A 124,413-nucleotide genomic window follows, 5' to 3' on the forward strand; every position below is an offset into this window, starting at 1 on the left:
CTGGCTGTTTCTTGCATCCCAGCACCCACAGGTTCCGGAGGAGCCACAGAGGGACACGTGTCGGTGGTGTTGCTGTGATCACTGTCTCCAGCCTGCTGAAGCTCAGAGGGCTCTGATTCAGAAAGATCATCGGATCCGTCTGAGCTTGGCTGGTCGGAAGTCTCATCATCTGCTTTCTTCGGGTTGAACACGTCGGCAAGGTCGGAATACTGGGGCAGCAGTCCGGGCAGCAGGCTTATGGCATGTCTCTCGAGTGTGGTCGATGGTGGGAGTGGGCTGAAGCAGTTCTTCAGGCAGTAGGGAGAGTGGAAGGTGCAGCGGCCTCTGGCCCAGTCGATATCGGGGGAGTGGACTCGGAGCCAGTTGATACCCAGGACCACGGAGAAGTTGGGTGAAGGAACGATGTCGAATTCAATAAGCTCATGGTGGTTCTGATGAAAGCATACCAGAGGCTCGGTGTGCAGCCACACGGGCTCGTTGCCAATCAGGGAGCCATCCATGGTGTGGATGGACTGTGGGTAGGGCTTCTCGAACAACTCAACGTAGTGCTCTTGGGCAAATCTCTCATCCATGAAGTTGGAACTTGCCCCCGAGTCCACCAGCGCCTGTACCGCGACACTGTGGTAAGGGTTCACTCTCACCATGAGCAGCAGGAAGACGTGCCTGCGATCGATATCGGGCTGGATTTCGTAGGTCAGCCAGCTGCTGACCGGCCACTTCTCTGGAGCAGGTGAGTCCATCTTGGCCAGGTTCCGAGGGTGGGTCTCTGGACGCATCCTGAGCATGGCCTTTCTCTCTGCCAGGTTCTCTTCTATCTGCAGGACGAGGGCCATCAGACTGTCCAGCGAATCTGGCTGAGGGAGCTGGAACAGATACTGCCTGATCTCCTCGTTGAGCCCCAGGCACAGGTGGGCCTGCAGGACTTCGTCTGGCCAACCCAAGGTGGGTACCAGCTCCCGGAACTCGTCGATGTAGTCAATGGCGGCGCGATCCCCTTGCGTGATGTTGAGCATGGTGTCTTCTGCCACACGCAATTCCTCCTTGTAATGGAACATGTTTGTCATGGCCTCCATGAAGGCTGGGTAGTTGGTAAGCAGGGGGCTTCTTTGCCGCTTCAGATTTTGGGCCCATTCGAGGGCCGTGTCTGAGAGGTGGCTGATGACGAACCTCACTCGCCGGCGGTCGTTGCGGAACTTTCTTGGGTAGCCTTGTATGATCATGTGGCAGTGCACGAAGAACTCCGGGTAATCTCTTCGATCGCCCGAGAAGATTTGCGGTTCTGGCACGCGGCCTATTCTGATCGCTTTCATCAGGATCTCTATTGCTATTTTTTGCTGCTCTTTGAGGTCTTGCATCCAGAAGTACATAGAGGTGAAGGAGCTGACCCTGCCCCTTAATTCCAACTCACCGGGCTCCTCCTCCTCCTCCTCCTCGTCTTCACTTAGGTCAGTGTCGTCGTCTTCTTCGTCCAGCTCTCCCTCATTGACTGATGCTTCTTCCATCTCACCAGGCGCCTCACCGATGGGATCCCCCACTTCCTGACGGGAAGCCTTGCATGACTCCTCCAGGTCTTGGAGTAGGTCATTGGGTGGATCCTTTATTTCACTATGTTGGCCACTGGATGGCTCCTCCATGTCTTGGAGGAGGTCAATGGGCAGCTCTCCCATTTCCTGGGCTGGGCCTTGAGCCAGCCCCGCCGCCTCCTGTACTCCGCCTTCTATCTCCATGGTGGTGTTGGATGAGCCCTCAGAGGACTCCATTTGTTTTGATGATGGATTCTTACGCTCCATCATCGTCTCAAATGAGTCTTCAGAGGGTTCTATCATTTCGTCGGATGGAAAGGAGTGTTCTCTGAAGACTGGTAAGGTGGTGATGGGTCCAGTCAGTGACTGGGATCACAGCGATCAGAACCTGGTGGGGGTAGGGAGATGGGCAGGAAAGGCAGTGGTTTAGGGTCTCACGAGGTCAGGGTCAGATTCCCCAGGACAAATCAGAATTCCAACACATTAGAACAGAGAGAAACTGGGGAAGCCTTCGGGTCCCATGTGTGGTGCCCACAGGGAAAGAATAGAGAATATGTGTCAACCCCTGACCTTCTTGCCTACTCTCTCCCAGGCTTCCTCTGCCTATCTGGCCTGCCTACTTCCCAACGGCTGTGAGAAATTCACAGCCCATAAATTTGGTGGGGTGATGGGCCCAGAGCACCGTCGCCGGCAGGCACCTGGCAGAACACACTGGCCACTTCATTCCACCCTGGCACACGTGCCTGGTCAATGCTCCTTCCCTCCTGTGGTCACCCGAAAGCCACTGAGCTCACATGTCAGTGCTGTCCAAAGCCAGCTCTGCAGGCCAAGTGCTCTGGAGCAAGCTTGGCCTTGGTGTGAGGCAAGAGCCTCTCTCTAGCAGGGATGCCTGCTATTTAACAAGTTCAGGGGATGAGGAGAAAATGGGCACTTTTCCACTATCCTGTCAGCTGGCTCAACTGCCCCAAATAGCTTTATTTCCTCCCCTAAATTCAGAGTAGAAATTGGGGGGCGGGGGCGCTGGATATAGAGCTCTGGATTCTGGGTTTTATTTTTCCCATAAATATTTAGAAAACAATGAGGAGGTGCCAGAGATTTGCACGTTGCGATGTGATCCTAACTTGGAATTTTTTGGCTAATTTCTCTTCCTCTCTTTCATCAACTTCCATTGCTGTGTTTTCCTCAACTCCGAGTTGTTGAGGAAACCTGCCAGTCATCTCCCCACCCCCCCCTAAAATCTCTGCTTTCCCTGGATTGCCCTCTCTGTCTGTGGGGTTCAGGAACTTCCAAAAGTTTGGCCTCAGTTCTACACGTGCAAAACGTATTGACTTGCCCTCCCCTCTACCCCCCCCACCCCCACTTCCAGTCTTACTGGGTAGGGCTGACCCCTTCACTCTAGCAGACAGACCCTGTCTGTTGCTGGTTGGTTTTCCCCTAACATAGGGGTGTATCCAGTTGAGTTGGGATATTGAGTGAGGAGTAGAGGTGGGAGGTCTCTTTGACATCTGATTGTCTTGGAGTGGACTTTTGAAAATCTAGTCCTGGTGTTTTTAGTGGACCAAGACTGAATTTAAAGCGATGTTCCGGGACGGGTTTTGCACATTTCTTCTCTGCTGGGGCACAGCAAACTGAGTTCTGGTCATTCAATAGGTTAGCTCTACGGTTACTGCTTTTACTTGTCTAACACCTTTTGGTACTTCTCGGTTTTCTCCATTAAAAACAAACATTCATGCCCTTCTGTAAAACTCTTCATTGCCTAATCTCCAGACCATCCAATGAGATACAAAATTCTGATCTGCTGTTTCTCAAAATTAAGTAAATCATCCTTAGCATGACAGTTAAATTTGATCCTGCAGGACCTCTGATTAAAACTTTTGTTGTTTCTTTACTGTCTACATTATTAAGTCCAAATCTTTTTGCATAAAATTCCTGACACATAAACTCCCCCAAATCATTTTCTGGCTAAAATTTTAAGGCCATAGAATAATAGAAAATTCTGATCATGCTATTTCTCAAGGTAGATATTATATTTTTTTTAGCATAAAATCTCCTCATCACCATCTTCTTCATCATCATCATCTCCATCACCATCAGCATCTACATCATAGAATACCTTGCATAAATTAACTTATTTTCTCTTCATAAAAAGCTTTGTGTCATTATTGTAAAATTACAAGTCTGTGGTATAAAGTTTTAATTGAAATACTAAATTTGACTAAGTAATTCACCAAATTTTCTATTAGGAATAAAAATCTCAGTATGTCTCTTAAGACCCATAAAGCCCTCTTTTGGCTAAAATTTTAAATTAAAAAATTTAAATTGGTTAAAATATAACATTTAAAATATAAAACCTCAGCATCTCACTAAAAAACACTTAAAACTATTCATTGGCTAATATTTAAAATAAAAAAAATTGATAAAATTTAAAATCTCATATGTCTTTTAAAACCATTGGCAGATATAAATTTAAATTGATTAAAATTTAAAATCTCAATATGTTTCCTATTATTAATATTAAAAATTTTAATATTTAAAATTTTAATTGATTAAAATTTTATTTTAGTATATCAAAGTCCTTAAAACTCTGTTGGCTAAAATTTAAACTCCTTAGCAAGATGATTTAAAAACTATAGATCATATACCCCTTCTTTAATATAAAGTCTACAATTATTAATAAATTTACAAACTTGATGATGCAATTGATTAAGCCCTTAAACTTTCTTGTCCTTAACCTAAAATCAACTGTCCTCAGCATGTCATAAAAACTCATCTTAATAATCCTTTTAATATCAAAGTTTAAACTTTTAACAAGATGCATAAATGTTATCTCATAACCTCTCTATTTAAAGGTTGCAAATGTTTTTTTTTCACCGTTTATAAAATATGAAGTTTCAATCACTTGCCATAAAACAAAATTTTTTTACCATGTAATTTATTTTCAGTCTGACGGATATAGAACCCAAAGTCTTACCTCACTACTTCTTAAACTCTTTGTTGACTTAATTCCAAACTTCTAAGCATGATACAAAAATCTGCCCATGTCATTCCTCAAAATAAAAGGTCACACTCCTTTGCCAGACACTTTAATTTGGTCCTGTAACTTCTGTGGAAAAGCCTATAATATGTCTTAATCACCTTTAAGACAATATCTAAACTCCTTGGAATACAATAAACATTTTATTTTGTAATTTCTAGGCACACTGCTCTTATCAAACAGAGAAATCTCGCCATGTCCTTCTTTAAGATTTCTTAATGGCCCAAATCCAAATTCCTTAGGAGGCACAAAAAAGTGATCCTGTCATTCTTCCAAGTAGTGTCTAACCCTCTTCGCGTGCTATGGGAATTCAGTCACATGACCTTCACATGAGCCCCGCCCCGCCCACCCGTTACTTGCTGTGAATGATACAGTTCCTCAGCATGAACTGCAAAAGGATGCACTTGTGCCAAAGGGTGCCTCCCCTGAGCTGTCCATGCTCGTTTATCATCTGGCTCATCAAATCCAGGCACCTTAGCATAAAATTTGTTTTGCCAGCAAATTCCCCTGGAGACAAAACTCTTATCAGTCACTCCTTAAAACACTATATTGGCTAACATCCCAATGCCTCTGCATTGAGGGTTCAAAAATGAGATCATACCCCTCCCTAAAATGAAATGCTCAAATGCCTTCAACTCTCACATGAAATCTCATCTCCTTGGCGTGATATAAAAATCCGATCATATTATCTTTACCATAAAAATCTACTTTTGTAGCTCTGCTGAAATGCATAAGTTTGATCATGTAACTCAATTTGAAACTTTTCAAGCTTTCTTCATTGCCTTGTAACATAAAGTCCCAACTACTTAACATAAAATGCAACGTTTTACCATGTAATTTATCTTCAGACTGGTCTATAAAAAAACCTAAATCTCACCCCGTCATTCTTTTAAAGCCTTTATTGGCTTAAATCCAAACTTATTAGCATGATATAAAAATTCGATCTTGTCATCCCTTAAAATAAAATTCACACTTCCTAGCACAGTATATAAAATCTGATCCTGTAACTGTGCCTTAAACTCACACACTCCCTCTCTCAGTTGGGGAATTATGGAATAAAAGGCCAAGTTCTTAGCATAAAATGTGAATTTTATTTTATAATTTCGCTGCATACTGTTGATCAAATACAAAGAAATATCATGATGTCCCTCTCTTAGAACTTTATTGGCTAAAATCAAATTTCTAGGCGTGTGGAAGAATCTAATCATGTCAGTGCCTGGAAATAAGTTCCAGATATTTTTGCATATTCCCAATGTTGATCATGGAAGTCCCCTGATTGAAATCTCTCAGCTTTGGTGCCAACATCAATCAAACCTTCTTGGCATGTTCCCAAAGTCAGACATTAGCATCCCCTCGACCCATAAAGTCCAAATGTTTTTAGCATGATGCGTAATTTATGGCTGTTCCTTTTCATGTTATAATTTTCAATGTTTCCTCATTGCCTATAATGTAAGAGTCCAAAGCCATTGGCCTTAAAATACATTTTATCATGTTTATCTGCAGACTTTATCTCCCACAACAAAATCCTCACCACATTTCTTAAAACCCTTTGGCAGGAACCCAAACTCTTTAGTATGATTTAAAAGTTTGATTCTGTCACTCCTCAAAATAAAGTCCAGATTTCTTCCCCCCAACCCCCAAATCTATTCATGAAAGCCCTGCTTAAAATCTTTTCATGAATCTCCATCACTGACAAAATACCTGGACATCTTAGCATGATACCGATTTACTGGTGGTGTTCTCAGCTTAAAACCTTCCCTATTTCACGTCCCCAACCCAAAACCCAAAGGTCTGAGCGTGGAATGAAAATTGCACCAAGTATTTTGCTAAGCTGAAAAGTCTTCACGATGCTCTTCGTTACTCTGGATACAAAGCCTGAGCTTTAGCCCCCATTTCTCCTCATACTTCGCAGGAAGACTTGGTATCCTACTTCTTGCCCCCAAACAAATCTTGATTTTATTGCCTCCAGGTCTTTTTATATTTTGAAGCTGGTACCTCTGTGTATAGTTCATTAATTCATACAGCGGCATGTCCTGATTCTTTTTTCTAGGACAGCCACTGGATCCTGGGGGTAAAGAAATGGAGGCAGCCTCGCCTTGCTGGACGTCTGTCATCAGCAAGGAGGTGGGGACCACGCCCTTGCAGTTTCATGCCATGCTGGAGGTGAGCATGGGGTTTGGGGGGCAAGACTGGGAGGTCTCCCTTCCACCCCTGGTGAGCATATCCTTTCAGGGTTCTCTGGGCTCAGCTGTCCATCCTTTGGTGAGGACTTGGGGGCCTTGGGACCATCATTTCTGAAGGTGGGGTTCCCCCACCCTCTCACCTATCCCCTCCATGCCCACAGCTGCCCCTGCCTCTTCTCTGGCCTCTCAGACTTACGAATGCAGTTTCATCTATGTTGAGGTCTCAAGCCACAGGACGATTTTAAAAAAATATCTACTGATTTGGAGATTCTCATTTCATACCCCCCTCCCAAGTCAGGATTGAGAGCACCTGGTTTGGGGTCTTTGAGTCAGACCCCCTACCCCCGGCACCCACAGACAGACACCCCAGCCTCACCACCTGCCGTGCCCAGAGCCTTCTTGTTCAGGACAGCTCCCCGCTTGCCTCCGAGCAAGTGGCCCATTGGGTCGGGGCTGCCAACGTGTGTCTATGAAGGGTTGGGTGTGAGGGGGGGGCGGGGGGGCCAATCCCTCAGCAAATACCTCTGCCTGTCAGCTCACTTGTACAGTAAAGGAAATCTGATTTTAAAAATAGAGCTTGGAAGAGGAGATGAGAGGATATTTAGGAGCAGGGTTGAGCCTGGGGTAAGAGCGGGGGGCGGAGGAATTAGGGGAGAGGTGAGGACACAGGAGGGCGGGAGGCCCAGCTGCTGAGGAGGAAGGTAGAGATGGTGTACATGAGGGGGATTGGGACTCTGTGTTCCGTGCTCCCCTTTTCTGGCCTCTTAGTCCCCCGCCTTCACAGGGGACCCTGGCTCTCTGGGCTACCAGGATGGGTGTCCGGGCCAGCATCAGGCAAAGACCCTGGCAGCCTCTAGGACATACTCAGAGCCATCTGGGTTTGAAGGACCAGGGCTGTAGTCACTTCCCATTCAGCTTCCTAGTTGGGAGTGGGCACAGAGAGCAGTGGCTCCCTGGGGGCCCTTGAGGAGGGTCCCAGGGGACTGTGGGCCCTCCCGAGGGCTGCCGGGCTGGCACAACTCGCATTGGGGTGCCTCTCTTCCAGCCCCCTGCCTTGTCCATTCAATTGCCTGGCTTGTGGCCTAGAGACCACTGGGCCTTACAGATGAGAACGCCTCCTCACCTTGACCCAGAGCTGCCAGTCTCCCCTCCCTTCCCCTGGGTTTGTGAATGTCAGGCCCCACTGGGCCATGGGCTTCATTGGGGCAACGGAGTCTCTGGAAGGCATCACTGTGACTCAAGACATGCAGTGAGTTCTGGCAGAGCTGGGGTTGTCCCCAGGGCCTCTCTTCCAACCCCAAACCGGGCTGGGTTGGGGGGCCTCTTGGAGAGGGTCCCTGAAGCCCCTCACCACCCCTCAAGGTGAAGGGCAGTGCCCTGGACCCAGTCATGTTCCTGCAGCCAAGTCCCTGTCCCCCTCCCCCCCTCCTTGATTGGCAGTTCCAGGGGGTAGCTGGATCACTCTGCCCAGAATAACCCTGGGAGGGGGAGAGTGTCGCCCAAGGGAGGGGCTGGGAGAGGGGTCACAGAGAGAGTCCTTCTGAGCTGCCCAAATCAGACGGGCCAATGAGCTGCTCCCAATGCTGCTCTTGCCTTTCAAGGCAATGGGTAGGGGAAGGAGCCAGCCAGCTGCCAGCTGGGACCCACGCCTCCTTTCAGGGTGACCCGCTCCTCCTGGGCCCTCAGTTTCCCCAGATCTGCTAGGAGGGTTGGGCAGTGGTCTTCTCATTTTGTTCCTGTCACTTTGGGCTCCTGAGGAGGTGTTTGAAGGGTGACCCTGGGGAGCTTTGGTGAAGGGAGGGGTTTGGCAGGGCAGGTGGAACTCGGGGATGGCGCCCACCCCGCCTCAATTCTTAGAAATAGGGGTCCCTTCTATTTCATTTATTTAGAGGCCCCCACACGGAAGCGACTGTGGAGAGCACCAGCTGGTGGTGTCTTCTAGCGGGAGCGGTTTCAGTGGAGTCTGGTGGTGTCTCTGGTGGCCAGGAGCAGCAGGCTAGGAGCCGGGCGCCCGTGGGAGGAGGGCCCGCCTGAGTGGGCGCAGAGGCCAGGCTCAGGGCGCCCATTTACAAACGGAGGAGCACCTCTCTCCCAGGGGAGATGGGAGCAGTAAGGGCCTGTTTCATCATTAGGGCTCCCGTGTCACTACTTTGCGAACATCTGCTGTAATTGCAGCGGACGAGAATCAGAGAGCATTTTCACACATGGTGCCGACGTTAATTATTTCACTGGCCTGCCTTGACAAGGAGTGAACCGAGTCCAGGGGGCGAAACAACTAGTGAACACCCCCAGCGCTAAGTGGCTGGTGATGAGGCTGGGGAGGGTGGTCTGTGCAGATGCAGGAGGCACGTGATGTCCAGACAGAGGTAATTCGATTTTTTAGTTAAAACTAATGTCTCCTGAGCATCTGCTGGGTGTCAGACAGGACCCTCACCACTCAGTCCGTTAGTGACTGCTTTCCTTACAAGGTGGTTTATTCCCTGTTTCCCAGCATTAAATGGAGGGGTGCAGCAGGCCCAATTCATGAAGGAAGAGGCGGGGGCAGCATTCAAACCCCAGCTTTCCTCTCTCCCCTGATGGAGGGAGGGGACAGGAGCAGACACCACCCCGCAAGGGGTTGGCAGTGGCCATTTGGGGCCAGAGAGGAATATAGGAATATTTCATTCCATGGTCACCATGATCAGCCTCGTAGTCGATTGGGAGACCAGACCAGAGGAGTGGGGGTCTCAGTGTCGGCCTCTATCTTACCGAAAGGCTCATGGGGTCATTCCCAATTCATTTTGGCTAATTTGGTTGTCAGAGGAGGGACAGGACAGCTGGCCCAGGACCTGCTAGTTATAGCCGCCTAAGTATTTGAACAGAGATATTGAGAACCACACGAACCCTTTAACCTTTCTTCCTAATGGCCGGCCCACCCCATTAAGTGCCCATCCCCCCACCCCCAGGCCCTGGGGGGAGGTCAGCATGGGACCTCCGGCCCAAGTCTTACCTTTGATGCAAGTAGTCACTGTAGTCAGCGGATGGGCTCCCGTCTGGTTGACAGGAACCGCGCTTCTTTCTAAAAAGTTATGGGATAAATGAATGTCTTTAATATGGAAGTCCGGGCTGTGTGACAAGCATGCATTTTCCACAGGACAATTTAAAATTTGTATGCGGAACTTTTCTCACGTGACTGTTTCATTAACCCCCCTTTCCCCACATGGCTGCATTTGGGTCTTTCCGTGGGATTGCTTGAGTGCTTACTATGTGGCAGGTAGTGTTTCCGCGCCCCCTGGCCCCCAAATATGTTTTTATTGATTTTGGAGAAAGCGGAAGAGAGAGGGATAAATAGAAACATCTATCTCTTTGGCTGCCTCCTGCATGACCCCTACTGGGGATTGAGTCGGTAACCTGGGCCTGTGACCTCTTGGTTCATGGCTTGATGCTCAACCACTGAGCGACACCAGCCAGGCCAGGGCACTATTTTAATTCTCTTACTTTTTATAACAACTCGTGAAGGTGTTACCTTTGTTACCCCAGCCCCTTGTTCTTGCTGGACCCCATTTTTCTCTCTAGCGAATGCCCTTCAGAGTTGGGCCCAGCCAACTTGTGAGTTGGGCCCAGCCTTGGCGCAACTCTGAGTGAAACTCTAAGCTCCCTGAGTTTTGACTCCAAGGTGGTTGTAAGTAGCATCTTTCCAGGCTAGTGGCCCCACCCTCACCTGAGAACCCCTCCTACACCCTGGGGGACCCTCATAGTGTTTTGCCCACAGTCCCTCAGCACACAGTAGGGCTGCTCGTAGCAATGGGGCCGGTGGAGGAGGAGGAGGAGGAGGAGGCTGCGGTGGTGGCTGGGACAGGTGGGCTGCATCCTGGTTGGACCCATGAGTAATTTCTCTTCCCTCCCAGGTGGCCAGAGGCGAGGCGGTGGCTTTCTCCTAGGAAGGGAGCAGATGCCTGGCCCGGGATGGAATCAAAGGTCTGAAAAGGATTTATTTTTTTTCTGATTTAAATATTTGAACAATTTGTAAATATGTGAACCCTTCAGAATGGAACTAACTTGAGCCTTTGGTTCTACAGCCGAGGCTCGCTGCCCCCCGGAGGGCAGCGAGTCGGTGGGTTCCTGAGGCGCCAGGCTGCGGCACACCTGCCCAGAGTGGTATGAGGACCTCCTACGCTGACCTCCCAGCAGAACGAGTATGTATGCTTGTTACACTTAACAGTCTTTCTGGGGAGGTAGGGGCCTTGAGGATTCTACAGTCTTAAAAACAATATAGTAAAAAATCCAGAACCATGCAATTCCTCTGCCTGTCATAGATAATCAAGGGAGGTGTTAAAATCTCTCACTTTGATATGAAAAGGTGCTGACAACTGTGATTGGGGCTTATGGGGCCTGCACAGGGTCAGGGAGGGCATGACCCCCTGGGAGGAGTGAGTGACCTTGAACCAGTGACTATAGGTCCCCTTCCTCCTGCTTCAAGTGTTGCCTTGCTGCCTTAAATGAAATAACAAGAAATGCTTGGCACGCAGTAGGTACTCAACACGGAAAAATGATTCTTACTTTGATGGTTTATTCCCTGTCCCCTAACTGTCCCTTTCAAAGCCCTTCTCATTTGTGTAGAAGCCAGAGGAACAAGGGGAACAGGATAAGGAGGGTCCGCCTGGGTCCCCAGGGACTTCTCTTGCATCAACTAATAACTTGATTGACAGTGCCTAGATTTCCGTAGGAGGAGTTGGCCGTCTTCACAGCAAAGTGCCCGGTCTGCAGGTGGTACAGGTAACTTCAATCTGGGTATGGCATTTTATTTTTATTTATTATAAATATATTTTGTATCTAAGAAACAATTTCAGACACTGGACGGGCAGGCCTCTCCCAGAAAAAAAACGCTATGTAATAAGCAGCAGAGCCGGACAGAGGGGAGGAACATTCTAGAAGGCCCCCATCTGTATAGGAGGAGGGACTCTACCCGATGAACCCAGAAATTGCTATGTGCAGATGCAGGAGGGTTCAGACTCATTTGGGTTCAAAGCTGGCTTAGTGTGGTGGCCTTGGGGTCTCGGGGCCTCAGTCTGTCTTTATCTGTAGATGACAGTGGGCTCATCGTGGCGCATGGCAGCCCCATGCTTGAGACAGCTGAGAGGGGTGCCATGTCCTACCGCAGACGTGAAGCGGGCAAAGGCCTGCAAGGTCGCCCCCATTCTCATGAAACCCAGCCGTTAGAAATACCTGTGTCCTTCAGCCACGTCCCCTCTGGGTTAGAACGGGAGAAAACATGGCAGCTGTGGGTTCTGCATGGGGACCGAGCTGTCGGGGGACCCAGCAAGGCCGGCTCCTTGCCAGCAAGCCACTCGGCTGTTGACGCTTGTGAGCTGCGTGGTTGCTGCTCCCCAGAGGCCCATGTCCCCTTCTCCCCGGCCGATCTCATGTCACATTCATGTTCCAGTTAGCTAATCCCGAGGACACGGGCCAGGGCATTAGCTTTCAGGGCCTCTTAAAAATGTACTCCCCAATGGGTGCATTGCAGACACCCGCTGGGCAGCTCTGGGGGGCCTGGGGGCCGGCGGGGGTGAAAGCACAGCCTGCGGCAGGCGCACACCTGCTGGCCTCCAGTCACTGACACACCACTCAAAGGCCCCCGGCTCCAGCTTCAGAGCACAGGAAACTAAAAAAGGGATAAAATGAACCCCTGTGTCTGCAGAACTTGTTTTGGGGATACATGACCACTTCTGCTCCATCAGCCAAAATGTCCTCCCTTTTGTATTTTAAAATAACCCACTCACAAAAATGTTGGTTATTTTAATTATGGGAGAAACGCATTGATAATTAATACACTCCTAACTGAAAATGAACGTTCCCGATAAAAGCAAAAGCCAGCTCCAAGCCCTCCCTCCACCCTAGCTCCCCCACCTCCACCCATTCGCTGCTGCTGTTACGGGTTTCAGGGTTATGGTCGCAGATATTTTTCTGTGCATTTGCATATGGATAGAAATTGAACTCTGAAGTGCATGATTTTCTTTATTTTTTTTGCATTAACTATATCATCCCGTACGTTTCCTTTCTGCGCAGCTCGTTTTTCTTCACCCAGGAATCTGCTTGGAAATGATAAAGATCGACGCCATTCCTTATAACAACACGGTGGCTCCCCGGAGCCGTGCACACCGGAGTTTATTTAACCGCCTCCCCGCTGCCACGAAAGCTCTCAGTCCTCAGCCCGTGGGGACGGGGAGTGGAGGCAGGTGTGAGTAATTGCTAATGTCTGGATTTGGGGAGTGGGCTCCCAAGCGTTTATGGCATTATTACAGATGAATATATGAATGCATACATTAGCATAAAACAGGGACATGCCCCGACCAGTGATGAGAAAGTGTTTATGAACAAAAGATCATGATGAATCTAGGCCTGCACAAAACACCAGGGTCCATTAGGGGACAATGGGGCTGGCTCTTTCATGCCTTTTAAGAGCTGTTTAATATTCTGGGGGATGCACGCACCACGGCTGATCGGACTCTCCTGTCGAAAATCCCAGCCGTGTTTGCATTGGTGTGTGTGTGTGTGTGTGTGTGTGTGTTCATATATGTGTGTGTGTCTGTGTGTAGGTGTGCGCTCGCGTGCACGCGTGCACGCGTGCACATACACAATAGCTTTGGTCCAAGTCCCCGTCGTTGGGGTGGCCGACAGGTTCATGGGTGCTTGTTATATTAGATGAGAAAATAAACAAACATGAATACATAAAATGCAAGTGTTCCTGGCGTAGATAAATGAGGGCAGATCACGAACCAAGGTTTTAATTAATGTGATCCCGCTCCACTGCAGCCCGCGCAGAAGAACCTCCGTGGGTCCCGTTTTGTGTTGTGTTGTTTTGTTTTGTTGTGAATGACCCGGCAGGGAGCACTGCTGCGGCGAAATCTGTAAACACGGTTCCTTCCCCGCTAGTTCTCGGAGGTGGGGCTGCTGGGCTAAACAGTTTGCAAAGTTTATTTTCACCGAGTGGTCTTTCTCAAATGCCATTTTGACCTTATCACTGTTTTGCTTTAAATCCTCCATCTGACTTCCCGGAGCTTCTGGGACGTGGTCCAAGAGCCGGAGCCTGGCACGTACGACCCTTTAGGGTCTGGCTGGAAGCTCCCCAGCCTCGTGCCCTCTCTCTCGCCCCGTTGCCCCTGGGCTTGCTGCACCCCACAAGCTACCTGCCCCTCTCTGTGCCTTTCTGCTCGGTCTTCAAGACCAAATGTATTCAAACGTCCAGCAAAGCGTGGTCCCCCGAATTGTATTGCCTCATTGATGGGTCTTCCTGGTCCCAGAGAGTGTTTTGCATTTTTCTAGGATTCAGGAAACTGGCTACATGTTAATCAGCCCCTCTCCTTTGTCCCTGTCCAGAGCCGCCGGCCCCTGCCTTGCCTGAATCTGACGTCCCGTCACTGAAAACCGCCTCATATTGTTCCCGGCCGCTGGGCAGTGCCGGAGGTCGGAGCTGTGTGCTCTGCGGCACGGTGAGTGCTCAGAATACCGTCGAACTGCACACACACGCCTGGGGGTTGCCCAGCTTGGCACCCCTACTGCCCCACACTGCCCGGTCCTGCCTGGCACCCACAGGTGTGCAGTGCCCCAGAACCTGGGCTCCACAGCTCGAGGGTAGTAGCAGCTCATGTTGTGAGCGCGGGTGGCAGGTTTCCGAGGCATAATTACAGCCTGGAAATGGTTGATTACGTCTTTTGTGGCCTGCTCCTCCCCCGAGGGAAATGGGACTGGTCCCGGGACATGAGAAACCTCCTAGCATGTGACAACAGGGCCACCAGCTGGGGTGTTGGTGGCAGCTCTGGGGAGAGGACACGGGTGATAGTGGTGCTTGTACCTTAGTGACAGTGGAATGTTCTAGAAAGAACACAGGCTTTGGCGTGGAGGGCTAGGATGCCAAGTGCACGTCACCCTTGGGGTAGAGGATTTACCCGCCCTTGGGGGGGGAAACAAAGGGCACCAGCATGATCAAGGTTTTGGTCCCTTTTGTTTCCCTGGGGTCGGGAGAGTAGAAAACACCCTGAGAAGCAGGCCGTCTTGAACACAAATCCAGCTACTGAACAGATGTAGGGCTGCATGTCTTTTTTAATCATTGAGAGGTTCTGTGCCTCAGTTTCCTGATATTTAAAACATTAATCAACATCTCCCACGGGCTCCAAGAGAAAACAACACAAATGATTGACCCGGCCCGGTGGCCAGCACGCCATCCCCAGCAAAAAGCAGCAGCCCTGTCCGTCCAGTCCCCTCCTGAACGCTGCACCCCGTCCCGAGACAGGCAGCCCCTTTCAGAGCCCCTCGGAGGAGACAAAAAGGCCCAGAGACAATGTGAGTGGGGAGGAGAGCCCGCAGCCCCAGGGCAGACCCCCTACCCCGGGGAGACACGGCCTTTCCCCTGCACCCGGGGGCCAGGGAGGGGCTGCCCTGCTGGCTCTAACTGGGTTCTCCTGAAAAGTTTGGTGATAGTTCCTTTTTATTTTTTTTATAAATCTGTATAAAATGTCAGACTGCTCTTCAGGCAGATTTTTCAGGCTCGTATTTTATAGACTTTGGCAGGGGCGGCTCGGAAGGAACAGTGGTTACAGTCTCCAGAGGTTCATAATTCCTGGAAGAACTTCTGGCTCAGCCTGACTTCTCCTAAATTTCACAGAAAACGCTCCTGGGCCGGGCCCAGCCTGAAGGAGGTTTTTGTGCCTGGGCGCAGCCTGCCTTGGTGGGAGCATGACTTTTATGTTGCCTTTTTCACAGAAGTGAACTTCCTCGGCCATCGAGCACAAAGACTCCTCTCTCTGAATTTTGGGTTTGTTTACTCTAAGCGAGGCTCAGTCAGACATGTCCTCCCCTCTTCCCCCCCCCGCGCCCCCACCGCCCCGCCTGTTTCTCTGCGGCAAATGCAGCTGCCCCTGTCTCTGCAGCCCCAGCCTCACGCCCTGGCGAGGGAGGGGGGCTCTGTGCCTGCAGTATAGGGAGCTATTGCGACCTGGGCCTGGGACAGCCCCCTCCTCAGCAGGAGCCCCCCCCCCCCCCCCCCCCCCAGCCAGCCTGCCATCATAGGGTTGAGGGTTTTAGGACCCCAGGCCTCTGGCTGGTGAGGGACGCGGGTGGGTGACTTTGCACATCCACACCAAGCATATTCTGAGCCCTTTTCCGAGCCACCGGCTCCCCCCACCAGAAACCTTCCTTTGCACGGTCTCTTCTGTGCGTGACTTCTTCCGAAGCGGCCATGAAATGCCGCAGAGGCTGCAACACACGTGTAAATACCACTTTGCCAAACATGTTCACAACACCAGTCACTTTCATAGATTTAAACAACAGCAACGATGCAAAACAACCGAACGGGGCTCTGAGAGACAAATGGTCTCGCCAGCAGCACCTAGGGGGGTGGCCCGCAGTCTGTCTGTCTGTCTGCGGGGAGCCAGCCTGCGCTCTCCACCTGCGACACGATGCTGCCTCCCCACGGTGGGTCTGAGCAGCAGTTGGGACCCCGCGGCTGACAGACAGACAGTGCCCTGGCAGACTGGGCTGTCAGGAGCGGGACAATTCAGGCGGCAGTGACAAGGGGCTCTGTCCCTGTGTCCCTGGTGCCTCCAACCTCCTCAAATCTTTCTACCCCTTCAGGTGCATCTGTGACCCCAAGGGTGAGCTGGGGCAGCTTGGTCATTTCAGGGACAAGGAACCGAGGCAGCGCCCTTAAGCCAGCCTGTTTTACCGCCCCCCCCCCCCCCCCCCCCCCACACACACACACACGCTGAGTGCTTGCAGTAGGAACAAAGACAAGAAAACTCCTTTAGAAACTGCAGAACAGAGCCTCGTCTAGCGGGGGTCCCCTGATAAAGGCCCCATCCACCCGGAGTTCCTGGGAACAGAGTCCCCATGAATGGGCATGGAGAGCCAGCCTCAGACTGCAGAGTTGGCCTCATTCATCAACATGCAGGCTCCTCGGCCCCAGCCCCGGGTGAGGGGCTTTCAGGAGTCCCCAGAGCACCCAAGTCACGGTCCAGCAGCGGCCGGATTGGTGGCTGCGGCCCAGCCTTTAGGAAAGGGCCCTGCTTTTCCCATGACCGGCCAGCCCCTCAACTCAGCAGATCCCCCCTCCTACTACTTGCCCCTCTGGAAGGCTGCCCCCCACCCTCTACACCAGCCTGTTGCCCCTGAGAGGACGCAGGGCAGCCTTTGAGAGCCTAGGAGCCAGGGTGGGCCCTGGGCCTCTCCAGGTAGCCTGGCCCTTGAGATGGGGAATTGGCTGCAGAACAGCCCCTCACCGCCCCCCACTGGCCCCGAGCACTCACCCCCTTTCTCTGCTCCTCTCCCTCACTGCCTCATTGTGATAGAAGCGCTCCACCAGCCAGCGGTGCCTTTGCCATGCAGCTCAGGGCAAGGTACGGGGGACAGTGTGCATCCTCGCTCTGACCCCAGCCTGCCTCCTCTGCAGCCAGCCCCTCTCGCTCGCTCGGGACTTAGCTCTGTAGGAGCTGCTCTAAGGCCTAGACGTGCGGGCTGCCAGCCCGGGCAGGGAGCCGCGCTGCAGCCTTCCGGCCAAGTACCGGCCTGCCTCTCTCTGCTCGATGCCTCCAGTAACAGGGAGCTCCCTCTCTCCCGGAGCAGCCCGCTCAGGGCTCACACACGGCGCGGCTTTGCTTTGCCGAGCCCTCCCCTGCTTTCTGCATCTGCCTCCGTGGCTCGCGCAGCCCCCTCACCCCCTCTGCCCTCCGCTCTCTGCAGGCAGCCAGCTCCCTCTGGGTCCGCTCCTTCCCGTGCGGTGGAGCAAGCCCCCCATCAAGGGTCAGCTCTGGGGTCCCCGTCCCGGTCCCAATTACAGCCGTCTACACCTGTCCCGCCTGTCCCGCGCCTCTGCCCCTGCAGTTTGGGAGCTGGGACGGGGCCCTTTGCCCTGCTGTTCTGCAGGGAGCCCAGGGGAGGGCGCGGGTCTCCCCTCCCATGTCCAGCTGCTGGATCTCCCTGTTGAGCGGCTCCAGAGCCCTCTCAGCTTTTTATGGCCCCTTTGCTAGTTGCCAGGGAGAAAGCTCTCTATGCAAACCCTGTCTTTTCCGCAAGAGCCGCCAGGCGGGCGGCCCTGGTCCGGCCGCCGACGCTCGGCGCGGTGAGCGCTGCGGGACCCGCAGGCAGCCGCTGCAGGGCTGGGGGCCTCCCGCCAGATTCAGGCAGACCGGGCTTGACTCCCAATCCCCATCTGTGACCGCAGCAATTCCCTTCACCGTTTTGAGCCTCCATTTTTCCTCTGAAAAGGATATGAGAGGGGCTGCCACGGGCTTGAAGTGAGACTAAAGGAGATCAGAGTAGCCTAGCTCACATCAGAAACTTCCTGACGGCCAGTGCAGTAGACACGGGGACCCAGGGAGGGAGGCACACATGGAAGGAGCGTCACCTGAGAGAAACCGGTCTGGCCTTCTCCAGACTTGCACCAGATGCAGAGGGGACCCTCTCCATGGCAGAGGGACCCCTCTGCCGGCTTAACCGCGTACACCAAGCCAGTTAAACGCAGCTAGAGGAGGCCCTAGGCCTCTGAGCTCACAGTAGATGCAGTATATGGTAAAAATGACATGTAAGCCCACATCTGTATTGAATAAAGCAAGAATTTGCATTGTATGTGCAGCCTAAGGGGCCCGGGGGGCTGTGGCATAAGACACATCTTTCCTTGCGGCTGCCTGGCTTCCTAGAAGGGCCAGGGTAGACGGGGTGTCTGAGGAAGAGAAGCCTGAATGTCCAGGCATCCACAGACTGTGGGAACCAGGCTCCCATCCATGCCCTTTCCCCCCAAGCCACCAGAGTGCACCTACCTTCCCCGGGCCCAGACCTGAGTAGGAAAGACTGGGAAGCTGGACACGGAGCTGGATGCTGGCTGCTTCCTGTCCTCGAAGCTCAGTCTGGTGGGGAAAGAGAACAGGGAGTGAGTCACTGTAAATCAAGTGATCAAGGGGATGATGGCAGTTGAGATTTATGGAGCCCGATGTAGGGGCCAAGCTCTGAGCTGGGCTGTCGGCGTCGGACTCTCCCCCGGCAGAAACTCTGAGCACCGGCTTCAGGATCCCCATTAGATTGATGAGGAAACCGAGGCAGGGAAAAGCGAAGTCCCCTACTCACCGTCTCTCAGCTGGTGTGCGGCCAAGCCAGGATAGAACCCAGGTCTGTCCGAGGCTCCCACCACACCCTGCAGCTGAACAGCTCAGCGAGGCTGTGCTGAGTGCTGGGGGGACGTGGGTGGGCAGGGATGGATTGATTAGTTATAAGCACCTCCCAGCGGTGCTTGAGATCCCCAGCTCCTCTGTGGCCCAATCCGTTTGAAGGGCAGATTCAAAATTAGGTGGTAGCACCTATGGGCAGAGGCTTATAAGGATGGCGTTATTACCCTGACGTGGGGAGGGCCCTCCCTCCCACCTCCAAGCAGATTGCAGATGGAGATGGGGAGGGCTGGGGCTTGTTTGTGTGGACAGTGAGCGAGGACAGAGCTGCTTCCTGGGGAGGGCTGGCTTTGGAGGGGATGAGGGCTGGATGGCTGACGCAGGCAGTCCCTCACCACAGGAAAGTGCCCCCACTAGACCCACTCCTGGGGGGAGGTCCCCCAGCCCCTTCTCCGACGCAGACAGCCACTCTGAGCCTCTGCACCTCAGTTTCCCTACCTGTGCAAGAGAGATGGAAACTACGTCATGGCAAGGAAGCCCCTGCTCTCACGCCCTCTCTCCAGCCCCCTACCTCTGCTATGGTCTCCAGACACCTGTCTGCTTGCCAGAGCAATATTCAACAGTTTCAGTGCGGCGAGCGGGCGGGGCGGGCGGGAGGGGGCCTGCGCACGGAGGTGGGGGCGGGTAGGCTGCTGCATCAGGCAGGCTTGGGCCGGCTAAGATTTGTGCCAACTCACGGTGCAGTGGAAGCAGACGTTCTGAACTCTCCAGACTCCAGCCGAGAGTCTGTGGCGCCCCCAAGTGCCACCAGGGGGCTGCCTGGGCCACATTATCGGCCAGGAAATTGAGGAGGGGGAGGCGGTCAGTAGGGACTGGCGGTTTTACTTTAGGGGTGGCGCTTTAAACTGCATCAGAAGTGTGATGGGGCCAACCTTTCCCGGGCTGGGGGCCCCAGGAGGGGTGGCCCGCCCTGCCTGGGGTGGCGCCAGCGCGCCCCTCCCTCGCAGAGCTGTGCTGCAATGCAGCAGGCTGCCAGAGGGCCGGGGAGCTGTCCCGGGCCGCTTTCCCGAAGTGGGAAGTGAGGGACGCTGGAGCGGGGCGTCCAGGAAACTGAGGGCGCAGAGGGTCTAGCAGCGGCAGAAGGGCCAGAAAGAGGGAGAGGTGGAGGGTGTGGTGGTCCCGGGGGCCGGGGGAGCCTGAAGTGGACCCCGGGGTCTGGTGTGAGTCATTTTGCAGTGACACCACTGGTAGGAGAGAGGGAAGGGGGCTGAGAGATGGGGAAGAGAGGGGCTGAGGACAGCCAGGGCCCCTGGGCACACATTTTAAGGCAAAAGCACCGACGCTTGTCCTCCCCAAAAAGCAAAATAAATGAAAAAGCACAAAAACAAAAAAGCATCGGAAAGCTCTGCAGCTGACTTCTCCCCAGCCAGGCTGTGCAGAACTCGGGGAAGGAAGAACCAGGTAGCCAGCTCTGCCCTGGGGGAGGGAGGTGCTGTCAGGCCCTGTTAGAGCCAAAGAAAAGGAACAGGGGCCAGGGCAGGGCTGGAGGCCCTGTGGGAGGGTGGCTGGAAGGTCTAGGGAGAGCATGGGGGAGGGGGGTGGTCTAAGAGAGGCAGAGAGACGTGGGGATGCAGGAGGCCCTGGGATGGAGAGAGGCGCTGGGGAGGTGGATGGAAGCCCACAGGAAGGTCTGCAGTGGGGAGGAGGGGCCTGGGGGAAGCAAGTGGGCGTTTGGCCCTGTAGCCCCAGCTCCCAGTTCTCACAGTCTGCTCCCCCAGGCCTGGACCCCCTCTCGTCCCCTCTGCACTCTGTGACTCAGCTCCCTGTTTTCCGCCCGGGGTTCAGCTGAGACCCTGGGCCCCTCTCTAATGACCTTGTGTCCTCCACTTATTTTCACTTGTTGATTTTCAAACCCTCTAATTAGGAGACATGTCAAACAGCACGGACGGAGGCACTTTCACGTTGCTGTCACCCAGCTGTGGTCGCTATGGCCTCTCGGTCCATCCGGACCTCCCACTGTCCTTCCCCCGCCCGCCCCTCACCAACTGTCCTGAAGCCAATTCCACATCGTTATCTCTGAGGACTTTTCAGTATGTATCTCTAAAAAAGAGAACTCTTCCGCTTTACAAACATAACCAATGTCATCATCACGGTTCAGAAATGAACAGCATTTCCTCAGTGTCCGCCCGGCATTTATGCCGCTTTCCAATATCCCCCATAAACTTCTTTTACAGTCGGTCACAGCCTGTCCTGCACGCCCCGGGGGCCCTGGGCTCGCAGAAGCGAAGTGCAGCTGTAGATTCAAGGGCCTACAGCTGGACTCCCCTCGCCCCAGGGAGTAACCCAACCTCAGCGAGTTTCAGTTTTCTCATGGAAAACAAGACAAGTTCTGGGTCTCTCCCAGGGTCACTGAGCGCAATGGAGATAATGCACGTGAAACCCCTCAGCCCTGTGTCTAATGCATACCAGACGCTCAGCAAGCAGGCGGGGCTAGAACTAATCCTTCTCCCATGGAAACCTCTAAAGGGGCCTTGGGTGGGGTAGGCAAACAGCTGGCTGCCGTCCACCAGGCAGTCCACCCCCTGAGTGGGTAAGACATCCCAACATGGTCCCCGGGCTGGGACCTCTCGCTTAGCTGGCTCACAGCCCAGCTTCCCCGCTAGCAGACAGCAGTTGCTGCATCCCAGGCCCCCCCCCCCCCCCACTCCGGGACCCCACCGTGGGAAGTCCAGGCGGGACCACTACCCCAAACTGCAGTGTTTACAGGCCAGCCCTGGGCACCACGGGGGGCAGCACACTGCTGAAAAAGGGCAGATAATTTCTAAAAAGTGTTTCTCTGTCACGCAGGACATCCCCGCTTTGTCCCTGCACACATCGCGGCCCGATGCCATAAGCGGAGGGAAGGAACGCTTAATGGTCATTCGCTCAGGCCAGGCACCATCTGTCCGTCCTCTCTCTCCATCCTCACCCAGCTGTCTCACTGCCCTGTACTTTACCGAGGAGAGGACTTTGAGAGGTTAGTGACTTGTCCAAGGCCGGCTAGGAAGCAGCCCAGGATTCCAACCCAGGTTTGTCTGATTTCTGTGCCTAATGGACTGGAGGAAGGAGGGATGTAAGCTGGGATGGATGGATGGATGGATGGATGGATGGATGAGAAATAGTCAGTTTCTCCCCAAGGCGAAAGGCTTACTTGTTCCGTGAATAGGGGTCCTCTGCGTGGAGCGCCTGCCTCCTTCTGTCCTGCCTCCGAGTGCACTGACTGGCTCAGGTGGCGCAGGGACAACAGGTGGGCTGCCAGTCCACAGGGACCCAGTCCCAGTTGTGTTGCTGGGGCTGCTCAGCGTCAGCTCTGAGCCCCAGCCGCCTTCACAGTGCACCGAGACAGCAGGCAGCCTCCCTTCCCATTGGCTCTCCTGGATGGATGAGTACTCCGTGACCCTCACCGCATGCTCGGGCCTTTTCTAGCCACTTGGCGTAATTGCATCTCATCTAAATCATCACAGCCAACCTCCATGATAACAATTACACTCCTGCACGAGATAAAAGGAAACTGAGGGTTAGGAAGGATCAGTGACTTGCCCCAAACCACACAGGGAGCGGATATAGAATCGGCGTTTGAACCCTGGCTTGCTTTTCTTTCCTTTTTTTTTTTTTGTTTTTGTTTTTGTTTTTGTTTTGTGGTGATTGTGCCTGCGAAAACCTGTACTCCTTGGGGGTTCACCCATGTCAGACTCAACCTCCTGGTTCATCAGGGAGCTGGACTTCTTATCCTCTGGACACTAAATTTATTTCTCAAGTAACACCTTCTCTAGCTCATCCTATTTGTTACAATCACACACACAAGGGTCCAGCATATCCCTGACATCCTACAGAACAATTAATGAAGTCCAACTAAAGTCCCGGTAGCTCACGTTATGGCTAAATGCTGCGGGGACCAGATGCACACAGGACCCGAGAGCCCAAAGGGGTGCCAGGCAAGGCGAGAGGGAAATAGACAGTGGGCGCAGGGGCAAGCCAGCAGGCCTCCCCGAAACCCTGCTTCCAATCCACAGGTACATTGTGAGTATCGACTGCAGGTGTGAGCCCTGGGACCCACATCCCAGACACTCGGGGTTCAATCCCAGCTCCACCATGGACTAGTTTTGGGAGTTCGGACCAAGTAGTTCACCTCTATGCCTCAGTTTCCTCAGTGGCAATATGGTGATACGGACAGTACCTTATTGAAGATGAAATAACTCAAACATTTAAAGTGCTTAAAACAATGTCGTCCGTATATGGTGAGCCCCCAAATGCTTCAATGTAATTGGCATTATAATTGCTATTCCTGTTCTCCCTGAGGTGACATTTAATACCTTTGCCTGATAGGAATCATTGCCCGATTGCCCACATTTCACAGATGGACAGGTCCTCTGGTGTCTGCGGTTGCCTTTGGAGAAGGGGTGGTCAGACCAGCCCTCCCACTCCCCCAGCCATGCGTCCACACACCTGCCCTGCAGGCTGATGGGAGCATCGGGGAGGCAGGCATTGGATTTAGGGTTCGATAAACTTTGGAGCCAGAGCTCCCACATTTGCTTTGTAGTTCAGCTGTCTTCCTAGCTGTGTGACTGCACGCAAGTCACTGAACTTCTCTGAGGCTCCGTTTTCTCATGTGTAAAATGGGGATAAGTATATCCCCATTCTCCTTAATGTTTCTGTCACCCCCTTTCCTGTCCACTTTTTCTCCATATGGGTGACCCTTGGACAACACAGGAGTGAGGACTGCTGACCCCCTCACACAGTCAAAAAATATGTGTATAACTTTAGACTCCCCTAAAACTTAACTACGAATAGCCTACTGTTGACCAGGAGCCTTACAGATAAGATAAACAGTCAATGAACACATATTTTGTATGTTATATGTATTTTATATTGTATTCTGACAATAAAGTAAGCTGGAAAAAAGTAATTAAAAAATCATAAGAAAGAGAAACAACCTTTACAGTATTTCCTGAAAAAATTCTACATATAAGTGGGCTTGCAGTTGAAATCTGTCCTTCAGGAGTCAGCTGTTGGTCTGATGACCGTCTCCTACCTGCTATACTTATTTGTTCTTGTCTGTTTTGTTCACTGCTATATCCTAGGCACCTAAATGCATGCTCACCATTTTTGTGGGGGTGGGGGGATGTGGGGGAAGATGCTGTTGAATTGGACCCGCCGCAGAGGACTGTCAAGTTTGCAAAGCAGGCAGCATGGTGCCTGGTGGAGAGTGTGCATCCAATAAATATCGGCTAATTATGATTATTATGTCTAATCCACAGGACCGCTGTGGCGAGGATCAAACAGGATAATGTATGCTAAAGCATGCTGTGAGCACAACGTGCTTGGTCCAGGAGGTACCACATTATCGCTCCTAGGCTGCTTACAGGGAAGTCACACTTAAACTTCATGCTTTGCATTTACACCACCTGGGTGGGAGGGGAGACTGATGGGCTACTGCCCCCTGAGGCTCAGCCAGGGGGTGGGTCCCCGCCGAGGGCTGAAGGCAGAGCTGGGAGCCACATCCTAGCGCCCAGTGTGGGGTCTCTCCATGACTCCATATTAACTGCCCCATAGATGTGGTGATGAATATATCACACTGTATACCAGCGGTTCTCAACCTGTGGGTCGCGACCCCTTTGGGGGTCGAACGACCCTTTCACAGGGGTCGCCTAAGACCATCGGAAAACACATATATAATTACATATTGTTTTTGTGATTAATCACTATGCTTTAATTATGTTCAATTTATAACAATGAAAACACATCCTGCATATCAGATATTTACATTACGATTCATAACAGTAGCAACATTACAGTTATGAAGTAGCAATGAAAATAATTTTATGGTTGGGGGTCACCACAACATGAGGAACTGTATTAAAGGGTCGCGGCATTAGGAAGGTTGAGAACCACTGCTGTATACACATACATTTTATATACACACACACATTTATTTATTTATTTATTTATTTTTATTTTTCAAGTCTCAAGAAGCTGGCGGGGTATTGTCAGGAAGGGTTAGAGTAGAGGCCTCCTTGGTTTCTGGGAAGTTATTGATGTTTCTCTCTCTCTCTCTCTCTCTCTCTTCTCTGCTTCCCTCCCTCTCTCCATAAAGCAATAAAGAAAAAAAAGGAATCTCACAGTATAGACGCCCCTGGGAGTGGCCCCATTTTGTGAAATGAATCCTTTACTTGGACTTGGACTCGCCAGGGTCCTTGTTTAAGCTTTGATGCTGTGTCCAAAATAGATACAGACCCTAACAGTTTCCTGCCCGAGGCCCGTCCTTCCCCCAACCCTCTGGGCCTGAGCATTGAGATAATTCTGTAATCCGTTCGGGGGCTGTATGACCGCCAGATGGGCTGCATGGGCGCGGCCAGGGCAGGACCTGGGCCGGGTGGGAGCTGCTTCCGCCGCTGTCCGTAGTGCGATGCGCCCACGTTGGAGCCACGGGGGTGTTGCCGTCCTCAGCCTACGGTTCGCACAAGTCGGGGCACAAGACAGCGAGGCCAGGTCACGTCTCTGCAGTTACACAGCTCATGAGTGCCTGCTGGGGTGGAACCTGGTCTGTCTGTCTGTCTAGCACCAAGGCTCAGGCGCTGCTGCAGAGGGAACAAAGATCTGGGGGAGGGGCTCAGAGCTGGGATGGGGAGGGGCGTTGCCTAGCTGAGGGACTGCGGCTGTGACTGTCGTCCAGATGGGGAAACAGGCACACAGAGGCTGGTTAGCTGTCACTGTGTGGGTCACCCGGCGGGTCAGGGTTTGAGTCTAGGTTTTGAGGCAGGGGGTGTGGTGTGCACACCTGTGCTCTGATCATTGGGCCTGTGAGCACAGGGATGGAATCTACGGGTCTGGGTTCGAGTCCTTTTAGCACCTCCAGCAAACCACTGGCCCATGGAAACTATTTTTAAAGGATACTTATACGTGACAAAGTTTTATATATATAAAAGGAGCAGGGGAAGGTACACAGGAGATGGGGGAGTGATGAGCTGAGGTAGAGGGCAGCAAGGGTTTGCTGGACAATAGGCATGGAGGTGGGGGTCATGCCTGGTTATTGTACCAGTTTGAAGAAGTGATTCAATGAGGGAGACATGCCCAGAAGAATGATGAGAACGGGCCATGGGCCAGGGATTGTGATTAATTCCCTATAGCCAAGGGATATAAAGAAAGATTGGAGTGGTTTGTGGTTGTTAATTTTATTATTAAACATAAAGAAATCATGATATAAAGGCCTCAAATAGAGCAATTGTGAGAATTTGTTCTGGACAAAAGATGATGATTAATCCAGGTCTGCTAGCCTGACATTAACACACAGGAAGGTCTAGGCTACTTTCTTCCTTTTCCTGGACTTTGGGTCCCACAGGATGGGCGCACTGGGCTTTCTCCGTCAGAGAAATCTTGGCTGTGGGAGGGACACTGTAGATAGGTGTGCGCGGGGCTTCCTGGATGTTCACTGAAGAGGTAGAAATGAACGTATGCATAAATTAAAGTAGAGAGAGCCAGGCACGGACCAGTGATGAGAATGGGGTTTTAAATAATGATTATGAATAATCTGGTTCACCCCGCCCCCTAAATCCAACAAGGCCCGGGCTGTTGGGACTGTGGGGAGGAAGCATACCAACAGGTGTATAGAACGGTCATTGGTGTTGGGCTGAATGGTGGCCTCAAGTGTATTTATTGTGGAGTTAACAATGAATTAGATGAGTAATAAAAGATAAATGACAAAATGAAAGAGGGTCAAGAATGGGCCATCAAAGACAATGTATTATGAATTATGGATTAAGATTAACTCACGTAGGTACAATTGTGGTCTATTTCAAATAATAGAACAAAGCAGAGCTTGTGCCTCTGGTGAGAAAGCATTGGTATGGAAGTACTAAGTGATATTTTTGTTCTGGGCCAGCGTTGAGCTCATATGTGTTTATTGTATTAAAAAAATAAGTACAAGCAATAAAAAAGACAAGTAAGAAACAATAACGAGATTAGATTATGTGTAGAGTCAGAGATTATTTTTATTCCAACTTCGCATATCTGAGTCTATTGGGAAAAAGATCTAGGCTGGTCCCTTGGTAAGAACCAAAAAGACAGACAACTTATAATCATTGTTCTTGTTTTTGATTAGGGTGGTGAATTTGTGCATGTTTACTGTAATAATAAAATTATTAGATGAAAAAATATGTACAATGAGAGCTATTCTCGAGCCAGTGGTGAGACTGTGTGATGAACCAAAGACGGTGATTATGCCTGTGCCGCTCACCTGACCCTTGAAAACACCTGGGTGGTTTTACCCTGATCTATCTGCCTTACGATCCACAGAATGGAGGCCCAGAGCAAGTCTAGGGATGAAGATCTTGACTGTGACCTCTGTGAGAAATGAGCCATGGACCAACCAATGTGCGTGATGGTAAGTGTTGCTGCACGTTGGGTGGTTGGTTGGTGAGTGTGTCTGTATTCGTACACATGCATGGGCACAGATAAAACTAAAGATGGCCATGCATTGAGACTTGTCTCTATGCTGATGAGAGTGTCATGAACCAAGGACGGCGCATCTCATTTGGCATAACTGCCACCAAATTCAAACATAATGTAACTGGGATGTTCTCTTTGTTAGGGAATGAGCACGTGAAATAATTATATACATATATAGTTATGTTAATTTTATATATGTATATGAGTAGCTACAATATACATATATGCAATTTAACCCTTTGAGTGCCAACCAATATCCCAGGAACTATGCTAAAATTGCCAAGGCATTTTTGCTGATTCACAGCAGTTTAGGAAAAAAATTATGAATCGCAAGTAAATGAAGTTACATATTCAAAAACTTAAGGAAACCTTTACTACATTGACATATTTAGCAATGTCATCATCACTAATAAAAGCAGACTTAGAAATGGACGCCATTTTGAAGTTTTGATAGCGCTCCCGGCACTTTTGGCAAAAGACAAGAGGAGCACCATCGCACTCCCTGGCACTCTAGGTAGATAAACCTGTTATTATAAATATAAGTGTTACTTTTTCTTGGGTTGAGTGGTGGATTCATGTGTGTTTATTGATTTATTAAAAATAGATGCGTACATAAATCAGAGAGTTAGGCATGGACTAACGAAGAGAATGTATGATTACACAATTCTCCAAATTTGAGGGCCATTAAAACAAAAATATCTACTCTATTTCATTTATGTTAATATCATTATACCATTCATTTATACACTCTGGTTTCTATAAACACTTCCCTATTGATGCAGTTTAGGCTGTTAAATCAGTGAGAGAGGTGCACATACAGACATAATGTATTGGTAGTTTTCTTTTTTACCTTTTTCAATTACACTTGATAGGTATTGGTAGTTTTCTCTTTGTTGGATAAGAATTATAGGTATTCTTTTATGATATTTTTAAAGGAATAAATAAAAGGGGGCTAAGTGCAGACCAATGAGGACAGTGTTTCATAAACTAAGGAATTCAATTCTACACAAGTGAGAGAGATTAAAAGTGAACCAGGGTGTTTTTTTCTTTCTATTTTTGTGTTAATCCTCCCTTGAAGATACTTCCTCCCCCTTTTTTAGAGAGAGTATGGAATGGAGGGGGTGGGAAAGAGAGAAAGAAACATTGATGTGAGAGCAACACATTGATTGGTTGCCTCCCATGTGTGCCCTGTGCCCTGACGGGCCAGGAATCAGGCCTGCAACTGAGGTACATGCCCTTGTCTGCATTCGAACCCATGACCCTTCAGTCCACGGGCTGACGCTCTAAACACTGTGAAAAGCAGGCCAGGGCCAGGTTGTTAATTTTTTAAGTAGTTGGTTTCTATTTCACAAAATGAACACACAATAGTTTATTTAATCATGCAGTATTTATGAGAATTTTGACTCTTATTTGGGTGAATAAAGTATGTATAGAAAGTATAAGTAATAGTCAGTGTTCTTAAATCTTCAGCTGGAAAGTTGTTCCAAGTGTTCATAAATAAGTAAATGCATGAATGAACAAATTTGTGAATAAAACAAGAGAGGGCAAACATGGGTCAATGATGGTAATATCTCATTATCCTAGAATTAAGATGATTCTAATCCTGTACATCCACGGTCTGTTTAAAAACTGTGCTGGTTAAGGAGTAATTAATTTTCTTGTTTTTGCATGGTGATATGCTAGATGTTGATTTTAATACTAAAAATAAATAATTACACAAGTAATTATTTACAAGGAAGGCCAAAATACAAGAAAGGCCAAAACATAGACTGGTGATGTGAATGACCCAAGAATTAATAGATTGGAGTTAATTTAGTTCTATTGTTTTTTATTGTGCTCTTGACTTCCAAATAAACAATCTAGCCTGCTTCATCCCTTTTATGTGCCTAGTTTGTTCAGGCATTTCTCCCTGGATAAAGATCTAGGCTATGAACTCCCTGAGCAAGGAGCACAATGGGAGATGAAAGGTAATGTTCTACTTGTGGGTGAGAAATTGGATTTTTGGTTGCTCATTAAAACTTCTTTAGAAATGATTATATAAAACAGAAAAAAAGCATGGACCAATTATCAAACATGATGATTAATTCCATTTGGCTTCATTAGAAAAAGTGCTAGACTATTACCAAAGGGTAAAGCGTAAATATTAACACTGTCCAATAGAACTTTCTGCAAGGATGGACTGATGATGAGTGTATATAATAAAGCAAGGATTATTATCAGTCTGTTTTTGAAGCACTGAAGTCTGTTAAAGTGTAGACATTAATGTATAAAAAGGGAAGATATTTACATAAATAAGAAAATTGAAGTGGACCAAAGTTGAGTTTGTGTCAGATGATAAGAATTATTAATCCAGTTTATTCATTAAGTTCATTAAATAACAACAACAAAGATCCAGTTGGTTATCTCTGTTGGTAATGAACAGGTTGAGAGGTGTTAGTTTTAGTCCAGAGTTTTTGACCAGTTTCTTTGGAATGAATAAGTTACAATCAATGCCTTAAAATCAGATAGATCATGGACCCGTGATTTACATGACTTATAAAGCAGCTATGAGGATAAATTCAGAGTTCATTGCTGGTGTCCATAATGGTGTTTATAAATAATTACTCATGACTAATTATTTATAAAGGCTATAAAGTCTTGGCTCCAACCTTATTTGTTTAAGGTTTACAGTCTAAGTTCATGTTAAGTTTGAGCTAATGATGGATTTACTCTTGCTAATTCCCTTCTAAAAACTATAGGATTTTAATTAATCCATATCTAATAAAATTAAATACTAAGTAAGCAAATAGCTAAATACATATAAAGAGGGTCATGCATGGGCACTGGTGAATTGTGTCCAAGTTAGATGAATTCAACTTTCAACAAGTGAGGTCCATTAAAACACCAAGAAAGTGGTGCTTCATTCTTCTTAAAGTTGTGCAATACTTCATTTTGTGGTTCACCACTATTAATTTATACATCCCACCAGTGATAAACATTTAGGTTCCTAACCCATTGAGATAGAACGCAAAAAAGATAGAAAATTGTTAATGACATAAAATGAGATATTCTTGGATTTTTTTTGTTGCATATTTAAAATGTTAACAAATGAAAGAAAACCAAAGAATGGGCCAAGCACGGCCATGAGAAGTGTGGGGAGTTTGTTCATGTGTTTTAAAGGAAGTATCTTAAGTAATTGGAGAGGTATATATCTATCTAGATACATATTTACAGGGTGGGGCAAAAGTAGGTTTATAGTTGTTAGCATGGAAAATAATACAGTAATTAATAAATACTAATACACAAATAAACTCTGTGTTTCATAGACTCACAACTGTAAATCTACTTTTGCCTCACCCTGTATATATCTCAAACCTTGGTTCATATCATAGTCTCATTCATGGCCAAGGATGTTTTTATAAAAACACACAAAATAACAAAACACCAGCCATTGACCAAGGATGGGACTATAGTATGAACCAAGGCTCCATGATTAATCATTTTGGGGGCCTCAAAAATGTATTGAGGCATCCATCCCTCGTGGCAAAGATGGAGGTTGTTGACTTGTTGAGGGTGGAGAACACAGGAAGATGGAGAAAGTTACATGGTTTCATTTGTGAGGGAAGTGGGTGACTCCTGCTTGTTCATGCTGCCATCCGCACAATGTGGACACATTAAAGAAACAAGCAGAAACCTGTTGTCACTATGACACTGAGATGAAGCAGAGCTGTTGGTCCATCCACATAGGCAACCTAGAAGGGCACTGAAAAAAGGCACTCAGCGGTGTGGGACAAGTGGGAATAGACTTGTCTTTACCATAGTCATTCATCTTGTTCTTGGCATTTGTGATTCCTGGATATTGGCTGTATTTCAAAGTATGCATGTGAACGTGATCCAGAAAGGAAGACATGAAAGAAGAAATCAACAGTGCCAAGTCTGAATCAATGACGAGTGTCCTGAGGTGTCTGAATTAAGGTTTTTGATTAAACTCTATAGGTCCGAGGTCATTACAAGATAATATCTAGTTATTTCTTTCGTGGTACAAAAAGGGAGGATTCAGGACCCTTTTCTTGGGTTATTTTTTGTTATACATGAAATAATAAGTAAGGAAAGAAATGAAAGAATGAATGAAGACCAGGAAAGTCGCACGTTGTTAAATTATGAGAATATGTTTTGAAACATTTCTGAAGCACTGAGATCTAGGCAAAGAAATAGATCAAGGTTTTACCCCTTTCAGAGGAGCAAATAGACAGGTTTGTTGTTATGGAATGATGGTGGATTGCTGTTGTTTATTTTATTAAGAAAAGGACAGACATGTTTGCATAAACAATTATCTGTTTTAAAAAAATAGAACAATCACAGACCAATGATAAGAATATGTCCTATGATAAGAATAATGATTAATTTAAGATAGTTTACTGTGAGCATATGATCACATGCTAATATTATTCAAAGTTTTTGTATAATGAGTTATAATTATATTACCTAATTATATATTGTTATAAGTGAATGAATACATTCATATTTCACTTAAGAGATGAAAAGCACATAGCAGTGAGGAGTCCTATGATGAAATAAGGATAATGATTACCCTGTTTTATACAACTGACATCCATATTTTTTAAATACCCAGGGTTTTTTATTTTGCATAATGTGTATGTAGACAGCTGCACACAATAGCATGTATTGTAGTTCTGGTTTGCTGCCTATTTCACCATTTTGCCTTTTCTTTACGTAGTGAACAGTTGGTGAAATTATTCTGTGAGTAATTAGATGTATGAATGAATTAATGAATTAATGAATACAGTAAGTAGAGTTAGGCATAGGCCATTGTTAAGAGTACGCTATGAAAGAAGGATTTGCATTCATGCAGTCAAGAAAGATCCATTAAAAAGGACAATTTAGCCTTTACCTGTGTAAAGCATTTGGACATATTTATAATAGTCACAGTTCTGACTTGTGGGTTAGATGGTGAATTTAGTGATATTCAGTATATTGTTTAAGATTAAAATTAAATTATTTAGTAAATAAAAATAGCGACATTCTTGGGCTAATGACATGAACTTTTATGTCTAATTAATGTCTGAGTTTTATGTCTAATTTATAACTCTACAAAAATATTCTTAAAAAATACTTAAATTTATGTTTTTTTCACTATTTAAAAGCCTGCTTAAACACAAAGGTGATTAGCCAAAATCTTCATTATTTGTTATGATTAAATTAGCTGTGGAATGTTCTGCATTCCCTTACAACAACATAGCACTATCAATGGTGTGCTAACCTTTATCCATTCATAGGGTCACTTCCCAAAGCCCTGGATGAGAGTCCTGAATACCCTGTCCACATGCCCATGGCCCAGCCACATAAGAAGGATAAATAGTGCCCAGCCAGTGTAACTCAGTGGTTGGCTGTCCACCTATAAACCAGTTGGTCAGGGTTTGATTCCTGGTCATGTCTCATGCCCAGGTTGGGGGCTTGATCCCCAGTGGTGGGCGTGTGGGTGGTAACTGATCAATAATTCTCTCTCATCATTGATGTTTCTATCATACTTTCCCTCTCCCTTTCTCTCTGAAATCAATAAAAATATATTTAAGCCCTAGCCAGTTTGGCTCAGTGGATAGAGTGTGGCCTGTGGACTGAAGGGTCCCAGGTTCTATTTCAGTCAAGGGCACATGCCCAGGTTATGGGCTCGATCCCCAGTGGGGTACATGCAGGAGGCAGTGGATCAATCATTTTCTCTCATTATTGATGTTTCTATCTCTCTCTCCCTCTTCCTTCCTCCCTGAAATCAATACAAATATATTTTAAAGGAAGGATAAATACTGTGGAGAGTAACATTTAAAGTTTATATACTTGTTTAGGGGAACTTGTTCCTGGGTGTTCACTTAAATATTTCAAAAAATGCTGTACATCTTTAATAAACTGAGGGTGGCCATGTAATGATGGAGATAGATTATGAACCATAGATATAAAGATTAATTCAATTCTGCACATGTGATGATTCCTTTAAAAAGATGAAATATGTTTCATACATTTCTAGGGATCTTTGCTGTTCTCATCCCTATTTACATACAGTTGATTTCATCATTTTAACTTGAAAAAGATCTCAGTGAGAGGGAGCGCTTAGGTGCTGCACTGAGACCATTGCGAAAAGGGACCCAATGTCCAAGCTCTATGGACATGAGCCTCTGGGTGGATCTTAGAAATGTCCAAGAATCTTGTTTTTGACGCTTTGTGATTTATATGCAATGATTATATTTTTACTGGGTCAGTGAGTGAATCAGTGAACGAAGGGCTGAAGCGCCGAAGAGAAGGGATGCAAAGCTTGGGCCAGTGATGCCTCCTGGAGTGGGGGTTGAGTCTGAATCCAAAATTCTGAAATCTGTGGACTGTTGCAAAAAGAGATAAGGTGAACTCTTTGGGAAGTGAACTCATGAATGATAAAGAAATATGTAAAGGAATAAAAATAGGGAGGGCCACCCAGGGACTAATAATATGAAATTATGTAATTTTTATTACTGCATATTTGAAACACTGGGCTTCTTAGATAAATAGATCAAAACCCCAAACCCTCCATAATGACAATATGGGTAGATATACCTAAGAATTTGTGTTGCTGTTTTGGGTATTTAAAGTGTTGTTTTAATTAGAAAAGGACAGAAAGTTTACATAAATTAACAATTTCTTAAATGATTGTCTTATTGAGAGAGGGCTAAACATAAACCAATATTGTGAAGGTGTTATATGACCAGAGTTATGATTAATCTAACTCTATTCGCCCTGAGTTTTTTTTAAACATTTAAAAAAAAAATTAAACAGGATATGGCCAGTTATGTGGCTGGGCCATGGGCATGTGGACAGGGTATTCAGGGCTCTCATCCAGGGCCTGGGGAAGTGAACTCATGAATGGATAAAGCTTAGCACACCGTTGATATTGATATGTTATTATAAAGGAATGAAGAAGTGCATTTATTTATTTATAAGGAAGGCTGAGTAAGGGCCAATGAGGAACATGTATTATGAACCAAAGATGATGATTACCCAAATGTTTTCCAGATAAAGAAATAGAACTCAAGGTTCCCCCCTGCTTTGGCTAAAGTACTCATAGAAAGTTGCATGGAGAAATTCTTTAAAAAATGGGCAGATCATTAATTTACTTCATGCATAATTATATACATGAATAAATAATCACTAGACATATAAATCAGAAAAATGTGTGCATCATTGGTGAGACTATGCTGAAAAAAATTTGCATTTATCCAATTTTGCACAGGTGGGGTCCACTCAAAGCAGTCACTGAGCTGTGAAATTATGAATTCAGAGTATGTAGGCAGATTCTTGTGAAATATAAAGGTTCTTATCCTCAGGTTCATTGAATTATTAAAAAATAAAAATTAGATAAGTCAATAAAATAAGGTGTATAATTCTTGTGCAATGAGGAGTGTAGGAAAGGCACCAAGTTTATAATTAATCTAATACTGCAAGACTAACTTCCATTAAAAAGTATCTAACTATAGGCTGTTTCTTTCTTTTGAAAGTTTGCATTGTTCCCATTTGAACACACCACCGATGATCTCGTCATTCTCTAAGGCTCAGGTTCCTGGCTTTTAGGAACTGGGTAAGGAGAGAAGAAACTAATGTAAGTACCAACAGCTTACATTCTTAGCTTGGGAATTTGGTTTCTGGATGTCACTTGAATTTCTCAATGTAATAAATGAATGTATTAATAAATAAAACCAAAAACACCAGCATAGACCCGAATGGGGATTTCTGGTTCGCCTGATTCAGTACTACTAAAATTCAGTAAGAAAGACGAAAGTGGTTTCATTCATCTTCAGGGCTGCCTCGCATTGTGTTTTATTTTTGCATTGCGATTCATTTAAGCGCTTCTCCATTGATAAAGATTTAGGCTAATTCCCTGTGGAAGAACACATAGGAAGATGGACAAAATTGTTAGTGTTCTAGTTTGAAGTACGTTTATGATGCAAAATGGTTATTCACTGCATCGCCTTGATATGAAAAAGAGCCAAGCATGGGTCAGTGGAACTGATATGAAGCAAAGATGTTGATTAATTTATATGTGCAGAAGCGCACACACACACACACACACACACACACACACACACACGCTGCAAAGAATTCCCTCACCTACTAACGCTGTGGGATATGGGCATTTGGCAGTTATTAGTGATCCTTAAGGTTGTTGTTTTTGGGCTTTTTGATTCATGAGTTTTGATTGTATTATTGTTAGTGAATCGATGAATAAAGGAACATATCATGTCAAAATAAAGGAAGAAAAAGATGTCCAGTATACACCAATGATGAGTATTCTGAGATGTATGAATCCAGGCCTTTGATTAGGCTCCGTAACTTTGGGATCTGTTACAAAAGAGAAATGTAGTTATTTTCTCTGAGGGAAAGGGATCACTGCAAAAGTTAGGAGTAGAAGACCTGGCTCGTGAGCTTTAGTTCTCAGTGTCTGTGAGATGTATCATACGTGAAGCAATGCAAGAATAAAAAGGTGTCAATGCACATGGCCAAGAAACAACGATTATCATCATCACTTTATTGTTTCTTGAAGCACCGAGTTTCATAATCTATAAAGGGCATATCCTATTCCATGAGAGTCCATGTTAGTTTGGATTGGTGGTGGGTTGCTGGTTGTTGGTTTTATTTTAAAAAGGAACAAATCACTTACGTGAAAAATAATTGTTCAAATAAGTGCCTGATCGAAAGAAGACCAACATGGACTACTGTCAAGAGTATGATAGTAGGTATGATCAGATCAATTCTGCTTACTGGCTATACTTAAAAAAACAAAAAAGGATCCAGCAGATTGTATATATCTGGACAGTGAGCATACAGGCAGATATTAGAATTAGTCAAAGTTATTGTCCAGTATCTTGGCCTGCATTTGTTTTGAATGTATTGTTAAAAGTGAATGAATGAATGAATGAATGAATGAATCAGTTCATATTTTGGTCAATTATTGAAAGTATTATTCAGTAGATGATTGGATAAAGAAGTAGTACATATATACGATGGAATACTACTCACAATGGAATACTACTCAGCCATAAAAAAGATGGAATACTGCCAATTGTCACAACATGATGGATCTTGAGAATAACATGCTAAGCGAAATAAGTCAGAAAACATTAAGGACCATATTGCTTTCACTCATATGTGGGATATGAAACGGAAAGCAACAGATGAACAAATAAGAAAAACACGCAAAAACTCATCGACATAGATAACAGTATGATGGTTACCAGAGAGAATGGGGTGAGGGCATTATAAGGTAAAGGGAGTCAAGTATATGGTGACCGAAGAAGATTTCACTTTGGGTCTTGAGCACATAATGCAACATACAGATGATGTATTACAGAATTGTACCTTTGAAGCCTATATAATCTTATTAACCACTATTACTTCAATAAATTAAAAAAAAAAAAGAAAAAAGGAAAGGAGGCAGAGTATGGGTCCGTGAGGAGTAGGTGTCATGAAATAAAGATAATTATTAAATCATTTTAGATGAAGAAAAATAGATTAGAATTCCCTCCCTTTGGACAAAGTGCTTGTCAGCTGTTGTATGAAATGGTATTTCAGTTCTGGATTACTGATAGGTTTTACTCTTTTTCGTTAAAAAAAAAAGGAATAAACTTATGAATAAAATAGATCCAGAAACATAGAAGCGTAGAACAAATTGAGGAATTTAAGAGGGAAGCGGGGTGGGGAGGGTGGGTGGGTGAGAAGAGATCAACCAAAGAACTTGTATGCATTTATGGACCAACAATAGGGTGGTGAAGGCTTGGGGCCGGGGGCAGTGGAGGCCTAGAAGGGGTCCATGGGGGAAAAACGAGGTGGGGGAAGAATAAATGATCAAATTATTCTTTAAGTAATTATATGAGAGAAAAACAAGTGAGTAAATGTATTGATTAGGGTAAATCTTGCATTAATTTCTTCATTGCATACTCTAAGCAACTTGTGAATATAGTCCTTAAAAAGATCAATGAGGCTGTGAACTATGTGGCCTGGGAATAAGTATATAGATAGATAGTAGCGCTAGTTATGTTTATTACTCTTGTGTTGGGCGGTACATTTAACAGTGTTTATGACAGGAATTAAAAATTAAATAGTAAATTCATACGTACATAAAAAGTAGAGTCATTTTTCAAAAAATTAAAATTAATTTTATTGTTGACAGTATTACATCATATGGTATTAGTCTTTCTGTGACCGACTTACTTCACATAGCCTAATACCCTCTAGGTCCATCCATGTTGTCACAAATGGTAAGATTCTTTTTTTCTGGCCAAGTAATATTCCACTGTATGTATGTACCACCTCCTCTTTATTCACTCCTCTAATAATGGGCACTTGGGTTGCTGCTATATCTTGGCTCTTGTAAATAATGCCACATTGAGTATAGGGATGCATATATCTTATCAAAGTAGTGTTTTGTATTTTTTTCAGCGATATACCCAGAAGTAGAATGGCTGGGTCATAAGGTAGTTCTATATTTAATTTTTTAAGGAACCTCCACACTGTTTTTCGTAGTGGATTTGCATTCCCACCAACAGTGCCTGAGGGCTCCTTCTCCATATCCTCACCAACACTTATTATTTGTTGATTTATTGTTGATAGCTATTCTGACAGGTGTGAGGTGACCTCATGGTGGTTTTAATTTCCATTTCTCTAATTATTAGTGACATTGAGTACCTTTTCGTATGTTTGTTGGCTCTCTGTATGTCCTCTTTGAAGAAGTGTCTATTGAGGTTCTCTGGCCATTTTTCATTGGATTATTTGTTAGTTTTTTTGGTATTGAGTTGTATGAGTTCTTTATAAATTTTGGATATTAACCGCTTATTAGATATATCATTACTGAAGATTTTGTCCCATGTAGGTTGTCATTTCATTTTTTTTGCTGGTTTCCTTTGCTGGGCAAAACCTTTTTAGTTTGAGATAGTCCCATGTTTATTTTTTATTTTTTCTGTTTCCTTCTGTGAGGAGATATATCAGACAAAACTATTACTAAGAGAAATGTCAGACAGTTTAATGCCTATGTTTTCTTCTAGTAGTTTTAATGGTTTTTGAGTTTTACTTTTAGGCCTTTAATTAATTTTGAGTTTATTATTATTTTTGTATATGTTGTAAGAAGGTGGTCTAGTTTCATTTTTTTCATCCAATTTACCAACACCATTTATTCAATAGGCTATCTTTGCCCCATGGTATGTTCTTGCCCCCTTTGACATATATTGAATTGACCATATAGGCATGGGTTTATTTCTGAGCTTTTTGTTCTGTTCCATTGATCTATGTATCTATTTTTATGCCAGTACCATGCTGTTTTGATTACTATAGCCTTGTAGTATAGCTTGAAATCGGGTAGATTGATACCTCCAACTTTGTTTTCCTTTCTCAAAGTTGCCTTGGCTTGCAGTTAGGATTGTTGATGGGTTGATCATGTGCTTTCTCTGGAAAAGTAAATTGATGTTAAAATTATTCATGAGCATAACAATAAGAGAATAAATAAAACAATGAATGAATAAATACAAAAAGTGGGATCTAATATGGACTATTGGCAAAATTATCCCATGAAAAAAAGTATTTAAATTTATCCAGTCCTGCACAAATGACGTCCATTATTAGGAAAATGTTCTATATTCTTACTATGTGGTTAGAGACTCCAGAGAAGGACACTGGTAGTAGTCATGTTATGTTCTTGTGTTGGGTATTAGATAAAGTCTATAAATAAGATGTCAGGCCATTCTGGGGCCATTGATTAAAATGTAGCATGAGTTAAGGTTTATGACTAATCTCGTACAGGCTTACTAATATACTTTGGGAAATTTAAGTGTAGACTTTTATATTCTTTTTAAAATCTGCTTTCATGCCACACATTAGATACATCATACCTGACTTAATTATTCTTCAATGGTAAAAGTCTTGGCTATCATTTCTGTGGATAAAAAGCCTTGAAACCGATTTATGTAACAAAGTTCAGACTTCATGTTCTTGATTTGGGTGGGGGTGTAGTTTATGGGTTTTCATATTTCAGAAAAAGAAATGAGTATCTATTTAAAGAAAATAAAAGCACCAGTTATTAACTGAGTATAGTTATGTATTATGAACAAAAACAAAGTTAGATTATTCCAATTCAACAGAAGTGAGCCTGTCAAGGAAAATAAGATCCAGGTTCATTTCTATCACTTTCAGAGTTGGTTACTATTAGTGACCTGGCTATTGACTTTTTCCGGCAGGGGGAACCTTTTTTTCTGCTAAGGACCATTTGGATATTTATAACATCATTCGAGGTCCATACAATACTATCAAACTTAAACCTTAGCTTGCTATATTTGGTCAAACATTTAATGAACTCATCCCTAGTGCATTGGCAGGACCAGACCAAATGATTTCTCGGGCCTTATATGGTTCCCCACCCCTGCTTTAAGGGGAGAGTGTAAGAAGATGGTTGATAGAGTCAGGAGTCTTGTTCTGGGGTAAGATGCTGGGTTCATGGTCAGTGTTGTACCATATTTAAAATATGGACAAATTAAAAAGGATTAAATATGGATCAGCAATGAGTTCAGGATTTCTAAGCAGCAAGGGATTTAATTATGCATCGTGTGACAAAGAGATTCATCTGTCGATGTTAGCAATTTCGAAGTACTTATTGTGATTTGGGGGATTTTATGTGCCAATTTTGTTATTGTTAGTGAATCAATGAATGAATCAATAAGTAAACGTGGAAATGAATGAAGGAAAAGAGTGTCAAGCCTAACTAAACCAATGATGAGTGCCCTGGGGTGTCTGGATTAAGGATGTTGATTAAGCCCGATAGCTGTGAGATCCATTAGAAAAAGAAAATTACCCTATTATCTCTGTGGGAAATGAGCTTACAGCAGAAGTTAGCAAGTGTCAGATCCTATTTTTGCTCTATTAAAGTTCTTGAGCATAGATTATACTTTAATAAGTAAATTAATACGTGAATGAAAGCATAAAGTATGTACATTATGGAGGGCCTTGATTGGAACAATTATGAGAGTATGTAATAAAATAAGTAACAGGACTCATACAATTTGGAAGCGTTGCGTTCCAGCAAAGTACATAGATCAAGGCTCTGACACGTTGGGGTAAGGAACATTAGAAGACAGCTGTATCGAGAGTCCATGTTGCTGTTGATGGGTAGCAGCCGCCTTTTTGGATGTTGCCTCCTTTTAAAAAAGACTTTACTTTTTAGGACAGTTTTATGTTCACGATCAAATTGAGTAGAATGTTCAGAGAATTTCCATAATCCCTCTGACTCCATATATGTACAGCCTTCCCCATCATCGGCATCCTCCACCAGAACGGGACACTTTGTGATAATTGATGAACCTACTTGGACACGTCATTATCATAGTTTACATTAGGGTTCACTCTTGTTTGTAAGTCCAATGGCCCGAGACAAATGTATAATGACATACTGTAACCTTACAGTATCATACAGAATATTTCCCTGCCCTAAACACTGCCTGTGTATTCCCCTCTTCCCTCTAACCCTGGCAGCCTCGAATCCTTTCAGTGCCACCAGTTTTGCTTTTCCAGAATGTCATCTGGTTGGAATCCTACAGGATGTAGCCCTTTCAGACTGGTTTCTCTCCCTGGGTAATAGGCATTTCGGTTTCCTCCATGGAAGGAGGCATTTCTTTCCATGGCTTGATCGCCCACTTCTTCTAGCGGCTGAATAACCTTCCATGGGCTGGAAGGAACACAGTTTACCCCTTCACCTACCGAAGGATATCGTGGTTGCTTTCAGGTTTTGGGAACTATGAATAAAGCTGCTATAAACATGGATGTGCAAGGTTTTGTGTGGACATAAGTTTTCACCTTCTTTTGGGTAAATACCAAGCAGTACAATTGTTAGGTTGTCTGGTAAGAATACGTCTAGTTTTGTAAGAAACGGCCACACACCTGGTTGTACCTCATTGTTGTTTTAACTTGATGACATCGGAAGGGGAGCATCTTCTCGTATGCTCACCTGCCGTTTGCGTATCTTCACTGGCACTGTGTCTGTTAAGGTCTTTGGCTCGCTTTTTAAGTGGGTTGTTTGTTTTTTATTGTTGATTTTATATGATGCGAATAACAATCCTTTAATGGATGTATCTTTTGCAAATATTTTTCCCAGCCTGTAGCTTGTATTTTTGTTCTCTTGACAGTTTTTTTTTCTTTTGCACATAAGAAACTCTTAATTTTAATTAAGTCCAGTTTATCCATGATTTCTTTCTTGTATTGTGTCTTTGGTGTTGTGTTTAAAAAGTCATCGAGAGACTCAAGGCCATCTAGATTTTCTTCTGTTATCTTACAGGACTTTTATTTTTTTATATTTTACATTTTGGTCTATGATCTATTTTATAAAAAAATTTTATGAATTGATATTTTTATTGAATTTATTAAGGTGATATTGGTTAATAAAATTATAGGTTTCAAGTGTACAATTCTATAACACATCATCTGTATATTGTACTGTGTGTTCACCACCCAATGTCAAGTCTCCTTCTGTCACCATTTATCCCCCATTTACCCTCTTCTACCCCCCCCCCCCCCCCTTCCCTCTGGTAGTCACCGTACTGTGTCTGTGAGTTTTTTTTGTTTTTTGTTTGTTTTTTTACTTTGCTTAATCACTTCACCTTTTTTAACCTCCCCCCACCCCCCCAAACAAGTTTTTTTTTTTACTGGTGGTTTTCTTTTTTTTGTTTTATTCTTTTTTAAAAAAATATTATAATAAGTATTACAAAGGGTATTACATATGTGTCCTCCCCCCTACCCCCCGCCGCCCTTGACAATCCCCTGCCCTCCCTTACCCCCCAGTGTCATATGTCCATTAGTTATGCTTATATGGATGCATACAGGTCCTTCGGTTGATCTCTTACTCCCCTCCCTTCTGCCCCCCAACCCTCTCTGGCCTTCCCACTGCAGTTTGACAATCAGTTTGAGGCAGCTCTGCCTCTGTATCTATTATTGTTCAAAAGTTTGTAATGGTCTTTATTATCCATGAATGAGTGAGATCATGTGGTGTTTTTCCTTCATTGACTGGCTTATTTCACTTAGCATAATGCTCTCCAGTTCCATCCATGCTGTTGCAAATGGTAAGAGTTCCTTCTTTTTTACAGCAGCATAGTATTCCATCGTGTAGATGTACCATAGTCCTTAAACAAGCTTTTTAAGATACAGTTTCTTTAAATATATTAATCCAAATACTTATGATCTTTTGTAGAGAATGTTTGTGAAGAGTATAAGATCTGTGTTTGGATTCCTATTTTTGCACTTCGATAGCCAGCTGTTCTAGCACCATTTGTTGGAAAGGTTGTCTGTCCTGCTTCATTGTATCACCTTTTCTCTTTTGTCAATGATCAGTTGGCTCTCTCTATTTAGTGGGCTCTCTATTCTGTTCCATTGATCAGTTTGTCTGTTCTTTTGCCAATACCACACCGTCTTGGTTACTGTAGCTTATGTCTTGAAGTCAGGTACTGCCAGTCCTTTAATTTTGTTCTTCAATATTGTATTGGCTATTCTGGATCTATTGCCTATTTATATAAACTTTAAGATAATATCAGTTTGTCTACATCCACAAGATAACTTGTGGGGATTTTGATTAGTATTGCATTGAATCTATAGATCAAGTTGGAAAGAATGACATCTTGAGTCTTCCTATCCACGAACATGGAATATTTTCCCACTTATTTAGTTCTTCTTTGATTCTTTTCATCAGAGTTTTCTAGTTTTTTTTTCATCTAAATCTAATATATTTTGTTATATTTATACCTAAGTATTTCATTTTTCAGGTGATAATGTAAATAGTATTGTATTTTTTTAAAAAAAATCCTCACCCTAGGTTATTTTTGCCATTGATTTTTTTTTAAGAGAGTGGACAGGAGTGGGAGGGAGAGACAGAGAAAGAATGAGAGAGAGAGAGAGAGAGAGAGAGAGAGAGAGAGAGAGAGAGAGAGAACATTGATGTGAGAGAGACGCATCAATTGGTTGCCTCCCATATGTGCCCTGATGGGGCCGGGTATCCAGCCTGTAAACAGGGTATGTGCTCTTGACCAGGAATCAGTCCCGAGACCCTTCTGTCCAAGTTCTGATGCTTTAAACACTGAGCCAAACTGGCCAGGGCAATAGTATTGTTTTAAATTTCAAGTTCTACTAAAGCAATTGACTATATTTTCTACATAAATGACCATGTCATCTGTTAACAGAGACAATTTTATTTATTTCTTCACTAATAATACACCACTTATCTTTTTCTTGCCTTATTGCATTAGCTATAACTTCCAGTACAGTGTTGAAAAGGAGTGGTGAAATGGAATATACTTACATTGTTCCTGATCTTAGTGGAAAACCATCATCGTTAAATATGTTATTATCTATAGGTTGTTTCTTCATCAAGTTGAAGAAATTCCTCTCCATTCATAGTTATTGAGAGTTTTTAATCATGAATGGGTGTTCTATTTTTTCAAATGCTTTTGCTGCATCTGTTAATAGGTTCTTTCTTCCTTAGCCTGTTAATGTGATGGGTTAAATTGACTTTTGAATATGGAACCAACATTGCATACTTAAGATAAATTTCAGTTGGTCATTGAGGATTTTTGCATTTTGTTTTCATGAGAGATGTTGACCTTTAGTTTTCTTTTCTTGTAATGTTTTTGTCTGGTTTTGGTATTAGAGTAATGTTGGCCTCACAGAATGAGTTAGGAAGTATTCCATCTGCTTCTATCTTCTGAAAGAGATTGTAGAGAACTGGTGTAACTTTTTCCATAACTATTTGGTAGAATTCACCAGTGAACCCACCTGGGCTTGATGTTTTCTGTTTTGGAAGGTTATTAAATATTGATTCAATTTCTTTAATAGATATAGGCCTATTCATATTGTCTACTCTTTCTTGTATGAATTTTGGCAAATTGTGTCTTTTGAAGAATAGGTTCCTTTCATCTAAGTTATCACAATTGGGGGTCATAGAATTGTTCATGGTATTCTTTGCCTATCCTATTAATGTGCATAGGAAAGGTAGTAATTTATCTTCTTTCATTTGTGATATTAGTAATTTGTGTCTTCTTTTTTTTCTTAGTCTGACTAACAGCTAAGTGATTTTATTGATCTTTTCAAAGAGCCAGATTTTGGTTCATTCATTTCCTCTTTTTATTTTTTGTTTTAAATTTTATTGATTTATGCTTTAATTTTTTTGAGATTTTATTTTTATTAAAATGTTGTTTACATTTAGTGTTAATTTGTAGTAATCTCAGGTATACAGCATAGTGGTTATATAATCATATACTTTACAAAGTGTTCCCCCTAATATTTCCAGTACCCAATTCGCACCGTTACATAGGTATTACAATGTTATTGACTTTATTTCTATGCTGTACTTTACATCCCCATTACTATTTTGTAAATGCTCACCTGTATTTCTTGGCCCTTTCACCTTTTGGCAACCATGAGTCTATTCTCTGTATTTTCTTCAGTTTCTTTTTTTTAGTGTTATATAAGTTTCCAAGCACAGGTCTTTTACCCCCTTGGTAAAATTTATTTTTATTTCATTTTTTATCCAATTATAAATGGGATTGTTTTCTTAGTTTCCCTTTCTGATACTTCATTATCATTGTATAAAAATGCCACCAACTTCTGGGTATTTATTTTGTATCCTGATAATTTACTGACTTTGTCAGTTCTGGTAGTTTTTTGGTAGATTCTTTAAGATTCTCTATATACAGTATCATGTCATCTGCAAATAATGACCATTTTACTTCTTCTTTTCCAATTTGGATGCCTTTTATCTTTTCTTGTCTAATTGCTATAGCTAGGACTTCTAGTACTATGCTGAACACTAATGGTGAAAGTGGACATTGCTGTCTTCTTTTTTGTCTTTTTAAAAAACTCTTCATGATGAAAGTATTCCATAAGTCCCCCTTAGGCCCCATTGGCCCCTTCTAGCGGGCCCCTGCCTCCAGCCCCCGCCGCAGGCCTTCACCACTATTGTCTGTGTCCATGGGTTATGCGTATATGCATACAAGTTCATTGGTTGATCTCTTCCACCCACCTACCCACCCCAGCCTTCCCTTATTCCTAATCTTAAGGGAAATGCTTTTAGTTTTTCTCCATTGAGTATTGTTAGCTGTGGGTTTGTCATATATGGCCTTTAAGATGTTGAATTATGTTCCCTCCATTCCCACATTGCTGAGAGTTTTTATCATAAATAGGTGGTTGATTTTACCCAAAGCTTTTTCTGCAACTATGGATAGGATCATGTGATTTTTTTACCCCTCATTTTGTTAATGTGGTGTAGTACATTAATGGATTTGTGCATATTGTACCAACCTTGCTTCTGAGGGATAAATCCCACTTGATCATGCTGGATGATCATTGTAGTGTATTGCGGGATTCCATTTGCTAATATTTTGTGACATTTTTGCATTTATGTTCATCAGGGATACTGGCCTCTAGTTTCTTTTCTTTGTAGTATCTGATTTAGGAATTAGTATAACGCTGGCCTCGTGAAATGAGCTTGGGAGTCTTGCTTCCTGTTGAATTTCTTGGGATAGTTTGAGATGGATGGGTTTTAGTTGTTTTTTGGTAAAATTGACCTGTGAGGCCATCCAGTCCAGGAATGTTGTTTTTTGGGGGGTATATTTTTAAAAATTTCTGCTACAATTTCATTAGTTGTAATCAGTCTGTTCAGATTTTCTGTTTCTTCTTGATTCAGTTTTGGGTTTGTTTCTAGGAATTTATCTACTTCTTCCTGATGGTCTTGGTCCAATTTGTTGGCATGTAGTTGTTCATAATATTTTCTCATAATCCTTTGTATATCTTTGGTGTCAATGTTACCTCTCCTTTTTCATTTCTGATGTTATATATTTGGGTCCTCTCTCTTTTTTATTGATGAGTCTGGTTAAAGGTTTACCAATCTTGTTTATCTTTTCAAATAAGCAACCCTTGGTCTCCTTGATCTTTTGTATTGTTTTTTTTTAGACTCGATTTAGTTAATTTCTGCTCTGATCTTTATCATTTCCATTCTTGTACTCAATTTGGGCATTGTTTATTCTTTTTTCAAGTTCCTTTAAGTGTAAAGTTTGATTGTTTATTTGAGATTTTCTTGATTCTTGAGGTAGTACTATAATGCTATGAATTTTCCTTTTAGGACTGCTTTTGCTGGGTCCCACAGATTTTTGGTGTTTTTTTCCTCATTTTCATTTGTTTCCAGGGATTTTTTGATTTCTTCCTTGATTTCATTGTTATCCTATTCATTGTTTAGTAATATGTTAGTTAGCCTCCATGTGTTCGTGTTTTTCAGTTTTGTTTTGTTTTTCTTATATACCATTATGGTCAGAGAAGATTCTGCTTTAATTTGTATAATTTATTTTGGATAATTGGATTTAACTTGTTCTTTTATTAGCTTACTAAAGTATATTACTGATTTTTAATTTTTGTTTTTTTTCTTTAAAAAAGTATATATATCCAGTGTGTACAATATTGTGTTTTCATATACATGCACATAGTGTATTACTGTAATCATGGTAATTAATGTATCTATTTCTCCATGTAGTTACTTATTTGCTTTTTTCTTTTTGTTACAGCAATCTACTCTTTTAGCCAATTTCCAGTATACAATATGTTATTAACTATAATCATCTTGCTATCCATTAGATCTCTAGAACCTATTCATTCTACATAACAGCAACTTTGTACCCTGACAAGCATCTCCCTTTTTCCTCCATTTTCCACTTGTGATTGCTACTGTTCTACTGTCTACTTCAATGTATTCAACTTTTTTAGATTCCCACATATAAGTGAGATCATGCAGCATTTTTCTTCCTGTATCTTGCTTATTTCACTTAGCAAAATATCCTCCAAGTTCATCCATGTTGTTACAAATGACAGTCTCATTTTTTAAGACTGAATAATATTCCACTGTGTATATACCACAATTTCTTTATCCATTCATCTGTCAACTGACACTTAGTTCTTCTTTTTTAATATATGCATTCAATACTATAAAATTTCCTCCAAGCACTGCTTGTGCTGCATCCATTTTTTAAAAGAAACAGGAAACATTTACATAAATGAGTATTTGATTGAGTACATATCTCATAGAATATCAGGCAGTTATGGAATGTGTCATTGATCAGATTGTGCTCACTAAATTTTATTAACAATCTCAAAATTGACTCAATTATTTCTGTGACTATCAAGTAGATAGACAGATATTAGTATCATTCAGGATTTATTTCCAATGTCTTTGCATTTGCTGATATTGAAGTATTATTATAATGAATGAATGAATAAAATCCCATCATAATTATTTAAAATATGAAAAAGCACAGATCAGTGAATAGCATGATTTATGAAACAATGATAATGATTACCTTGGGTTTCCACTACTGATGTTTATTGAAAGAAAAATTCTCAGCCTGCTCTCATTTTTGATTAGGGACATGTAGCTCATTGCATTCAACAGTATTTCTGTTCTTGATTACTGACTGGTATACCAATTTGACGTTTTTAAATATAATGAACGTATGGCTAAATCATCCCATAAGTGATTAAATAAGTAAGTGAATGAATAAAAATATATACAATAGAATCAAACATGAGTCATTAAAAATGTGAAATAAGGATTTAAATATACTCAATTCTGCAAAAGTAGCATCCATTAAAAGTAAAATACTGGACTAATTAAAGAGGACCGAAGTTTATTGCCATCCAGTTCCATGTGGTTAACATACATCAAAATATAGGTTAATTCCACTTTGTCCTCCACAGAGTGACTGCCAGATAGCTGACTTTTTCATTTTTCGAAGAAACAGAATCTTGGCAGTTAGCTCTGTGGATAAAAACCATAGTAAGTAAGACTCGAAGTTCCCATCATTGGTTGGAATGTTTTGTTCACAAATCTTTAGTGGTTTGTCAAAAGAATCAATAATTATAAAAGAAAGAAAACTCTGAAGTGTGGACCAGTGATGGGAATATGTTCAGAATCAAAAATTACATCTAATCTAATTTGGGATAACTGAGGGAATCAAAAAAAGATAGGATCATTTCATTCATTTTTCAGAAAAATTTGATATTACATATTATTTTCCTCCACAAATGACTTAGCCTTTTGCATATTTGTATAATCCTGGCTGTTATCCATGTGTGTGGCAGCCCATAGCCAATGGAAGATGCAGTGTTTAAGGGGGATTAAAGATGGTGGTTTCACCACTCTTACTGAGCCATCTTTAAAACATGGGCTAATTAAATAAAAGAAAGCCACCAAAGGATGGATGGTCAATGTGGCTTTGGTATGAAGCATAGATGTAATTGATTCCACATGTTCTCTGAGGTCCACTGTAAAGGAGATCTACTCTAATGGGAAGATCATCTTCCTGGAATTTTATGAATGTATTGTTATTCATGGATCAATGAATAAGTAAGCATGAAGGAATAAAAACATGCTTGGACCAATGATGAGTACCATGGGGTATCTGAAGGAGTTTTGATTAAACCCATCTGCAATTCTGAGGTCCACTAGTAATGAACTCATGTCATCTTGTGTTTGGGCTTTTTTTGATTCTTGGGGATAGATTATATTTTTTATTATAAAATTCATCCAAAAGTAAATAAAATGAATGAAAAAAGAGGATAGGTCATTCACCTATTATCAAGAAACTTAATGAAACATGGATTATTATTAAAAGTTGGCTGAGGCTCAACTTCCAAAGAATTAAAAGTAAAGGCTCTCTCTGCTCTGGAAAGGACCATTTACACTGTCACTTGCACATTAACAGTCAGAGTTTTTGTTCTGTGTTGGTGGTGGATTGCTGACTGATTGTTTTATTAAGGAAATGGAAACACATTTACTCATATAAATAGTTGGTTAAATAACCACATAACTGAAAACCAAGCACAGAGACCAAAGATGAGAATGTTTTATATGACAATACTCATGATTAACCTTTTTACTGATTTTTATTAAAGCACAAAACAGAAGCAAGTCTGTTATTGACGGTAAAGTTCCGTGTTTTTATCTAGTAAATAAGATCTCAGAGACTGAAGTCTTTGTATAGAGAGAAATATAATTTTATATCTTAATCTATGTTTGAACATTCAGCAAACCACAGACCAAGTAGGAACACATTTTGACATGAGGATACCAATTCATCTTTGCTCCCAGCAACACATATTCTAGGACGAAGTCTGGGCTCTGCTATTATTTGAAAGGTGCACCTAGAACTTTCCAAGTTAAAATAATTTGGTTCTGGATTGTTGTTTAACCATTTTGGGTCCTTAGAAAAATGAGGACATGGTATTGTTATTCCCTCAATAATAAAATAAACTAGTGAATAAATTGATAAGTACATAGAGTAGAGGATTGATGAGATTGTACCTACCGATGAGATTGTACCATGAAAAAATTAAACATGCCTAATTCTACACAAATAAGTCCAATAGAAATATTATTTTGTCTCTCCCTATGTAGGTAGCAAATAAAGTCACAGGTCATTAATTGGTATAGTTTTTATTTTGTATTGAACAATGAACTCAATGGTGTTCATATTATTTAATAGTAAAATTTAAGTAAACGTAAGATTGCCATTGTTGAGAAGATGATAGGAATGTGCTGTGAGATAGAGTTTATGATTAGTCTAGTCACTAGCAGGGGTCCTCAAACTTTTTAAACAGGGGGCCAGTTCACTGTCCCTCAGACCGTTGGAGGGCCGGACTATAGTTTAAAAAAGAACTATGAACAAATTCCTATGCACACTGCACATATCTTATTTTGAAGTAAAAAAACAAAATGGGAACAAATACAATATTTGTATTTGCATGTGGCCCGCGGGCCGTAGTTGGAGGCTAGAGTACCTTCCAAGATAGCAGATGTCAGTTTTGTCACTTGTGGGCTAAGGTAACAGACAGGTCTGTGGTTACTGATTACACCAACTAGTGAGAGGAGCAGGTGGACACTAGTCATAAGTCAGGGTCTGACCTGAAGGACGGTGCTGGCTGACTCTGTGGATAGTGATTGTCAATTTGCTCCATGTGGACAAGGGCAAGGACAGATCTTGGTTGCACTTAAGGCTTTCCTTCTCAGTTTTGTGTCATTAGAGTTTATTGATTACATAATTACTATTATTCATGAATCCATGAATGTATGAATCAGTTAAAAAGGGCATGATTGAGAGAAGCAATAGAAAGCTGTGCCTGGATCGATGATGAATAGTGGTGCAGGTATCTGAGTCAACACACCCCTTTCATTAAGTCTCTGTGACTCTGAGGTCCATCATGGAAAAAGAACTAGTCAATATTCCCTGTAGAAATTAGCTAAGAGTAGGAGTTAGGAAAATTCAATAAACTTGGGTCTGGGCTTTTGTGATTCATGGGTATAGGTTGTATTCTTTCCAGTAGAATCAATACATGAATACACACAGAAATATATATATGAACCACGAAGAGGCTTATTCATGGAACAATTGGGACAGTGCAGTAAAAGAACTTAATATAATTCTGAAGGAAAATGAACAGGTTTAGTTTATAATCCTCTTTCACATGGAACATATTAGCATGTGTAGTTAGGCAGTTTTCGAGTTTTAGTCATTTGCTGGGTGTTTTTTTCTAATATTAAAGAAAGGGAAAGTGAGTCAATCAGTAGTATATTAAATAACCATCTAATTAATAAATGTTCATATAGTTGGAGATTTGTAAACATAGATCTTAATCTTGGGCTACATGGTAGATGTAGTAGTGTTTGTTATATTATTTAAAACTAAGACTTTAATACTGGGTTGATTAAAAAAAAAAGAATCTAAATCTAGTCAAAACCTGCTGTTTCCTCTCCAGAGTGAACGGGGGACAGCTGAATTGTCTTGGTGAGCACGGTGCATAAAGTAATATAAGTGAGTCCCCTTAGTTTACATTCTCTGCTTGGAGTGTTTGTTCATGGGCGTTATCTGAAGAAATTTAAAGTAATCATTCTGTACTACATACATGAAATAAATAAAACACTCTAAGTGTGGGCCAATGATGGGAATGGATTATAATCCAAATGTTATGTTTAATGTAAATCAGTACAACTGAGGCAATTTTAAAAGATGTAGAAGTTATTGGATTCATTCTCAGCACAGTTTAATATAGCCAGGGTTGACGCACACATTCTCATGTGCATAGAGCTGGCGGGTAACTCTTTGGGGGCAGAGACTTGCAGAAGGTGCTTTCCTTATTTTTAATGGAAACATCTTTGACATATGGACACATGAAATGAGAGAGGGCCACACAGGAAGAACGCTGAATATAAACGCAGGGATGTTGTCCCATCCCATGTGCAGCTTGAGTGCTATTACGCAGAGATGGAGTTTATTAGTTCTTTGCGACAAGAGCCTGAAATTCAAGAATCTTGTTTTGGAATTTTGTAATTATATTATTATTTGTGAACCAGGAAAGTAATCATCATTTTTAAAAAAATTCCCAGCATGGACCAGTGATGAATGTCATGGGGTTTCTGAAGCAAGAATTTTGATTAAATCCTAAGACTGAGGTCCATTGCTCTGACACACCTCATTATCTCCTAATGAGCCTACTGAACCTTTTTCTTGGGCTTTGCGGTTTGGGGTGTGAATGCATTATTATAATAAAATGAACACACACATAAAGAAATATGTCAATGAATGAAAAGTAAGAGTAATACATGTACACTACTTTTATCCCATTGAATGAAACATGGACAATTATTAAAAGGCAATTTTGAAATTCTCAATTCCAATGAATTAGTAGTCAAGGCTCTTAGCACCTTAGTAAGGAGCATGTGGTCATCTGTTAAGAGGCAATGTTTTGGTTCTGTGTTGGGGCAGATTGCCAATTGGTCATTTTATTAAGGAAAGGGAAATACATTTACATAAATCCTTCATTGAATAAACTATGGAATTGAGGGAGAGAGCATGGTGCAATGATGAGACTGTTTTATACAAACACAGTAATGATTAATGCAACCTTTTAATGCAATTTTGTGTAAGCAAACCTTCGTTAAAGGAACCACTGTGCTATTCTTTTGGCTAAGGACATATGTAAATATTATTGAGGTACTTATCCAGTGTGGGTGGTCTCACATACGTTGAAGTATAATTATAAATGAACAAACGTATACATTTATATTTCAATCAGCCAATAATACATCAATGGAAAGCATGCAATTGGGTGTAAACATCATGCTTCATCATGTTTTACACAACCGACATCCATAGGAAGACAAGGGTTCTAGGACTTTCCAATGGTGCATTAAACATTGGCAAATAACAATGTTTCAGTTCTATTTTGATGGTTGTTTATACTTTTGGGGAATTCTTTTAGGAAAATGAAGAGATGGTCTTCTTACCCCACAGTAATTAAGTAAAGCAAGTGACTGAATAAGTATATTAAGTAGAGTTAAACTTGGACCATTGGTGAGATTGTGTCATGCATTGAATCTGCCATATATCCAGTTCTGCATGAAGTTCAACATAAAAGGTGATCTTGGCTGTTATCTATGTGTGCAGCAAGTACAGACAGATATTCCTATAAAAATAGTTTGTTTCTTTTTAATGTTAGCAACACTGGTGCTCATTATATTACTTAAAATATAAAATTGCACATGTTGCCCAGCCAGCGTGGCTCAGTGGTCGAGCATTGACCTATGAACCAGGAGATCACAGATCCGTTCTTGGTCAGGGCACATGGTTGCATACTCGATCCTCAGTGTGGGGCGTGCAGGAAGCAATCGATTAATGATTCTCTCTCTTCATTGATGTTTCTATCTCTCTCCTCCTTTCCTCTCTCCGAAATCAATAAAATATATAAAAAAATAAAATAAAATTGCACATATTAGTAAATATAAGGTAGTGGATGCTCTCTCTTTCCAAATGTTAGAATAGGACTTAAGTCTTTGATTAATTGATTATTGATCCTTTAAAATAGCTCAAGGTATACTGATTCTTTTCAAAATTTGTTGTTTACTCCTCAGAATGAACGCTATCAGATTATATCATTATCTCGTGGTGACAGTCTTGCTTTTTCCCTCTTTGGAGTAAAGAGAGAAGAGATCAATGTAAGTAATAATCAGAGCTCATGTTCCCACCATTCACTCCAATGAATTGCCCTGTCTTAGTAAAATACTAAGCACAGCACATTGTACAGCCTCTAAACCAGTGGTTCTCAACCTTCCTAATGCCGCGACCCTTTAATACAGTTCCGCATGTTGTGGTGGCCCCAACCGTAAAATTATTTTCGTTGCTACTTCATAACTGTGATTTTGCTACTGTTATGAATCGTAATGTAAATATCTGTTATGCGGGATGTATTTTCATTGTTACAAATTGAACATAATTAAAGCAGTGATTAATCACAAAAACAATATGTAATTATATATGTGTTTTCCGATGGTCTTAGGCGACCCCTGTGAAAGGGTCGTTTGACCCCCAAACGGGTCGCGACCCACAGGTTGAGAACCGCTGGTCTAGCCTATGCTGAGGTGCCACTCCTCCAGCTCTGGGGGAACTGGTTTCAGAGACACATTCATATCCTCAAGGAACTCGGTTTTGTTTTCATAATTCATGGACATTGATTGTATTATTATTCATAAACTGATGAATAAGTCAAGAACAAGATATTAAATGAAAGCACGGAGTACCAAGTCTGGATCGATGATGAAGAAATGGTTGGGGCATTCTGAAAAAATATTCTGATTACCCAGCGGCTCCTGAGGTCCACTGCGTCAATGGGAAATGTGCTTGCAGAGGAAACTGGGAAAACTCAATGGCGTGTTCTTGATGTTTTGTTGTTCATGAATATGAATTATATGATTATAAGTACATCAACACATGAGTACAGTATAAAGAGGAGGGTTGCTCCTTACCTAATTAGGAGAGGAGCCAATGAACCGAGGGTCATTGGTAATACATTTTTGAAATTTTGAGTTCAAATAAAGTAGACTTGAGGCATACGGGCAGATAGATGTTGTTTTTCTGAGTTGGTGGTGAGTTTCTGTTGTAGGTTTTATTTTAAAAAGGGACAAAAACTTACATAATTGCATAATAATCAATAATACTTTATATAATAAGCTCAATAGCAATATACCAAAAAAATTTTAAATACATTAGCATAAAATTATTTTAATATATAATCATCTAATATAATCAATAATAACAATAGTATGCAAATGATTAGATAGTTATTGAAATGTGGAAAAGGTCTAAATATGAGCACTGAGAAATGTGGCTGCTAATTCCCTTGTGTTCATTGATTTTTTATTTAAAAACTAAAATGTAAATGCATTTTGTATAGAAGAAGCCAATGGATAAATTTAGCTCCACGCATGTCCTCGCCCATTGTCCTTAGGTGCTATAATAAGCAAGTGAAATAATAATTTCATATCCAGTCCCTTAGAAAGACATAAAGCGGGGCAGTGAGGCAGTATGTGGTGAGAGCAGGATGAATCCTGCCTCACCTTATGAAGTCACTTAAATAACAAAGATCCAGGCCCCGCTAAATGCATCTTTCTATTAGCATTCCAATTCAAATTGATTTAACAAGAACATTCAGTGTCTCATTGTCACTAGCCACATTTTAGCCCTGTGTGGCCAGTGGCTGCCATATTGGGCAGTGCCCATAAGCAACCTTTCATCACTGTGGCAAGTTCCATCAGTGCAGACGGTGCTGAGACAGAAAGTTGCGTGTAATCTGTGGGGCTTTTGGTAGCCAATGGCTCTGCCCTTTTGTGATTCCCTTAGGAGAAGAGAGCAGATAGTTAAATTAACCTTGGAGTTATTAACTAACTGAATAAATAAGTTAATCAATAAATATGTGAAAGGAAGCACAGCATGTCCCAGTGGATAGATTTACGTTTACTGAGTGTTCCAAGAAACAATCTCATTTGGTAAAATTTTTCCCCAATAAAAAGTGGTGTCCTTTTTGCTATTTGGTAGGGGTATATAGGCAGATATGAATATATTAATAATAGCTGTAATTCTTATGTTTGATGGTAGATCAGTAGGTGAAAAGTACATGGCTATTGGGTTCATGAAAATGTGACACAAACCAATGTTTATGAATAATTTAGTAATGATCAACGAACAACTATTTAAAAATCTCAATTTATCCCTTTCATCTTTTTAAAAATCTGCGTTTTCTCGTGAATGAACACTCCACCTGGGATTCAGTCCTTGCCCATTGATGAAGATCTTAGCTGTTACCTCTGTCTGTGGGAAAAGGGCAATGTGAGTAACACAGTTTCTGTTCTTGGCTGATACGGTTTGGTCATGTGTGGTCACTGAGGTGGTTTAGTGGAACAAAGCTATATAAACAAATAAAGTCCAAGAAAACCAAGTATAGACCCCAAATGGGATGTGTTTGGTACCTAAAAGTATTAACCCTCTTTTCAGAGAGAAGAAGGGGGTTTGTAGTTTGTAGGGGGGAGATAGTTACCGGGGAACTTCTATGCATATATGCATAGCCCATGGACACTATTATTAAATCAATAGTGTGGCCAAGGCTTGGGAGGGGCGGAGAGGCGGGGGTCAATGGGGAAAAAAACAACAACAAAAAAACCCAAAGTGGGATCTGTAACACTTTCTACAATAAAGATAAATTTATAAAAAATTAACCCATTATAGTACAGCCGAGATTCATTTCTTCAAACAATGGAAGGCATTTAATTAGTTTTGAGAATTGTTTGCTATTCCCTATTATTTCTGCACCACAGTTGACTTAAGTATTTCATGTTGGTAGGAATCCAGGCTAACTGTTGAGAGGAAGCTCTTAGAAGGTGGAACACATTGTCTGTGTCCTAGATGTGGGGTTCCCTTGTGGGTTTTGAGTGTCTATGACTTCATGCTTTAAATTGGCCAAGTTAAATGGACACTGCCCAAACCAAGGGCCATTTTGAGCAGAGATATTGTATGAAGCAAGGTTCACACTGAGATCTAGAGACAGACCCTAGTTGTATCAAGGACCTTGTTCTTGGAAGTTTGTGATTCATGGGAAACTGAAAGTATAAATGAATTAAGATAAAGAGGGCCAAGCCTGGACCAATGACGAATTTGGAGGGTGTCTGAATCAAAAACATTGATTAAAGCCATCGGTAACGCTCAGGTCCAGTATCACAAAGTATCCTCCGCTCTTCCTTATGGAAATGAGCTTCTAGCAGAAATTGAGGCTGTTCAGCCCCCTTGATCACTTTATAGATATAGACTGAATTTTTCAATGATAAGAATGAGACTTGAATCGACTCTATGACTAACCTAGTGCCACAAAAGTAATGTCATTCAAATCACTGTAGATATGGACTGCTCATGGCCTTGAACTTGGCATATATTTGGCTCCACAGATTGAAGACCACGGTTGGTGTCATCAGTCTGCTGATGAAGATCTTGGCTGTTAGGGTAAGAAACCTAAAGACTGAAGTTACTATGGTCAAAGAACTTATTAACGTTCCTAATATGAATGTGTTATGACACAAAGATTAAGGGTTAAACCAATTCAGTACAATTGCGGTTAAAAACAAGATGGAAGACATTTTCTCTGATTAATAACCTGTCTTATTTTTGCTCTGCATTTGATTTAAACATTTATCCAGCAATAAATTCTTGGGCTGCACTGTCCAATTTGGTTGCCCCTCGCCATATGTGACCATTTAAATTTAAAAGAAAGGTGAATGTTAAATTCAGTTCCTCAGTTGCACTCTCCGCATTTGAAGTCCTTAGTTACCTGTGGCTAATGGCAACCGTATCGGAGAGCCCAGTCATAGCACATTCATGTTAGCATGCACAGTTCTCCTGGATGGCTCCTCACTGAGGGAGGCGTGCATCCGGAGATGGAAGGAAGTTGGGATAGGATAGGTGTGAAGCAAGGATGTTAATTGTTCCTCACCAATGGCCATGCAGAAAGAGATCTAGTTTATTGAGAAAAAAATTGAGTTGATGGCAAAAGTGCCTAGAAAGACATCTTGGTCATAGTCAAGGATGTTCTTGGCTTTTATAAAAAATAATGAATATTGACTTTATTACTATTAGTGGATCAATAAACAAAAGTATAAATGTAGAAAAAGATTGTTTACCCTGGGTCAATGATCAGTGTGTCTGGATCATTCTGAAATCTAGCATTTTGATGAAACCCTGTACTCTGGGGTCCATCACCAGAACATTCCTCTTTGTGATCTGGATGGCACATGAGATTACACTAGAAGTTACGGATATGAAGGAGTTTGTTGTTGGGTTTCTGAGTATTGTATTTTCACTAAATCAATGAATGAATCATTGAAGAAACATATAAATGAATAAAGAGAAAATGGATTATTCCTGATTCAAGTATGAGAATATGGAGTGTAATATATATAATATAAAATCATTGTTAATACATTTCTGAAGCACTGTTGCAGTAAAATAAATAAATTTATTAGAGCTGATCCTTTTGGGTAAAGAGCATTTAGATAAATGGATATAAGAGCCGATGTTATTTTTCTGGGCTGAGTTATTGGTTTTTGTTTTATAGAAAAGGGCAAAACATCAACTTAAACTAATCATTGATTAAATCACTGCATAATTGAGAGGACTTAGACACAGACTATGTTGAATGTGTCACATGACCAGTTAGGATTAATTCAATGATCTTCACTATTTTTTTAATTTAAAAAGAATAGAAAAGATTATTTGGTCTTTTCTTTTTGTGCCCAATGAATATATGGACAGGCATTAATATTATCCTGTTTCTCTATTAATGATATTATTATGTGTAAAAGAATAAGTTGACATTATTCTTTTGTCTGATGTTGGTTTCAAAGGTGTTCATTATATAAGTTAAATTTAATATTTGAAGCAATTGATCAATAAGCCATTCAAAATTTTAATATATAACAAACACTAAGGTTTATTCTTAGTCAAATATTGTTGACTTAGATCAGTTTAAAAAATCTGACTCTATGCTGATCTATCTGCCTATCTAATCTAATCTATTTTTATATTTGCTTTGCATTTACAGAATGAATGCACACATTAGTCAATTAAAGGAATGTAGAAATATTAGTTACACTCAAAGGAATCACTTCTGACTTGGTGGTTTGTCATGGGTCTTAACTCTTAAAAAAAATATATATATTTATTGATTTTAGAGAGGAAGGGAGAGAGAGACAGAGAGAGAGAGAGAGAGAGAGAGAGAGAGAGAGAGAGAGAGAAGCATCAGTGATAAGAGAGAATCATTGATTGGCTGCCTCCTGCACACCCCCTACTGGGGATTGAGCTTGCAACCCAGGCATGTGCCCTTGACTGGAATCAAACCCAGGACCCTTGACTCTCTATCCAGTGGTCAAACCAGCTAGGGCATAGGGTCTTAACTCTTATTGAAAGGAAATAAATAGTTACATATACAAATAAAATGAATGAAGGTTATGTGTGTGCCAATTTAGCACATCTGAGGTCAACTAAGGAAAAAAAAGTAAGACCATTTATTCATTTTAAGAGTTAATTATTCAATTAATTAATGTAAAATGTATTATTCAATTTTAATTCTGAGTCACAGTTCATTTTAACCTCCCTTTACAGAGACACAATTTAGTCAGCTTCAATTGCAAACGGGGTTAAAGTTTATATTCATTTATATAGCAAGCATTGGAGTCAATTAATGAAAGATATATATATATATATATATATATATGTATATATCTACAGAATTACTTCCTACTGACAATATAGGATTTATATAAGTATATCTATACTGTTAGTGGGAAGTAATTCTGTAGAGAAATACTGGAAATATTCAAGGATCTAGTTTCAAGTTTTATGGCCTGTAGGCATTTATTTTATTATTATTAGTGGATGAATTAATTAGTAAAAACATGTAGACCCAATTGAAGATAATGAGGGCCAATCCAGACCAATGGTGATGACTGGTGGAGTATGAGTCATGGATGATGAATACTATGTGCCTGTTTATTTCACACAGTATATAATCTAATCTGTACTTTCTGTTGAAATAGTCCTATGGAGAGATGTTAGGAATATTCAAGGATTTTGTTCTTAGTTTTGTGTTCATGATATTTAATTTCATTAATATAAATGGAAAGAATTAATATAAATATATGAATAAATAGAGTGAAGCTTTGTCCAATTATGTAAATATATGGTGAGGCCAGAAATACTATTACTATATATTAAAAACACTGAAGTTCATTAAGAAATAAATGTCTTAAAGGCATTACCTCTTTATCTAAGGAATGATACCTACACTACAAATAACAGTCCATGCTCTTATTTGTTCTGTGCCTTCTTCAACATTGTTTTCTCAAGAAAAAATATCATAATTTAATATAGACTTAAATGTCTAATAAAATGACAGGAGGAATTCAGGATAAATGAAGAGAATATTTCCATATTTTAATCATTTGTTCTGCTTTGTACTCTCAGAATGATCGTTCCCTGCAGATGTAATCATCTTTCATGGTCAGAAGCTCTCTAGTTCCCTCCATGTGTTAGCAGCATGGAGACTCATGTGAGTATAGTCAAAGACTTTGTCTTGATTTGGGTAGTTCTTAAAGGGTATTCCCTGTATTGTAAAAAGAATTCAAGAAGGCCAACCATGGCCCAATGATAAATATGACATTCTCATGATGTCATAGTAACATATGCCAGATGAACATTGTGCTGATTAATCAATATTTGCAAAATATTGATTAATAAAATATGTAATCAAGCTAATAAATGATCACATGGCTATAAAACTTAAAAATCTTGTTAAGTTTTTGTGATTTATCTATTTATTAGTGAAGTGATAAATTAATTAATAAAGAAAATTAGAAATTAATGGAGAAGAAGAGGACCAATTTTGGACCAATGATGACGACTGGTGGGGTATGAGTCATGGATGATGAATACTGTATGTCGGGACTCTGAGGTCCAACACAATAAGAAATCTAGTCTATTTCCTCTGTTGGAAATGACCATAGTGATAGATGTTAGTAACATGCAAAGATTATGTTCTTCACTTTTTGTGTTCATGGATAATGATTCTATGAGCATAGATTAGTGAAAGAACTAAAAAACACATACAAGTAAATTAATATAAATGTGTGAAGCATTGTAAGTTATGAAAATGAGTAAATATTTAAGTTGCTGAGTAAGTTAAATGCAGAAAGCAAAGTTAGTGCAGAGAAAGTCTTAACTTTTCATCTCCCTCTGTGCTTTGCACGTCTCAGAATGGATGCACTGGGCCTGAACTGCAGATTCTCCCATGGTCTCAAGATGTCTGGTGTCTGTCTGTTTGGTGCATAGAAACAAATGTGAGTTTTATGAACATATACTCTGTATTTGAAAAGTGTGAATTATAACCAAAGAAAGCCAACCATGGTCCACTATTAAATATGGAATTTATATGTAACATTATAGTGATTGATCCCTATATGAAACTTTGAGGATGATTAATGAAAGACATATTGATGTCATAAATGATCCTATAGACAGATATAGGACTAGTACAGGCTCATGCTCTTAAGTTTTGTTGTGCTTCATATTTTTTTATTTCATTACGATCAGATAAATTGATGAATTAATTAATAAACATAAATGAGAGTGGATAAAAAAGGCTAACCCTGGACCAATGATGACTACTGGTGGCGTATGAGTCATTGATGGTGAATACTCTTTAACTCTGAGGTCCAACATACCTTTAGCTGAGGAAGTTAAAGATGATAGAAATAATGAGCAATATTGGGGTTAGTGGGAAGTTTAATAAAATTACCCCAAAATAATTTATAACTTAATCACCAAATAATTTAATGTAAATGCAAAGACCAATAGAGAAAATATCTCAATCGTGTTATCTATTCTGCTTTCTACTTTTTAGATGGACACACCCAAGCTGAATAAAGCGTTATGCCTTGGTCAGTGATCTTTCTATTGGCCTGTAGGAGCACGAAGACCAACGTGAGTAATTTTCAATGTCTTCATCTCACTTTGGGTGGTTTGTTTGGGGTATTCTCTGTGTATATATTTTAAAATATTCAATATAAGGAAAAATACCAACTATGTTCCGATAATTAAGTTGGAAATATATGAAATATTATGTTGACTAATCTATCTTTTAAATTATGAAGATGATTAATAAAATTCAATTAGCCCATGATTCTTAAAAAAAGATAAAGATTTTTAGGCTCTTGTTCTTGATCTTTTGTGATTCATTGATATGTATTTAATTATTATTAGTCGATTGATGAATTAATGTATAAACATATAGATGAGAATGAAGAAAAGGGGGCCCAAAACTGGACCAATGATGATGACTAATGGCATATGAAGCAAGTACTATGATTGCTATGTGTCTGCAAGTCTGAGGTCTAAAACAAAAGAAAATCTAATCTATTTCCTCTCTGGCAATTGTTCCTATTGGTCTTGTAATTTTGGATTAATATATTTCTAGTATATTACTATTAATATCAATGAATCAATGATAAAAACCAATAAACAAATATATCACTAAGGAAACAAGGCTTCACTAAGTTGTTCTTATCAACTATGAATAAATATGGTGAGGCAAGAAATATTAATATAAACTGAAAAATCTGATAAATCAATGGACAAAGGGCATTATTTATCTAAGGAGTCATATCATTAATTTATATTTATGTTTATATATGTGTATAAATTATACACATGTAGTAAATATATGTGTATATGCCTTTATGATTGAGAAAATAAAATAAGGGGGAAAAGGGTCAATTTAGAGGAGGTCTCAATTTTTTCACCTTCTGCTCTATTCTGTATTCCTTAGAATGGACGCATTTGAGCAGATTGAAGCATCATCCGTGGTCACGCCCTCTATGGTTGCCTGTTTGTGTAGTGAGTAGAGACCAATGTGAGTAATACATTGAAACAGTTCGTGTCTTTGAGATTTTTTTCTCTCAAATATTCATGTGTCATCAAGAATGTGAAATATAGTCCAAGATGCCAACTATCGTGAATTATAAATATGGGATTGGTCTGAAGATTGTCTTTATTAATCATACATGAAACATTGATGATAATTAAAGAGATATATCAATATGGCAAATGGTCCTATATGTGGAACATTTATTACTCTTATTCTTGTTTTTTATGAATCATATAGTTTTAAAATTTAATATTAGTGAATCAATGAATTAATAAATGAACTTATGCAGATAAGAATGATAAAAAAGATGAATATTTATTGAAAATACTGAAGTTCATTAAGTTGTCATCTTAGACTGCATTATTTGTTTAAACATATTTATTGAATTATTAAAAATATTAAACATAATAAAAAATTAACTATGGCCAAATGATAAAAAACAGTATATTATTAATCAATAATGTACAGCATTGAGGTTGATTAATGAAAAAGAATTAGCCTCTGTAGGAAATGATTCTATAGACAAATGTGAGAGATATTCAACAATTTTGTCCTTGGATATTGTGAGTCATGTGTTCATTTAATTATTATTAATGAATTAATGATTTATTTGATACAAATGTAGAAATGAATGGATTTTTATTATTTTATAAATGGATCAATTTCAGAATCAATGTACAAATTTTAAAAGTCAGAGATGAATAACATGCACTCTTTAAAAAATTTTTTTAAATTGATTTCAGAGAGGAAGGGAGAGAAAGATAGAAACATCAATGATGAGAGAGAGAAATTAATTGGCTGCCTCCTGCACACCCCCCACTGGGGACCAAGCCCACAACCAGAGCATGTGCCCGATTGGGAGTCAAACCTCGGCCTCCTGATTCAGAGGTCGATGCTCAGCCACATCATACACTTGTAATCTGTGGTGAAGGAATAAAAAATATTCCAGTTTATTGAAAATACTGTATTCCGTTACCAAAAATAAATGGTTCCAGTACCTTCCATCTTCGATCTTATTCTGGTCACTAAAAGTATAATTTTAAGTATTAGCCCACATTACTGTCTTCTACATGATTGACTAAATGTAAGGTGCGGTAATGTTTCCATCTTGTTATTGTCTCCTTTGCTTTTCACTTCTCAGAACGAAACCGCCTGAAGGGGATTCAGCATCTGTTGTGTTCAGAAGCTCCATGGAGGGGCATGAAGGCCAGTGTGAGTAATAATCCAAGGTCTTGTCTTGGTCAGGGAAGTTTGTTTAGGATATCACTGTAGTAATTTAAAAAGTGGAAAAAAGACCAACCATGGTCCAATGATTAAACTGGAAATGTACGAAACATTATGTTGACTACCTGACCTTTGGAATAATGGGGATGATTAATGAAAAGAGGTATAATCAATAAGCCATTGGTCCTAAAGGCGTGTGACAACAATCTTTAGGCTCTTGTCCTTGCATTTTTGTGATTCACACATATGTGTTTAATTATCAGGAGTAGATTGAACAATTAACAACTGTAGGTGAGAATGAGGAAAAAGAGGCCCAAAACTGGACCAATGATGATCACTGATGGCATATGAAGGAGGTACTATGATTGCTATGTGTCTGGAAGTCTGAGGTCCAAAACCAAACAAAATCTAGTCTGTTTCCTCTCTCATTAGGAATATGCAAGGAAATTATTGTTGTCATGTTGGATTCATGGATTTCTAGTATATTACTATTAATATCAATGAATCAATGATAGAACCAATAAACAGATATATCACTAAATAAAACAAGGATGAAGACTTATCAAGTATGGTGATGCAAGAAATACAATTAACATAAAATGAAAAACTGATGTTAAGAAGGAAATGGACCAAGTGCATTACCTCTTTTCTAAGGATTATATGAACACTGACACTGAGAATTAATATACAGTTTTATTAGCCTGTGTCAGTCTTGATTTGAGGATGTTAATTTTTAATATGTATATTTATGTTTTATATGTATATGTTCTGAAGAAGTAAATACCTAAATAACTGATAAAATGAAATGAGAAAGAAATCAACTAATGGAGAAAAGGTTTCAATTTTTAATTATCTGCTCTGTCTTGTACTCCTCAGAATCAACATGCTCAAGCTGATTTAAGTGTTTTCCATGGTAACAAGATCTATGGTTTCCTCTGTGTAAAGCATTGAGATGAAATGTGAGTAAAGGTTACAGTTCTTGTGTTTGTTTAAGAATTTTTTAAAAGGGTATTCATTGTATTGCTAAAAGTGTGAAATTTAAGCCCCACACCAACCAAAGGAAATGATAAATATGAGATATTATGAGGCATTATATTTACTAATACATATTTGAAATATTGATGACAATTAATGAGAGAGATAGAACAATGAGCATGAAGACAAACAGGCCACAGCATGGACCAATGATGATTGTTGCTGGAGTAAGAGTCACGGAGATGATGAATACAATGTGTCTGAAACTCTGAGGTCCAATAAAGAGAGAGACATAGTCTAGTGCCTTTGTTTGAAGTGATCCTATAGACAGATATGAGGGACTTAAAAAGGACCATTTCCTCGGTTCATTTTCATGAATTTTGATTCTATTTTAATAAATGATTCAAAAAGAACCAAGGAACAAGAATAAATAAGATCAAGAGGATGAGACAGTAAACATTTCTAATGCTTATTGAAAATACTGTCATTCATTAAGAAATGTAAATGGTTCAGTTGTCTTCCCTCTTTGATTAAGAATGATACAGACAGTAAATAACAGTCAAAGTTTTTAATTCGTGGTCTGTGTCAAGTTTGATCTTGTTTGATTTGTTCATGAGTCCATATTATATTCTTGAGTGACTGGCTAAATGGAAGGGGACTGTGTGGCTCAGTAGACCGTCTCTCAATTTCGTTCCAATCTTCTCTGCTTGTATTCCTCAGCACGGACACCCTGTAGCTGACCGAGCCCTTGACCATCATCAGGAGCTCCACTGGTCGGCTCTCTGTCGAGGTGCATGTAAGTCAGAGCCAAATTCTTCTCTTGGTTCAGATAAAGTATTCACTGTAATGCTAAAAAATAGTATTAAATATGTTCAAAGAAGACTAGTCATACTCACATAGTAAGTATGGAATTGACATGAAACTTGATGTCAATGAATGGGTATTTGTATCAATGAAGCTGATTAATCTCATAGGCATATTCATTGAGGCAAATGCTTCTATAGATAAATATTAGAGATATTAAGAATCTTGTCCTTGAGTATTTAATATTCGCAGATTTTTTTTTTCTGATTAATGAATTGACAAATTGATTAGTAAACAGGTATAGCTGAGAATGAAGAAAAGAATCCCAGCCTGTCACCGTGATGACGACTGGTGACCTATGGCTCAAACACATACAGTAAAAAAGAATGTGTTTGGAACTCTGAGGTCTAACACAAAGGAACCTAGTCCCTTCTTTCTGTTAGAAGTGACTGTATAGGCAGATGTCAGGAATTTACAGAGCTCTTGTTCTTGGTTTTGTGTTCGTAAATTTTACAAAATATTATTATAAAAGAATAAATGACAAAATAAATATGGATGAAGAGGGTGAAGTATTGTTCATTGTTAAAATGTATAGAATAAAAATAATACTGATGTCTATTGCAATCAATATTAAATGGATCCAAGTGTATTACATCTTTGATTAAGAATGAGATATATAATGATAAGTAATAGTTACTGCTCTGAGTCAGTTATAATTCTGATGTTTAATTTATTAAGAGAAGAACAAATATATCTGATCATTAATCAACGAATAATGAAATGTAGGAGTCAGGGAGCAATGGAGATTAGGTCTCATCTTTCTGTGCTGTTTTGTGCTCTGTACTCCTGAGAGTGGGTGCTCTGGAGCTGACTCCAGCGTCTTCGCTTGTCACGAGCTCTCTGGTTGCCTCTATTTGTAAGTAAGTTCTTGTCTCAGTTCCAACATTTTTTTAATGGCTATTCACTGTATCATTAAAAAGTGTGAAATATAATCAAAGAAAGCCAACTCTAGCCCAGTGACAAATGTGAGATTTCTTTTATTCATTGATATAACATTGATGATGTCGATGAATATATATACAAAGAATATTCATTCTTCAATGAGAGATTATGAAGAATGATTTGATACAAAGATTAGGGATATTAAGGCTTTTCTTGTGTTTTTATGAATAATAGGATCATAAAATTATATTGATAAATGAATAAATTACTCTGTAGAAATTATAGAAAATATTAGAGAAAAAGAGGGACAGTGACATCGTGGATCAACGATGACTCCTGGTGGTGTGTGAGTTACATACGCCGAACACGTATCTGGCTTCCAACACAAACGCATACTAGTCCATTGCCCTGTATGAAGGGATCCCCTACAATTCAGGAATCTATGAGCGTCTTGTTTTTTATTTACATTCATGTATTGTCATTCTATTTATAACTGGATCAATGAAATAATCAATAAAAACGTAGGTAAAGATGAAGATCATGAGAATTGCCCAAATATAAAGATATGTAGTTAGATAGGAAATACTATGCATCTATATAGAAAAAACTCCTGCACATTAGGAAATAATGGTCGACAGGTGTTACCTCTTTGGCTAACGATTCTATAGTTAGCATTTCATAGTACTAGACAATGTTCCTATTCTGTGTCCGTGGCAAGGTCACCGTTATTTGGTCACTTGGGAGAATTTAGACATTTTTCCATGTTGCTAGTTATCCTAAATGACTAATAAAAAGTCAAATGCAAGAATCAGTAGATAAGACATTTCAATCTTTTTAAACCACCTACTGTGCTCTGTACTCCAGAACGGACCCGCCCTAACTGATTTCAAGATTCTTCTGTGGTGATGGTCTTGACCATGGATCTCTGTGTCAGTGAGTAATATTCACGTTCTTGTCTCATTTTGTGTGGTTTAAGGGTATTCACTCTATTACTAAGAAGTGTGAAATATAATCAGTGCATGCCAATCAAAATGCAATTACTATGAAGCACTATGTTTATTAATTTATATACAAATCATTGAGGTTATTTAACAAAAGAGATGAGTTGCTGAGGGAAATAATTCTATAGACAGATGGAAGAGATTAGTCCATGTCAATCATGGATTAATAATAAAGAGGTTACACTGAAGAAAGTACATTGACTAATCCATATATTCAACACTGAGATTCATTAGCAGAACAGACCTAGACTATTTGCTCTTTAGAAAATGATTTTGTATCATATGTTTAGGCATATTAAAGCTACTTTAAAAATTAATTTGTTATATATTTATTATTAATGAATTAATGATTTCTCGCTTCACAAAATGACACTAAATGAAGAACAAGAGGGTGAATACTGAGTCAATACTGTGCCCTGGCGGCAGGTGAGTCAAGGGCAAATACTGCTTACCTAGAACTCCGAGGTCCAGTGCAAAACAGATTTGATTTCTTATTAGAAGTTCCTGCAATTGCCGAAACCGGTTTGGCTCAGTGGATAGAGCGTCGGCCTGCGGACTGAAAGGTCCCGGGTTTGATTCCGGTCAAGGGCACGTACATTGGTTGTGGGCACATCCCCAGTAGGAGATGTGCAGGAGGCAGCTGGTCGATGTTTCTCTCTCATCGATGTTTCTAACTCTCTATTCCTCTCCCTTCCTCTCTGTAAAAAATCAATAAAATATATTTAAAAAAAAAAAAAAAGAAGTTCCTGCAATAATAACTACACAAACGTATGAACAAATGAAGGATAAATGGGTCACATGTGGAAGGAAGATGGCATAAGTAATGAAACAAACATCATCCCCAATCCATTTCAGAGAACTGAAGTCCGTTAACAATATGGAGAGGATTTTGTACCTAAGCATAAGGGACATGTATTTGCCAATGTTCATGTTCTGGGCTGTAACGATGCAGTTTTTAAAAACTTAATTTAATAGTCACACGATTATATAATTTAATCAATGAACTGCATTAAAGATGGCCGAGCATGAACCGGTGACAAAAATATGTTCAATGACAGTTAAGACCAATCCATTTGGCTTCACTGTGCCCCATGGGTGATCATTGCACAGTGTAAATCAGATCATCACGCTGTGCACCTTCAAGATTTCCAACGTTGTCCATTTTTCCTCATTGAATTTGGAAAAAGTCTATTATTCCCCAATCCTCAGGCCAGTGAGCACCTGCGGTTACAGTCAGTTAGTTATCATTTTGAGTTTGTACACAGACATACTGATTTTCTCATCAGTAATTAACAAACAGGTTAATAATTTACTTAGATTAAGGTGACAGAGCTCCTGACCAGTGATGAGTATATGTTGAAACCTCATCCTTCATCAAGTTCTACTCATGTTATGTCCTCCTTATGAAAAAAAATTGCTCTTATCAGTTGGATTGAAGGGAGTTAAATAGAGATATACAATACCATTTCTGTTCTGGCTTTCTGGGAAGTGAAATAGTTTTGATTTTGTTTAAAAATTAATAGTCTCCAAATACCTAAATGACTAAGAAAATGAAATGAGAAAAGTATGTATTTATGGCAAGAATGTCTTAATATTGTATTATCTGTATTGCTTATACTCAGAGTGAATGCACCTAGCTGATGTAGTACTTCTGTCATGGCCAAGAACTCTGTGGGGAGCATGGAGACCAGTGTGAGTAATAGCGAACTCTCTCACGTTGGTTTGGGTGACTTGTTTAAGAACATTAACTGTATTGTTCATAAAATGTGTTAAGTATAATGAAAGAAGTTAACCATGGCCCACTATGGGGTTCATGTGGGACATATGTTCCTTAATAGATTTGTGCAACACTAAGATTGATTAATGATAGTTTTGAGGGAAATTATTCTGTAGACAGATGTTAGGGAGACTTAAGAGCATTGTTCTTGAATTATTGTGATCATGTAAATTTATTTTGTTATTATTAGTCAAATGAAAGTTAGTAAATCAAGAAACATGGATGAGGGAAAAGGGCAAATCTTGGACTAATGATGGACACCCGGTAGGATGTGTCATGGGCAATGAATAGGATGTGTCTGCAATTGTCAGGGCCAATGCAGAAGAGATCTAGGCTAGGTCTCCGTTGGCACTGATCCTCTAGAAAGGTTAAGATTAAGAGTACACAGAGATCTTGTTTTTGGACTTCTGTGCCTCATTAATTTTTACTGTATTATGAAAAAATCAGTAAGTAATCTATACAATTACATAAATGAATAAAGACGAAGACTGTGAAGCATTGTCTAATTATAAAAATATGACACGACACAAGAAATGCCATTAATATAATGGCCCTTAGGAAACCAGTGGATTAAGGGTGTTAACCTCTTTCGCTAACAGGAACAGTAGGTGTTACTGCTTCAGATCAGTGGTGAAGTCTATGTTGTTCTTTCTTTTAGAAGAGACAGTTAATTATTAAAATTAACTAGTTAATATTTAAATGACTAAGAATGTGACAGGTGGGAAGCAATGATCAATGCAGAGAATGTCTTCACCTGTTTTTCATCTGCTCTGTTTTGTATTCCTCAGGGTAGATGCTCGCTGCTGGTAAGGTTCTGCTCTGATCCCGGTGATCAAAAACATTATGGTTGCCTCTGTGTGGGGACCACTGTGAATGATAGTCACATTCCTTGATGAGGTTGGTGGTTTGCCCAGCAGTATTTATTGTATAAAAACCTGTGAAATATAATCACAGAAGTCCAACCATAGCCTACTTATGAAGCTGGTGTTGATAGAAAGCATGATTTGATGACTTGATACATGAATCATTGAGGCCAAATACAGAAAGAGATCTAATCTCTGTAGGAAATAATTCTATAGGCAGAGGTTAGGGAGTTTCAAGAAACTTGGGTTTTTACCATTGATTAATTTACTTTGTGATTATTAGTGAATTATTGAATTAATCTCAAAAAGGTGAAGAATAAAAGGGCAAAACCTGGACTTATGTTGATGAGTGGTGCTTATGAGCACGTACAATGAATATTATGTGTCTGGAACCCTGAGGTGGTGCAGCACAAAAGGAATCTAGTCCACTCCAATTGTTTGAAGGGAACCTATAGACACATGTCAGGAATATATAAGATCATTTTCTTGGGCTTGTGGCCATGTATTTTTAACAATATAAAGTGCAGAATAAATGAACAAATAAACAAATGGAAAAAGATGAAGAGGACGAAGCATTATTTATTATTAAAATATCTAATAAATAAAAATGATATTAATATAAGTTGGAATGAATAGTAAATACACCAGGTGTATTACATTTCGACAAAGTATGATATATACTATAGATAGTGTTAAGTAATAGTTAAAATTTTGACAATTAATTTGTTAAGAGAAGGATAAGTATATATTACTATTTGAAATAATTACCCAAATAACTGTGTATGTGAATGATGGAAACCATGGATCAATAGAGAAACTGTCTCAATCTTTTTATCACTTCTGCTTGGTACTTTTCAGAATCGATGGAGCTGATTTCAGCTTCTGCTGTGATCAAGATTGTCATGTTGCCTCTGTGTCAAGAAAGAGACTAAGGTGAGTAATGAATAGTCCAAGATGCTATCTTGGTTCAGGTGACTAGATTAAGAGTATGCACAGTGTCATTAAAATTATTAAATTAATTAAAAACTTAATTATTGTCCAAACACTCAACGTGATATGGAACATGTTGGTTAATCCATAATGTAACATTGAGGTTGATTAATGGAAGAGATGTAATCTATATGGGAAGTGATTGTTTAGGCTGAGGGTGGGGACATTCAAGGACCTTGCTCTTTGGTTCTTTTTTTTGTGTGAATAATGTTACTTACTTTGTTATCATTGAGTAATTAAAGGTTTAGTGATACCAATATAGACTTGAATGATCAAAAAAAGAGAAACCCAAACATGGACCAGTTTAGGTGAGTCATGGATGATGAAGTGTTTGAAACTCTGAGATACAGCACAATACATAATTAGTCTCATTCCTCTTTGGAAATGATGCTATAGACAGATGTTAGAAATACCCAAAGGTCATGTTCTTATTTTGAATTTGTAGATTTAGATTTATTATTATTAATGAATCATTGATAAACTCATCGAATAAAAATAATACTTAGATAAAGGAGAAAGTGAGGCCTTGTCCAATTTTGATCATGTTGTAATATAAGACATACTACATAAAAATAAAAAAAAACATCGATGCCCATTTAGATATAAATTGATCAAAGGTTTTACTTCTTTGGCCAAGGATTATGTAGATGAGGGTAATTAAGTCAATTTTATGCTTCTGGAGCAGTTTCAAGTTTGAGGTTGGTCCCTTTGTCAATAGGTAAAAATACATAATGAAGAATTAACAAATACCTACCCAACTTAGTAAATGAAAGGTGGGAAGGAAGTTCCCATGTAGATGAATTATTTTTTTTGTTGACTGCGCTGCTCTGTGCTCCTCAGAATGGACCCACCTGAGATGACGTCAGTGTCTTCCCTGGCCTCCCGCCCGCCGTTCGCCTCTGTATGTCAGGAGCATGCACACCATTGTGAGTGATCGTCAAAGTTCTTGTGTTGGTTTGGGTGGGAGTGTGAATTAATGAATTAATAAACAAGTTGGAAATGAACAAAGGGAATGTCTGCTAGTCCTGGACCCGTGATGAGAACCAGTGGCATTTGAGGAGAGGATGATAAATTTCAATGTGTCTGAAACTCTGAGGTCCAGCACAGAGCAACCAGTGCCTTCTCTTCATTTAAAAGGATCCCATAGACAGAACTTAGGAATATGCAAGGATGGTTTCGGTCTTAGGGTTTCTTTTATTCTATTATTATAATTGGATAAATGTAATAATCAATAAAAGATATATAAATAAACATGAATGAAGTATTGTCCAATTATAAAAATACATTGTGAGGCAAAGAGTACTATTAAGAAATTTGGACTGTTAAGCGCTAGTCAATGTTCATTTCCTAGGTGAGGGACAAGTTCTAAGTTGTTTATTTCCTTAGTATAAATTGAAATAAATGTACTCTAGATTAATGAGTGACTAAATCACTAAATTTTTTTATCATTGGTTGTGTTCTATACTCCTCAGAAAGGACACATTTGGGCTGATTGCAGCATCTTCCATGGTCAGAGCTCTATGGTTGCATCGGTGTGTGAGGAGCATGGAGAGTCACGTGAGTAATCGTCAGTGTTCTTGTATTGGATTGGGTGTTTTAAAAAAAATTCCTTTTTATTATTAAAAGTATTAAATATAATCAAAGAAGCCCAATCATGTCAATATCACATGTTATTTATATGAAACCATATGATGATTAATTTACATATGAAACACTGAGTTCAGTTAATGAAAGAGTTTGGTTTCAGTGGAAATGATTCAATAGATGGATGGTGGAGGGGGGCAATGGGGACAAAACGGGGGACATCTGTAGTTCTCTCAACAATAAAATAAATAAAAAATGGATGTTAGAGATATTCCAGGATATTATTTGTGATTTTTCTTCATTTATGTTTATTTTTATATTAGTGAATTTAACCAACAAAAAACATAGATGACAGTTGGTAAAAAGAGCAAATCCAATGATGATGACTCCTGGCATTTAAGTCATATGCAACGAATACCACTGGAACTCTGAGGTCCAATAAAAAAATAAATCCATTTCATGTGGCTGAAATACCAGGATATACAGGGTCCTATTTTGTTTTTCACTCATTTGTATTCTATAAATATAATTGAATCAGTGACTATACCAATAAATATATTACAAATAAATGATGGGGTAAAACATTTTCCAATTATACAAATATGTGGTCTGATAAGAAATACTATTCATATATATTGTGAACACTGAAGATCAGTGAAAATAAACAGTATAAGGACGCTGTTTATTTATGCTAAATTTGATATAGATAGTAATGAGCAACAACCAGTGCTCATAGTCTTTCAGTGTCTATATTGGTATTGTTTAGTCACTTAAGAGAAAGTAAAATAGACACAATCACAAATGACCAATTATGTACATGGCTGACTAAATAATGGCGGAATTGGGACCAATGGAGGTAATGTCTCGATTGCTTCTTTGGTTCTGCTGTGCATTGTATTCCATAGAATGGATGCACTGCATCTGATGTCAACATCTTCCCTGGGGAAGAGCTCTGGGACTGCGTCTGTATTAGGAGCATGGAGGCCACTGTGAGTAATAGCCAATGTTCTTTTTGCTTTAACTGTGTTTTATTTTTTAAGATTTTCCCTGTATTATTAAAAAGTGTTACTATCTATATAATAAAAGCCTAAGTGACCTTTACAGTGGAAGGACCAGAACGACGGGTCGCTGTGATGCGCACTGACCACCATGGGGCAGACACTCAGCCCAGGAGCTGCCCCCACAGCTGGGCTCAAGGCTGGCGAGTGCAGTGGCCATGGCAGGAGCCTCTCCCACCTCCACGGCTGCATGAAGGAGCAGCTAAACGAGTGGTAAGGAGTAGTGAGCAGGGGGGTGGTAAGGAATGAGGGGGTCCCGGACTGTGAGAGGGATGTCTGTCAGCTCCCCACAAGAGGTCCATGACATCCCCCAAGGGGTTCCAGAATGCAAGAGGATGCAGGCCAGGCTGAGGTACCCCCTTCTCCCCTCGCCCCCGTGCACAAATTTCAGGCACTGTGCCTCTAATAATCAAAGAAGAGTAGAGATGTCACTGTTAAATATATTACCATGAAACATTGTGTTGATTAATCCATATATGAAACACTGAGCTCAGTTAATGATAAGAGTCTGGTCTTAGTGGAAGTGATTGTAAAAATGGATGTTAGAGCTGCCTAAAAATCTCACTCTTGTTTTTGTTTTTTTGAGATTCATGTAGATGACAATACAGAATGAAGGCCACCCCTGGACCAACAATGATCACTGGTGCATTGTGGGGCATATGAGCTCAATAGGTATCTGGAAGTCTGACATCCAACACAAATGGAGTCCGGCACGTTGTCCTTTTATGACAGGAACCTGTGGACAGATGTCAGGAATATAAAAGGATCTCGTTCTTGGTCTTTGAGTTCATGAATTTTAAAAATATTATTATTAAAGATTTAATGGCAGCATAAATAGACAAATGTATAAATGAATAAAGATGAGGAGCATGAAGCTTTGTTCATGAATAAAATATGTAATAATGAAAAAATGAATATCAATATAAGTGGGAAAGGTTAAAAAAGGGCCAAGGGTATTATGTCTTTGACGGAGGATGGCATCCACACTGACAGGTAACAATTATTGCCCTCAGTCAGGTATTAGTTTGAAGTTCATTTTATTAAGAGAAAAATAAATAAATATCACCATTAATTAATAAACCCTCAAATGACTGTAAATGAATAGTGAAAAATAGGGTACAATGGAGAGAATGTCTTGATCTTCTTTTTGGGTAAACATGTAGTTGAATTTTAAAAATATATTCTGATTATTTATGACATATCTGGCTAATGTATTGTTTTATGTTTTTGTAATGACCAATATATTTGTATGTACTATTTATGTATTTCTAAGTTGACTTTTGTGCTTCTTTATTGGTTTTTTGTTTGTTTGTTTGTTACACTCCCTTCTTGGTTTATATTTGATTAGTTATGTTTGTCTCCTAATTTAACTATTTTCTACACTAATCTGAGATACATTCATTCTAATTATATTTCTATAGGTAGTATCTTTACATTTTAATGAGTATATTCACATTAAATTATAAAAATAATATCTTTTATTCTTTTGTCTGCTTGTACTTTTCGGAATGAATGCACCAAACTGATTTCAGCATCTGCTCTGATTGAGATGATGGCAGAAAAGAGACCAAGGTGAAAAGTAGGTGAAGATTTTACCTTGTTTGCATGATTTTTAAAAAAAATATTCATAGTGTTATTATAAAGTAATAAATATAATAAAAAACTTAAGTGTGAATCAAGTACAAATATGTTATAAAATATGTTGACTCATTGATAATGTGCAACATTAAAGTCAATTAATGTAGAAGATATAACCTGTGTATGTAGTACAGAGCTAGGTTTAATCAAGGATCTTTTTCTTGTGATTTTATGAATCATGTATTTATTTTATTAGCATTGAATTAGTGCTTCAATAATCACATATAGAGAAACCAATGGAGGAAAAGAGACCCAAACATGGATCAATGATGTTGACTGGTCACATGGAGTCATATTCGGTGAGTGCGAGGTGTCTGTAACTCTTGTGTTCACAAGAAACAGAATCTGGTTTATCTTCTCTTGTAAATGACCCCATGGGTTGATGTTAGGAATATACAAAAATTATATTCTCATTTTGAGTTCATAGATTTAGATTTATTATTATTAATGAATCGATAGCCAAACCATTAAGAATGTAATAAACAACTAAAGAGAAAAGAGTGAGACATTGTCCAGCTAGGAACATATGTGATGAGGCAATAAAATTAAAATCTACTTATGAAGCCATAAGTGGAAGTAGCATATTCCTTTTTGCCTAAGAGCCATATAGACAGTGATGAGTAATAGTCAATATTATTTTGCTCTTGATCAGTCTCAATTTTAAAATTATCTTTTGTTCAGAGAAAATATGCCACAATATGAAAAATTAATCAAGGTCTAAATGAATAAATAAAATGTAGAAAACAAGGATCAGTGGAGGTAAAGTTTGAAAACTTTTTATCTTCTGCTCTGCTCTGTCCTCCATAGAGTGGACACCCTCGAGCTGATTTAAGGAGTCTTCCAGGGTCACACCAGCTGGGCAAGGGTCAGTATATTTATATATTGCCTAATGATGATCACAATGAAGTTTAGTTTGACATCGGTTACCATATATAATTATAAAATAGTTTTTTGGTGAAGAAAACTTTTAAGATTTATTATCTTACCAACTTTCCTTTGTTAAGATGGAAATTATACATTAAAATATAAATACCTTAATACTGAGTCAATGAAACTCAGAAAGCAAGGCTTGGCCTCAGTTTTCCTTTACCGTCTTCCCTTCTCTGTCCTCTTCAGAACGCAGACACTCTAGATGACATGTGCACCTTTCTCAGTCACAGGCCCGTCACTTCATAGTAGGAGCTTGAGGATTAATGTGAGTTAGGGTTGAAATCATTTTCTTGGTTTCAGTGTGGTTGTTGTTGTTGCCTTAAGTTTATTCCCCGTATTATTAAGAAGTGTGAAGTATCAGTAAAGATGGCAACTGTATCTGTTAAATATGGCCTGTAAGAAAAATTATATCCAGTAATGCATCATGGGAACAGGTGATGATAAAGAGATGTATTGCTGTGAGAGTAAATGTATATTAAGTTTAAAGATATGAGGGCTCATCTTGTTTTTTGTGAATCATAGGCTTTCAGAATTATTGTTATTGGACTAATATTTAATCAATATACAAATAGAATATAATGAGGAAATGATAGAGAATAGTGGATTGATAATGGCTACTGGTGGCCTAGGAGTTACATGGGGCAAATACATGTCTGGAACTCTGAGTTCTCATGTAAAATTACTCTTGTCCATTCTCATCTCCCAGGAATCCTATAGACAGTTGACAGGAAGATCCTAAGATCTTGTTTCTGGTCTTCGTGTTCATGTATTCTCATCTATTAGCATAATTGAATAAATTATAGAATCTATAAATAAACATAAATAAAAACAGATCAATGAAGTATTGTCCAATTATAAAAATTATGTGAGGAGGCAAGAAATAGTATTAATATATTATGCAAATTAGGAACAGATGACACATTACTGTTACCTGTAGAGTTAAAGGATAAATCATAGAAAATGCTCAGAGTCTGGGTTAGTGGTCCAATTAAAATTTGTTTTCTTAGGAGAAAAAGTCTACACCGAATCAATGATTGCCCGAATGCCTGACCATGTGAGAGGTGAAAAGCAAATTTCAATGGACAGAAGGTCTCAACCATTTTTATCATCTGCTCTGCTCCATACTCCTCAGGACAAGCACCGTCGACCTGCTGAAGGTTCTTCCTTGACCATGAGCCATAGGATTGTACCTCTGCTTTAGGAGCCTGGAGACCAATGTGAGTTATAACGAAAGTTCTTATTTTGGTTTGGGGGGTCTGTATTAATAAAAGTATGACATACTCAAAGATGGCCCAATTGCATCCCCTTGGCCAATATGGGATTAATAGGCAGCATTATATTGAATAATTCATATATGAAAAATGTTAATAAATATGACAGATGTGATGATGGTTTCAGGCACAATTAGGGCTATCAAGACCCTTTTGAGTTCTTGTGAATAATAGAGCTTTAATTTTTTATTTAGGGAATTAATGAATTAATCAATAAACTATATCGAAATGAATAAAGAGAAAGCGTCCTTTTTTGGATCAATGATGCTAACTGCCAGAGTATGAGTCATGGATGATGAATAATATGTCTCCAACTCTGAGATCCAACACAGAAGGAATGGGTTCTTTCTCCGTCTGCATTTTCATTCTTAATTATAATTGGACCAATGATTTATCAATGATCATATATATATATATGGTAGTTGCATTGTCCAGTTTAGAACATGTGGGTAGGCAATAAATTCTATTAACATAATTGAAAACAGTGAAAGTCCAAAGAGAAACAAATGGTCCATGACTCTGTAGCCTCTTTGGCTTGGGATGCTATAGAGCAGTGATGGCGAACCTTTTGAGCTCGGCGTGTCAGCATTTTGATAAAACCTAACTTAACTCTGGTGCTGTGTCACATATAGAAATGTTTTGATATTTGCAACCATAGTAAAACAAAGACTTATATTTTTGATATTTATTTTATATATTTAAATGCCATTTAACAAAGAAAAATCAACCAAAAAAAATGAGTTCGCGTGTCACCTCTGACACGCGTGTCATAGGTTCGCCATCACTGCTATAGCGGGTAAAATACAGACAGTGTTTATGTTCTGTGTCAGTGGGAAGTTCACAGTAGTTTTCCTGAAGGCCAATAACATAAATATACTCCAAATCATGAATGCCTACATGACTGGTTACATGAAAGATGTGCGGTAAGGATCTATGAAAGGAAGTCTGAACCTTTTGGTCTCCTCTCTTTGGACTCTTCAGAACAGATGCTCCGGCTGATTTCAGCTCTGCCCTGGTGAAGTTTGCTTTGTTGCCTCCACCTTCGGAGAGAGATCAAGGTGAGTAGTAATCAGAGATTTTGTCTTGGTTGGGTTAATTTGTGTAAGGGTATATTATTCATGGTATTATTAAAATTTAATAATAGCAGCATTATTTACAATTGCTCAGATCTGGAGGCAGCTGAAGTGCCCATCAGTAGAAGGGTAGATAAAAGAGTTGTGGGATATTTACACAATGGAATACTATACAGCTGTAAAAAAGAAGGATCTCTTCCCCTTTGAAACAGCATGGAGGGACCTGGAGATTATTATGCTAAGTGAAATAAACCAGTGATAGAAAGATAAGTATCACATGATCTCATTTATCTGTGAAATCTAATAAAAAAAATAAATTGATGAGCAAAATAGGTCCAGAGACATGGAAGCATGAAACAGACTGACAAATCAAATGGGGGGGGGGGGGTGGGTGGGAAGAGATTAACCTAGAACCCATGCATAACCCATGGTCAAAGACAATAGTATGGTGGAAGCCTGGGGTGGGGCAGGAGCCAGGTGGAGAGGGGCAAAGGAGTAAAATGAGGGACACCTGTAATATTCTCAACAAAAAAATTAATACATTTAATAAAAATAATTTATTGCCCCATGCTAAATATGATATGAAACATTACATTGATTAATTGAAATTATGTAACATTGAGATTGATTAATGAGAAAGATAAAATCTATGTTGGCAGTTATTCTGTAGACAATAGTTAGATATGCTCAGAGTTGTTGGTTTTTCAGTTTTTGTTTATCATGTATGTATTTTATTATTGTCAATGAATCAATGATTTAATCCACACAAATGTCGAAATTAGTGAGGAGAAAGTTGGCCTCTATGGACCAATGATAATGACTGTGACAGAGGAGTTATGGACATTGAATAATCTGGAACTGTGAGGTGCAGATATCTACATTATAAAACATAAAATTTTTAATGTTTAAAATATTTTTATTATATTTTTGGAATGCCATTGGTTAATAAAATTATATAGGTTTCAAGTGTACAATTCTATAATAAATCATCTATATATTGCATTGTGTGCCACCACCCACAGTCAAATCTTCTTAAGTAACTGCAAATATGAAATGTGGAAAGCAAGAATCAGTAAGGATTAAAGGCTTATTTATTTATTTGTCTTTGATTGTGCTTTATGCTTTTCAGAATGGACACATGTTAGCTGGCTAAGCATTGTTCTGCGCTGCCGAGCTATATAATTACATCTCTGTGTGAAAAGCACACGGACCGATGTAAGTAATAGCCACAGTTCTCATCTTGAGTTTAGCGATTGATTTTTTTCAGTATATCATTAAAAAGTTTTACATAGGATTTCAGAAGGCCAGGTATAGCTCAGTGATAAATATTGTATTTTATGAAATATTAAATTGATTAATGCATAAATGCAAAACAATATAATTTTTAAAAGATATTCGATTCCATTTATAGGTTAAAGATATCATGGCTCTTCCTGTTTTTTTTGTTGTATGTGTGAGTAATTAGGGTTTTAAAATTATTAGCGAATTATGAATTAGTCAATAAACAGTGTAGAAATGAATGAAACAAATAGGGGTGATATTGGATCAGTGATGACTACTGGTGGCATATGAGTCCTACATGATGACTACATGTTGAACTCGGAGGTCCAACATGAAATGTAGTCCATGCCCGTTGTTTGAAGGGATCCCCTAGAAAGTTGTCAGGAATATATGAGGATCTTGGTTTTGATTTTTATGTTTATGCATTTTCTGTCTATATAATTAGATCTATGAAATAATTAATAAGCAAACATAAATAAATAAAGATGGAGGTGGCAAAATATTGTCCAATTATAAAGTAGGTCTTTAGTCAAGGTATATTTTAATGTATATTTAAAACAGTGATGTTGGTAAGGGATTATATGGTATTAGGTCATTATTCTTTGACTAAGGATGATATAGGTATTGGTAAGTGGTAGTTAATATTCATGTCTGTCAGTGGTCAGATCAATATTGTTCATTGACTCATGGGAAATTAAAAAATATATTGTTTTAATGTAGATTACATGAATGAGTGACTCAATGAAAGGTGAAATGCAATGACCAATGACACAATATCTCAACCTTTTTTTTTTATTATCTGTTCTGTCTTGAACTTAGCTTGGTCACATCTAAGATGATTTCAGCATTTCATGGTCAGAAACTCCATGGTTCCATCTCAGTGTTAAAAGCATGGGGACCAATGTGAGTAATAGTCAAAGTACTTTTCTTGGCTTTGTGTTTTTGTTTAAAAAGGTTTTCAGTGCATTATTAAAAATGTCATATAAAATAAAAAATTATATCGTGGCCTATCAAGCATTATATTAAATTAATTAATGAAAGATTTATAGTCAGTAGGAAGTTTTGTTTTACTTTTTGTGACCTTTGTTTTTAGTTAACAAATTAATCAGTAAAAGCGTTAATGAATACAATAAGGAAGTAACCTGTACCAATGATGGTAATTGGTCAAGTACAAGTCTTGGATGATGAGTATTATAGGTCTGAAACTGAGGTCCAACATGGAACATAAATCTATTCTTCTAGTTGGAATTGCTTCCATAAAGAGATGTCAAGAAAATACAGTGATCATATTCTTGTGAGAATTTCCTAGATGTAGATTTATTATTAAGGCTACTGGTATATTGGTGGAACCATTCAACAAATATAAAAGTATTTAAAAAATAAGAAAAAAATAAAAAATAAGAAGGTGAGGCATGATCTAACTTTTAGTGTGTGGTGATGCCTCTTAAGAGATAAATGGATAGAGGTCTCACCTCTTTGACTGAGTCATAAATACTCTTATAAGGAAGAATCCTTATTCTTCTTGGTCTTGAAGATTGAGTTTTTCCTTTTGTAAGATATATGTATATATATAATATATGTATATATATGAAAAGAAAAATAAATCAATAGTGAATTTATAAAATACGGAAAGAAAGCATCAGTGATGATTGGCTCTTTCTCTCTCTTTTTATTTTATTTTATCACCTTCTACTCTGTACTCCTGGGAATGGAAACACTCAAGCTGAGTAGAGCATCTTCCGTGGTCATGAGCTGTGTGGTTGTCTCTATATAAGAAGACGAAATTTAATGTAACAGTAAAAATTCTTTTCTTAGTTTCTGTGTTTTTTAAAAAGGTAATTCACTGTTTTATTAGAAAGTCTGAAATATAATTAAAGAAGGCAAATGCATCTAGTGATAAATATGGGATATATTAAACATTATATTGATTATTCCAGTGGAAATCTGAGGATAATTAATGAAAGTGACACATTGATGTTAGAATAACCAATGTATAAAATAGGGATATAAAGGCTCTTCTTGGGTTTTTGTTTATTAATGTTTAGAAATTAATAGTAGTAAATTAATGATTTAATCAATGAACCTATAGAAATGACTGAAGTAAAGGAGAGACAAGATTGGATCGATGATGAGCACCTGTGGCTATATGAGATATATACGATGAATACTAGTATGTGTCGATCTCTAAGGTCTAACACAAGATCCATCACTATTGTTTAAAGGGGTCCTATAGATCGATGTCAGGAATAAATAAGGATCTTGCTTTTGGTGTTAGTCTTCATTCATTTTTATTCTATTATTTTAATTAAATAAATGGGAGAATCTATAAATTTATAAATAAAGATGAATGTAATGAAGCATTGATCAATTATAAAAATATGTGTTTATGTGAGAAATACTATTGCTATATTATGAAAATCCTGAAGTTCCTTTAGAAATAAATGCTTCATGACTACTACCTGTATAAAGATGACAAACATTATAAGTCATAGACATTGTTCAGATGCTGGATCAATTTGCAAGATCAACATTGTTCTTTTCTTAAGGGAAAAATAGATCCCAAATTAATCATTGCCCAAACTGCTGAATAAACAAAATGTGAAAAGCAAGGATCAATGGAGAGAATGTCTCAATTAGTTATATCATCTGCTTTGCGCTCTGCTTCTCAGGACAGACACAGTGGACTAAGTTAAGGATTCTTCCTTGATGCAGAGCCCCGGAGCTGACCAATGTGAGTTATAATGAACGTTCTTGTCTTGGTTTTGCTGCTTTGTCTAAGTATATTCACTGTACGAATAAAAAGTGTGAAATCCAATCAAAGAAGGTGAACTGTATTCTGGTAACAATCATGGGATTAATAGGAAGCATTATCTTGATTAAAAGCACATGAGAAAACAAGATAATGACAGATATTAATGTAGGGATGATTCTTCATACGTATTAGGGATCTTAAGATCTTGTTAAGCTTTTGATTGTCATAGAGATTTAAAATTTTAATTAGTGAATTAATGAATTAATCAATAAACAATATAGAAATGAATGAAGACAAAGTGGTCTTCTGGATCAATGATGATACCTGCTGGCATATGAGTCACGGATAATGAATAATATGTGTCTGAAAATGATTTCTCTATATGCATTTTCATTCTTTATTATAATTGGATCAATGACTTATCAATGAAAAAATATTTAAAAATAAAGCTGAATGGTAGTTGTGTTGTCCAATTTAAAACATATATGGAGAGGCAATAAATTCTATTAATATAATTTGAAATAGTGAAGTTCAAAGAGAAATAAATGGTACATGACTATAACCTCTTTGGCTAAGGGTGATGTAGACAGGGTAAATTATAGACTATGTTTATGTTCTTTGTCAGTGGGAAGTTCAAGGTAGTTTGTTTTCACAAGAGACAATGAAGTAAATGTTCTTCATAACAAATTTCTAAATGCTTCCATAAAAGATCAGTGGAAGGAAGTCTGTTTTTGTTATCTGCTCTGTTCTCGACTCCTCGGAATGACGCACTCCCGCTGATTGTAGCATTCCTCCGTGGAGACCATGTGAGTGATAATTAAAGTTATTGTCTTAGTGGGAATGGCTTCGTTAAGGGTGTTCACTGTCTTGTTCAAAAGTATTAATTATGATCAAAGAAGGTGAAATAGGCCATGTTAAATATCGCATTGATAGGAAACGTTTAATTGACTAATCCATAAATGTAATACTAAGGTTAGCTAATAAAAGATATCTAGTCAACGTGGAAATGATTCTACAGATAGATGATAGGGATGTCAAAGGATCTTACTCTTGTTTTTAAGATTAATGTTTATTTTTTATAATGAACTAATAAACACACGTTTATTAGAATGAAAAGAAAGAAGGACAGCCATGGATCCATGATGGCTGGTGGACAATGAATACTATGTGTCCACACGAAAGGTACTAGTCCACTCCCCATGTGTCAGTGGATCCTCTAGACTAGCGTGGAAGCTTTTTCCCGCCAAGGGCCATGTGGATATTTATAACATCATTTGCTGAATATAATTCACTTAATATAAATTTATGTTGCTATGAAAAAAGCTCCTAGATTTATTGAATTTCGAGTCCCACCTGCGGTTGCCTCGGCAGGGCCAGACCAAATGACTTCGCAGGTCTTACCCGGCCCACAAGCCGGTAGTCCCCACCCCTGCTCTAGACAGATGTGAAGCATATACATTTGTGTTGGTCTTTGGGGTCATGATTTTAATAATATTAACAAAGTATCAATGGCAGAATAAATAACAAGTATATAAATGAATAAAGATGAAGATGGTAAAGCATTATTCTCTGATAAATATCAAGGTAAATGAATATTAATATGCATTAGAATGAATAATAATTGGACCAAGTGTGTTGCAAGGTTCATAAAAACAATGAAATGTAAGAGTCAGTTATTTCCTGAGTCAGTTGTAGGTTTAAAGTTTATTAAGTTAAAAATAAAAATAAGTATTATCATAAATTAATAAATGCCTAAATGACTGTTTAAATAATTGGTGAAAACTATGAATCAATGAAGAGAAAGTCCCAATGTTTTTATCAACTCTCTGCTTGGTACTTTTCAAAGGCGGTGATCAAGTTAGTTTTGTCTGCTGCGCCATGATCAAGATTGCTATGTTGCCTTTATCTAGGAAAGATACTAAAGTGAGTAAAAGGCTAAGGTCTTGTTTTGGTTTGGGCCATTGTTTAAGGATATTTACAGTATTACCAAGAGTAATATTATCAGAAAGTAACCTATTGCCCAATAATAAATCTAATAGAAAACATTATCTTGATTAATTAATAACATGTAACATTGAGATTGATTAATGAATGACATAAACCTAAGTTGATAATGGTTCTTCAGGTAGAAATTAAGGATATTTAAGTATCTTGTTGTTAAGTTTTTGTGAATCATATATTTTTATTATCAGTGAATTAATGAATTAATCAACACAAAAATAGAAATGAATGAAGAAAAAGTGGACTTCTGATGGACCATGATAGTGATAACAATTTGAAAATATGTGTCTGAAACTCAGGTCCAACACAATGCCTAGTGTATTCTCTCTGTTATATTCGATACTGTAGACAGATGTTAAGAATATACAAAGATCATGTTCTTATTTTGGCTTCATAGATTTATACTTATTATTATTAATGGATCTATAGAACCAGTAAAGAAATGTGAATAATAGCTAAAGAAAAAAGGGTGAAGCATTGTGCGACTTTGAACATATGTGGTAAGTAAAGAAATAATATTTTAAAAATCAAAACATTGTGTTCATTAAGAAATACTGAAAGTAAATCAACAAACAAGAAAAACAAACAAAAACTCATAGACAGGGGGATGGGTTGGGAGGGTAGTAAATGGTAAAGGGGGTCAAATATATGGGGAAGGAAGATGATTTTACTTTGGGTGGTGGGCATACAGTACAATATATAGATGATGTATCATAGAATTGACACTTGAAACTTACATCAACTTATTAACCAATGTCACCCCAATAAATTTAAGAAAAAAGAAAATAATTGAGTGAATCTGTTGTTTTGGGTTAGTCTCAAGTTTGAGATGGTTCCTTTTGTTAAGGGAAGATAATATATACAAAGAAATTTTAAATACCTATGTAATACTTTAATTTTCTTTTGTGCGACTGTGCTTAGAATCTCTCAGAATGGACCATTCGAGCTAATTAAGTCTCATTCCATGGGGGCAGCTCCATGCTACCATCTCCATGTGAGCAGCACAGAGAGCAACGTGAGTAATAAATAGTCAAAGTTCCTATCTGGGTTTTAATGATTTTTTTGACGGTATTTAGTATATTTCTAAAAAGTGCCATAGGGAATCAAATTAATCCAACTGTCATCCATTGATAAATATTGAATTAACAGGAAATAGCATATTGATTAATGCTCCAATGAAATTTGGGATTATTAATGAAGGAGGTATATTGATATGAGAATAATTCTAGATACATAATAGAGGTATCATTGCCTTCTTGGTTTTGTGAATCATCAAGTTTTAAAATTATAATTAGTGCTTAATTAGATCAATGATGACTACTGGTGGCATCTGAGTCATATATGATGAATATGTGTCTGGAACTCTGATAGATAGATGTCAGGATCAATACAAACCAATACACAGGTTATGTATTTGTACTGATTTCATTGAAATACCAGTAGATATTTTATTAATAGACTGATAGAAATATTAAACAAATAGTTAACTATTTAAAGAATTAGGATGAAGAAATACATAACCATGAATGTATGTGGTCAGGCAAAGGATATTATCAAAATTGAAAGGACATATTAATTAAGAAAACAATGTAGCTCTGAATTTCATCTTTGGTTAAGAATCATATAGACATTGATTAGTATGAATCTATTATATTGTTCTGGGTCAGTGTCAAGAATGAGTTTTTCATCATGTTAGGATAAATATACAGGGTGTCCCCAAAAATGTGTACACACACTTTGAAGAATTTATAAAGGCAGTGTTTATTAAAATGCATTTCATTTTCAAAATTGAGCTATCAGCTGTTAAAGTATGCATACGTTTTTTGGGACACCCAGTATATACATTAAGATAAAAGAAGAAATATCTAAACCCTGAGTCTATGAAACGTGGTCAGCAGGGATCAATGTCCATTAGGTCTTACATTAAATATCGAGGGATATTTAGGACTGCTTCAGCGTCTTCCCTGCCTGCCTCTACATCATAGGAGGATGGAGTTTAATGTGATCATAGTCAGTGTCATTTTCTTTGTTAAGTGTTTTTTATAAGGTAATTCACTGCAGTATTAAAAATTATAAAATATAAATAAAGATGGAATGTATTTCAGTGATAAATATGAGATATATGAGCCATTATATTGATTAATCCATGTATGAAGAGCAGGATAATTCATCAAAGAGGGACACTGATATGGAAATAATGTATGTACAGGTTAGGGGTGTAATAACTCTTCTTGGGTTTGGGTGAGTCATAGTGTTTAGATATTAGTATTAGTGAATTAATGATTTAATCAATAAACAATTACAAAGGAAGAAAATGGGTTCCAATAGGATCAGTGATGACGACTGGTGGCGAACGAGTCACAGAGATGACTACATGTCTGCAACTCTGAGGTCTATCATAAAAGAAACCTAGTTTGGTCTAAGTGTTCATACATTTACATTCTATTATAATTGGAGAAATGAGAGAATCTGTAAACAAATTATAAGTAAAGATGGATGTCGTGACATTTTATAACATCTTATTGTAAAAATATGTTATTACGCCAGAAATTACTATTGATACATTATGAAAACCCTGAAGTTTAATTAGAAGTAAGTGGTACATGACTGCTACCTGTATGGCTAAGGATGACTTGAATAGTATGATTCACAGTGTTCAGATTCTGGATCAGTGGCAAGATCAACATTGTTTGTTTTCTTAAGAGAGAAAAGAATTTATACCAAATTAGTGACTGCCTAAGTGCCTTTCGAACTCAAAGGTGAAGAGCAACAATCAATGGGGAGATTTTCATATGGGGAGATTTTCTCACTTTTTTTTTATCATCTGTTCAGCCTTTTATCCCTTAGAATGGACAAATTCTACCTGCTTTAGGGGTTCTTCCTTCACCATGAGCCGTAGGATTGCATCTCTGTTTTTGGAGCATGGAGACCAATGTGAGTAATAATGAAAGTTCTTGTCTTTTCTGGTATTTGTTGTGAATAATTGCAACATTAATAGTTTTTTGATTAATTCATATGTGCAAAACAATAATCAACAATGATATCTTGTTGTGAGAATGATTCCAGTTAAATTCTAAGAATGTCTAGTTACATTCTAAGGCCTTGTTGGTTTTTAAGTTATAATTAGTGAATTCATGAATTAATCAATAAACAACATAGAAATGAATGAAGACAACATGGTCTTCTGGATCAATGATGATACCTGCCGGCGATATGAGTCACCATGACAAATAATGCATGTCTGAGACGCTGAGGTCCACCTCAGAAGCAGTGCGGTCTTTCTCTTCCTGCAAAGCATGCCTCATTTTATTATCCTCTGCTTTGCTCTTTATGCCTCAGAATGGACGCACGCGACCTGACTTAGGCATCTTCCCTGGTTCTGAATGTTCTGGGTGCATCTATGTTGTAGGAGCATGGAGACCCACGTAAGTAATATCAATATTTTAGATTGAATGGCTTGTTTTATGGTATTCACTGTATTCTTCTACATATTAAATGTAATTAAAGAATATGTGCACCCCTATGTGCATAGCAGTGTTATTTACAATAGCTGAGATCTGGAAACAGCCCAGTGCCCACCAGTAGATGAGTGGATAAATAACCCATGGTACATTTACACAATGGAATGCTATGCAGCTGTAGAAAGGAAGGATCTATTACCCTTCGAGATGGCATGGAGTGACCTGGAGATTATTATGTTAAGCAAAATAAGTGAATCAGAGAAAGACAATACCACAGGAAATCACTTATATGTGAAATCTAATGAGCAAAGTAAACTGACCAGTAAAATAGAACTAGTGACATGGAAAGATGGAACAGACTGATGAATCTCAGAGGAAAGGGTGCATTCAAAGATATAATAAATAAATTAATACAGGGTGTCCCCCCAAAATGTATACACACTTTAATAGCTGATAGCTCAATTTTGAAAATTGTACATATTTTTAAAAACACTGCCTTTATAATTATTCAAAGTACGTGTATACATTTTTGGGGGGATACCCTATAAATATAAATATGAAGATGGTGAAACTTTGTCCAATTTTAAAAATATGTGTTTAGATAAAAAGCTATTAATAAATGTATTGGAAACAAATATCTATTAGTATATAGGTACAAAGTGTTATTCTTTGACTAAGTATGATATAGTTATTGATAAGTAATAGTCAATATTCATATTATCTGTCCATTGCAACGTTGATATTGTTCATTTACTTATACATTATCTCAATTCATTACTTACTGACTAAATGGCTGCCTAATAAAAAGGTGACATTCTAGAATTAATGAATTAATATCTCAACTTTATAAATTATTGTTTTCTCTTGTACTCCTTAAAATCATTGCATGTGGGTGATTTAAGCATGCTACCATGATCATAAGCTTTGAGGCTGAATCTATGCATTAAAATCATGGAGCGCAATGTGAGTACCATAGTTCTTTTCTTGGTTTTGTTGTTTTTTTAAAAAAGGTTTTCACCACATTATTAAAAAGTCTGAAATAAGATCTCTGATTGCCAAACATGCTAAAAAAGAATAAGGTTGCTAATACGAAGTATTATGTTAACCTTTGTAGGAAATTAATTGACCTTTGAGGTCATTAATGAAACATATATATTGTTTATGGAAAGTAATTTAAAGACACATGTTAGAGATATATAAGACTCTTGTTTCAAGTTTTTGTGACTCCTTAAGGTATTTATTTTATTATTCGTAGTAAATTGATGATTTATTCAATAAAAATGTGTAGACATGAATGAAGACAATGAGGCTCAACCCTAGATAAATGGAGATGATTAGTGTGCGTAGGAGTCCTTTCCCCCCATCTGAGGTGATCCTATAGGGAGAGGATAGGTATCGAAAGGATCATGCTCTTGGTCTTTGTATACATCAATATTTAAAAATTTCATTAGAAATGGCAACGTAAACAAACAAATATATAGTCATTACATATGAATAGGGTGAAACCCTCATCATTGTTAAAACTATATAGTGGGATGGAAAATAATACCACCCAGTGTATATGTCCTTGAGTAAGTATGAAAAACAGTGATAAATAGCAGTTGGTTACCGATAGAGTCAGTTTCAACTTTGACATTTGATTTATTGAGTGAAAAATAAATAAATATGACCATACATTAATAAATGCTTAAATAACTATGCAAATAAATAGTGGAAGCTCTGAATCCACGGAGAGAAAGTCTCAACATTTTTATCATGTTTCTTTGGCTACTTGTCTCCCGAATGGGCCCTGGAACTGATTTCAGCTTCTGCTGTCTGTCATGGTCCCTCTGTGTCTGAGAGGCGGTCAAGGCACCGAGCGGTCATGTTGTTATCATGGTTATCATGGCGTGGGCCATTTGTGTAAGGATATTTACAGTATCATTTAAAGGCATTCAATTCATAAAAAGTTAGCCATGTCTCATTGTTATGACATGAAACTTTATGTTGATTAATTGATAATGTGCAAGATTGGGATCTATTAATGAATTAAGTATAGTCTATGTGGGAAATGATTCTGCAAAATGATCTCATTCTTAAGATTTTGTAATCCATGAATTATTTTATTATTATGAATGAATTAATCATTTTATCGATACAAATGTAGTAACAGATGATGAAAAATAGACCAAGTCATGGATCAATAATGATTCTTGGTGGTGTAAGAGTCATGACAATGAAAATACATGTCTGAGACTCTGAGATCTAGAACATAGTCTGTTTCTTCTGTTGAAATGGTTTCTATAGAGAGATGTCAGGAATATAGAGATCATATTAGTGTATTGATTTCACAGAGTTAGATGTGTATTTATTAATGGAATAGTGATAAAAATATTAAATATAAATAAACATAAAGAATGAGGTGAAATATTGTTCAATTATGAAGGTTTTGTAGTGAGGAAAAAGGTAATAATGCCATTGAAAACATTGATTCCTATTAAGAAATTAATGGCTCAATCGGTCACCTTAGTGACTAAGGATTATATAGATACTGATAAGGAAGTCTATTTTATTATTCTGGGTCAATCTCAAGATTGTGTTTTTACTTTTCTTAAGATAAAAAATGTATAGTAATAAAAATTAATACATACCTAAATACTGAGTTAATGAAATGTGTGGAAAGCAAGTATCAATGACAGTTAGTTTAATTTTATTTTTTATCTGCTCTGCCCTGTCCTCCTCAGACACTCTTGAGCTGATTTATGCATTATCCATGGTCACCAGCTTTCGAGTTGCCTCTAGTAGGAGGACAGAGATTAATGTGGGTAATAGTTCAAGTTTTTTTCTTGGTTTCAATGTGTTTTTTTAAATTATTCATTAGAAAGTGCAAAAGATATTTAAGAGGGCAACTCTAACTCAGTGATAAATATGGGAAGTTTATTTTATAAAGATAAAAATAAATTTTACCATAAATGAATAAATACCAAAATAATTATGGAAATTATAGATCAATGGAGACAATGTCTCAATCTTTTTATCATCGGTTCTGCTTGATACTCTGTAGGAACACAGCACCCAGCTGACTTAAGCTTTCTTCCATGATCAAAATAAGGTGTCACTTCTGTTTTCCCGAGAGACAAGGTGAGTAGTCATCGAAGTTCTTGTCTTGGTTTTGGTCATTTGTTTAAGGTAATAACCTTAATCAAATTCCCACTATTATTAAAAGATATTAAATATAACAAAATGTTATCTATGGCCCATTGAGTAATATAATATGACACATTATGCTGATTAATTGATAATGTTCAACATTAAAGTTGCTTAATGCAAAAGATATACTGTATTGGGAAAGATTTCTATAAATAGATTTTAGGGTTATTCAGGGATTTTGTTCTTGCATTTCTGTGAATCATGTGTATTTTATTATTGTCAATGAATTAATGATTTAATTGATACAAATTTAGGAAGAAACGGTGGCCTCACGTGGACCACTGATGACGACTGGCTCATGAGTTATGAATGACGAATAAGATCAATCTGGAATACTGAGGTTTAACACAAAATATAATTAGTGTATTCCCTCTGTAAAGAATCCTATCAACAGAAATATATGAAGAGCCTGTTCTTATTCTGGATTCCTAGATTTAGATTTATTATTACTAACAGATCAATGATTGGACGATTAAACAAATAAAAATAAAGAAAGAAAAGGAAAAGGGTTAATTATTGTCCAACTAAGAACGTATGTGATGAGGCAAAAAATATTAATAATAATTGATGCCCATTAAGACATCAATGAGTTGAAAGTTTTACTTCTTTGTTTAAATAACACTGATAAATAGACAGTGATGAATAAAAGTCAGTTTTATTGTTCTGGGTCAGTTCCAAGTTTGAGTGTGTCCTTATTTAAAAATTAAATTTATTGGGGTGACATTGGTCAATAAAATTATATAGGTTTCAAGTATACAATTCTATGATACATCATCTGTATATTGCATTCTGTGCCGCCCATCCACAGTCAAAACTTCTGTCACCATATATTTGACCCCCTTTACCTTTTATTACCTCCATATCCTCTTCCCTTTGGTAACCGCCATAGTGTTGTCTGTTGTCCTTTTGTTAAGAGAAAAAATATATACATTATGAAAATATAATAATTACCTACATGACTGAATAAATGAAATGCAGAAAGCAGGACCATAAAGGATATCGTCTCAATTTAAAAAAAAATCATTCGCTCTGTTTTGTTTGAGGGGGATTTATTGACAGATGTCAGGAATACACAAAGATGCTTTATTAAATTGTTGATCTTTGTGTATTTTTATTCCATTATTATAATTGGGTAAATAAAAGAATCCATCGAGGAATATATAAATAAATAAAGATGAATGGAGCAAAGCTTTGTCCAATTGTGAAAGTATGTGATTGGGCAGGAAATGCTCCGACATATTGAATACTCTGATATTATTGAGGAAGTAACTGGTTAAAGGGCGTTTTCTCTTTGGCTGAGGATACTACAGACAGTGTGAAATAATAGTCCATGCTCTGTGTCAGCGGCGAGAATGATACTGTTTATTTACTTCCAAGAAGATAAAATGTTAACCCAAATCACTACCTCCCTGAATGACTGACTGAATGGAAGGTGGGGTGCACAGACCAGTGCAGACAAAGTCTCACTCTTTTAAAAATCATGTCCTCTGCTCTGTACCCCGCAGTCTGGACGCACTCGAGCTGATTTAAGCATCGCGAGCTCCATAATTATATCTGTGCATTATGAGCATGGAGACCAAGGTGAGTAATAGTCACAGTTCTTGTCTTGGTGTCATTGTTTTATGTTTTTTTTAAAAAAATATTCATTGTATTATTTTAAAATTGTGAAATGTAATTATTGAAGGACAGCCCTGGCCCAGTCATAAATATGGGGTTCATAGGAAGCATTGCTTTGATTAATCCCTAAATGCAACATGGAAGTCGAGTAATGAAAGAGATTTATCGCCATGAGTAATACTTCTATAACAGAAGTTTTATGTATGTATCTTACTCTCAAGTTTGTGACTTTAGGTATATATTTTATTATTATTGGTGACCTGATTAATTAACAAATTCATGTAGACATGAATTTAAAAACTGAGGACCATGTCTGGATCAGAGGTGACCACTGGTGGCCTAGGAGTCATGGATGATGGCTGCTATGTGTCTGGAACTCTGAGGTCCAACACAATACAAATCTCGTCTAGTGTCATGTTGGAAAAAATCCTATAGATAGATGTTAGAGATATTTAAGATTCTTGTTCTTCTAATTTTATGGTTCATGGATTATGATTATGTTATTATAAAAGAGTCAATATCAAATAATGATGGAGAGAGTGAGGCATAATCCAGTTATCAAAACATGTGGTAAGAAAGAAATTAATATAATTTGGAATGGATAATAAGGGGACCAAGTGTGTTACCCCTTTGGCTAAGGATTACAGAGCTATTGATAAGTAATAATCAGTGCCTTGTTTTGGATCAATTGCAAATTCAACATGTGTCTTAAGAGAAAATACCCAAATAGTACCATAAATTAAGAAATGTTAAATTACTGAGTAAATGAAAGGGCACTACTGTACTGATTTTAACATTCTGCCATGGCCTCCAACTCAATGGTCATCTTAGGAGCATGCACTTCCAGCATGAATAATAGTTGTAGTTCTTGTCTTGGTTGGGAGGGTTGGATTGGTTAATGCATTATTAATAAGTAGACAATATAATCAAAGAAGACTACACATGGCCCATAATGAACATGGGGTTTAATAGGAATGGTTACATTGAGGCAGCCATATTTGAAACACTGATATGTTTCGTAAAACATCCATTCAAGAAACATAATCTAGTGTCTATGGGAAATGATTTTATAAACATTAAGGGTGTCAGGGCTCTTATTCTGAGTTTCTGATTCATGTATATATCTCAGTAAGTTGTCAATTAATGAATAAATCAATAGACAAAGAATAAATGAAGACAGTGATTCATGTGCTTGGACCATTGGTAACGCCTGGCGGTGCATGTCAAGGATGATGAATAACATGTGTCTGGATGTCTGAGATCTGACACAAAAAGAAATCTAGTCTATTGCTCCTTTATATGTGATCCCATAGACAGTTGATAGGAATATTCAGTTATCCCATTCTTGTGCTTTTGTAGTTCATGGATAATTATTACAGTGAACTGATACATGAAGGGTTTAACAAATAGAATTGAATAAAATCCCCGCCACACCAGTTCAACTGTAGCATATGTAATGAACAAGTGCCAGGACCAATCTATCATTGAGGATCTGGGATTCATGTTTCTTTAAATTTCAGAATGCAGCACATGTAGACAGATATATGAATTCTGGGATGTCTTTGGTCTACTGGTTGTTTATTTTATTACTGCATATAAAGTATTTATAAAATTAAAGATTAAGCACTATTTAAATTAAAGAAGGCCAGTGACAAGTTTTGTTATATAACTAGAGCTGTTGTGCCCACTAAATTCCACAGTGAAGTGACATACCAGTAGTTGGTAATGAGCAGCAATTGCACATGCGTTACTGTTACTCAGTGCTATTGTACTGAGTGTTTGGAAAGATCTTGCTTTTATCATTGTGGTGAATAAATAAGTTCATAGCTACTAGTAGCTCAGAGGGACAAAGGAATAATGTTTATGATTTAACCAGTTCCACGCAGATGATGAACCTTTTTATTAAGTAAAACATTTGGGCTCCTCTTAGTTCAGTGGGTGAGGGACAGAGATCTCAAGTTGGGTGGCTTATTGAAGGGTGTTTGTTATATTATTAAATGGATAACTAAATAGTTTAATACAATGGCAGTCTATTCATGAGCCAGAGATAAGACTGTGACATAAATCATTGTTTATGATTAATTTCTTTCATGTTTGCCATATTAAAACCCCAGTCTAGGCCTTTTTATTTATCAGCATTCTTTTGACATCCCATAGGATGGAAGCACCACAGCTAATTAAATTATTCTGCAGTCATGAAGATCTTCGCCTTATCCCTCTGGGGAAAGAGAATACCATGCTATGTAAGTAACAAAGTTCTTGGTTTGAGTGGTTAGTTCATAGGTTTCCATTACATCATTAAAAAAGCACAGAAGTGGGCCTTCAGCTTAAGTACCAGGCACTTTATAGAAGAGATGATGCCTGAGCCAGTAACAAGCTCACAAGGCTCTAAATTCCATGAAGTCAGGAACCACACTCATATGCCCATTGTGCCTCGCATGTATATCGCATTTAATAAACCAGTGGTTCTCAACCTTCCTAATGCCACGACCCTTTAATACAGTTCATGTGGTGGTGACCCCCAACCATAAAATTATTTTTGTTGCTACTTCATAACTGTAATTTTGCTACTGTTATGAATCGTAATGTACATATCTGATATGCAGGATGTATTTTCATTGTTACAAATTGAACATAATTATAGCATAGTGATTAATCACAAAAACAATATGTAATTATATATGTGTTTTCCGATGGTCTTAGGCGACCCCTGTGAAAGGGTCATTCGACCCCCAAAGGGAGAACTGTAATAAATATTAATAGAATGAGTAGCTGAATAAACAGTGATTGAAATAAAGAATGAATGAAGCAGTGAGTTAGTGAAAGAATGAGTCTTTGTGTCAACAAAGGATGGAAAAATGAATGAAAATACGAAGGAGCCCACCAATGGGTGAATGAATTGGCAGTGAGTTGAATAACTAAATTAATAAGTGCATACATACGTGATGAATTAGTGAATGGACCTGTAAGTAAAATTTTCAAAAAGGGAATGAGTGATTGAATAAAGTAGGTCAATGACTCGTAAGTGAAAGATGAGTGTACAAATGGATGAGTGAATAAGTAAGTGAATCTCTGAATGAGTTAATGAACTGATGGATAAGTGAAAATTAATTAGTAATGAGGGAATAAATGAACCAGTGAGTCAATCAGTGAATGAGTCAATCAGTGAATGAGTCAATGAATAACCAAATGACTTGATTAATAACTCAGAAAATGAGTGAACGAATAAATGAATAAATCAATGAAAGAGGAAAAAGTTGAATAATTTAACTAATGAGTAAGTCAATGAATGAAACGAACTAATGAGGGAATGAATCAGCAAATGGACAGAGGAATGACTATATTAGAGTGAAAGAATAAAAGAATGAATTAGTGAATGAGTCAATGAGTGTGTAATCCAAGAATAAATTAACTGCTCTGTGAATATGCAAATTAATCAATAAATGAGAGGATGAGTCTGTGATCCATGTGAGAGGCAACTAGTGAATGACCTCACCATGGGCCTCCTTCCCTGTCCACTCCAGAGTTAGCCCCACCCCAACCTCACAGCACACTGTAGTTACCTCACCCATATCACCAGCCTTACTCCATCATGAACATTTGTTTAATGTCATCACTGAGCTGATGTGCCCTGAGAGCCAGAAACGGGGTCAAATTTTTCTCCGTGTCCCCGGTGCCTTCCCAGCTCTGAGCATAGCAGGTGCCAGTAAATTATTACCGAATGGATGAATGAATCATTAAAAATACATGTGCTTTTGTGGAACCAGGATAACCCTTCTCAGGCGGCCTGAGAGCCGTTCTGTGGGGAAGCGCGTTTCGTATCAGATGGCCGGTATCTCCCATCCACGTTCAGATTCTCCCTGGAGTCCAGCGCCAGACAGTGAGGCAGGATACTGGCAGTTCTGACTGCCCTGGATGGTGGCCCGTCCTTGGGCAACATTGGCTTGGCATGGTGGAATGGGAGCCCTGGGTCTTCCCGAAAGCTGCCTGTGCGCCTGCCAAGACAAGAGATTGAAAATAACCCAGTGTTGTTTTTATGCCAGTGAGTGGGCTCGCTCCCTGCCTCCTGGTTCTAGTTGTGGGACTTTGGGTTACATGGGGAGCATCCTGGGACCCGGCCTCAGCGTCATGCATTAGATGGGGACACTGACGCCCTCCAGCGGAATGGTTGTGAGAATTGAGTTTGCCTAACAAGAGCTCATGATAAGGCCCTTACATGGCGTAGGCTCCTCGGTCAGGTCAGTGGGGACACCCTTGGAGGAGAGAGATGAGCAGATTTGGGGGTTTCTGCAGCTGCCTGGCTTGGGAGGAGCCAGCTGCTGGGTTTCTCTCCAACACCAGCTTGTCAAGGAAGCTGTTAGTGTCCAGCTTTGCTCTGCCATGTCCACCTTCAAGTGTTGCACTTAGATGTGCCTCCAACTCACAAACTTAGGGAAGGATGGCTATGCATTGCATCGGCCCTTTCTTCTCTCGCCATCTCCCATATTCACTCTGAGCCTCTTCCAGTGGCAGCCCCAGGAGCCCTCCCACTGCTAACATTGCTGTAGTGTCCACAGCGCACCTCTGACTCCAGTCCCGCCCCTTTAGCATCTCTCCAGTGGGCCAGGGTCCCTGTGGGCTCACGTCAGTCTTCCTGTTGGTCTTTGTCCCTGCTCTAGTCTGTTCTCACTCTAGTCATTGTCATCTTTCTAGAAGGCATGAGGATGAGTCCCGTGCTCTTTAGAGCCCTCTTGTGAGTTCTGGAAACTCCAGGCTGAAGTCTGAGTCCCTTGGTTTCCCACTCAAGGATCTTCATGGTCTGGCCTCTAGCCACACCTCCCACCACACGCTCCCTGGCCTTTTGTACCAGCCAGCAGCCGCTTCCCCAAGTCTCTGTGTGTCTGTGTGTCTGGGCCTTTGCACAAGCTCATCCTCTAGCTGGAGGGATGAATGACCCCACTCTTAGAATGGATACACGGTTGCAAACTTGACCTCCATTAAGAAACTTCTGTTGCTCGATCATGACCTATTTAGGTATCTACCTTTGCAATCAGACTTTGAGCTCCCTGAGTGTGGATACTCAGTCTTGGGGGCCTCAGAGCCCCTACTGTCCAGTGTGGAACCTCTGCTAGTGGATCCCCAACTCGGTGACAGTAGCCATAATGTAGGTATTAGTCTTCCTTCTCAATGTTGGGGGCACAGTCCCAGTCCCATTTAGCGCTCTGACGGCTGATGGATCCGTCAGAATGCTGGTTGGATGACGGAGTGGATGCACGAAAGAATGACTGTGCGGTTGTCATCCTGGCACCGAACAGGGTCCCTGGTGCTGAGGAGAAGCATCCCCTCCCTACCGAGGCCTGTCCTCCCGACCCTGCCAACTCCACGGTGCCTCCGCCTGCAGCTCATTAAGAAATATGTAACCTGCCAAGACCGGTTTGGCTCAGTGGATGGAGCGTCGGCCTGCGGACTGAAGGGTCCCAGGTTCGATTCCGGTCAAGGGCATGTGCCTGGGTTGCAGGCACGTCCCCGGTGGGAGATGTGTGGGAGGCAGCTGATCGGTGTTTCTCTCTCATCGATGTTTCTGACTGTCTATCTCTCTCCCTTTCTCTCTGTAGAAAATCAATGAAATATATTTAAAAAAAAAAAAATATGTAACCTTAATCCTTGAAATTGCCTGGGACGGAGCGTGTTTGCAGTCCATGGCACAGGCATGGGGATTTTATTCCTTCCTTAAATAAATCTCACTCCCCCAGGAAGTTTGGACAGGATGTGGGCAGTTGGACTAGGGCTTGAAACTGAACATTTTGCAAAAGGCCCGTTTCAAAATTGGAAACCCCGTGGCCACTGGCCAGAGCCAAGCCTGGTTTGCGAGGTCGCTGGGCCTCCTCTCAGAGAAGGGAAGGGAAGGAAGATTAAAAACAAGCGTCCGCTGTCACTGAGCGGGCGGGCAGTTCGCAGGAAGTATTCCACGGTTTGGTTGCTTCTCTGATGAAGCTGGAGTGAGCTCGGTCACGGTCACCCTCATTAGCTCTTCTCTCAAGCTTTCGGCTCAGGCCTCAGACCTTCCCAGAGCCAGAGGAGCCTGAGTTGGTCCTGCAGACGATGGGACAGGTGTCTGAGCACTAAATGGGACTGGGGCTTTGTCCCAGGCATGAGGAGGAAGAATAGTAACTACATTATGGCCATTGTCACCAAGTTGGAGATGGGTGACATCGAGCCCTCATTGAGGAAACAAGGAAACAAGCCTTGAGAAGGCAGGGCCATGCTCCTGGTCCCCTCAGGGCCACAGTCTGGCTCGGGCAGCCCTGACTCCATGCCCAGTGCCCTCCCCAGGCTCCTCCGGCCACAGAGCTCAGAGCCTCGCTTCTGGCTTGGCCACCAGGGCCCTGGGTGCAGGCGCCCTCGGCCTGCCTGAGCTTGCCCCTTTCCACTTGCTCCCAATCTCCTGCTTTCATGATCTTGGGGAGAGCTTCCTGTGGGTGCTGGGCTGTCTGTCTGTCCTTCAGACCAGCCATTTCTTCAACGAGCAGAGCTCCCAGGCATGGCTGGGACGGTATGGATGGGAACAGGGTGTGGTGAAGCTCAACTCTCAAATCCAGATCGGGGTGTGGCCACGGTGGGTCTCAGCCGCACATGGCAGGGCTGACAGGGAGCTGCAGGACCACCCAGCCCAGGGTGGGCAAGTTCCAGTTAGTGTTTCAGCTGTGCGTTGGAGCTGGTTTATGAATGGGCGTTTAATCCTTAAAATGTTGAATAAAGACCAAAATACAAAAGAACCTCCGTGGAACAGCGATGTCTGGTGTCACGAAACAATTTGACCAAATTCTATGTGTACCTGGGGTTGCAGGCAATAAGAGTAACAATAGCAGGACTCAGTGAGTGGAAATCTGAGAGCCTTGATCTGCTCAGCCAACTGCATAGCCACCCCCCGCCCCCTATTCTATGCTCTTTACTATCTCCCAGAGTCCTGGGCTAGACCCGACACCTGCTCCCTGCTCCTTGCTTCATCCTGAGTGTCTGCTAATTCCCCAGTTCACGCCTCCTATCGGCTCTGTCACTCTGGGAGGGTCTCCCTGACACCCCAGCCCCACTGGAGCTGCTCAAGGTCTTCTCCGTACAGAACACCCGTGTTCAATACCATCTCTGTCCTCTTCCCCTGGAATTTTGAGTATCCTGTCCCCGGTGCTGAGTCCCCCACCCAGGAGTGGTTACATGCTCCCGGTGCCCTGTGGGTCAGACAGTTGGGTTTTGTGACACGGCCTTCTTGTCTCGAAGGTCGTCTGCAAAGATCCTGGAGGTGTGGCTGCCTGAGCACAAGCCCTGCTGAGAGGACGCCTCTGACAATGGAGCCCTCGCTTCCCTGGTGAGTTCTGCGTCTCCTGCTGACACTCTAGGAAGCATACATGCCTTTGGGAAAGGGCCAGACAGTCTAGGTCAGTGGTTCCAACTTGGGGCACAGGCCCGCAGGGGGGCAATTTGATTTTTAAGGGGAGCAGTTCGAGAATGAGTTATTAACAGTGAATTTTTTGCATTTCTTATGGTTCTAGGGGCCTCATATACAGTATATAAGTATATATTGTGACATTGATGCATTTCAGTTCTCTATTAAATGTTTCAAAACTTTATTTGCTATTTCTTCATATCACTTCATTATTATTGTTTTTCAACAATTTCTTAGCGATTTCTTCCTCAGTACTTCAGCTGTCCTTTTGTTCTTTTATTTTTCTCTTTCATGGATGCCATGTTCTTTGGAAGCTTGTTTAGACCAAGTTAGTGGCCTTTTAGGGTTCCTCCACCTGAGTTCACTTTTTGAATAATAAGAATTATATGTCACGGAGGGTGGGTGGGATTAGGATTCTAGAGATGCTAGGTGGGGCGTGGCCAAATAAAGGTTGGGAACCACTGGTCCAGGTCATGTGAAGACCGTAGGTGATCACATGGGTGGGATGGAGCCAATGTGAGGGCCTCAATGGCCCCAGCAGGTGCACACCCACCTGGGGCAGGGCAGGGGAGGCTGGGCCAGTCCTGGCAGATGCCTCTGTAAGTGTACTGCAGGGCCAGTTGCCAAGCTGCTCAAAGTTATCCAAGGTCCTTCTAGGGAGAGGGTGAGCCAAGAGGTGAGGTCAGCAGGGGCTCGACCCTCGACCCCAGACAACTGTCCGTCTGGTCTCAGGTCTCATCCAGGCGGTGGGGCCGAGTTCACTTCCCAGCTGACCAAAAAGAGTCCTTTTTGGCCGCTTGAATCGGGCTCGGGGTTACCGTCACACTCCTGCCCCAAGCGAGTGTCCTCAAAAGGATGCAGGTCACTGCATTCTGTGAACTGTCACGGAGATGCAGTCAGTGGCAGCCATGCGAGATTTCCCATAAAGGACTCTCAGCCAATAACTGAAACATCTTGAACGTAATTCTAAAAAATAACATTTTTTCTCATTACAAAGGAAATAAAAAAATGCGTCTGTCTTATAAAAACTTGTAAAATGCTAAAAAGAATAAGCTGGTCCCACCATTCAAAGATGACCACTGCCCACATTGTGGGACCCGCCTCTCGTCCTGTGCTTGCTCCATCCGTTTCATGTGTGTGTGTGTGTGTGTGTGTGTGTGTACGTACGCATATGTATGTATGTATATTTTTAATTGGGGATCATCACTGTCATCTCAACTTTTTCACCCAACTCTGAATGTTTTCCCATGCCATTAAGTAAGTTCCTGTTTGTTTTTTTGTTTTGTCTTTATGGTTACATAGTGTCTCAGCAAATGACTGTATCATAATTGGTTTAATTGGTTCACTCGCATCAGATATTTAGATAATTGGTTTAATTGGTTCACTCGCATCAGATATTTAGATAAGTCTCAAAGTTGGCTAGAGCACGTTGGGGTGAGCAGCCGTGTTCCTTCATCCTCACGCATCCCTGACTTGTTTCCTCGGTTCCTTTTAAAAGTGAAATGACCGCCTCAAGAGGCATGAGCTTCTCGTGGCCAGATTGACCTTCTCAAACTTTGTACCAACTGACATTCTCAGAATTAGCTTAAGAAGTGCCTGCTTCTCTGCTAATTATGGAGGTTTTTAACATTGGCTATTTTGTCAGAACATGGTCTTTCATTCTCTTTATTTCCAGTTCTTTAATTACCTTTGATAAGAGCATATCCCCCCATATCTTCATTGGTTCTTTGTAGTATCTGAATGGCCAGTTCAGGTCCTTTGCATTTTTCATTTAGTTTATTTTAGGTGAAGTCACGCATGTGTATCATTTCGAGTCACATGGTTCTGCAAGGTTGTGTTAGAAGCCTCAGTCCTCCAGCCTCCCAACTCTTTTCAATATCCTGCTCCACAGCGCAACAGTTTTGCTTTTTAAATGAATTCTCTTAACATTTCTATCCATATTTCTAAGTAATATTCTTACTTTTATTCTTCATTTTTTTTTGGGGGGGGGGAGGAGGGTGTGTAGGCATTATCTTGACTCTTTACCCACAGAAGGTATGACTTTCACTCACAAATGCCCTTGGGTTCACCACATACCCGTTAAGCACACCTCCGCTCAAAGATGTTTACTTCAGTTTTGGTTTGATCAGTATTCAGTCTTTACATGATCATAACATTGTAAACACTCTTGACAATGGAACAATGCAATATATGATGCTTTATCTCTTCTTCAAACTTTTTGTTTCTTCTGGAGTTGATAATTGCCGTGTCTTTTTTTATTTGTTTTTTTTTTCTTTCTTTTATTTACTTTTTTCTTTGATTGGATTTTAATGAACATCGCAAATTTATCCTAAGCTTATCAATATATTCAAACACATTAGTGTTTTGTTTGTTTTTTCATGCTTTATCATTTAAACAAATCTCTTCCTGGCACCTCTTTCCTGCTCTGTTCTGGATTGGTTGATCTTTGGTCTTCCTGCCCGTATCTTGGGCTCTTCCCTCATTTTCTTCCTAGGGATTCCCTTGATCCTTTCTCCTTGGTTGAATTCCCTGATGTCATAAACCCTGTGTTATCCTCTCTCTTTGGTTTATTCCCCTGTTTTGCTGCAGTGCACACTCTAGCAAAGTGTAAAAGGATTCATGGGAGATAAACTTTTGGAGACCTTTCACATGTGAAAAGGCAAATGTCTAGTTCTCACTGACATTGATAGTTTGTCTGGGTATTGAATTCTAGTTGGTCATTTTTTCTCCCCTCAGATTTTTGAAAGCATAAATAATTGTCTTCTGACTTCTAGCATTGTTGAGAAGTCTGAAGCCTTTGGGATTATCCCTTTTATGTGGTCCTCCCCCTTCCTTCCTGATACTTAAAGGATTTTCTCATTGTCTTCTAGTGTTTTAAATTTCATTTGTATGTGACTTGATGTGGAGCTACAGTCATCTATTTTGCCAGGTCCTTTTGATCTGAAATCTTGTGTCCTTCAGTTATGGAAAATTTTCTTGAACGATTCCTTCAATAATGACCTCCCATCTGATTTCTTTTTCTAGAACTTACATTGCTCGAGTATTGGATTTCTTTGACTAGTTCTCTAATATTCTCATATTGTGTGTATTTCTAACCTCCATGTTATATGCTTTTCTCAACTTGATATAAATATAGATGAAATAGATAGGTCTCTGTTCTAGTTATCTCCACTTTATTGTCTCCATGTAACACATTTTTAGTCTTCTCTCAGGGGTAAGGAAGACTTCTGCACAGCGAGTGAGGATTTGGGGAGCTGCCTTCTCAAACAGGTGTTCAGCCAACTCATATCATTTAGGCCCGTTTTCCTCCCACACTGGGGTACCTGGTGCTCTCAATTCCTGAGACTTCTGTGGGTTCCTAGAATGTACTGGGCTTTATTTCTGTTTTCCTCAGAGCCAGTTTAGGATTCCTAGCTTCGAGTCAGTTACAACTCCTATCTTTCTGCCTTTGTCTCTGTGTACTTATGCTCAAAATGAAAGTCTCTTCACACTCATTTAGCAGTTTCAAGGGGTGCCAGGGGCAGGTGAACATCTATATTCCATTCACCATATTAAGCTGGAAGTTATCCATTTTTCTCTCTTGGTGTGTTCATCTTTTATTTTTCTTTTATAAAACCTTTCAAAATTAGAATAGTAACTATTTTTCTATCATGTATTACCAATGTTTTTTTCTTCATGAAATTTTTAACTTAAAAATTTTATGTTGTAAAAAAATCTATCACAAAAATTTCTTAATAGTTTCTTCTTGTTTAGAAAGACCTTTCCCTTCCTGAGCTCATATAATCACTTTATTTTTTCTAGTTTTTCCATGATTTCATCTTTTATAGTTGCATCTTCAATCCATTAATTTAATTATTGTGAGAAATAAGTATATGTCCCATTTCCACATTTACCACATGCTGGATATTTTCATAGTTTTTGTTTCTTGTTGTGGCTTTCTGTTATTCCATTAATCTGCCTATTCTTACACCAGTGTTGCTTTGTTTCAATATGTGGTGTTGTTATAATGTGTGTTATTATTTGGTAGCAATAGTCTTCCTTAATTCTTATTTTTCAAGTTTATCTTGATTAGTCTCACTTGTTGATACTTCCAGATGAATTTTAGTGATATTGTAGAGTTAAAAAAATTGTTAGAACTTTTCTGTGAAATTTCATAAAATTGTAAAATACAGAGAATTGATATTTTTGATACTTGGGCTGTGCATGATTATCTGCAGTTTAATGTATATATTCACATTTTGTCAGATTTTATAAATTTATCACTTGTCATTAACTTATTTCAAGGAATTAAGTATTGCTTGTATTATTCCTTTTTCTTATATTTCCTAACTGCTTATTACTGGTGTGTTGGGAAGAGATTATATATTTATTGTTATTGGCTGTCTCACTGATTTCTCTCATTTGGTCTACAAGATTTTAGTTGAACGTTTTGGAATTTCTAGGTAAAGAACCATTCATTTCTATATAATGCAAATTTTGCCTTTTTCAGCATTTTTTCTCTTTTTATTTCTTTTTCTTGTCTTATAGTATTGGCTAGATCTTCTAAAACATTGAATTGTTGATAATAGAAATTTTTATCTTGATTCTGGTTGACTATTAAATATGGTAAATAAATTTAGGCTATACATTTTTCATAATGCTATTGAAGTATTTATTTCTACTTAATATGTGACTAAAATCAGGAATGAATGTAGAATATTATGAAATGGTTTTTTGATATCTATGGAGATACTTATGTTGTTTTTCTCTGTTGACTTGATGCAATGAGTTATAATGATGTTTCATAACTTTGAAACATTTTTTGGATTAATCTACCTGTTTGGGGCATATTGCTCTTTTAATAGATGACTGGATTTGCTCTGCTGTTGTTTCATGTAGGACTTTTCCAATTTGTCTTTTGTTGATTTTGCTGTCAAAGTTATGCTGGCTTTGTAAAATGAATTAGGAAATATTCCATCTTTTTCTATATTCTGTACCATGTATACATCACTTAAATTATCTATTCCATGAAGGCTTGAAATAATTCACTCATATAACTTTGCTGAGATAATTCTTTGAGATGTTTCCTATTTCTTCTGTATTTCTTGGGTTCGTTATATTTTCTACATCTTTAGAATTTTTTATTCTTTTTCTAATATAGTTCAGTGTTTAAATGTGCAGACATTTGAAATTAAATGTGCAGACAATTTGGGTTCATATTTGTGCTCTGTCATTTTCCATGTGACCTCAGGAAAACAATGTCTTCCTCCTAATTCTTAGTTTTCTCGTTTGTTAAATGGTAAAATGAGAGTCTGTAGTTACTAGGGCCACTGTGAGGGTTACAGAGATAAAGTAACTTGCACTATGTCTGGCACAGTAACTGCCCAATGACTTTTTTAACCTAATAATAATCGTAGGAAATAATTACTTTTTCTGTGATATAAAAATTCTTAGCGTAGAGTTTTAAATATTACTTTTATAACACATTGTAATCTATTTCTATGATTATATAATATTTTCAATTCTTAATTTTGTGTATGTGTACTTTATCTCTTTTTTTATTTGATGAGCTAGAATAGTGTCTATTTTAGAAGTTTTTCATAGAATCAGTTCTTGGAATAATTTATCAATTCAACTGTTTTTGTGTATGTGTTCAAATTCAACAATATCTGCCTTTTGGTTACTTCTTTCTGCTGTCCTTAAGCTTGTTTTATGGATTGGTCTATATATCTCTTATGTTATTCTTCTTTAATAATGAAAACATTTCATGGTATGAATTTGCCTCTGGATGCAATTTTGACTGCATATCAAAAGTTTTAGTATTAGTCTTTTTAATATTTTAAAATATTTGTAATTATGCGTTTCATTTCTTATTTTTCTTAGAAGAAATGATTACCTGAATTAAATGTGCAAAAGTTAGAGCTTATTTGAAATTAATTGCTAATTTATTTGGGTTGTGTGTTGTTGCTTATACCTTTTTATTGAATTGTGGTTATATTTCATTGTGGGTTGAGGATGTGGACATAAAAATTCTACTCTGGGGAATTTATTAATGTCTTTGTGCCTTATACAGTCAATTTTGTAAATGTTTCATGGGCCTTTAAAATAAGGTGTACATCTTGTTTATAGGGTACTGATTTTGATGTGAAGACAATTAGTTTTACTAGGTTTACAGTTTATTCTTTTGGATTTTCTTAGTAAAGAATTAAGAATTCTATAAATAATCATAATTTTAATCTCATTCTAGTAGTTTATAAAATTTATCTATCTTTTGTTTTATCATATCGGTTAGAGCTTCATGGACAGTGTAATCTAATAATCATGCCTTATGCATCTTTTCTTTGTTTCTTATTTTCTGTGAAATATGATGTGACTTGCCTCTACGATTGTCATTTACTTTTTGCCTATTCAATGTCTTTACTATTGAAAGGGCTTTGGAAACTGTTTTTATCTGTTTCCCCCACTTTGGGATGTTGTTTTATTCCTCATGTAAATGTTTCTGACTGTTATATCCTTGTGGTTGTACCTTTCGACTCTGAGAGGTGATTTCCATCGGTCTGCTTAATGATTTTCTCTTGGGTACTTGAAATTGTTCACCTGCCTCTGCTTTATCCTCATTTGTGTATCTGAGTTGGGTAAATTGACTTTCTCATGTAAATGTTTCTGGAAGCCTGTTTTCAAGACAGAGTGTTGTTTGAAAGCTGAAACAGACACTTGCATGTTCCGAAGGAGCCTGCTCCGCGAGAGCTCACTGTTCTGCACAGTTGCAGACAGTTTCTAGCATTTTCTTCTGTCCAAACACGTAGTTGACTGCCTTAAGTTCGATTATCAAGGCTAAAGATTGGCCACAATGGGTTCACCAAATGACTCCCATCTTTGTCTTAATTTTTAAAGTATATATGAGATCTATGGTCTTCCCACAGATATCAGTAATTTTATTTTTCCATTTTCCACTTATTTTTATAAAATAATATGAGCAAAATTTAATTAAATACTGGGGTTTCAATGCCGCCAAGCCCTTTATTCAGACCAAATATTACCCAGAAGTCCAATAAAGGAGATCAAATCCAGGCTGCCCTATTTAGAGCTGGGCAGTGACCTCAAGCTGTGGGCATCATTTTGCCAGAGACATGGGGGTAGGACAGTGATGGCGAACCTTTTGAGCTCGGCGTGTCAGCATTTTGAAAAACCCTCACTTAACTCTGGTGCCGTGTCACATATAGAAATTTTTTGATATTTGCAACCATAGTAAAACAAAGACTTATATTTTGATATTTATTTTATATATTTAAATGCCATTTAACAAAGAAAAATCAACCAAAAAAATGAGTTCGCGTGTCACCTCTGCCACGCATGTCATAGGTTCGCCATCACTGTGGTAGGGGCAAGCCCCCCTCAGAATACCCTATGAAAGCCTCTGCAATGAGATATTTAAGCAATTGCACTCAGAAAATTGAACCAATTGCTATATGTGCAGAACCGGGATGCCATCAGTAGGGAGTTGATTGCTGGCAGTCAGCTGGTGTGTAAATTCCGTGGTTTTTGACATGTCTGTGCATGAGCGTGTGGTTGCCTGAACGTCACATGCATGAAAATTGAGGTCTTCCCTTTTATCTGTGCCCATGCCTTCTATTTGAATTTTTGGAATTCATTTATTTAAGGTGTGTCTCAAATAAACAATCTATAGTTTAGATTTGAGGCTGTTGACTTGAAAAATTCCCTTTTTAGGAATGTGTAACCCATTTACATTTCTTTCTTGATTCTCTTGTATGGACTTAAAAATTGCACTTAATGCTTGTTTTTAAACTTTTCCCTTTCCTGCTATCTTTTATTATATAGACTACATTTCTCTTTTTAAAAAATTTAACCTGGGGATTTCAGAAAGTACACAAGCAGCTTCTAATGTTAGGGCTTACATTTTAGGTGTTTGGTTTCTTTCTTTCTTTCTTTTTTTTTTTTTTTGAAAATCAAACATCTATATCTCTTAATGCTAAAAAAAAACCACCAGTATTCTCTTGACTTTGCCCTATGTGTAATTATTAAGCTGAGTATGTATCTGTTTCTGCCCATCCCCCCTGTGTGCACCCTTCCAAATGATAAGGTGTGAATGGGTTTTATCACCAACTCCTGTACTTACCTCCCCCCCCCCCCCTGCCCCGCCTCCGGGAATTGCCTGTCTTGGTTTTTTCTGGTCTGGCCCCCTCTGCAGGAGCCAGAACTCCTTACTGTTTCTGGACTATAGATTGTAAGCCTGGAATCCTACCACTTTGTACACTTCCACATCCTCCTATCAACACGTGGGTTGAATGTCCGTCTTTCTCCTACTAGACTGTGAGCTCCTGGGAGACAGGGACACTGAGCCAGGGCCGCATTGCCCTCCGCACAGGGCAGAGGCCAGCAAACGTGTTCCTGGCTGCGTGTCTGAGAGGACATGTGGGCAAGTCAGTGCAGGGATGAGGAGCTGGGCGTAAATGAGTGCACGAAGGTGTGAACTTGGGATGGAGGAGAGCGCAGAGCCAGGCGGTGAGTTAGCGTGCTGTTGAGAGAATGGCTGGGCAGATGGACAGGAGAGGCAGTGAGGAATGACCGGGGCCTGAGGAAGCGAGAAGAGCCACCGGCTGGCAGCCGTCTGAGGTTAGCAGCTGTTCGGCCCAGGCTGGGTGTCCGAGCGCTGGGAGCCTGGGTGGGGAAGGTGGGTTTGCCCACCTCTCTAGACATCCAGGAAGCTATTGGGGACCCATGCCACTTTATCCGGGAGGACAAGGACAATTTGTTCAGAGTTGTCCTTTCTTTCATTCCTCACTACTTTGTAGACTGTCTGGTCCTGGTGACCGGGGCACCCGGAGAGGCGGGCGTGACCCCTTCTTGCCCAGATGCATTCTGGTACCAAGGGGAGACATGAGCAACTTTCTCCTCAGTCATGGACACAGAGCAAATAAAAGCCACCAGAATAACTCCCCCAGCCTCCCACCATTCGCCCTGGGGTGTCCTTCCCCAATGACCAGAGGAGGCGACAGCCTGCGGCAGCCCAGCGGCCCACCACCACCTCCACTTGGCTCCATGCTCTGACGCTCAGGCGTCTTCATCGCCACTTTGGCTGCATGTCAGAGAGCCTCTTCCTGACCTGGAGCCTGCTGAGCCTCTCACCACACTGTAGTCCCTTTAATCTGAAAAATCTCGGGGACCCATCTCCTCCTGCTGGCTACCGCCCTCCAGGCAACTTCTTCGTATTTCACTTGTATTTGGCTTTCGACCCTGCCACTGTGCTGGGGAACTTTCCTTAAAGTCACTGGGGACCTGGCATTGCCACAGGATCTCTCACCAGCACTCAAACTCAACTCCTGTCCCTCCCCCAGCATTCCCGGCGTCAGCTCAGACAGTGGTGCCACCAGCTCCTGGCTTCCCTGCCAGGCACCCGCAGGGTCCCTTCTGGACACTTTCTTATTGCTCTCAGCTCCTCACCCGCAGCTGAGACACGACCAGTTTCTCATGCCCTTCTTCCTAACTGTTCCCAAACATGCCATTCCCCCATTTTTGGACTCCTATACTCTTTCTCTCTACCCCCATTCTCGCCACCAACAATACTCTCTTTTCCACATCAGGAAGAGATACCTATGAAAACATGGAACTCAGGCACTCTATTAGACAATAAGGACTTCCCCTTGGATTGAGAATAAAATCTGTTACCTTTCTTTAGCCGTTGTTATAGTTGTCTTAATGATCTACCCCCAGCCAGCTCCTCAGCCCCATTATTGGCATGGTTTTGGCTCTCCGTTCACAAGGATGCTCTTTTGTTTACTAGGCTCCTTTCAGAATGTGCTCCACTTATCTGGTCCATGAGCCATGGATCTGGTTCATGCTTCATCTGTCTGGTCCATGAGTCATGTGTCTGGTTCATGCTCCATCTCTCTGGTCCACGAGCCATTTACTTGGTTCACGCTTCATTTACCTGGTTCATGCTTCATCTGTCTGATTCACGCTCCATCTGTGAGGCCCATGAGCCATCTCTGTAGTCCATGCTCCATTGATCTTGTCCATGCTCCATCCAGTCCCCTGTCCACCCTTCTCCATGCTCTCACTGGTCCACGAGCTCCCTATCTGGCCCATGCTTCCATTTGTTCCACTCTCCATCCAGTCCTCTGCTTCCATTCTGCATTGTCCACTCTTGTCCCCTCTCTTCCTGGCTTAGAATCTTCATTATTTTTCTTCTTCTTCTTTTTAGTCTCTTCATTCTTCATATTTTTTCTAAACGTCTTCTAAGAAGTTCCCCCTCTGATTGGTCAGATCTTATTAAATGCTCCCTGCTCCTTCACAACACTTTGGCCTCTTCTAATTTTGAAATCAGTGCTCTGCAAACGTTTCTTTCTATGTGGGTTCTCTGCCCTCCTGCTAAGCTAGAAGCTGCAGGAGGGTCAAGCCCTCTGGCTCCAGCACCTCAAGGGCCTTTAATGAACATGAGCTTATTTCTATGACTGACCACATGGACAGCGTGACTGGGCTGGAGCAGAGGTGCAGGCAGGGTGCTATGGAGGATCAGGGGGTGAAAAGGCCGGAACTGGCTGAGGTAGTGTCAGGGCTCAGGGAACAGGGAAGAGAATGGGGGTGAAGGCGGAAGCCTTGAATGTCATTCTAGGGAATTTGGTCTTTAACCACCTGTATTGTGAGCAGGAGGACGACCCGCTGTGCACTGGGCTTCAAGACTTTGGATAACCGGGCCCTCTCACCATGCTGCCTAGGAGCCGACCCTTCCCTTTCCTTGGAGACCAGCCCATCTCTTGGCTGTGCATCCCATTCATAAGGGGTTGTGGTATGGACAACTGGGCTACCAGAGGGGATGGGGAGACCCAAGAGAAGGCCTCCGGGGGAGGGGGGTGCGGATGTTGAGGAGGAGCTGGAAGAGCGCACCGCCACTCAGGTGGTGTGGTGTCTGGTGAGGGCTGTCATAGCTCGGGTGAGCTTGGGCAGGTTGTTCCCCAGAATGCGAGGGGCCCTCTTTCACATAGGAGCTCTGCCCTTAGAGCTTCCCACTCCGCCATGCAGAGCAAACCACTGCCCTTCCCTTGGGTTAAGAAATAGTTGACCATGTAATGGCCAACGCGTGGCCCATGTCGCGTGGTTTGCCTCTTCTCAATCTTTCCGAGTTGGCATGGCCTTCCCAGGGGAGATGCTGCTTCTGGGGAGAGGCACCTCTCCCCCCGCACCCAGCACTGTTCCCCACACTTGATGGGGGGTGTTTGTGTTCACACAGGCCGGCTTCCCAATGCCAAATCAGGCTCGGAAAGCTTTCTGGAAGTGACACCAACTTGAGGGACACACCCTGGCTCTGGGGTCAGCACCACTCCATGGTTCCTGAAGAGATGGTAGACTATGGAACGTAGGCTTTATGATTTTTGACCTATGTAACATGGTCCACTAACTCTCAGTATCCACTCCATCCTCGGAGGGCACCCCGGAGGTGTGGCCAGCGTGAGGGAAGAGCACAAGGGTTAGCGCCAGCACCGCTCCTGGTAACTCCCGCTGCCTCTCTTCCATGCCGGAACTGTGCAGCGAGGCCGGTTACAGGCATCCTCGGGGTGGGGGTGGGGTGTCTGGAGGTGACCACCTGGGGGCAAAGACGCCGGTTCCAGCCTCAGCCATGGCACTTGAAGACATGCTATTCCATGTGGCATATGCACCAGGAGAGATTTCACTCCCCAGTAGCCCGGCTGGCTTTGGAGGGCTTGATGGAACTGACACTACCTTCAGGGGGACCCACCAGTCCAACCTCCACCATGTTCCATGCCATTGAAGAGATAATTCCTTATGTGGAAGTCCCGTTTGTACTAATGTCCACCTCTGGTTGATAGTCAATTCCATCTCAGAGGGTTTCCTGGAGGCAGTGACAAGATTGGGATGAGACGGAAGTTCCGACCTTAGGGAGTCTGTTGGCCAAAAATGACATCTGCTTTGTTTACGAAGATGGCATGATGGCTACTGCTCACATCCAGTCCAGCCTAAGAGAGCCCCTGACTTGAGGCAGAGATGGCTGTCAGTCATTCCTTGTGCTGTACTTTTTTTTTTTTTATGCCCCCAAAACTAGGGCTCACACCCTGGGCTTCACATGCCCTGAGATTGTTTGCTTGGCCTGCTCAGTCTGACTAGACAGGTGTCCTTTTCGGTTGCTCACAGGCCATCTCATAGTTTTCACTTTGCTCACCACTCCCCATGTAGTTCCATTAGCCAGCCATATGGCATCCCACTGTCCCACTGTGCCCACCTAATTCATTCCCTCAGATCCACCAGGGTGCCTGGCACATAGTAGGCACTTATTCAGTATTTCTGGAGTGATGAAAGCCTTAAGTCCACTTCTGCTCAGTGGGACGCTCAGCCTTGGAGGGCTTCCTGGAGGAGTTGTCAGCTTTGGGGATAAGCCACCAGTTCCAGCGTCAGCATCAACTCCTGACGGTGGAGACAAGACTCCTAGCCTGTGTGTGCTTGTCGCATGGTGCATGTGTTGTGCTCGACCTGCCTCTGGTTCGCCCCAGTTCTGGAAGGCTTTCTGGACGTGTCCTCAACCTCTGTCCTCGGCGTCCCTGTGTGGTACTTGGAGAGATAGTAGACCGTATAGCGTACGCTTTATCTGTGACGTATGTAACACGGTCCACTAACCCTCAGTATCAAATCCATCCTCGAGGCTCCCGGAAACCACCCAGCTGCAGGGCGGCGCCACTGGACGCAACGTGAGGCCTCTCCATGACACTGGAAGCTGGTTTCTGTAGGGCATGCTCTCTTCTGCATGATACGAAATGACACTCTCTCGCTCTTCCTATGCCAACTTCTGCCTCGGGAAATCTCGCCATCTCTGGGGAGGAGATCTTGATTCTTTCTGGGATCGGTGCTGCTCTATGGCATTCCATGACATGGTTGACTCCACAACTCTTGTCTCGTATCCACCATTACCTACTTCTTCTCAGCGTCAAGTGCAGCCCTGAAGAGGTCCCCAGACGCAACCTTGGACGCGAGCCTTCTTCCAGCCGTCACTGCCACCGTGCGGTACTTGAAGAAATGGTTTACCGTCCCACATACATTTTGAATATGTATGTGGGACGGTAAACCGCTTCTTGGTATCCAGCCCAGCCGTCCAAACCGTCCCGCAGAGCCTGAAGTCAGAGACGCAACGCGGCCTTGGCATCATCCTCGTGCTCCGGTACCTGCCTGGCGGAATGGTAGACTGTTACATGTGTACTTAACCTGTTCATGCTTGCAGCACGGTCTCCTCCTCAGTGTCAAACGCAGCCTCCGAAGGCTTCCTTAGGACAATGACAACCTCTCGGAAGGCGTCCTGCTTCGACGCCGGCACATCCCCCCAGAGTCCCCGAAGAAACGCTGCCCAGTGCCGCGAATATTCACGAATGAGGGATGTTACACGTCCTGCCTCTCGTCATCCTCCAAGCTCTGCTCCGATGGCTTCAGGACCAAGTGCCCCTGGAGAGGCAGCTAGGGGTGCGCGAGAGACAATGCCGCTCCAGGTACTGGAAGACACACTGACTCGCGGTTTTCCATGACGATGCGAGTCCAGTCTATCTTTCTCCCATATCGAGTCCAGTCATGTCAGGGAGGATGCCCTGGCTCTGGACTCAACTCTGACCATCGACCCTCCACGAAGATGTGCTGGGCCCCGCCGTGTGCATGACAGTCGATGCACGTGCCACAGTCCGTGCATATCTTCCCTATCTCCCGTCCGCCTCGAGGAACTGGCTGAAGATGCCGCCGGCCTGGGTCATGTGGGAGCCCTGGTTCCGGCGTCCGCACCCAGCTCACGGTACCTGGAAAGGGTTGGACTGCATTGCATGTCTGTTATTAACCGCCTATGGAACATGGTCTGCTTCTCTTCAGTATCAAGGTCACTGTGAAGTCTCCAGGGAAGTCCCATCTGCCTCTGGAGACGAGCCACCAGTGATGCTGAGGGATACTTGGTAGAAGCTGACCATGCTTCATATGTTCTACTCACAACGCATGTGACTCGGGCCTCCTTTTCGTAACAGCAAATGCATCTCGGGGGGGCTTCCTGGAGGCAATACTAAGTGTTAGGCAGTGTTTGTTCTGATGTCATGTCCACTCCTGGTCCCTGAGGGGGTTCTCTGTGCTGCGTCCGCTGCATCTGTCGCAGTCTTTGCATGGTGGCCTCTTCTCAATACTGCATCTCGCCTCCAAGGGCTTCCTGAAGGGGGTGCTGGCGAGAGGACAGAGACGCCGGTTCTGACAGCAGCCCTTTCTACGGTAACTGAAAAGATGGTTGACCATAGAACATGCGCTATCTCTAAGTCGTATGTAATATGGTCCACGTCTTCTCAATATCAAACTCAGTCGCCGAGGGCTTCCCCGAGGCAGAGCAGACTTCGTGGGAGACACACTGGTGTGGCTTCGGCACCTTGCCTGGCATGTGGAGAGACGGTGGACCGTAGAGCATGCGTGCCATTTGTGACGTATGTGCTATGGTCCACTCATTCTCGGCATCAGTCAGCCTTCAGGGACTTCCCAGAGGCCATGCCAACGTGACCGCAGGACCTGTGTGGCAGGCACCGTCCAGCATCCATCACAGCCGACTGGCAGGAGACCACGTGCTTGTTTTCATGACCTTGGCTGTTGGGTCTCCCACCGACACTTAACACCCAGTCTGAAGGTGGTCGTGGCATTGGATGTGGGTTTGTGGTCATTGTCACACTTGCTGATTGTGGATCATTTATGGTACCCATTGCAAGGGCTTCCTGGAGGAGGTGATGCCAAATTAAGGGGAGAGGGTCAGTGTCACATCCTGGTATTCGAAGATGCGGTTGACCATGGTGTGTACGCTTTATTTATGACGTAGGACACATGGTCTACTTCTTCTCAATATCACCTCGCGCCTCAGAAGACTTCCCGGAGGTGCTGTCAGCTTTGAGGAGGAGCCACTGTCCTGGGGTCAGCACTGCCGCTGCTTGGTACTTGGAGAGAGGTGGTCCGTGGCGCGTTCGCTTTATTTATGGCGCACATTACACGGTCGACCTCTTTGCAGTATCTAACACCGCCTCGCAAGCTTTCCTGGAGCTAACATCAACTGTGGGGCGGGGGCCCTCTCTCTGCTCTGCTCTCCTCTCCTCTCGGCTCGGCGGGGTCTCTGATGTCTGTCCTCTGCGGTGGTAACTCACCTGTGGCGGCCTTCTGCTCAGCACACCTCTACTCTGCTTGGTGGCTTCGAGGGCGGGAGAAGGAGAACGGCATCCACCCGTGCCTGGATACATGAGATGGTTGACCAGAGAGCACACGCTTTATTTGTGCCGTTTGTGACCTGGTCCACTAACCCTCAGTATCTAATTTCCCCTGGGAGAACTTCCAGAAGTGCCGATGACTCCGGGGAACGCGGCGACGCACCAGGGCCAGCCCGGCTTTACTGGACTCGGAAGAAAGAGCACCTGTAAGGTGTGCGCCGCACCTGTGACAGCCGTGGCCAACTCGGACTTGTTCTCAGTAGGATCCCTGTCCTTGGAGGGCTCCCTGGAGGGGAGGCCGTCCACACTCGGGAAGGGGCATGCTGTCGGCACCACCCCACAGTCCTCCCGTGGTCAGCGGACCAGAGTAGGAGCTCTTTACTCACGACGTAGGTCACTGGGCCCCCCACACCTCAGTATCCAGGGGGTCCTTGGGAGGAGGACCTTTGGAGGAGCCAGCCTCAGCTTGGGGCATCTAAGAAAGGTTCCCCCGGGGTGGGGGCGGGGGGGGGGGGGTTAACCAGAAATGTGATCGCTCTAGTGACCAACATCTTCCTAATATCACCACCCTCTGGCCATGATGCCAACTTCAGGAAGTCCGGATGCCATTGGGGTCTGCCCCACCGAGGCACTTGGACAGGTGGTTGATGGACAGCATGCATTGAACCAATAGTTTACAGCAGCAAATTGACAAATCGCAGCATCCTGGCCAGATCAGCAGGCTGTCCAGGACTGAACGCCATGTCTGGTGTTCTCATCAGTGGTACCTGGAGAGAGGTTTCCGGGTTTCTGTTTCTTTAATGAGGATGAAACACCACCTGGTTAACCTCTTTTCCAGTATCAGATTCCAGCTTCAGCGAACGTGTTACTGTCAGTTCCCACCCAGTTGGCTCTGATAAGCGGCTGACCTCAAAGCCTATGCCTGTGTCTATGACTGATGTCACCTGTTCTACTAACAACGGTGGCCAGTCATAGTAACAGGACTTCCAGGACTGAACGTCAAGCCCGGGGAAGGATTCCTGCCCACGTTAATGGGTAGCATCTAGAGAGATGTTTTTGAGGAGGGAACACACCTGGGTAACCTCTTTTCTAGTATCAGGTCCCCCCTTGGAGACCCTCTGGTCCAGATCCCGGTGTCAGGGAGGGGGTGCGTTGCATATGAATAAGTGGTTGGCCACCAAGCCTGTCCCCTATTTCTGAGTTTTACCACCTTTTCCACTAACTGTCAATATATGATTCATTTTTAGGACGACTTCCCAGGGCGGCACCTGCCGGGAGGACAACGGTAGTCACGCGATTGCTCCGTGCCCCAGAATACGCAGGTAGGTTCACTGGGGTTCATTTATCTCGCTTCTAATCAGTAATCCACAGCCAGCCTAGCTCTACGCCTGGCCGCACTTTAGAGTGACGGCTGGCCTTTGCCACCTTCAGTGGGTGTGGAGTTAACCCAGCCCACGTTGGAGGAGTGCCCTTCGCGTGGAGCATGTGCCCAGGACAGACAGTGTAGGTGGCCCACACCATGGCCCCTCTGCCTCCAGTCTATACTGAAAGAGCATTCTGGACGTAAGGACATCTTTGGCGAAGAAATGATGGTTCTGAGATCAAGATAAGACCATAGGTATCCTTAGGATTGGACTGGGTGGGACCTGTTTATTTCTAACAAGAATTCTAGAGTCGGTTTATGTTAAATCCGGAGGCAGCCTGGTTGTTATGTGAATGTAGGGGGAAGGCTTTGTCCTCAACCCTGATCCAGGAGAAGTGAGCAGACAGCTGATGACAGGCCGTGGCTTACCAGGACACCCTGGCCCGCTGACTGCTGCGTCCAGCCCACCCTTAGGAGGTGATGCTGACGTCAGGGAAGAGGCTGTGTTTCTGCAGGTGGTCCTCCAGGAAAGCTTTCCTGTGGTGTATTTGTTTCTTTCCTGACGAATCATCCTGCCGGCCACTCTTCACTCAAAACCCAGCTTGGAAGACTTCCAGGACAGGACGGAAGTTGTCACCCCAGTCCAGGTGAGTGAGCCGAGCTGTGTTCTTCCCTCGCTCTGCATGTCGTGTCTGACACTAACACTCCTGCCAATTCTTCACAGGAGGACTTCCTGGAGGCGACGCCAGCCTTCAGGGAAGGAAGTGCTTCCTGGCCACTCCAAAGGCAAGGCTCGGAGGTAGGCTGTTGGCCCTGCATTTGTTTCAATGGCTCAACTCTGGGTCCTGGGCTCTTGCGTGGTATTTGGGGAAGGGGCATCGGGCTCACAAGAAGGGCCAGGTCTTTCCATTTCCTCCCCGTTTGTCTGACGAGAGCCCTCCAGATGCGGTGGCAGCAATGATCGGTACAACCGATCTCCATACCAGCTGATTCCCAACCATCATTCCTGCCACCTGAAAAGAGCCTGGCGGGAAAGAAGAGAGGGGAGGACCTGTGACTGCGGTGGGCACGCCATTGTCTGCTGGACCCCCGGCAGCTGGCCGCTGAGCTCACGGAGACCGGGCGCTCGGTGGGTAAGCGGGATTCAGGAAGTTGTAGTGGGTACTCCCTTTACTTAGGACTCTCCTGATACCTGACTCTGATTTTAGAATCACAGCTCACCTGGAAGACTGCCTGGACCCACGGCCAAGTCCACGCGGGGCCTGGGTGTCGGCCCGCAGCAGACCACATCGCCTGCCTCCTGCCCACAAAGTGCGGGTTCATTCGTGAGTGCTCGCCTGATGCATGGACCTTGGTGTGCAAACCCTTGCTGGGGGCACTTCCCAAAGGGGGCAAGGGTTCCGCCATCAGGAGAGCTCCCGGGAGAGGTTATACGCGAAGTCTTCTCTTCCTGGCAGAGAATATTTCGTGGGCGACCTCTTTTCAGTTTCCTAAAGGGTTTGTTGACTGACCTCCAGAAAGACTCTTGAGTCTGTCCGGTCAGTGTAGACTCGGGAGACCTTGGAGGTGACCCCAGCATGCGTGAAGATTTAGTGGTTTTCTTTTTGTCGTGTTTTTGTTTGCTTGTTTGTTTTGATCAGTGCTAATCCTCGATACTCGAAGGAGAGGTTGTCCGTGTTGTGTTCTCTTGATTGATGATGAAACATACACGGGAAACCTCTTTTTTAGTATCAGATCCCACCCTGGAGGCACTTCCTGTTCCCGGTGCGGCCTTCAGGGAGGGGTCGCTACCAGCTCTCGGGGACTCATGGGCTGGGGCGGGGGTGGTGTGTGGCCCTCAGGGTCCAGGCCTCCCAGGGCCAGCTCCTCGGAAGGGAAGCCAACTTTGGGAAGGGCCCACAGGCTCCTCACTGTGGTGTCCTCTGGGTGACGACGCATGGCGGGCGGTGGGTCTTCAGTGTGAAGTCCCGCCGGGCGACTTCCGGACACACCAGCAGCGACGCTGAGCGGACAGTAGTGCCACCCACTCTCCAGGGTAGCTGAGGGGATGGTAGACCGGTGACGTGCACTTTATTTACGATGTAGGTCACCGGTTTGACTATCCGTCGGTACCCAATTCAGCTGTGGGTTGACAGCGGTTCACATGGCAGCTGCGGAGAAGATGTGCGAGGATTGGGGACCAGTGGGAACCTCCAGTGTCTAAAGGAGCTGCCATAAGGGGCTCCCCCTCCTACCTTGTTAGAGTAAATATAAGCAATTGCCCATGGACAATCTCTCTTTCATTGTCAAATCCTGCCCAGGACTCTCAGCCTGGCCCCAGGAAAAGTCGGGGAAGGGGCACCCCACAGCACCTGCTGAGTGCAGGCTGCATGCCACCTGGCTCAGTCTGTCTCAGGAGGGCGTGTGTGTGCACCTGTGGGTGTGCGTGTGGGGGCACACTCGAGTACAATCATGCTACTGTAGGGTGCGTCTGTGGCTGTGATGTCAGTTCTAGTCTGTGGTGCCTGAACCGAGGCTGCGTGATGAGCGTACCGCGTACATGATGAAGGGTACGCGGCCCGTCTCTTTCAGGAGTCAGCGCCACCCTGGAGATTTCCGGGATGTGAACGGAGCCGTTGGTATCTCCAGCTCCACTGGCACCACCATCAGTGAGAAGGTAAGAGTGTGATGTAGCCCCGAGAGCACGTGTTCTGTTTAGCACACGTGTGTCCTACCCACTAACCCCAGATCACCTGCCCAGGCCCTGGGCTGGTGGCGTTCTCACGGTGACACCGGGGCACAAGCCAGTACATGGAAACCCAGAGCACATTCTGCTCATGGTTCGTTGGCCTAAACAAGTGTTACACCCAAGTTCAAAGGCAAGGGGAGAGGGGTGGACTCCACCCTCGAAGAGGCGATGGCCAGGGTGTGGATGTGGGACTGGTGAGGACATGGAGCCATAGGTCAGTTGTCCACATGGGTCCCTGAGAACTTGGGGTTCATTGTCACTCACCCCCAGTTTCCTGTCGAGTTGAGGCTGGCTGGCTGTGGTGACCCGTCCGGGTCCAGGGTTCACTCCATTGCATTTGCGGCTGCCTTGTCCATGAGCCACCTGCTGTGTGTTGGACAGTCATTGCACGTGTCTCTGTTCCCACCCCGGCCCTGTTTGCTCTCAGCCAGTCTGGGGGAAGCTGCCCGACCTCCGGGAAGCAGTGTCACGCCACGGCTCTGAACCGCGGTACTTAAGGAGAAGTTGCCCGTGTCTTTTTCGCTGTATTTGTGACGAAACATTCGCGGTGCACTTCTTTTTCAGTATCCCTTGCTGCCTTGAAGACGTCATCGTTCGGGCGCCAAAGTCAGGGAGGGCGTGTTGGCACTTGTGGGTTCTGGTCAAGATGGTCGCCACAGGGCATCTTTTCTCCCTTCCTCAGTTTCCCTTGATGTTTCTCCCGAAAGCTGCCCTCTTCCTGCTACATGGTTTGGGTTGGAATCACACACACACACACACACACACACCCGGGTGCCCAGCGTTAAGTGAGTTACTTATCCCTCCATGTTCATTAGTTCAAAGATGGGCCCATAAAGCCACTGAGCCAAGGGCATCCACGGAGATGTTTGCTGAGGCTACCTGGAGAGGAAGTATTTCTTCCTGACCAATGAGAGCTGCCACCGCCTTCCCCCTATGCTTCTGGTCACGTGGGCCTTGAGGCTGCATGAGTGAACTCTGCAGACCCAGAGGGGAATGCCTGCACCATAAAAGGCTTACTGGGGAGTCAGAGAGGAGTCAGGACCTGGGTGATGGCATTGGAACCCCTGGATCAAACCCTGCCTGAAGCTTGCCCTGCCTCTGCACTTTTCAGTTGTATAAGCCTATTCATCCCTTTATTGTTTAAGCCACTTTTCGTTGGGCTTTCTCTTACTCGGGGTATAAATGGATGACGCCACACACTTCGTGGCTGGAGAGCGTGCATGTTTTCAGTGATGGGCGTCTTTTAGCTCATTTACCCTTGGTATCCTCTCGAAGGTGGGTCCGTGGTGAAATTACTTTTTCTTGTGGATTTACTCTGTACTTCAAAAGGATTGTCCCGGTGTTTAATTTATGAGTTACAAGTCATACATGATGAATAAGCTTGTGTCCAGGTAGGGCCATTGGCGTGGGCCCCTCTCCAGGAGACCTGAAGGGCTCATCTGACCTCAGAGAGCCTGTCTCCCAGGGAGGACTTCCTGGAGGTGACGCGGCCCTGGGGGAAGACAGCGTCCTTGCTCCTGCTGCTCTTTGGCGCTCCGTGATGGGTTTGCTGTATGTGTCACAGGTCATACTGGACCGCTGGTACTTGAGAACCAAACCGTGCCTGGAGGGAACCGGGAGTGCTGTGAAGGAGGGACGCGGGTGTCGGGACCATGCAAGGCACACGCCGGCTGGTCCACAGGGAGCCAGTGCTGGCCTGGTGGCTCCATTCGCCAAATTCCACATCCTCGGTTTCCTGCGTCTCAACAGGAACCTCACTGACTCACAGAGGAGACTTCATTTCAGGGTCCGGGACCGTCCATGGCAGAGCACGTCAGCCCCAGTTACGAATTCTGCCCAAGAAGACTTCCGGGGACCCTGACGCAGAGGAGGCTGGGATGGGTTGGCTTTATCCATGGTGAGGACCCCCCTTCCCTGGGCTCGAGTGGTGTCTGCCTCCTCAGGGGGCCCAGATGCCCCTCGGCTGTCCCAGCCCCGTCGCCACCCCTAACCCTCTGTGTCCCCTCACCCAGGTGGGCCGCTGGAGGTGACCGGCTCGGACGATGGCTTCACGCTCCCCTGGTACCTGAAGAGAAGTTGCCCATGTTCTTTTCGCGTATTATGTGACGAAACAAACATGGTGCACTTCTTTTCCGGGATCAACGCTCACCTTGCCCGACGGGACTCTGGGGAGGGGGCCTTGGTGCCGCTGCCCCTCTGGGTACGTACAGGGAGGACTCGCCCCCGTCCACTGTGCGTTGGCGGCTTCCGGGACACTCGGCGTTCGGCCGTCCTCAGTCCCACCGCAGGCCATGCCACCTCTAAGAACAGGCACAGCTAGCGAGACCCGGTCACAGGCTGCTCCCCGCTGCGAGGGAGGCCGGGAGGCACACGTCCAGGTTCTGTGGTGGAGTGTCCCCAGCCTTCAAAGGGCGTTCAGAGGAGAGCAGCCAAAAACACCATGCAAATGAGCATCCGCATTAATGACAACAAAACCTGTGGCCGCGAGCCTGTCCTCCAGGTCCCTCCAGAGGGGGGCATGGTGGTGGCCATGGGTGCATTTTAACGGACGTGCTGCCTGGCGGGCTGTCACCCGCACAGCCACAGTAGCATTGACTGGGGACAGCGACCCTGGCAGAGGCCGTGGTCCCTGTGGTTCTGGGAGAGGGGTTCCCCTGGGCGGTCATGTCACTGCGACTCATCCTCCCCAGCCTGACTCTTCCCAGGTTCCGGTCCCCCTGAGGGATGTGCTCCTCAGTGCCATCCATGGAGGCGGGACATTGGCGTCAGTCCGAGTCAGGGCCAGCGCGTGGATGTGACTGCGGAGCATGTGCCTCCGAGGTGCCTCCACGTCGGTGCATCCCCGGCCGTCTTCCTGGAGGTGGTGCCATGGGGTCCGTGGACGGCTCTGGTCTGTGGTACTCAGAGAGGGCTTTGTCCAGGTTTTTCTTGTGACGAATCATTTTTGCCCAACCTCTTTACAGTGTCAAATCCGACTTCGAGGAGAGGCTGTTGGAGCCGGGACTCGGTGGCATTAGCACTTGGGTAAGTGAGGGGTCCAGAGAGTGTGCTCGGAGCCCTTAGGGCCGCCTGGCGACCTCTCCCCCTCCCCCTTAGGGACCACATGTCCAAATACATGTTTGGTCCCAGCATCTGTCTTCCCAGGAGGAGAAGTGATCCAAGATGTGGGAGACACACCAACCTGTCGTCCTCGGTCAGCAACACCTTCCAGATGGGGGTGTCCACTGCAGGGGCACCTCCTGGGAGCAGGTGTGGCCGCCTGACCCCCAGATGCTCAGGAGGCCCTCCTGTTGGGGTTCTGATGTGAAGTGCAGTGTGAAGGACAGTGTCCCCTGGTTCTCTGCCCCAGGACACCCGAAAGGTACAGTTCTCTTTCAGAGCGGGCCTCGCCGCCCAGGTTGAGGGCTCCTGACTCCTGCTGCTCCCGCCGGGGGGACGGGGTGGGCCGGTGGGGCACGGTTCCCCGCTTCCCCCCCTCTTATGTCAGAGGAGGCCCCGAGGGCGCATCGAGTCTTTGATGGTGTTTCTTCTCTGTGCACTGACCCCCGCCCCGATCCTTTGCAGGAGGACGCCCCGGTGGCCGGGGGAGAAGCGGGGTCACAGAAGCTGGTCTGAGATGTTCGAAAGGAGGTTGTCCGTGATGTATTTGCTTTGATGATGGCAGATATTGCACGGTTGATCTCTTTTCCTCATCAAATGCCTTCTGAAGGACACTGCACTCCGGTCAGGAGCGGGTGGGCGTGGCCCCTGGGGGGGGGGGGGGAGCAGATGGTTGACCAGATGGCACGTGTTTTCTTATAGCTTTTATGCTGAGAGTGTAGTTAATGAATCATCCTGTAACCCCGTTTCTCTTAAGGTAAATCTATACGTGTGAAAAATGAGGTTCTGCAACACCCATTTCTCTTTTAAAAATCGTCAAAGAATTGTAAACAAATCCATGTTTGACGCAGTTTTCAGATTTCTGGGACACTCGGGACATAGACCCTGTGCAGCCCCTTGGCTTCCGAAGCATCAGTTCCGAAAGAAAAATCAAAAAGGACAAGTTAGAGAGGATCTTGAAGAATGTTTATGACTCTGCGGCGGGCCTGCCAGTGTGTTTGTACAGAACTGTTTCTAATGTAACTTTGTTTCAATAACTTTTTAAAAGGCACGAAACCAGCTTGCTCGGGAAAGTTAGGACAGTGCCCAGGTGCCTCACAGAAGGGGACGAGAATGCCTTTGCATGCTCCTCAGGCGCCCCTCCCTCCGTCCCCCGGATAGTAGGTGCTAGCCAGCTCCTGGGACCCCAGGCTGGAGCTTCTCTTCCTGTGGTTCCCCGTGTGCTGTTTTCTTAAACTTGCGGGGGGTGGAGGGGGCTCCTCGAGTTTTGCGGGCAAGTGGTTTATTTAACAAGTGGTCTCTAGGGAAGGCCACTCCAGGGGGTGGGGGAAGGGGAGGGGGAAGGACTGGGGGAGGGGGAAGGGGGAGGGAATAGTGACAGTGAGGTGAGCAAACCCCATCCTCAGCTTGCCTGCCCTTCAGCCTCCGCAGGGCACTCAAGGAGGGATGCCAGCTTCTTGGGGAGACAACAGGTGGGTTGACACTGTTCCCCCAGGACACCTGAAGGAGAGGCTTTGTGCCTCTCGCCCAGCTCTTGCCTGGCCACCTGCACTTCAGTGAAGAAGATAATAACCCAGCCGGGAATTATTCCCTGATGGCATGCCCTCCTGATTCATGGCCCCGCTTGCGAGAGCCATTCCTGGGGACATGAATGATGGTGGCCGCAGAGGGACCCGTGGGGTACTTATGCCCTCAAGCACCTGATCCCCTAACCAGCATGTCTCGTTTCTTCTTGACAGGGCTTCATGGAGGTGGAGCAGCCTGGGGGCGTGGCATTGCGCCCAACAGTGAGGACCACCTGGCCAGGGGCTTCTGCTCTATTTGTGGTGAGTTGTGCTTGGGGGGCTTTGATGGTAGAGCATTGCTTCCTCAGGAAGCGGTGGGTGCTGGGAGGAGCCCTGGTCCATTGACCCTCAGCGTCCATTTCTCCGTAGGA

The 124,413-nt window shown here is 41.6% G+C and overlaps 11 non-coding genes and 18 pseudogenes across 11 annotated transcripts; all 29 read left to right on the forward strand.

Annotated features, from left to right (window-relative positions):
- Positions 1-13,065: 13,065 nt before the first annotated feature.
- LOC139001483 (small nucleolar RNA SNORD112) lies at positions 13,066-13,142 on the forward strand. The gene has a single exon (XR_011470050.1). It is a non-coding gene; the product is annotated as a small nucleolar RNA SNORD112 (small nucleolar RNA).
- Positions 13,143-48,809: 35,667 nt separating this feature from the next.
- On the forward strand, positions 48,810-48,881 carry LOC139001010 (small nucleolar RNA SNORD113/SNORD114 family). Its single transcript, XR_011469797.1, has one exon. It is a non-coding gene; the product is annotated as a small nucleolar RNA SNORD113/SNORD114 family (small nucleolar RNA).
- Positions 48,882-50,555: 1,674 nt separating this feature from the next.
- LOC139001131 (small nucleolar RNA SNORD113/SNORD114 family) lies at positions 50,556-50,634 on the forward strand (annotated as a pseudogene).
- Positions 50,635-51,820: 1,186 nt separating this feature from the next.
- LOC139001150 (small nucleolar RNA SNORD113/SNORD114 family) lies at positions 51,821-51,890 on the forward strand. Its single transcript, XR_011469883.1, has one exon. It is a non-coding gene; the product is annotated as a small nucleolar RNA SNORD113/SNORD114 family (small nucleolar RNA).
- A 4,509-nt stretch (positions 51,891-56,399) lies between these two features.
- Positions 56,400-56,473, forward strand: LOC139001191 (small nucleolar RNA SNORD113/SNORD114 family; annotated as a pseudogene).
- A 2,765-nt stretch (positions 56,474-59,238) lies between these two features.
- LOC139001055 (small nucleolar RNA SNORD113/SNORD114 family) lies at positions 59,239-59,302 on the forward strand (annotated as a pseudogene).
- An 889-nt stretch (positions 59,303-60,191) lies between these two features.
- LOC139000763 (small nucleolar RNA SNORD113/SNORD114 family) lies at positions 60,192-60,265 on the forward strand (annotated as a pseudogene).
- A 689-nt stretch (positions 60,266-60,954) lies between these two features.
- LOC139000738 (small nucleolar RNA SNORD113/SNORD114 family) lies at positions 60,955-61,023 on the forward strand. The gene has a single exon (XR_011469692.1). It is a non-coding gene; the product is annotated as a small nucleolar RNA SNORD113/SNORD114 family (small nucleolar RNA).
- Positions 61,024-61,626: 603 nt separating this feature from the next.
- Positions 61,627-61,701, forward strand: LOC139000854 (small nucleolar RNA SNORD113/SNORD114 family; annotated as a pseudogene).
- A 2,073-nt stretch (positions 61,702-63,774) lies between these two features.
- LOC139000797 (small nucleolar RNA SNORD113/SNORD114 family) lies at positions 63,775-63,849 on the forward strand (annotated as a pseudogene).
- A 782-nt stretch (positions 63,850-64,631) lies between these two features.
- On the forward strand, positions 64,632-64,708 carry LOC139000869 (small nucleolar RNA SNORD113/SNORD114 family; annotated as a pseudogene).
- A 7,124-nt stretch (positions 64,709-71,832) lies between these two features.
- LOC139000918 (small nucleolar RNA SNORD113/SNORD114 family) lies at positions 71,833-71,908 on the forward strand (annotated as a pseudogene).
- An 851-nt stretch (positions 71,909-72,759) lies between these two features.
- On the forward strand, positions 72,760-72,829 carry LOC139001160 (small nucleolar RNA SNORD113/SNORD114 family). Its single transcript, XR_011469887.1, has one exon. It is a non-coding gene; the product is annotated as a small nucleolar RNA SNORD113/SNORD114 family (small nucleolar RNA).
- Positions 72,830-74,071: 1,242 nt separating this feature from the next.
- LOC139001218 (small nucleolar RNA SNORD113/SNORD114 family) lies at positions 74,072-74,143 on the forward strand. Its single transcript, XR_011469917.1, has one exon. It is a non-coding gene; the product is annotated as a small nucleolar RNA SNORD113/SNORD114 family (small nucleolar RNA).
- A 1,202-nt stretch (positions 74,144-75,345) lies between these two features.
- LOC139001235 (small nucleolar RNA SNORD113/SNORD114 family) lies at positions 75,346-75,419 on the forward strand (annotated as a pseudogene).
- A 1,197-nt stretch (positions 75,420-76,616) lies between these two features.
- Positions 76,617-76,688, forward strand: LOC139001102 (small nucleolar RNA SNORD113/SNORD114 family). The gene has a single exon (XR_011469847.1). It is a non-coding gene; the product is annotated as a small nucleolar RNA SNORD113/SNORD114 family (small nucleolar RNA).
- Positions 76,689-77,541: 853 nt separating this feature from the next.
- On the forward strand, positions 77,542-77,614 carry LOC139000884 (small nucleolar RNA SNORD113/SNORD114 family; annotated as a pseudogene).
- Positions 77,615-79,163: 1,549 nt separating this feature from the next.
- LOC139001174 (small nucleolar RNA SNORD113/SNORD114 family) lies at positions 79,164-79,231 on the forward strand. The gene has a single exon (XR_011469897.1). It is a non-coding gene; the product is annotated as a small nucleolar RNA SNORD113/SNORD114 family (small nucleolar RNA).
- A 670-nt stretch (positions 79,232-79,901) lies between these two features.
- LOC139000813 (small nucleolar RNA SNORD113/SNORD114 family) lies at positions 79,902-79,971 on the forward strand. Its single transcript, XR_011469724.1, has one exon. It is a non-coding gene; the product is annotated as a small nucleolar RNA SNORD113/SNORD114 family (small nucleolar RNA).
- Positions 79,972-80,784: 813 nt separating this feature from the next.
- LOC139001084 (small nucleolar RNA SNORD113/SNORD114 family) lies at positions 80,785-80,857 on the forward strand (annotated as a pseudogene).
- A 902-nt stretch (positions 80,858-81,759) lies between these two features.
- Positions 81,760-81,836, forward strand: LOC139000958 (small nucleolar RNA SNORD113/SNORD114 family; annotated as a pseudogene).
- Positions 81,837-82,700: 864 nt separating this feature from the next.
- On the forward strand, positions 82,701-82,773 carry LOC139000975 (small nucleolar RNA SNORD113/SNORD114 family; annotated as a pseudogene).
- A 2,924-nt stretch (positions 82,774-85,697) lies between these two features.
- Positions 85,698-85,783, forward strand: LOC139000830 (small nucleolar RNA SNORD113/SNORD114 family; annotated as a pseudogene).
- Positions 85,784-86,720: 937 nt separating this feature from the next.
- On the forward strand, positions 86,721-86,791 carry LOC139000901 (small nucleolar RNA SNORD113/SNORD114 family). Its single transcript, XR_011469739.1, has one exon. It is a non-coding gene; the product is annotated as a small nucleolar RNA SNORD113/SNORD114 family (small nucleolar RNA).
- A 788-nt stretch (positions 86,792-87,579) lies between these two features.
- LOC139001028 (small nucleolar RNA SNORD113/SNORD114 family) lies at positions 87,580-87,654 on the forward strand (annotated as a pseudogene).
- A 2,376-nt stretch (positions 87,655-90,030) lies between these two features.
- On the forward strand, positions 90,031-90,103 carry LOC139000941 (small nucleolar RNA SNORD113/SNORD114 family; annotated as a pseudogene).
- Positions 90,104-91,318: 1,215 nt separating this feature from the next.
- Positions 91,319-91,390, forward strand: LOC139000997 (small nucleolar RNA SNORD113/SNORD114 family). Its single transcript, XR_011469794.1, has one exon. It is a non-coding gene; the product is annotated as a small nucleolar RNA SNORD113/SNORD114 family (small nucleolar RNA).
- A 1,585-nt stretch (positions 91,391-92,975) lies between these two features.
- On the forward strand, positions 92,976-93,050 carry LOC139000780 (small nucleolar RNA SNORD113/SNORD114 family; annotated as a pseudogene).
- An 804-nt stretch (positions 93,051-93,854) lies between these two features.
- LOC139001036 (small nucleolar RNA SNORD113/SNORD114 family) lies at positions 93,855-93,927 on the forward strand (annotated as a pseudogene).
- Positions 93,928-124,413: the final 30,486 nt, after the last annotated feature.

This window comes from Myotis yumanensis, unplaced genomic scaffold, assembly GCF_028538775.1.
Source record: "Myotis yumanensis isolate MYYU_CA2020_CCGP unplaced genomic scaffold, mMyoYum1.0.hap1 SCAF_1, whole genome shotgun sequence".
Lineage (NCBI taxonomy): Eukaryota > Metazoa > Chordata > Mammalia > Chiroptera > Vespertilionidae > Myotis > Myotis yumanensis.